At 38.2% G+C, this 144,179-nt stretch overlaps 8 protein-coding genes and 1 long non-coding RNA gene across 9 annotated transcripts; 5 read left to right on the top strand and 4 right to left on the bottom strand.

Moving 5' to 3' along the window:
* Window positions 1-38,682: 38,682 nt before the first annotated feature.
* On the bottom strand, window positions 38,683-48,883 carry LOC140230683 (uncharacterized). Its single transcript, XM_072310822.1, has 6 exons — window positions 48,862-48,883; window positions 45,221-45,436; window positions 42,063-42,125; window positions 40,781-40,895; window positions 39,949-40,108; window positions 38,683-39,492 (listed from the first exon to the last, which is right to left on the bottom strand). The coding sequence occupies exons 1-6, from the start codon at window positions 48,881-48,883 to the stop codon at window positions 38,683-38,685; spliced, it is 1,386 nt and encodes a 461-aa protein (XP_072166923.1).
* Window positions 48,884-53,516: 4,633 nt separating this feature from the next.
* LOC140230567 (uncharacterized) lies at window positions 53,517-61,379 on the bottom strand. Its single transcript, XM_072310708.1, has 6 exons — window positions 61,220-61,379; window positions 60,668-60,730; window positions 57,328-57,372; window positions 55,475-55,589; window positions 54,779-54,938; window positions 53,517-54,332 (listed from the first exon to the last, which is right to left on the bottom strand). The coding sequence occupies exons 1-6, from the start codon at window positions 61,377-61,379 to the stop codon at window positions 53,517-53,519; spliced, it is 1,359 nt and encodes a 452-aa protein (XP_072166809.1).
* Window positions 61,380-76,232: 14,853 nt separating this feature from the next.
* Window positions 76,233-89,819, bottom strand: LOC140231288 (uncharacterized). Its single transcript, XM_072311433.1, has 10 exons — window positions 89,798-89,819; window positions 86,788-87,003; window positions 86,375-86,461; window positions 85,380-85,601; window positions 84,354-84,419; window positions 83,070-83,126; window positions 81,041-81,161; window positions 79,998-80,229; window positions 79,173-79,433; window positions 76,233-77,045 (listed from the first exon to the last, which is right to left on the bottom strand). Exons 1-10 carry the CDS (start codon window positions 89,817-89,819, stop codon window positions 76,233-76,235), a joined length of 2,097 nt encoding a protein of 698 aa, XP_072167534.1.
* An 8,085-nt stretch (window positions 89,820-97,904) lies between these two features.
* LOC140230680 (uncharacterized) lies at window positions 97,905-98,471 on the top strand. The gene has a single exon (XM_072310820.1). It carries the CDS (start codon window positions 97,905-97,907, stop codon window positions 98,469-98,471), a length of 567 nt encoding a protein of 188 aa, XP_072166921.1.
* An 89-nt stretch (window positions 98,472-98,560) lies between these two features.
* On the top strand, window positions 98,561-99,250 carry LOC140230679 (uncharacterized). Its single transcript, XM_072310819.1, has one exon. The coding sequence runs from the start codon at window positions 98,561-98,563 to the stop codon at window positions 99,248-99,250; it is 690 nt and encodes a 229-aa protein (XP_072166920.1).
* A 225-nt stretch (window positions 99,251-99,475) lies between these two features.
* On the top strand, window positions 99,476-100,219 carry LOC140230678 (uncharacterized). Its single transcript, XM_072310818.1, has one exon. The coding sequence runs from the start codon at window positions 99,476-99,478 to the stop codon at window positions 100,217-100,219; it is 744 nt and encodes a 247-aa protein (XP_072166919.1).
* Window positions 100,220-102,265: 2,046 nt separating this feature from the next.
* LOC140230356 (NADH dehydrogenase [ubiquinone] iron-sulfur protein 4, mitochondrial-like) lies at window positions 102,266-106,613 on the top strand. Its single transcript, XM_072310505.1, has 4 exons — window positions 102,266-102,449; window positions 103,073-103,248; window positions 104,623-104,696; window positions 105,737-106,613. Exons 1-4 carry the CDS (start codon window positions 102,300-102,302, stop codon window positions 105,838-105,840), a joined length of 504 nt encoding a protein of 167 aa, XP_072166606.1. The 5' UTR covers window positions 102,266-102,299; the 3' UTR covers window positions 105,841-106,613.
* A 1,810-nt stretch (window positions 106,614-108,423) lies between these two features.
* LOC140230341 (WD repeat-containing protein 93-like) lies at window positions 108,424-131,655 on the bottom strand. Its single transcript, XM_072310491.1, has 13 exons — window positions 131,142-131,655; window positions 128,676-128,877; window positions 128,362-128,499; window positions 127,601-127,767; window positions 120,407-120,496; window positions 119,299-119,458; window positions 116,376-116,553; window positions 115,541-115,695; window positions 114,589-114,720; window positions 112,644-112,927; window positions 111,638-111,797; window positions 110,925-111,141; window positions 108,424-110,018 (listed from the first exon to the last, which is right to left on the bottom strand). Exons 1-13 carry the CDS (start codon window positions 131,397-131,399, stop codon window positions 109,934-109,936), a joined length of 2,226 nt encoding a protein of 741 aa, XP_072166592.1. The 5' UTR covers window positions 131,400-131,655; the 3' UTR covers window positions 108,424-109,933.
* A 4,237-nt stretch (window positions 131,656-135,892) lies between these two features.
* Window positions 135,893-138,289, top strand: LOC140231280 (uncharacterized). Its single transcript, XR_011901430.1, has 3 exons — window positions 135,893-136,131; window positions 137,420-137,581; window positions 138,236-138,289. It is a non-coding gene; the product is annotated as an uncharacterized lncRNA (long non-coding RNA).
* The last annotated feature ends 5,890 nt before the right edge of the window (window positions 138,290-144,179 follow it).

Below are 144,179 nucleotides of genomic sequence, written 5' to 3'. Positions count from 1 at the left end.
ATCGCCTACCACGTGAAGCTTACTACAGTGACTTCAACACAGCACGACCACCTGGACGCCCTCCCCTCCGGTGGAAGGACCGACTAATTATCCAGTGATATAGGATCATCCCTGCCGACCCTTGAAAACCGGGTGAGAAACGTAACGGGACACACCGTCCTACACCTAAGTCAAGTAAGTAGGTACTTACTATCATGGGCGTAAATCCCGGGGATGGGTTATGGGGGATATATCCCCTCCCCCTCTGAAATGGAGGAGGGGGGAAGGCCTGTACAATCATTCCCCCCCCCCCGAAATTTCAGAAAAGAATGGAGGGAGCAGAAATGTGATTATATCAATTTTGACGTGTTATGGCATGACGTTCATACGCCCGCCTTCAGACAAAACAGAGCTGAACAGTATTCTATCTTGTAGGATAATGTATACATAATTTTCTCAAGCGCGCGCTCGCTCGCGAAGAAAGTAATATCGACATAAGGTATGGTCCAGACGTTGACAACGTCAAATAACATAGGCTTACATGTAAACATGCTATGAAGCGAGCAACTCGGGACCATCTGCCAATTATGTATGAAAACAAACAAACAATATCAAAAACTATACTGCCATAATATTGAACCCCCTCTCCATTTCCTGAATCATTCCTGAAACGATGATGACTCTGATACATCTATGGGCATACCCAGGGATGATCAGAGGCGTCGAATCTATCTCGGGGGGGGGGGGGGGCAAAGGGGCATTTGCCCCACCCTTACGGAAATGTTGGGGGCAGACAAATCATTTGTCCCCCAAGCAATTCCCGAGATGAGGAATCTCGAACTTTCTTTATGGAAAATTGGACAACTACCGCCAGAATTATGCACCGGAACGCTGAATTGCTATCATGAATATGCCAAAGCTCCGCTACTAGATCCCTTTCGATAGACTTTATACACTTTTGAGATTGACGTTTTTACTTTTATTTCCTTATATTTATCAAAGAGTGTGCAGCAGATCTTTCACTTACAAAAGTTCCCTCATATGCAGAGGCGTCGATGGAGCGGGAGGGGGATGGTTCCCCCATAAAAGTATTGGGGACAAACAGATCATTTTGCTCCTCCCCGCAACTCCCGAGATGTGGAAATGTTCTAACTTTTTTTTTATAGAAAACTGTATAAATATTTCACCCAACGATGGCTGAATTTCAATTCTGAAAATACAAAATCTCCCTCGCGTAAGAGGGGGATAGGCCTAACCCCTCCCATACCCTCCCCGTTCAGTCATTTCTACTTAATACACTTTAAATTGACAGATTTCAAAATGTTTCATCTAAAGTGTGCACCAGGTCTGTTACTTCAGCTTAAAGAAATGCAAATGTTCCTTGGATTGGAGGAGATATCTATACTTTCAATTAACGGAGGGTCCCCCCCCCCCACTCCCCTAAAAAAATAGCATACACTTCTGGGATTGAAATTTCCCCAGATTACATCATAAATGTGTTTACGATATATAATGTTGCTGCCAGTAATTATCAGCAGTTGAGCCCCCATCCGAAAAAAATACAGCTACAAACGGCATTTTTGGACTGTAAAATGTCAAAATTTTCAAGCTCGCTCGCTCCGCTCGCTCGTATTTAATCGTTATGTCACTCTCCTCATGTTGCTACCAGTAATTGTCAGCAGTTGCGCCCGGTGCGCGCCCACTCCCCTCAGTTATCTAAGCGAAAAAAGTACAGGTACAAACGGCAGTTTTGGGACTGTAAAATGTCAACATTTTCAACCTCGCTCCCTTCGCTCGCTCGCTTTTAAGTTGTCATTCTCTTGATGTTGCTGTCAGTAATTGCCAGCAGTTGCGCCTGGTGCGCCCCACCCCCTTAATTTCCAAAGCAAAAAAATAATAACTAGACTCGGAATTTGTCAAGACTGACAAATTAGGTGATCCGATTTTTTTTTTTTAAATCAATGATTCGAGTTTTCACCTAAGATTACGGACATTGGTCGTGTGATGTTTGGATTCTCATTTTGAAAAGGGAGTCAGACCTGCCATCTTGGGTACCGAATTCCGTATACACTATCAAAGATGCAGAATGAAGTATATTTGACCTTTGACCATACTTTGCACCCCCAAGATGGCATCTGAGCAAAAAGTGGTTATTTTGTGAAATGATTCTTGTAACATGGTCTTTGCGTGTGCAACATATGGGAAAGATAAGACATGTATTCACCAAGATACAGGATGAAACATTTATGACCTTTGACCCTAATTTACATACCCAAGATGGTGTCTGATCAAGTAGTTGTTATTTTATGAAATAATGTACGTAACATTAACTAAACATGTGCAAAATATGGGGTTGATAGGGGTTATTTTTCTTGAGTTATTGCAAAGAAAATTGGAAAAAGAAAGAAATATGAAAATACATCGAAGATAATCTTTAATTTCAACCACTTTTTTGGACGTGATCCCGACATTATATAAAAAAACAAGGGGGACACGTACGATAGCGCAAAGTCTCAGCTACAACATATCAAAATCTGGGAGAAATTCACCGAAGGGTAAGTGAGCTAGTGCTCGATAAAGACAATCATGTCAATTTTCACATCTAGAAAAATTCCCTCCCATAGAGATAACACGTCATAACGAAGATAAAGAAAGAAGTATATAATATTATGACCTTTGACCCCGATCTGCACAGACAAGATGGCATCTGAGGAAAAAGTGGTTATTTTGTGAAATGATCCTTGTAACCGGTCTTTACGTGTGCAAAATATGGGGAAGATAGAATATGTATTCACCAAGATACAGGATGAAACATTTATGACCTTTGACCCTAATTTACATACCCAAGATGGCGTCTGATCAAGTAGTTGTTATTTTATGAAATAATGTACGTAACATGAACTAAACATGTGCAAAATATGGTGGTGATAGAGTATGTCTTTCTTGAGTTATTGCAAAGAAAGTTGGAAAAAGAAAGAAATATGAAAATATATCGAAGATAGGCTTTGATTTAAACCAAGTTTTTGGACGTGATCCCGATACCGTATGAAAAAATGAAGGGCATATTACGATAGCCCAAAGTCTCAGCTACAACATATTAAAATCTTAGAGAAATTCACCGAAGCATAGGTGAGCTAGTGCTCGAAAAAGAAAGTCATGTCAATTTTCATTTCCAGAAAAACTGCACTCCCATTAAGATAACACGTAAACTGGTCAAATTTGACAAGATTACTTTCAATCCAATATTACGAGGTGATGCCGTCATCAAATCAAAATGTTGTTATTATATTAATGAAAGAGCATTTAGTAAGCTGCAACATACTGAAATCTGGGTGAAAATTGGCCAAGGATAAGTGAGATACGCTCGAGTGAACTTGTAATTTGATGACGTCATTTTGAAAATTTGCTCTTTTTATTTAATTAAGAAATTTGATATCTTTTAATCATTTTTCAAGCATAGCCAACCCATGAAATGACATGTACAACTCATCAGCTTTCAAAATATGTAAAGAAAATGGGGGGTCACGGTCCATCCTGACGAGTAAAATCGGATTTAAAATTGGCGGTTTTTTGGCATTGTTGCACTGTATATCGCCATTGACGCGCGCGCGGAATTTCAACTTTGACGGGCCCGTATGACGTCATATTGAGTCGGATTGACTTGAAACTTGGTAGACATATTCCCTGACATTTCAGGCAGGCGATAAGTGTGAAAAAACGGGAAATTTCTATTGCATATGAGCTGTGCGTGCGTATATGCGCGCGCGCGTACGCGTCCGTAAAATTTTTCAATTTTTCAAAAAATGCTCTAAATGGTCTGAAACGTGTGCAAAAAAAATTTGAGCTCGATCTGAGCATACAAATATTTCAACGCGCGCGTACGCGCGCGTTTTAGAATAAATATGAATTCTGAGAATATGAGTAGAATCCGCTTGACTTAAAATATATGTCACGTAAATTTCATTGAAGAATTCCATTCTATTAATGAGATATGCATGAAAATGTGTTTTCATATAATGACGTCATAGTGACGTCACGGTCGACTGATCACTCTGATTTTACTTGCGCTGTCGTCTTTTGGACACGATACATATATGGTATAAGTTTGAAATTGATAGGAAGAGGACTTTCTGAGCTAATCGATGCACAACTTTTGGGGAGAAAGAAGAAGAAAAAGAAGAAGAAGAAAGAATCCGTACAAAAACAGAAGGTGATCCGAGAGGATACTCGGATCACCTAATAAAATAGCTACAAACAGCCGTTTGGGGACTGTACAATGTCAACATTTTCAAGCTCGCTCGCATTCAATCGTCCATGGGCGTAAATCCCGGGGGGATGGGGGGGATATATCCCCCCCCCCCTGAAATGGAGGAGGGGGGATGGCCTGTACAATCATCCCCCCTGAATTTTGAGGGGAAAAAATGGGGGAAGCAGAAATGTGATTGTATCAATATTGCATGACGTTTGTACGCCGGCCTTCAGACAGGTAACAGAGCTGAACAGTATTCTATCTTGTAGGAAAATGTATAATTTTCTCAAGCGCTCGCTCGCTTCGCTCGCTCGCGAAGAAAGTAACATCGACATACACTGTAAGGTATGGCTCAGGCGTTGACAACGTCAAATAGTATAGGTCTACATGTAAACATGCTATGACGCGAGTAACTGGGGACCATCTGCAAAATATGTACGAAAACATACAAACAAACAATAACAACAACTTTATCGCCATAATTGAATCCCCTCCATTTCCTGAATCATTCCTGAGAAACGACAGTGACTGATGACTCAGTCAGGATACATCTATGGGCATACCAAGGGAAGATCAGGGACGTCGAATCTATGGGGGGCAAAGGGGCATTTGCCCCGCCCCAAAGGAAGTGTTTAGACAGACAAATCATTTATCCCCCAAGCAATTCCCGAGATGAGGACAAATCTCGAACTTTCTTAATAGAAAATTGTCCAAATATCGCCAGAACTATGCACCAGATCGTTGTATTGCAATCATGAACATGCAAAAGGTCCGCTATACAGGATAAGGGATAAACTTTGTACACTTTTGACATAGACGTATATTCCCTAATTTATCAAAGAGTGTGCAGCAGATCTTTCACTTAACAAAAGCAACCTAATATGTATAGAGGCGTCGATGGGGGGGGGGGGGATGGTTCTCAAATAAAAGTGGGACAAACAAAAGCGAAAAATATAGCTACAAACGGCAGTTTTTGGAGTGTAAAATTTTAAAATTTTAAAGCTCGCTCGCTCCGCTCGCTCGCATTTAACCGCTATGCCATTCTCCTGATGTTGCTGCCAGCCTGTGATTGACAGCAGGTGCACCCGGTGCGCCCCCTTAATTTCCAAAGCGAAAATATAGCTACAAACGACAGTTTTTAAGACTGGAAAATGTCAAAATTTTCAAGCTCACTCGCTTCGCTCGCTAGCATTTAATCAGTATGCCATTCTCCTGATGTTGCTGCCAGTAATTGCCGGCAGTTGCGCCCGGTGTGCCCCCTTAATTTCCAAAGCGAAAAAGTATAGCTACAAACGGCAGTCTTTGGACTGTAAAATGTCAAAATTTTCAAGCTCGCTCGCTCCGCTCGCTCGCATTTAACCGCTATGCCATTCTCCTGATGTTGCTGCCAGTAATTGCCGGCAGTTGCACTCGGTGTGCCCTCTAAATTTCCAAAGCGAAAAAGTATAGCTACAAACGGCAGTTTTTAGACTGTAAAATGTCAAAATTTTCAAGCTCGCTCGCATTTAATCGCTATGCCATTCTCCTGATGTTGCTGCCAGTGATTGTGAACATGTGCGCCCCCCTTAATTTCCAAAGCAAAAAAATACAGCCACAAACGGCAGTCTTTGGACTGTAAAATGTCAAAATTTTCAAGCTCGCTCGCTCCGCTCGCTCGCATGTAACCGCTATGCCATTCTCCTGATGTTGCTGCCAGTAATTGCCGGCAGTTGCACTCGGTGTGCCCCCTAAATTTCCAAAGCGAAAAAGTATAGCTACAAACGGCAGTTTTTAGACTGTAAAATGTCAAATTTTTCAAGCTCGCTCGCTCCGCTCGCTCGCATTTAACCGCTATGCCATTCTCCTGATGTTGCTGCCAGTAATTGCCAACAGTTTTTGCCCGGTGCGCCCCCTTAATTTCCAAAACGAAAAAATACAGCCACAAACGACAGTTTTTGGGACTGGAAAATGTCAAAATTTTCAAGCTCATTCGCTTCGCTCGCTCGCATTTAATCATTATGCCATTCTCCTGATGTTGCTGCCAGTAATTGCCAGCAGTTTTCGCCCGGTGCCCCCCCCCCCTTAATTTCCAAAGCGAAAAAATACTAGTACAGCCACAAAGGACATGTGGGACTGTAAAATATCAAAATTTTCAAGCTCACTCGCTTCGCTCGCTCGCATTTAATCGTTATGCCATTCTGATGTTGCTGCCCGATTGCCGGCAGTTGCGCCCGGTGTGCCCCCATAATTTCCAAAGCGAAAAAATACAGCCACAAACGGCAGTCTTTGGACTGTAAAATGTCAAAATTTTCAAGCTCGCTCGCCCCGCTCGCTCGCATTTAATCGCTATGCCATTCTCCTGATGTTGCTGCCAGTGATTGACAGCAGTTGCGCCTGGTGTGCCCCCCTTAATTTCCAAAGCGAAGAATATAGCTACAAACGGCTACAAACGGCAGTTTTGGGACTGAAAAATGTCAAACTTTTCAACGCAAAGAGATTTCACCGTAGGAGGGGGAAACCCCCCTACCATACCCTCCCCCCTCGCTTGATTCGTTCCCTCACATATGCCATTCTCCTGATGTTGCTGCCAGTGATTGACAGCTGTTGCGCCTGGTGTGCCCCCCTTAATTTCCAAAGCGAAGAACCTAGCTACAAACGGCAGTTTTGGGACTGAAAAATGTCAAAATTTTCAACGCAAAGAGATTTCACCGTAGGAGGGGGAAACCCCCCTACCATACCCTCCCCCCTCGCTTGATTCGTTCCCTCACATAACCGCTCCTCCTAAGATCAAATCCTGTCTACGCCGATGATAGGCCCCATTATTTAGTAAGCCTTCACAGTGATGTCGCACAGCAAGAGCTGAAATGCCACGATTTTGTCATTCAATAATATATTGTGAATATTTCATTTTCTTATTGTTTTTTTAAAGAAAAGAAAACAAAATTTTCACCACAAGTGAGCACCAGATCGCTGAATTTCAGGTCTGAAAATGCAAAATCTTCCTCGTGTGGGAGAGGGATACCCCCCCCCCCCATACACACCCTTCCCCCGTTCGGTCGTTCCGCTCCCTCTCACAGATATTTCCAAAAAAAAAAAAAATGTTTTCATACTTTTAAGGTCTGATTTTCCGCCGAAAGTCGTCTGACAAGCAAAAAAAAAAAAAAAAAAAGCAACAAGAACAAAAAGTCTTTATGTTGTTGCTGCCACTTTTCTCCCACTTTATATTTCATGCAAAAGAGTGGGGCATCCGATCCCTTTAAAGTGTGTGTGTGTGGGGGGGGGGGGGAGGGGGGCACAAAGCTTCTCCCCCCACCCTCCCCACCCCCACCCCCCCCCCCCCCCCAAAAAAAGGCTGCGCCGGTCCGGTTATGGGCTTGTAATCGTGGCGATGGTGACCATCCCCCCCCCCCCCACTCCTCAGTATGGATTTACGCCGTTGCAATCGTCATGTCATTCTCCTGATGTTGCTGCCGGGTAATTGCCAGCAGTTGCGCCCGGTGCGCCCCCCCCCCCCCCCCCTCTTAATTTCCTAAGCGAATAAATGTATAGCTACAAACGGCCGTTTTTGGACTGTACAGTGTCAAAATTCATGATCGCGTTCTTGATCTTCATTGTGAGAATTAATACAAATAGTTTCTCTAAATGATACCATTCTATGGGCAAAATTGTTCAATAATTTGATTTGATTTGATTTATTTCTGCTTAATTCCGTTACATCAGATAGGATCATGTACATGTCATTTATGACAAACAATATATCGACACATAGTTTTTAGTGCAATTATACAAGACAAATACAAACATACAAGCTCATGGAACTTAAACAGAAGGGTCTCCAAAATAAGCCGAGGCTTGACGGTATGGAGACTATATGCTTACCTACTCTGAATAGAATAGGGAATAGAGAAAGAGAGAAATAAGGAAGGGTAGGGGGAATAGGGAAAGTTACAGAGTGTATGGGTACCACTCCAACTACTTTACAATAATAGTAATGATGATAAGTACAATATGATAATGATATTAAAGTTAACACGTTCAGTTGCCTTTGCCGGAGTAATGACCGAATATGCACTATGAAAATAATAATATGTGAATAAAAGATATCTTATACGTATTGTTATCTGACATTGAATAACATATATCGTGCTTGTTTTATGTACGCATTAATGGTAAGGCACATCGTACACATGCATGCTCATAATATATACATGATGTATCCTATACATACATATACATACTCATATTCATAATATGGATAGATAAATAAATCGATATATGTATGCACGCATCCATGCATTATGTATCACGTACATATTCATATACATTTGATTATAATACAATAAAGAAATCAGAATGTTATCCTGGGGAATACTGCTTAAGGAGGTGAAGTTTTACAGCCTTCTTAAATGAATACATAGTGGTCATGTTTTTAATTTCAATGGGAAGGGAATTCCAAGTGTCAGGGCCGGAGTGTCTGATAGAATGATGCGCGAGTGCGGTTTTGGGGTTAAATAAATGTAAATTTGTGGATTATCTGGTTGGATAAGAGTGAATCTCTGAATTTGACCGAAATATTATGTTAAATATTGGAGGCAAGAGGTTTGACTTGAGACAAAACATAAATACAGCTTTTTGGAGAAAATTTATATCATTTATCTTAAGGGATTTAAGCTGGAAAAACAATGGGTCGGTGTGATCTCGTGAGCGTGCTCGACTGCACACTCGTATTGCTTTTTTCTGTAGGAGAAGTATACGGTCTGTGTTACATTTGTGGGTTGCCCAGATAATGTTGCAATACGATATATATGGTAAGATTAAGGCATTATACAGGGTAAACAATACACGAGTTGGTAAAAAAATACTGAAGCTTAGTTAACAGGCCAACGTGTTTCGGGATATAGGCAAAATGATGTGTTTTACATGATCATCCCATTTTAGATTTTCATTTACATACACACCAAGAAATTTATTAAATATTTTCCTTTCAAGAGATATACCATCTATATACAATTCATATTCTGGTAGATCAGCTTTTTTACATTTAAAATGAATGAAATTAGTTTTGCTTAAATTAAGTGCCAGTATATTACTTTTAAACCATGTAGATAATTTCGGTAATTCATTATTCAAAATAGCAACTAAGTGGTTTAGGTCAGCATGTGAGTAAAACACATTTGTATCATCGGCAAATAATATATACTGTAACATAGATGATGCGTTTGAAATATCATTAATGTAAATTAAAAACAATAACGGCCCTAAGATCGAACCCTGGGGAACTCCACATGTTACAGGTAGTGTATTGGAGGATACTCCAATATTTAGGCAATGTCGGAGTAGTGAATAGGACGTACATAGCAAAGTCTCTTGCATATTATTCATTATATCTGACAAATAATAATATATATATATATATCTGACAAATAATAATAATCTACATAATCTACATAAAATGTACTGCTAACTTAAACATGTCGGACTGTTTCAAGTCGATAAAACACGCAAAAAATGCATCAAATTGCACCTGTTGCGACACGGATTGTCGCCCCTACACGGATTGTCGCCTCCTGCTCGGGGCGACAATCCGTGACTGGCGTTGGCGGCACGGATTGTCGCCCCCGTCACGGATTGTTGCCTGGCGACAATCCGTGACGAGGGCTGGCGGCACGGATTGTCGCCCGCCCTCGAAGCACATTTTGCTGGGTAATATCGTTCTGGACATAATCATTGAAATACTAACACATAACTTACATGGCTACATCCATGCAAACATGCCATGTTTGAAAGTTTGAAAGTTTATTCACCTACAACCCAAACTCTGAGTATCGGAGTCCAATGAAAAACATATAGCACATTATGATATCAATAAATAATAATTGCAAATAACTCTGAAAAGTGTACAAACCAACTATAACAAAAAAATAAGAATGAAATGTACAGAAATATACAATATATACACGATATATGGTAAAAAACAAACAAACAAAACAAACAAACAAAGAAAGGGAAATATGACGAGAGAGAGAGAGAGAGGAGAGAGAGAGAAGGGATATGGAGGTGAAGAGGGAGAGTGAGAAGGACAAAGACTGGTGAATTAACAAAAGATATACGAGTGACTTTTGGCTCAGGAAAAAAAAAAGAAAAATACAAACAGAAAAAAGAAAAATGCAAAGACATACAGAAATGAATTCATACGCTAAGTGAACAAGAATGAAGGAAATATGGAGACGGGAACGAGAAGAAGAAGAAGTAGAGAGATGGAAGAAAAAAGTCATGGTGAGGTTTCAAGGAAGTGTGTATGTGCGCGTGCACATGATAATTTAGTGTCCGTCTGTGCGTGTGTGTGCGTGTGTGTGTGTGATGGAAGAATGTGTTTATTATGTCAGTTTTTTGCGTATGTGTTTTTTAGCTGCGCGTGGGCAGGGATACCTAGTAAGCTGTTGCTAGCATAAACGTTGATATTGATTTTATCAGCAGCTTTGAATTTGATGAGTTTGTTTGGCAGATTTGTATATGAATTCGGAGTGGAGCTTGCGTGCGGGCGGATGCTGCTTTTCTGCATACGGTCCATTATGTCTTATTTATCAACATTGGGAAATCGTTTCATCAGGAAGGAATGTGGTATCGGTTTGGGTGTGCGTCGGTATGTGGGAAGGGGGTTACATTTCGTTATTGCAAAAGTTTGTTATTCTGAAGGCTCATTCGTCCGAACGCTCAGGAGGGGGTGGTCGGGTTCTTTTTATGACTGATTTCATTCTAGATTTGTGTAATGTATTTGTGTTTTTTATGTATATGCCCTTGTAAGTAAGAAGGTGTTACATGATCCAAAACAATATATTCAAGGAATATAGGTTTGGTAGGGCCATACATGTCAAAACTTTCTCGTGAAGAAATTATTATTAGGGTTGGTCTATAATCGAGTTATCTATGTTGAAGTGAGATTATTTGTGGTATAAATTGACAAATGGATTTGTTTGTGTTTCGAATTGCAAATTCCATTTGTAACTTTTTTTTTGTTCATGTTACACCCAGAATGGGTCGATTTATAAATGAGTTGAATGAAATCAATAAATATCAAGGAAAAAAGTGTTGAGTTGGTTTATTTGCATTACGAGGATTTGTTTGAGTGTTTGTTGGTGTTTGTTTGTATTGCGTATGCATTAGCGGTGTGCAATGGCAGTTCGTTTGTGCTAAAATCAACTAAAGATTGACAAATTTTTTACGGCGTATGGAAATTATTCGCTCATGCATAGAGAATGCCAAACCTATTCTGGGACAAAGAATAGTGGTATGGACGTTCTAGTTTATAAGACTGATGGAAGAAAATGACTGCAGTGAAAAATGAACAAAGACAAATAACATTTGGGGAGGGTACCTCCCTCGTATGTATTTTCTCTCCCTCTCTCTCTCGCCTAGCCCGCCTCACCGCTGATATTGGTTGACACACCCATACTATTTTTAGATCAACGCTGGTGTGAATTCTTCAAACACGTGCTCATACACTACTCTGAAGGCGTTTGTATTGCCACAGTAGCGCCACTATATTCCACATACACACGCAAGCATACAGGCACACGTATACACACAGACAAACAAACCACTACCGCTATACAACCACCACACATGCACAGTTCCTACATATTGTATTGTTATACTCCAAACACACACATACACACACACACACACACACACACACACACAACAAATCATCCACATCACATATCATGCAGCTCACAATACACACACACACACACACACACACACACATACGCATAACTTACCAGTCATACCCATCCCACCAAAGCTTAACACCGGAGGAGCCACCCCGAGCCCGGGGCGACAATCCGTGACGGGGCGACAATCCGTGTCGCAACAATTTTTTTGCCAACACGGATTGTCGCCTTCGAGGTCAAAAACTGGGAACTGCACAAGCGTCACGGATTGTCGCCAGGCGACAATCCGTGACGGGGGCGAAAATCCGTGCCGCCAGCGCCCGTCACGGATTGTCGCCCCGAGCAGGAGGCGACAATCCGTGTAGGGGCGACAATCCGTGTCGCAACAGCACCATTTACAACATCAATATGCAACTAGAGATTGTAATTTGTCATCAATCAAACAAACAAACAAACAAACAAATCACTGACAATATTATAATAAGGTGATCCGATTTTTTTTTTTTAATCAATGATTCAAGTCCTTATCGCAATAGGCATGACCATGCAGGTTTCATCTGTGTTCAGAGACATTGGCCGTGTGATGTTTGGATTCTCATTTAGAAAAGGGAGTCACTTCTGCCATGTTTGGTACCAAATCTGTATACACTATAACGAAGATACAGCAACAAGTACATATGACCTTTGACCCCACTTTGCACAACCTAGATGGCATCTGAGCAAAAAGTTGTTATTTTGTGAAATGATTCTTGTAACATGATCTTTGCGTGTGCAAAATATGGGAAAGATAAGACATATATTCACCAAGATACAGGATGAAACATTTGTGACCTTTGACCCTAATTTACATACCCAAGATGTTGTCCGATCAAGTAGTTGTTATTTTATGAAATAATGTACGTGACATGAAATAAACATGTGCAAAATATGGGGGTGATAGGGGCAGTTTTTTCTTGAATTATTGCAAAGAAAGTTGCAGAAACATAGAAATATCTCAATACATCGAAGATAAGCTTTAATTTCAACCAAGTATTTTAACATGATTCCGACATCGTATGAAAAAACAAAGGGCTTGTGACGATAGCGCAAAGTCTCAGTTACAACATATTAAAATCTGAAAAAAATTCACGAAAGGGTAAGTGAGCTAGTGCTCGATAAAGACAATCATGTCAATTTTCACATCTAGAAAAATTCCCTCCCATTGAGATACACGTCATAACGAAGAAACAGAAAGGACATATGACCATTTGACCCCACTTTGCACAGACAAGATGGCATCTGAGCAAAGAGTGGTTATTTTGTGAAATGATTCTTGTAGCATGATCTTTGCGTGTGCAAAATATGGGAGAGATAGGACATGTATTCACTTAGATACAGGATGAACCATTTATGACCTTTGACCCTAATTTACATACCGAATATTGTGTCCGATCAAGTAATTGTTATTTAATGAAATGATGTACGTAACATGAACTAAACATGTGCGAAATATTGGGTAGATAGGGCTTGTTTTTCTTGAGTTATTGCAAAGAAAGTTGCAAAAGGAAATTAATATGAAAATACATCGAAGATAAGCTTTAATTTCAACCAAGTTTTTGGACGTGATTCTGACACCGTATGAAAAAATGAAGGTCACATTTACGATAGCCCAAAGTCTCAGCTACAACATATCGAAATCTGGGAGAAATTCACTGAAGCATAAGTGAGCTAGTGCTCGATAAAGATAGTCATGTCAATTTTCATTTCCAGAAAAACTGCACTCCCATAGAGATAACACGTAAACTGGTCAAATTTGACAAGATTACATTCAATCCATTTTTACGATGTGACGCCGTCCTCCAGTCAAAATGTTCAGTACATAAGTGAAAGAACATTTAATAAGCTACAACTTACTGAAATCTGGGTGAAAATTGGCCAGGGATTAGTGAGATACGCTCGAGTGAACTTGAAATTTGATGACGTAATTTTGAAAATTTACTTTTTTTACTTTATCAAGAAAATTAATATCTTTTAATCATTTTGCCAGCATTGCCACCCCATGAAATGACATGTACAACTCATAAGCTTTCAGAATATGTAAAGAAAATGGGGGGTCACCGTCCATCCTGACGAGTAAAATCCGGTTTAAAATTGGCGGTTTTTTGGCATCGTTGCACTGTATAGCGCCATTGACGCGCGCGCGGAATTTCAACTTTGACGGGCCCGTATGACGTCATATTGAGTCGGATTGACTTGAAATGTGGTAGAAATATTCCTTGACATTTCAGGCATCCGATAAGTGTTAAAAAATGGGAAATTTCTATTGCATATGAGCTGTGCGTGCGTATATGTGCGCGCGCGTACGCGTCCGTCCAATTTTTTTCAAAAAATGCTCCAAATGGTCTGAAACGTGTGCAAAAAAAATTTGAGCTCGATTTGAGCATACAAATATTTCAACGCGCGCGTGCGCGCGCTTTTTCACAATGAATATGAATTTTGATAATATGAGTAAGAATGCGCTTGACTTGAAATATATGTGACGCAAATTTCATTGAAAAATTCCATTTCATTAATGAGATATGAATGAGAATGTGTTTTCATATAATGACGTCATAGTGACGTCACGGTCGACTAATCACTATGATTTTTTTTCGATTGTCGTCTTTGTGACACAATACATATATGGTATAATTTTCAAATTGATAGCAGGAGCACATTCTGAGCTAATCGATACACAACTTTTGAGGAGAAATAAAGAAGAAGAAAAACAAAGAATCCGTACAGATACAGGTGATCCGAGAGGATACTCGGATCACCTAAAAAGTTCTCACTGTGGCAGGGGGAAACCCCCCTCCCATACCCCCCCCCCCCCCTCGCTCGCATCGCTCCCTCGCATCTAACCTCTCCCCCTAGGATGAAATCCTGCCTACGCCGGTGATAGGCCCCACTATTTAGTAGGCCTTCACAGTGATGTCGCACAGGCGGAGCAAGAGCTGAAATACCACGATGTAGTCATTCAATTATCTATGAATATTTCTTTTTTTTTCTTGTTTTTTGATAGGAAAAAAATTCCAAATTTCACCAAAAGTGTGCACCGGATCGCTGAATTTCAGGTCTGAAAAATCAATGCCAAATTTTCCTTGTGTGGCAGGGGGATACCCCCCTCCCACACCCTCCCGCCGCTAGGCCGCTCCGCTCCTTCACATATATATTCAAACTCCAAGTCCCTCCCCTATCCCCTATCATTAAAATTTAACGATGCCCCCGGGATGATTGCTTTACTGACTTAAATCAAGAAAATTGAAGAATACTTATTATAGCTACAGGCAAATATCTTCTACGTCATTGCATAAAACGAAATGGATATCCTTATTAGCACTTTATGGAATTTATTTGGGCATTATTCAGGGCTGCACTGCGTTTTTGAAAGGGTGGGTGTCAAAATCGCCTGTCAGTCAAGAAGAAAGAGCACCAAAAGACAAGAGAAGCAACAACAAAAAAGGTCTTCATACTTTTAAGGTCTGATTTTCCGCCGAAAGTCGGCTGACAAGCAAAAAGCAAACAAACAAACAAACAAGCAAAAATTAAGAACAAAAAGTCTTCATATTTTTGCTACCACCTCCCTCCAACTTTGCATGGAGAAGAGTGGGAAATTTGATCCCTGTAAAGTGTGTGTGTGTGGGGGGGGGGGGGAGGGGGCAAGCTTCTTCCCCAAGGGCTGCACCGGTCCGGTTATGGGCTTGTAATAGTGGTGATGTTGACTATCGCCAATCATCAGCCGCCCCCACTCCTCAGTACGGATTTACGCCGTTGCTTACTATGTACGAAAACATGTAACAGGCTTGTGTTAATACACATCATTTTACCGAGAACAGCTCTCTAAAACAATAAATAATTCAGAAAAGAATTCAAGATCTAGATGCCCAACCATCCCCCCCCCCCCACATACACAAACACGAGCACATACGCAAACCACATACATCTATGGAAAAAACACAGAAGTTAGATAAAGAAATAACTGTACAATCACTCACTTTTTACAAGAATGTATACTCCAAGCCATGATGGAAACACCGGCAAACAATACGAGGATGATACACAGAAGGATTCCCAGGATGAATAATAAAAAAGTATCCTTTATTTGATGACTTCCAGGAACTGAAAAAACAAAATGAATATTAATTTCCTGTGTAATCAAGAAACAGAATGAAATCGGCTGAAACATATGGCAAGACCTAGAACTATTGTTTTATTCTCTTCGTGTCTTCACATGGAGGAGGTGGGGCTAAGGAAATTGTGCAGTGATACGCTTGGCTATAGGCAGAGGTGCATACGACGGCAGAGGTTTACCTCTCATTATGCATAGTCAATATTCAATTCGATATTTAAAACACCCTATGATTTTACATTACATTCAGCAGTGAGATTAATTGCCAAGGCAGCAAAAAATCGTGCTTATAAAATAAGAGAATAAAGATGTCACCGTGAAAATCTGATGGTGTTGCAAACATTCTATGTGACTTGCATCACTGAAAAAAAAATCTAGACGCCCTGCTTTCAAATAATGTTTGGCCACGTTTGCCGCTTTATAACCAAACCCTTGGGAACAACACCAAACTTGGCCACTAAATAGATGCAATTTTGAGAAAGTAATTGGCCGAAAAAGAAGAGGAAGCAAAAAGACAAATAATCAAAGAAAAAAAGTCAAATTAGATTGTGCAAAATATACTATAATCTTTACATATTGTAACCATCAGCGAAATTTGCTTACAATACATGAGCATTGACGGCACGCGCGCAGATACGTAAAAAGACAAAAGGAGGAGACGAAAAGTTCGGACACAAAATATAACGTCACCTGAAAAAGATGTATGGCTAGCCTGTAGCAATGTAGTGAATTTTTTAGTGGGCTCAACGTCACCTATAAACAGACAAAAGACAGCGGACGAATTATATTACAAGTGAATACTTTCTCAATGTATTTCCCTGTTCAGAGTCGACTGCTTTAAAATGATCGGCCCCGCGATATTTCATTTCATTTACTCAGTTTCCAAACAAATTACATTTGTAACAAACATCCAGAGATTGATAAATAGAAACAAATATTTTATTTCATTTTCTTGACAAAATGGTTCTAGATAACTATAAGAATAGAGTACGTTACATTTATATTGGATAATTAAGATTATGAGCGGGGAGCCTAGCTACAGAAAGCACATGCTTGTGGGGGTAGGTCCTGAGAAAATAAAACACAATCACTTACACACACATACATACACTGCATGCATGCGAGTGCACCTGGGCAAGCGTGTGCACACACAAACACACACACACACATATACACACACACTCAACAAAAATAAAAAAGGAATGGAGAAAAAAACCAACAAAGCTGTCCTAGGCATACCAAGGGATAGCATTTAAAAAAAAAATGCCTAGAAAATATGAACAAAGTTGGAAATCAGAAGATATAAACCTGTTTAACAACCATGCCGAAGAGTTTACATGTCAATATTATTCATTTCAAATTATCTTTCGTTTCGTGCTGTCATCAGAGCACTGCAAAAAAAAAAATGAATATATAAATATAATGAAAAAAATGAGCTTATGTTTGAATGTTTAACATCTGAGCGTTCGTCGCAGCTTGATATTTAGATACTTCCAAAGTTTCCGGGCATTATAGATAAAAGTATGATTTTGCAATTATTATTCGTAATCTTGTAATTGGTATTTGGTACATACCACTCTGTCTTGTTGAAGATTTATGTATTTTTTTGTATAATTACGACGCTATGTCCAATCTTATGTTCAATCGACTGTATCATGTTATTTGTGTTTTGAGATGTGGAACAATAAAATCAAATCAAATCAAATCAAAAAACTATCTACTTTAAGAACATTACTTTTTAGACAAAAGCGGATCACTATGCGCACATGAATTACTGCCATGTGTCATGATGCGACATGATTTGTATTTATCACGTAATTAATGTCCCATTTTGTAAAAGTTCATCATGTAAGAAATTGTTGTCGCTTCAATAATATCGTTAAACAAACAGTGCGATTTAAAAGACATGGGTTTGCATCAGCATGACCAACAAAAGGAAATTTTGTGATGCAAAATAAAAGGAAAAGACAATGGGTTGGAATTAAATGTTTCCAGATTGAGCAGACCCTATATGTGACGTCAAAATGCGAGGAAAGGGTATCACTGATGGTATGCTTCATGCTGTCTGAAATGTGGACGTCATTAAGGACGTCACAACACAAGTTTACAATTTGGTCAAGACAGGGCCATTCCAGATGATTCCAGAGAATTCCCGATTTCCGTAGACAAAAAGTCATGACATCAAGCGGAGGCTTGACAATTGCAAAACAAAACGATTAAGAGGGCGAGTTTTGATAGGCAGAAACTCCAGCCGATAATAAAGTGGGGGCAGGACTTCTGGAAAAAAATACTTTCCAAAAAGTCCCCTCATCTCACTATTTTACATGGAGGCCTGTGGTCTTGTAAATGTGGAAACATGAGGTGTTTAGGCGTAAAATAAAGACGCCGCGTGAAATTGCTGACTACTGAGGATCAGGCTACGTCACTTCAAATCGGGAAAATTGAGTGTTGGAATCACTATGATTAGGGAATTGGTGCATTTCCGCTCGGAAAGTCTGGTTGTCCAGAGCAGAATCACTCACTAGGAGGATTCGAGTTTAAATACCAACGACTGTTTTCTTTTTTATGGGGGTTTGTTTTGTTTTATTTTATATTGTGTTTGTTTGTTATCGGTTTGTGTGTGTGTAGGGGGGGGGTAATGCGCAGCAGACAATACATTAACTTTTTTCCCTGATTGCACATAATGAATATAGAAAAGACGATAAACAGGGGGAAAGGGAATGCCATAGTATTGTTCCTCTCCCAGAGGGAAAAATCACGAGCAACTTAGGTATAACTCACTTGCATTAGTTTCTCTTGTTTTCGCAGTCGTTGTGCTTACATATTCCCACTGTTTGTCTGCAATGAAAAGTAGGAATTTGTATTGGCAAATACTAAAGGAAAATAATGTCACAGTAATGCTCTGCAAGTTCTCCAGCAAGTTCTCCAGCAAGTTATCAGAACATAAAAACGATTGTTCGCCACATTGTAAATCTTGTTTGAAGCATTGTTCAGTTCATTTCACTTAAGTTAATTTCTGCATACCGTTTTCAATACAGCATGTAATAGAATTTAACGACATGCCATAAATTATATGAATTGTTCGAATGAATTAATAGCCTACACATTGTGGAGTACGTATCGTGTGGAGTTGTATAAAGAAATCATGAGAAAAACATAAAAACAATGTCAATTTGAAGGTACACTGTACGGTAAGGAACAATTCGAATTGGGTTTCAAGAATTTATGTATGTATGTATACACTCAGCAAAAAAAAAAAAAGAAAGTAAACACTTTTTCGAGTTCAAAATTTTCATAGAAGATTTTCATGAAAATCAATATATTTTATACCATATCAAAGGTAATTTAATTGTCTATCAATCTAGTAGGTCAATATAAAAGGAACTTTACGCATGAGTAAACACATTTGTTTTTATCCTCCAAAGCACAAAAGTAAAAAGTGCAAAAATTGACATATTGTCTTTCATTTGCAAATGCCCTTTAAGACATCAATAATAACAAAAGACCAGTTTAACACAATGAGAGACACAAAAAAATGGCAAAAATAAGTTTGTATTCTCTTAATCTCTTTGTAACCTCAAAGAAAATAAAAGTAGGAAACTTCAGGGCGGAAAATAAGAATTTTTACTGAACTCAAACTTCAAGTGATATAGGGAGTAAGAGCACGAAGATGATTGAATGAACAGAATATCTTTATTTCATTCATTCAATTTAGTAATTTAAGAATTCATAAGACAAATTCAAGAACCAAATATGATTTACAATTTTCCTAATTTGAATATTCAATTAAAAATTCTACCATTTTTGCTAATGTTGCTTATTCTCTCTTTTCATGTGAATTTGGATTTGACATAACATTCTTCATTTTCCTCCATCATTTTTAGCCTTTATTGATCTTTTGGGCTTTAAAGAATTTATAGAGATCATAGGTGTATTTCTGCAACTGAATCCATGTTCATTATTGTGTCAAATTTGTCTTTTGTTCTTATTGTTACATGGAAGAGCATTTACGCATGAATGACAACTTGATCATTTTTGCAATTTTCATTTTTGTGCCTTGGAAGAGAAAAACAAAGGTGTTCACCAATGCGTAAAGTTTCTCTTTTTATTGACTTATCAAGTTGATAGCCAATTGAATTACCTTTCATATGGTATATAATACGTTAACATTTCACCAAAAATTCTATGAGTAATATAAACTTGAAAAAGTGTTTTCTTTCTTTTTTTGCTGAGTGTATATACTAAATTGGAAATGTAGGGGACCATCTTTATGAGCAGAGCTTTACTAACGACAAACTTACGATATATATAAAAAAAAAAATGTGTTGCCACACACTATATAAGTGAATAGCACTGCAGATAGTGTACAGTGCTGTGAGGTGTGCGTTGTGCTGTCGTGTTGTTGATTTGTGAAGGTATAAGCAATACAATACACTATCTATATGATAGCCTTTATTCATACTACATGTAAAACATATGATATCATCAATTTTAATTCGTTATTTAAAAGAATACAAACAGACACTCATAACCAAGATTTATTTAATCATCGGGAGAATATTGAGCTATATCATAAGGGATGCCTTTAATCTTTTAATTCTCTTTTAAAGATATTCAATGATTAACACTATCTTAAAGAGAATTTCGGACATCATCCCATAATGTTCAAATGATTTTTTTTGAAGGGATCATAAAATTAGAGTCATCCCTAAGTTAGTCATTGTGATGGCATAAAACATCACCGCTGTATAGCTGTTTTGTCCTTCACTTTTAGCATGCTTTTTTTAACACTTTAATCTGCCTTAGCAGTGAATACAGAGTAAACGAGCCTCAGGAGTAACACATAAGTTTACAAACACGTTCTAATTCTATTTTTATTCTACTCCTCCAAGACAGTAGAGGCTTCATTTTTCTTCTATTTCTTTAGGAATATCCCGGATAGATTACAGTCATAGTGTTTGTAAGACATCAGACTAACCGTCTGTTGTATTCTTCAATACCCGGCAAGATGGGACGGAAGAATTCCAGGTCGGGTAGTAGGTCGACCAACCGGGTCGACTTGAACACTGCAGCGTCGCACTACCCTCTATTACGAAGCCTTCGCCACAGGTGAGAGTTATTGTGGATCCGTAGGTTGTCACATCAGAGTCCCAGTAACCATTAGACACATTACCGGGATGATCACAAAACCCGGACGACTCTATCAATGATGATGATTAAAAGACACAGAACTGAATGATTATTACAAATAAAATAAAGACATTGAAGCATTTTCCTAACTTTTGTTCATTGGGCTGTCATGAAAGCTACAGGTTAAGTATTCGGACGATTAACTACCACCAGATTTATCAGAACTACAATATTACACATACACAAGCACACATGTACACATACTATAATGTGCAACGTCGACGTAGGCCTACATGTCTTTTCATGAAACATGAAAAACATCACTTATCACCGGCATGGGCTATAATTCAGTTCCTGTATAGGATCATGATTCCTTCATGATATTAAACATTACGAATACTTTTTCTTCTTTAGAATGAAGAGTTCCTTATGTAATCTTAGTAAACATTAGAACGAATTAGAAAGTAGAGCAGACTCTGAAAATACATGTGACTGCTATGCTATTCTGGAAGTAGATTTCACTCTGGTAAGTTTTTGTTCATTTTCTGAGTTACATGCACTAACAGCTCTCGGAAAATAAAATGCTGAAAGGCACACGACGCAACGTAAAGAAAAACAACAACAACATACTTTTGTGTTTGTCTATTCATATTATTCTGTATAATCATGAATACACATTGATTCCGTCTGTTCCTCACACTAGCAATCCACGTATATATTATACATATGTATGTATGTATGTATACATGTATGTATGTATTTATGATTGTTTAGAAAATTTCTTCCAGGGCTATCACAAATGTGCCTCATGTTTGAAAGGACGGAAGAAAAACAGGAACGTCAGACAGAGCAAACATCTTTTTATCGTAAAATGTTGAAAAACACACTAATGTTATTTTCTGCTTCCAAACAAGCCATATGTTTAAAGCAAACACGAACGAAAATAGAAAAAAAAATGAAACTGTAAACACATTTTCAAATCGAAAAGATAGAGTCATGGAACGAATTTTGTAAACAATGTCCTAAAAGCAAGATCACATGAGTAAAAATCTTAAAAGTTTAATAATTGACTTACAACCGTATATCATAAAATATATCATAACATTTCATGACAAAACTGGTTTTAACTGCATCAAAACGTGAATAGGGCATTTAAACATTAATTGTCGAATCTCATTTTTATGGACTTCGCGAAAACTGCAAAATTTTTGTTTGAAAAGATTTTATTTTCTGCATTTCATATTTTCTTTCAGAATAACAAAAATAACAAAGGCAGGTTCAATTACACAAATACAATTCTGGAAATTATTGACATATTACATAGTAAGTCATATTTTGTATGTAAAGACAAATGAAACGTTAAATAACATACAAAATGTTTATATGGCCAATAATGACTTAATTCACAGTACAATATATAATATATACATATGATGCAGAGGGCCGCCGTTACAAGCCGTGCTTGAACAGACGGACAGCCAGAGTTAAATTACCATTTTTTTATTGTAGTACTTGAACACTAATACAGATGGGCCATGTTAAAGTGCGTGTAAATCCAGTTTTATACAATTACTTGGTAAACAGGAGTGGTGCCTGTGAGTGCATGTGCAGGTGATGAAGCGCGAAAGTGTTGATGGTCAGGACTTCTAAGAAAATGATTGGATATGTTATAATATGGGCGAAGGGTCAAGCAGCAAAGTAAAAGAAAAGGAAAAGGGGGTGGACCAAATATTGCCTTGTTGTTGAGTATAAGAGGTACATGTTTAATGATTACTGTACCGTATGATATTGTGCCAAGAAATATTTCTTTGTATTTGCCTTAAAGGAATAGAGAGATGTGCACTGTTTTATGTGGAGAGGGAGTGAATTCCATATCAGGCCCGTTATGCCGAATTGATTTTTGAGCTAACAGGAGTTTAGGGTTATTCAAATTTGAAGTCCACGTGTTTTAAATGCTAATGAAACGTAGCTATACTAGACATAAAACTATCGATTGTTTGATCAAACATCTGGGTTTTATTATAGTCATAATCTTTATTTGCAGTGATACTAATTTTGAAGGTGTTCAGTTCTGGTTTTATCATTCCTGTCATATGATTTCTTAAGGTAACGTACTGTCAAGTCATAATGGCATAGTCTACATAATCATATGAATTATTATACATACATGCATACAAACATACACAAACTTAAGACGTACATATTCCAGTTGTTTTCGACTTTCAATATCTATTCTCACCTCGGCATTTCAGTCTGACAGCCTTGTTCTCGGGACAATCGATTCTCGTCATGGAACACCCCGTTAAACGTATGTATGAAGGATCTGTTAAATATTGTGATAATGATTTACGAACTCTGTAGATGTCTTATCATTTTACTCTTTAAGAATAACATTTATGAAAGGCAGATATCTTCCTTTTAGTCATTAAGTCTTAGTTCTTCTGTAAAAGCAGGGAAGTCCCATTCAGTGCCACAAAGGCCTGCTTTGGAAGGGAGCCCTGCGTTGATATCCATGTCATTACATCTCCACACAATGAATAATAAGAACAAAACGAGCATAATCGAACAATCGGTTCGTAAGAGCATAATAAGCCAGTTCGTAATTAGCTCATGTGCACGTTGGAACAAATGACCTGTCTATTTCTTAGTTGGTTAGGCACTTCACTCATATTCAAAGCAATATAATGCACACCCGTAAGTTTGCCCGACGTAACAATCTATGGAATTCGTGTTAAACAAAGCGAGACCAGGTGACCAGAATGGTCCGTCAAACAACCCTTGGGGAAGCATCCATTTCTTTGTTTTGTATCGAATGCATTAAAACGTGTTTATATTTGCAGTGGCGGATCCAGAGGGGGGGGGCGCAACCGGCGCACGCCCCCCCCCTTTATTTCTAGTCAAAAACAAAAGAAATAAAAAGAAAAAAATGAAATGAAACCCGGAAGTGCCACCAGAAAATTAGTCACGCCCCCCCCCCCCTTTACAGAATTCCTGGATCCGCCCCTGTATTTGTGACCCTCCACCACAAAACCAACAAAAAGTCGCCAGAAATAGATTTTCAGTAAAGGGCAGATTCTGAAAGAGCAGACTTTAAGCTTCAAATGATGTTTAACTCAATTCAAATGGACTCCCCTAACCTACCTAAATACTTGAAAGAAAGCAAACACTCTGGAAAAGCGTGAACTGAGAAAAGAGGCTCTGAAGTACACGGTCTATTCAAGCGCATAATCTTTACCAAGCTGTGCTATATAGCTGTGCCATGAAAGGGACAAAACACAGGAAGTAAACCACAGAAGCAACATCAATGAAGGGATTATCAGATTATAAAGCCGAAATTGAGCATGTTCTATTAGCACATTCTGCCCATGATTAATCCTAACTTTCAAAGTAGTAGCGTAATCCTTCCAAAAGTTATTACACTTGAAAGTGAAGAGTGTGCAAAGGATTTCAAGACATGAAAAGCGGCCTCTAATACAAACCTGATTATTCTACTCTTCCCGCAAAAACGGTTGTAGAAAAACTGCTAAAAACACATGTTCCCATTCATGTTATGATACCAAACTGAAGAATAATGTAGAAGAACGACAGCTCTTCCAGAAAACGTGAAAAACTCAAGATTGACTTGGTTGAACCATTTCACTTTTGTTGAGTCATCATTTAAAATCAAGGGGTGCGACTTTTTGTTTGTTTTGTGGTGAACGATCACATTTGTATTGCCAAATACCAGGTTTGCAGTCAGTTGGATGTAATGGCAATTATCATGTACAAGGATTGTATGAATATTCATTATAGGACAGAATCCGTGCTTATCTCCGTGAATTTAAAAACCATCTTGCGTTTTGGTTCCAATGACCTTTTTCTGCTCATGCGCAAAGTAGAACTACGAACTGGCTTATACACATAATGTTGTCAAAGAGGAGGAGAAAAGCCTCAAACGTACTGAGTTGTCTCTTTATCACGGGAATCCGGAGTTTGTAGAGAAAAGGGATGTATTTAAAGACAATAGTGTACAGCCTAGCTACTTCACGAATTGCCACACATTTTTGGCTTTGCTGCTCGTGAAGTTCCGAAAAACACGGTTTCCCATATACTAAATCTTCTCACCTTCTTGAAATGACAGTACAGACATACATTTTGTTGAAATCGTTGTGCTCAATTTGGGAGTCACCTCTTATAGGACATTGCAGCCGTTGAGTCTCGTTCCATGCTGCTGTAGTGGATAGTGTCTGAGGCGATAACCCCGCTGCTCCTGGGAAGCCGAGCTCTACACAGACCACTTTAGCAGCTACGACGTTAAATCCATCATAGCACACATATCTGTCTGGTTCCAGGACCACCAAGCCTTCATGGGGAGAGGGTCCTTCTACCAGTTTGACGGATGGCGCTTCTTGGAAATAAATGGACAGATTGTTTTTTACTCGACTGTTTGATTCAAGATAAAGAATACATTAATTACACTGAACTAGTGATTTCTTAGAGCCTGTAACATCATAGAGCGATGAAATAGAAAAAGAAGGTCCTCTGGAAATATGTCTGCATGTCTTTACGATGGGCTAATGTAACACCTCCACACAAGCGAAAATAATTTGACTACAATATGTTTTGTTTTTGGTTTTTACAATGAAAATAGAAGAAATGACGTCTTGCTAGACACGTTAAGGTTTCATGCACGGAAGGAAGTACCGACTCAATTTTTTTTTTTTTTTTTTTGGCTGTTGTAGTTTTAGAATTGTTCTGGACTAATATAAATATAACAAAATGAAATAAAACAATATAAAAATAAAAATATACAAATTTGGCCCCTAAAATATCTTTGCTTCTTTGTCTTAACTTCTATGGTATTGCGCATATCTCTCAAGTAGTTTTAGACGTGAGTATACTTCATGCTTATTAATCAAATAAATTTAGATAACGCAATGAAAGCATACGATGTATATCTAAGTGCATGCTTATGTTCTATCAAATATAAGAAGAAAAGGGGTTTTGAAATATTATGATAATTTATAAGGAAGCACTAATGTGAAGAATTAAAACCTAAAAACCAAAGTAGAAGAAACAAATTTTACAGCATTAATTATTGTTGGAATAGGCCTACTGTTGGAATACAACTCCAAATATTGATACTATAAATAAAATGCGACAAACGTCAGACAGAAAGAGATGATTAAAAACTGCTGGACTCGTTGATATGGCATACACACTTACTCTATGCTATGTTGCCCAGATTAACGCAACGATGTAACAAAATTGAACATCAGTTTTTCAGTTTGTAGATGATCTTTTCCCTAGTCTGTACTGAGGGGCACAGTAAGTGAACTATATTTCCCATGTTGATGAATAAATATACCGCAAGTCCGCAAAAAAAAAAAAAATGAATTCTATTTTCCATTCATTTTACTACATTTCATTACATTTCACATATTGCGCCCCTAGATAATTAATGATATGCTTTCTTAACACCAACAATATGTTTACATTGATTGGTATTGGTATTTCATAACTCTTTGTTAGCATAATGCCCTACATTGCAAGAAAAGGGTTCGTTGGAGCACAATTAAATGGTTCTCAGCAGTGTCACAATACCGACTGTAATTCTTTGTTAACGCTATGCCCTATATACCTTCAACTGCTCTTGCTAAAACCATTGCTAATATAGGCCCCTATATGGAGAAACGTTTACTCATCTGTTTTAGTGGGTCAAATCCATCGCCATTGTCCATTTTTTTTAATACTATAATAATGATGGTAGTGTTTTAAATCCGTATTTATTCAATGAAACAATTTTCTCAATGAAACATCACTAGTACTTACTATCGAAACACCTCACGGTCATCGTAAAGTTCACTGGGAAGTTATATATAATTAATCCAAAACTTCCATCGATGGGCCAGTGATAAAAATGTGGAAGGCCGATCGTGATTCTGAATCAGAATCAGAGACGTTCTGTTCATTTTTTTGTCTCGAATGTAAACTCCAATTAACTCGTTGTTTGCAAACTCAAGTTCACAGAGAATTCGCCGTTCACGAGGTGCCTGTATAATCCAGGTATTATTGGCGACACAATTTTCATCACATGATATCTCGCGCTCCAGTGGTTCGCCCGAACAATTCACTGTCAAATCTGCGGGATATAAAATGTAGAAAAGATGTCCATAGAAATCCAGTGGAATACTTGGCAAAATTTCCACTACAGGAAGACCAAAGTTTTTTGTTTTTATTTTTCAGACATCGAATGAAATAATGTTCGAATGGGTGATATTATTAGAATATCGTCTATAAGTGGCTTTTAAGATTTTCAATCTGTAAAATCTGTCTTTTTTCACTGTTAGTAAGAATAATATTTGATATAATTTCATTAATACAGCTAAATTTCAGTCTAAATAATGGCAGTACATATTGTAGAAATCATAATTACAGTTTCAGTAAGCCAACTCATGCATGTACACGAAATACATTAAACATGTTAAATAGTAATGGCAGGAATACAGGAAAAGATACCTACATGGCATGATAGGTTCCAAAGCTGAGGAAGTCGGAATCGGATTAGAAAAGATGAAAACAGCAAACGACAATGCCAGGTATGCCATTTTCCAGCAATACCAAATACCAACAATTGCTCATAAGCAGTGACAATTGTCGACAGATTCCTGGTCGAGGAAAGACGTATAGACACTAAATTTTGCCGTTAGTATAAAGTCTACGCAATGTGGCCGAAACGATTTTGGCACGAGAGAAAGAAGACTTGCATGCGCGTGATGACACTGCGCAACTTACACAGCCACTCCCAACGTGCGCAAACGTGTAGAAAACCAAAAATTCAGGCTGCTGATTTTATTGGACTGTGATGTCTCACAAAATAATATCTAAGATCTTCGAGGAAGTAAATTGATAGCGTATACACATACCACTCCACAGTGCCAATCATTTGCTTCTTTTACATATCAAACAGAGGAATTCATTGCCATAATAATCCCTGACATTAAAAACTTTCCAGGCTTTTAGACATACGAAAGCGATACAGCGCGATGTACAACACCACTCAAGAGTGCCATTGATCAACCTATTCATTTCCTGCATTTGTGGGAAGAAAATGTAAATGCCATTCTGTATGTCATAGTTTTGGTTCTTACACTCACCATCGAATTAACACCGGTAGCAGAATAAACGCCAGTATCTGTTATGGCGAGAATTTGGTGGGTAAATCATGATGAAAGTCTGCTGATAACTGCTATGGGTTTTATGAAGCCATATATCTTGTAGAGGATGTGAGAAGGGAATTAATTCCAACATAATTTTGAAGCTTAATTTCATGGTGATGAATTAACCACAAACAAGAATTATTTACTGTACATTACATTAGTCGTGGATTACTACATGTGCAACAGATCTGAGATAGATACATAATAGTATTACAAATGCCCACTGTTGTATACATGTACCATGAGATCATCTATTTAGGGGTACTTTCAATATAACACTCAAATTGATATTCCGTTTGATGTTCGTCTAAAATTTCAATTTACAAGCAGCAATTCAAAAATCATAAGCAAACCTCATCTTAACGACTTCACCAGCTTACCAAGAGCAAACTAATCTGTTTATAGCAGTGAACATCCTACCGATTACACTATACATTTTATTGTGGTGGTGTTATGATAACATGACCCAAGCTATTAGTAAACAAAAATCAAGCAAACTCTTTTAGAATTGAGGTCATATGAACCCAAATTTAGCTGACTCGAAAGATTTATCACCATCTGACCATACATTTGTGTACCAAATGAAATCTTCGGAATCGAATTTGCAGAGCTGAATATAGGATAAGTGTTATTGTAAATCCCATAACCCAAACATTACTAGTTTACACTTTTAGGGTATATACAACTTCGATACCCTCCCCTCGTTTGTTCATTCTTTTGTCCATTTGTTTTGTTTGTTATTTTAGTCGTGATTATGGTTTTTGTTATTGTTCTTGTTGCTGTTTTGCAAGTGAAGGCGTCTTGAGACCATTGTGTGACCACTTGTAGTCTATATTGGAAGCCAAAAAAGTTTTTTGTGGGTGAAGTATTCCTTCATGAATAAAGCGGTATCGAAAAAAAAAAAAACGCAAAGAAAGAAGAAAGAAAGTAAACGGGGTATTCACGTATTTATCTTGTGCCTGCATGTAAGATTTTTAAACGAAGTTTAAGTGGCATGGCTGTGGTGGTCGCTGATGGCACTATGGCCGACAAGGTGTGAATAGCCATATCTGTCTGAACTGAACTTTGCCGATACCCAAACAGCAATGGTACACACGTACGCACCACAGATAAACCTATACATTGTCATTTTATTTGTGTTTGATAGATCTTGTTTTGTAGTACAATACCGCAGAGTATAATTATTTCTTTTCAGTGACCACTAAGTATTACTCAATAAAAAAGATACAAAATTCATGCACAATATTCATCTTTATTGAACAGCAACATGAATGGAACCGAAGCACCTTAAACACATATTGGTACACTCACTTATAAATTCGACGCCAATGGAAATGTTCAATTTTGAGTGGGCCAAAGAAAAATTTGATTCTCGCTTGAGTCGAAGCACTTTCTCCAGTCCCAAGGACCTCGACTCCTCTTGTATTTATAGCATGAGTCTGTTATGCGTCTGTTATGCGTAACTTTTTCAAAGTGATAAAACAAAATGAATAGCCCTTTTCCGACAGGACCGTGCACTGCAGTACCGTCTTTACATTAGTTTCCATATTATTATTTTCACCTGTTCCCAAAGTATTATTGGTTTGGGTTTTTTCGGTCTTATTTTCAATTCCAGTGAATGCACAAACTAATACAATGTATACAGTTGGGACACTCGGACAGTGTCAGATACTCGTCTGATATACGAATTGTGCATGAAGCGATTTTTCGTGAAATTATATATATATATATCGTTAAAGTGTTCATCTGTGCGTCTGGTAGTGATTTATAGGCCGCAAATGACAGCAAACAAATGCTCCACAATTACTAACTTTTTTCATGAGTTTTCAACACTCCTTGAAGAGCTGGCTACTTGCCCTGGTCACGTTATGGTGTGTGGGGATTTTAACATTCATGTTGATGACGTCACAAGTCGCAGCACTATACTTCTTGATGATCTTGCTACGTCATTCAACCTCAACCAACTTGTTAGATCTCCAACCCATGATGCAGGCCATACATTGGATCTGATCCTGATACGTTCTTTGGATGATTTTGTTGTGGATGACAGTGTCACCGTCTCTAATCCCTTGCCTTCAGATCATGCTTTGGTTGAATGTAAGCTGAACATATCCAGGCCTCCGGCAGGGAAGATTGTCATAAAGACGCGTAAGCTCCGTGACATAGATTTGGAGGCATTTCGCTGCGACATTGCAAAATCTGCACTGTTTCTTGCTCCATCCTCTGATCTAGCCGAATTAGTAAAACAGTATGAGGATGTCCTTAGTGATCTGCTGAACAAGCATTCACCTGAGATAATACAAACAATCACAGCTCGTCCACATGCTCCTTGGTATGATGATTCTCTCCGTGCAGCAAAGAAGGAACTTCGGCGCTGGGAACGGCTTAGAAATTCTCAGAATCTTGAAGTATACAAACAAGTTTTTCGAGATCAGCGAGCTAGATACAAGGCTTTGTTGAACAAGAGAAGACGTGAATATCACAAGAAATCCTTCGAGGATTGCAACACTCGGCAAATGTTTCAAAAGTTCAGCAAACTTTCCTCGTCATCGTCCGACAATGTTCTTCCATCCAAGTATGGTGGTGATTTACTTCACTTGGCTAACCAGTTTGTGCAATTCTTCTCTGAGAAAATTCAAAACATAAGGAATGAATTGGCAAAAGTGTCAAACAACCAGTCATCACTTTCATTTCCTTGTATATCACCACGTCCAAATAGCATCCATGCGACAGCCTATGGACCAACCTTTGCAGAATTTCAACCCGTCACCGAGACAGCGGTAAGGAAACTGGTGTTGGCTTCACCATCTTCGTCTTGCAACCAGGATCCAATACCCACATGGCTGTTGAAGAAATGTGTTAATGAGCTGACTCCAGTACTCACACGCATTATCAACCTTTCTCTGATGAGCGGCTGTTTTCCAGATTCCTTCAAGCATGCACAAGTTGATCCTCTTATTAAGAAACCAGGTTTAGATTCAGAAGTATTGGGAAATTACAGACCAATAGCAAAGCTTAAATTTGTTGCAAAGTTGGTAGAGCGAGCATGTGCTAATCAGATACATGCATATCTGGAATCAAATGAAATGTATGGAAGAGCACAATCAGCATACAGGAGAAATCACAGTGTTGAGACAGCTATGATACGTGTTTTTAATGACCTACTTCTTGCCGCAGACAGGGGCCAGGAGACACTGTTAGTGATGCTAGACTACTCGTCTGCATTTGACACTATTGACCATAACATCATGCTCCGCCGTCTGTCATCGACTTATGGAATTGTTGGTACTGCATTTGATTGGTTTCAGTCTTATTTTAGCAACCGAACACAGAGTGTCTCAATCAATGGTATTGCATCTGCCCCTTATGTTCTCAAACAAGGGGTTCCTCAGGGTTCTGTCTTAGGACCACTGTGTTTCATAATGTACACAGCTCCCCTAGAGGATGTAATTGACAAGTGTGGCATAAGTAAAATTACATATGCTGATGATACTCAGATTTATCTTTCATTGCCAAAAAGCACTAATTCTGATGTAGCAGTTGGTCAGATTGAATCATGCTTAGGTAAAATTCAAGATTGGTCTTTGCAAAATGGTTTGAAATTGAATCTTGAGAAAACTGAAGTTGTGCATGTAAGATCTCGTAACAAGTCCTCAACAATTTTGTCCGTCAATGTTTGCGATACTCCTGTGCTGCCGATTTCTAAGGCACGTGACCTTGGTGTCATTATCCAAGATGATCTTAGTATGAAAACTCACATCAATAACATATGCAAATCTGCAGCCATAGGTCTACACAGGATTGAAAAATTGAGACACTTTCTCGATAAAGTAACTACAGAAAAACTGGTTCATGCGTTTATTTTTAGTCATTTGGATAATAATAATGGTTTGCTCATTGGAGTTCCAGACTCTCACCTGAAAGGACTCCAACGGATACAAAATTCAGCCGCAAGGCTTGTGACACGCAAGCGGAAATTTGATCATATAACTCCCATACTTCGTAGTCTTCATTGGTTGCCCATAAGAGCTCGTATCAGGTTTAAGATTTTGACCCTTGCATTCAAATGTTTTCATGGAAATGCCCCTGCATATCTCAGTGAACTCATCAAGCCATATCATCCTGGTCGTAATCTGCGCTCAAAATCAAAAAATCTCCTCTCTGAAATAAGTGTCAAATCTAAGACATATGTGATAGGTCTTTTGGAAAAATGGCACCCTCATTATGGAATAATCTCCCTCTCAGTGTTAGATGCATTACAGATTATGATAAATTCAAATCTGTGTTAAAAACTCACCTTTTTGACAATTGTTGATTACATGTTTGAATTAGAGAAATATGTGATAGATTTTGTTTCATTATTTTGTACACGCATAGAGACTATTTGTATGGTATTATGCGTTTCTAAGAACTGACTATTATTATTATTATTATTATATATATATATATATATATATATAAATATATATATATATATATAATGTTTGTATTACATATATATATACATATATATATATATATATATATATATGTATATAATGTTTGTATCACATATATATATACATATATATATATATATGTAAATATACGTAGGGAACTATTTATATATATATATGATGTTTGTAATATCTATCTATATATATATATATATATATATATATATATATATATATACAACAATAATAATGTCACAGCAGAGGAATGCATTGGATGATTGGCTTGATTTTAATTCTAAATCCTAATTTTCGGGGGCCTCCCCCTCGTCAGGGATGAAAGTACTAGTGTAATAGTGTAATTAGGTGTGTTTTTGAGTCCCCTTTTTATTTCTTGAAACCCTGTTTACACTCTTCACTTTCAACTCTAATATTAACTCTTGAAAAATGATGCTACTGCTCTGAAAGTTGACATTACAGGCATGTAAAGAATGGGTAGTCATGGGTTGAATGTCTTAATAGAACATGTTTATCCGATGATTCATTGATTGATGATACTATGGAGTTTTACATCCTTCTCTTTGTCTCATCCATTGCACTAAGCATGGATTGCTATTTAAAGATTAAACGCTTGACTAGATCGTATAAACTTAAGAAAATCCATCTGTATTGGGTTAAGCGTCATTTTAAAGCTTAGTGTTTCCTCATAATATGATAATGACCTTACCTAAAAATCCATGTCTGGCGACTTTTTGTTGTTTTTGGGATGCATGTTCATGTATAAAGTGTATCATAATCATACAACTATATGAACACTTTTCTGCTTTGTGAAAGTGAGGTTTGCCTTTGATATAGGAAAATTAACATAATCGTTACTCACAGAAATTGAATAAATTATGTATATCAAGTAAATGCATACAATTTGTCTTTCTAGCAGCTTGTGGGATATTAAACACAGTGTGTGTATGTAAATTGTGTACACACTAAAACACAAACACACACACACACACACACACACCTTTTCTTGTACCTCAAGAGAGGAAAAAAGAGTCTTCTCTTAATAGCCGTATCAACTTCGAAAACTGATATCATGATAAAGATCATTTTAGTGAAAAATCAGTCAGTTATCCACGATCCATGCATTAAATATTATTCAACAATATAAGTATAGTGCTCTTTCAGGCTATATTTCAAATGCAAATTCAAAATTTATATACTGCTGTTATCTGATATGCGCCACTTATCTACCAAAGTATATTACGCTCCCTTTTAATCACACTATCAGCATAAGAAATAGATTTGTAGCTGATTTTAATGCAATCATACAACTATTTGCCTTGACACCAATAACCATTCCGTGCAAAGCATTAGAAAGGCTTTGAAAAAAAATGTTGAAAACAAATTTCAACTCGTTACCTTTACCTGGAGAACCCAAGACATATAATCGACATAATATATTCATTCTGCACCAATCTCTGTCTAATGTTATCCCACAATATATTATCTTCCTTCTAAAAATACCCAAATTTAAAAAAGCTCTCCAGGTTTATCTAGTAACACTGATATAGAATATTTCATGGTTTGGACAATGATGAGCATTTCAAGAAGAAGTTCGGGTTTCAGATTACTAATCAATATGCATCATAATCATTATGTCCACGATCAATTTGGTTGGTCAGTTATGAGGTATGGACATTTTCACCTCATCCAATTTAAAACTCGATTCAGCGAGTTTCCTTTGTCTTTCGAATAAAGCTTTCAGCCTTAGTCTGCTCATCATGACAATAACATTTTGTAATAAAATCAAGTTTATCGATTAGTCTTTGTTGAGACATACTCCTCATAAGTATCATCTCTGCAAACAAAGTATTGTCGAGCTTTGCATGATTACATCAGCTTATAGCCTGGTAAATACCTTCTCCAAGAAAGGTATTAATCAGTTGTATAATTTCACTTTTCGTCGGCCGCTGTGTTGTAATCTTATTTTAGGGTAATTTTGCTCTTTCATATCTCTACATCATGGGCGTAAATGCCGGGGGGATGGGGGATATATCCCCCCCCCCCCCCTGAAATGGAGGAGGAGGGATGGCCTGTACAATCATTCCCCCCCCCCCTGAAATTTGAGAAAAAAATGGAGGAAGCAGAAATGTGATTGTATCATTTTGGCATATTGCATGACGTTCGTACGCCCGCCTTCAGACAGGTAATAGAGCTGAACAGTGTTCTATCTTGTAGGATAATGTATACATAATTTTCTCAAGCGCTCGCTCACTTCGCTCGCTCGCGAAGAAAGTAATATCGACATAAGGTATGGTCCAGACGTTGATAACGTCAAATAGCATAGGTTTACATGTAAACATGCTATGAAGCGAGCAGGTCGGTACCATCTGCAAATTATGTACGAAAACAAACAAACAAACAATAACAAAAACTATACCGCCGTAATTGAACCCCCCTCCATTTCCTGAATCATTCCTGAAACGATGATTACTCTGATACATCTATGGGCATACCCAGGGATGATCAGGGGCGTCGAATCTATCTCGGGGGGAGGGGGGTGGGCAAAGGGGCATTTGCCCCGCCCCTACGGAAATGTTGGGGGCAGACAAATCATTTGTCCCCCAAGCAATTCCCGAGATGAGGACAAATCTCGAACTTTCTTTATGGAAAATTGGACAACTACCGCCAGAATTATGCACCGGATCGCTGAATTGCAATCATAAATATGCAACAGCTCCGCTGCTGGGTGCCTTTCGATAGACTTTGTACACTTTTGAGATTGACGTTTTATTTCCTTATATTTATCAATGAGTGTGCAGCAGATCTTTCACTTACAAAAGCTCTCTCATATGCAAAGGCGTCCATGGAGCGGGAGGGGGATGGTTCCCCCATAAAAGTATTGGGGACAAACAGATCATTTTGCTCCTCCTCGTAACTCCCGAGATGTGGAAATGTTCTTACTTTTTTGATAGAAAACTGTCTAAGTATTTCACCCAATGATGGCTGAATTTCAATTCTGAAAATACAAAATCTCCCTCGCGTAAGAGGGGGATAGGCCTAACCCCTCCCATACCCTCCCCGTTCAGTCATTTCTACTTAATACACTTTAGATTGACAGATTTCAAAATGTTTCATCTAAAGTGTGCACCAGGTCTGTTACTTCAGTTTAAAGAAATGCAAATGTTCCTTGGATTGGAGGAGATATCTAGATACTTTCAATTAACGGAGGGTCCCCCCCCCTTAAAAAATAGTATGCACCTCTGGGATTGAAATTTCCCCAGATTACATCATAAATGTGTTTACGAGATATTTGTCGCTGCCAGTAATTGCCAGCAGTTGCGCCCGGTGCGCCCCCATCCCTTAATTTCCAAAGCGAAAAAAGTACAGCTACAAACGGCAATTTTTGGACTGTAAAATGTCAAAATTTTCAAGCTCGCTCGCTCCGCTCGCTCGCATTTAATCGTTATGTCATTCTCCTGATGTTGCTGCCAGTAACTGCCTGCAGTTGCGCCCGGTGCGTCCCCACTCCCCTTAATTTCCTAAGCGAAAAAAGTACAGCTACAAACAGCCGTTTTGGGACTGTAAAATGTCAAAATTTTCAAGCTCGCTCGCTCAGATCGCTCGCATTTAATCGTCATGCCATTCTCCTGATCTTGCTGCCAGTAATTGCCAGTAGCTGCGCCCGGTGCGCCCCCACCCCCTTAATTTCCTAAGCGAAAAAATATAGCTACAAACGGCCGTTTTTGGACTGTATAATGTCAAAATTTTCAAGCTCGCTTGCTTCGCTCGCTCGCATTTAATCGTCATGCCATTCTCCTGATGTTGCTGCCGGGTGATTGCCAGCAGTTGCACCCGTTGCCCCCCCCCCCCCCCCTTTATTTTCAAAGCGAAAAAATATAGCTACAAACGTCAGTTTTTGGACTGTAAAATGTCAAATTTTTCAAACTCGCTCGCTTTGCTCACTCGCATTTAATCGTTATGTCATTCTCCTGATGTTGCTGCCAGTAATTGCCTGCAGTTGCGCCCGGTGCGCCCCCTACCACCCTTAATTTCCTGAGCAAAAACATTTAGCTACAAACAGCCGTTTTGGGGACTGTACAATGACAAAATTTTCAACCTCGCTTGCATTTAATCGTCATGTCATTCTCCTGATGTTGCTGGCGGGTAATTGCCAGCAGTTGCGCCCCGTGCGCCCCCTTAATTTCCTAAGCGAAAAAATATAGTTATACAAACGGCCGTTTTTGGACTGTACAATGTCAAAATTCATGATCGCGTTCATGATCTTCAGTGTGAGAATTAATACAAGAAGTTTCTCTAAATGATACCATTTTATAGGCAAAATTGTTCAATGATAATCTACATAAAATGTAAACTTTAAAATGTAAACTTAAACATGATGGACTGTTTCAAGTCGATAAAACACGCAAAAATGCATCAAATTGCACCATTTACAACATCAAAATGCAAAAAGTTCTCACTGTGGCAGGGGAAACCCCCCTCCCATACCCTCCCCCCCCCCCTCGCTCGCATCGCTCCCTCGCATCTAACCCTCCCCCTAAGATCAAATCCTGGCTACGCCGGTGATAGACCCCACTGTTAAGTAAGCCTTCACAGTGATGTCGCACAGGCGGAGCAAGAGCTGAAATACCACGATGTAGTCATTCAATTATCTATGAATACAGACTGTACTTCTTTTTCTTACTTGTTTTTTGATAGGAAAAAAATCCCAAATTTCACCAAAAGTGTGCACCAGATCGATGAATTTCAGGTCTGAAAATGCCAAATTTTCCTCGTGTGGGAGGGGGATACCCCCCTCCCACACCCTCCCCCCGCTATAGGTCGCTCCGCTCCCTCGCACAGATATTCAAACTCCCAAGTCCCTCCCCTACCGCCCATCATTAAAAAGGAACGATGCCCCTGGGATGATTGCTGACTGACTTAAATCAAGAAAATCGAACAATACAATTAATAGCTACAGGAAAATATCTACTATGTTCTTGCATACAAAAGACATGGATATCCTTATTAGCATTTTATTGAATTTATTTGGGCATTATTCAGGGCTGCGCTACGTTTTTGAAAGGAGGGGGGGTGTCAAAATCGCCTTTTCGTCAAGAAGAAAGAACACCAAAAGACAAGAGAAACAACAACAAAAAAAGTCTTCATACATTTAAGGTCTGATTTTCCGCCGAAAGTCGGCTGACAAGCAAAAAGCAAGCAAACAAACAAACAAACAAAAAACAAGAACAAAAAGTCTTCTTATTTTTGCTACCACTTCCCTCCCACTTTGCATGGAAAAGAGTAGGACATTTAATGATCCCTGTAAAGTGTGTGTGTGTGGGGGGGGTGGCAAGCTTCTCCCCCCCCCCCCTCTCCCCCCCCCCCCCACATATTTATGAGCCACCATCTCCACACTTGTGCGTCAGATTCTTTGCAAAATTTCACCTGTTATTTATCGGTGGTGGTCTTTCAGGTATCTGCTTCCATTGAATCTTTTTCGCTGCACTTCATATCATTTTTTTCACCCAAGCTATTATGATAGGTTAGATAAGAATCTTACTTTTGCGACGAGTTACCGTGTTTTAAACTTCGTTTGCTTGAACAAAGCACAAATTATGGCACAGAAGTGTTTTTGCATCCACTCCCTATATGCTTCCGATACATCTATAATAATATAATAATCACAGACTTGAAAATTACATGAACAGCATAAGATTCAACAACAATATGCAACACTGACACGACTGAAGAATAGAGTTGTTTTTTTGTTTGTTTGTTTTTTTTCTCGAAGGCATGAGTACATCTACAGTAAACAGTAAAGAACTTTCCGGCGTTTTCTATACATAGTCACGTCGTATTCCAAACTAAATCTTGAAAATGTATTGCAGATTCTCTAGAATTCTGTGTTATCAGGAATGCTCTCGTAGATTATCGATTTGGTTATACCATGAGAGCTCTGTGCTCTATGAAGATCTACTTCAGAAGACGTCTTATTTTTGTACAAAAAATCTGAGGGAGATCTTTTGTCCTTGACAAAATACTGATCACCAACGCTTTCACCAGCATACGTTTCAAGAATGAGGTACCCATTTTCATCTACCCCATGCTCTTCTTTTCCTTTGCTTAAGTAAATTGAAGTAGAGTATGAAGGATCGTTCAGGTTTAAAGGAGGAGGGACATGTTCATAAATTCTACCGATAGTCGGGTACTCAGGACCTTGTTGCTGTTCTCTGATGGGTACGGATCGGTCGAGGATTGAAGGGATATCTTCATAAACGGGTGATTGGAAGTTCCCAGATCTCGTAGAGTCGTCTACAGGCTTGGAAGGAAGGGATAACGGTCCGCAAGGTGAAGGACCAATGGATAGCGAATCGTCGAGGACAAATGTCCCTGTTGCATCACGAAGAGCTTGAGGTTTGATTGTAGGTACTGTGCGTGGACTTACACCAGGCATGAGGTACCCGCTTTCATCAGTTTCTTTTTCCTTTGCTGCGAAAGTATCCGTATGTGGATGTAATGTGATATCTTTTCTAATGTTCTTCATGACAGTTCCTGACATGTCCATGTATTGCTCCGTCCTCGTATTACCTCTAATGTTTTGATACGGGGCAAGGTATTCACTGTCTTGGTCTATGACGTCATGGAGATGCCGGGAATTCGTTCCTGTTGAAATTTTGATTACTTCCGCTTCAAAATTGTGATTCTGTCAAGAAATGTTGAGAATTTTGAAATATAAATATACGCACACATAATATATACGTATATAATATATATATATATATATGTATATATATATATATGTATGTATATACATGCATACACAGTATATACAGCTGTATTTACGTGTATATATATATATTATATAGCTTCTGCTTATACACAGAAAGATTAGATTTTATTTCGAAAACAATCTTACAAAATGTTCCTGATGTTATTACCACTTATTTAGAATGGCAAAAATATTGGGTAATTTCTAAATCTCTGAAGGTATTTTTGGTTGTGCTGTCTTGTTCACCTTCGTAAAATGAGATAGACTTTATATTCAAGAATCAATTTTGTTCCGCTGTATGAATGAGTAGGAGGATACTTCTGAACGTCAGGGCTGAGAGTAGTGACAAGCGATCTGGAGGATAAATAAGCTATAAAATTGTTTAACTACCTCGGCAGAGTTCTGGTTGATGTGATATATGCTTTCCTCCTGAGAGGCAGCATCCCCAGTTCTATTGAGCTTATGTTCCGTCGTAGAATGATGCACTGTACACGAATCTGGAGTGGTGCTGGCATTCGAGTTATTGGAATCTGATGAGCCCTTACGTTTTCTATTAAGGTGACAATGGGGAGAAAATACGCAGAAGGAAATACTTTACTCAGTTTTGGTAAATCATCGTTTTGTAAAAGAAAATTTTGACGAAGACGAGAATGATTACAGCACAAAATTAACGCCTTTGGTAAAAGTCTCTGTAAAAACAAAGTGATTATATAAATTATGTTAACGTATGCCTCCTTCTCCAAAGCATTGGTTGAAGGATAGGAAGGCCCCAAAATTGGGCAATAAAACAGTTTTTCTCTTGACAATCAATGTGTAAATGCCAAAACTATATATATGTTTATATATATATATATATATATATATATATATATATATATATACATACGTCATATGATTACATTCATATCTTTTCACCTTTTACCTTTTAAAAGGTGTATGTATAAACTCACTTAAAGTGGAAGTATACATATTATATTCATCTATTATTATCTGTGTGTGTGTTTGTGTGTGTCTGTGTGTGTATGTATCTGTGTCTTATATTATTGATCATAATTATGTGAAAACTATCATTAACCTTTTTTGTTTAGCTACTTTATGTCCATTGCAACATAGCGCATCTCCCTAGCATGACTCACATACCCATATTTATACATGTAGTTCACACATACAAATTCTCACAAAAACACATAGGAGAATGAATAATGCACATAGGCCTACTCACTTTTTCCTGCGATGGTTGCACCAAACCCCGCATCGAATGACAACCAGTATGAAAACAAAACAAAGGATAGTTCCCATTGTCAATGTAGTAGTTTGTGTTTCAAGGCCTCCAGAACCTGAAATAAGATAATTAATCATATTGATTCTCTGTCACCTTAATAATGTTCTTGCAGTAGGATTATACTATAAAATGGTAGCTTATTTTTCAAATGTTTTGTTACATTTTTATTACCACAAAATCAATAATGGAATAAATCTGACCATCGCTGGACCCGTATACTGGTATAAGGTGAACACGGGAAGGGGTTTATCTATCGGCCGACAACAGCTTGATTGTACAGAAAAAACATGTTGTTTGTCCTCGCAAATGTCTGATCAATTTTCAAGCATCTATATCGTGATATAAGATCTAGAGACACTTAGCGTTCAAACGTTATACAGTATATGCCACTTTATATGCCAGAAACAAACAAACAAACACAGAACATCACACTATTGACATAGGCAAATAACACTCACAAGACCTATGTACACTAGACAATAAGGCCCACAACCTCAACATGCTCAATACTAGACAAAAATGGCCCAAGAGACCGACATTATATAAGACCCGTGATGTAATTTCAGTCTCATGGGCCTTTCTTGCCTAATTACGGTCTAGTGGGTCTTATTTGTCTAGTGTGGAGATGGGAATAAAATAGCTCGTGGACCTGTTTAACTTGATGTCGAGCTCGTGGGCTTTGTTCTCTTGAGTCTAGCTCGTGGGCTGTATGGCTCTTGGTTTGAATGACTCGTGGATTGTATGAGTCGTAGGCAGCGTGAATCGTGGGTGTCGAGCTCGTGACGTGCACTTTATGCAAGAGCCCATTCGACAGATTCTATCAGATACACACACACACACACATACACTCAAAAACTATACTACAACCTTTACTTAAATACTAAAAAGAAAATCGTGCGAATAGTATCAGTGTCAACCTAAAAGAGTTTTGTTGTTTCTCCTTTATGGAATCTAATTACTATTCCTAAATAAACATGATCTTTAGCATTGGCAGTCACGACTCCATTATTTATATTCGCTTGCCGAAAGTGAAACGAAGAGCACTTTCTTCTTTTTTTATGAAAAGACAAAATCAAATGCAATTGGGATATATGCAGACTAAAGTCTATGTTACCGTCAGCAAATATATGCTTTCACATAACCATTGACGGCACGCAAAGAAATAGAAGAGAGGAAATAAAATCTATTAAAACTGCTGATTTCATCAGGATAAGAGTCTTACCTGAAGGAGATGTGGCGAAAGTCTGAGGCAATATCGTCAATTCCTGAGTGGCCTGAATGTCACCTATAAACAGACAGAACACAGCAGGTGAAAGTGAAGACTTTGTCCAGGATATCTCTGTTAAGCAAGAGTCCATTGTTATAGCCTTCTCAGTTCCACACCATGGTTACATCTAACAAACAGTGACAATGAATATGTTATGTTTTTATGACAATCTCTTGATATCTGTCGTGAAAGTATAGAGCCTGTCTAAGGTGTTGATGGAAACGACTGAGTTTTTATTTTGTTTATAGGTTGATGACTAGAGGTAGACAATACGTTTCTTGATTGTTTATAATTTTATGTTCAATATAACAGGACAAAAGGAATGACATATTATATAGTATTGACAATAATGAAAGAAGAAAAAAAACGTACACAGCAACGAGCTACTTGGGATTTACTTGAAATTTTTGTTTTCTCTGCTTTTCGCAGTCGCTGTATATTCATATGTACATCTCGCCACCCACTGATTATCTGAAATGAAAAGCAGAAATGTATAACGAGGAAACTAATGCAAAATAATAATATAGCCCTGCTAGTTCCCCAAGAAGGTATCAAAATATAAAACAGGGTAGTCCCCCGGAATGTATCAAATCTTATTGAAGAATTCGTGGGGATTTGAAAGTCCATGTTTGGTCTATCTGCTTTGAAGGGAATATAAGATTAGAATCAAACTTATATTAGGCAATGTCATGACATAAAATATCACTGCTACTGCTGACTTAAGCTTTCCATTTTTGCGTGTTTTTGCACACTTCAATACGCCTTTTCGGTACAACCAAAGTAGGCGAACCTCAAATTAACACATTACAAACACGTTCTTACCTTGTTATCACCGTCATGAAAGTAGAAGTTTTACTTTCCTTGGATATACGAATGCACAAAAAAAAATGATAACAATTAGCATTTTTACCTTATCGACCCAATACGCGTATTTCTATAGGCCTGGTACAAAATCGATGTTGCGATTCCTTAGTTAAGGATTTAGCCATATATTCCATGTAGGACAAACCATGGAGCCTTGGCAGACTTACCGTTTGTTGTATTCATCAATGCTCGGCAAGATGGGACGGATGAGTTCCAGGTCGGGTAATAGGTTGACCATCCGGGTTGACTTGAACACTGCAGTGTCGCGCTTCCTTCGATCACGAATCCTTCTCCACAAGTGAGAATTATTGTGGACCCAAAGCCCGTCATAGTAGAGTTCCAGTAACCATTAGACACATGGCCGGGATGATCGCAAAACCCTGACGAAACTATCAATGATGGCAATAAAAAAGACACAGAACTGAATAGCTATTACAAATAAGATAAAGACATTGAAGCATTTTCTCCATGTCTGTTCATAGGGCCATCATGAAATCTATAGGTTAAATGCTCGGGCGATTAACTATATACCGTCAGATTTATCAGAATTACGTATACATACACACGTACAAACATAAACATAAATGTGCAACATCGACGTAGGCCTACATGTCTTTCATGAAATATGAAAACCATTACTCATCAAAGGCACGAACAATAAAAACTGACCATTTCTACAAGGCATCATTATTCCTGCATGTTATATTAAACATTACGAATACTTTTTTTTTTCTAGTAAAATGATGAGTTCATTACGTAAATAACATTAGTACAATAGAAGTAGAGCAGACTCTAAAAATACATGTGACTGCAATGTTTTTCTGGAAGTAAATTTGACTCTGGTTAGTCTTTGTTCATTTTCTGAGTCACATGCAATACCAGCTCTCGGAAAAGTGCTGAAAGTCACACGACGCAACCTAAAGAAAAGCAATAACGACATACTTTTCTGTTTGTCAATACATATTATTCCGTATAATCATGCATATACATTGATTCCGTCTGTTCCTCACACGAGCATGTATCCATGTATGTGTGTATTTATGACTGTTTAGAAAAAGTTCTTCCATGGCTTTCACAAATGTGCCTCATGTTTGAAAGGACGGAAGAAAAACAGAAGCAAGTCGGACAGAGCAAAAATGCTTTCATAAAATCTTGGAAAACACACTAATTCCATTTTCTGCTGACAAACCATATATTTATAGCAAACACGAAAGAAAATAGAAAAAGAGATTGACACTGTGAAATACTTTTTCAAGTCCAAAGAGATAGAGTTATGGAACAAATTTTGTGAATGTCCTAATAGCAAAATCACATGAATAAGAATCTTTAATGTTTAATAATTTACTTATAACCGTATATCCTAAAATATATAACATTTCAAGACAAAATTGGTTTTAACTGGATCAAAACTGTGAATAGGGCATTTAAACATTAACGGTCGAATCTCATTTTTACAGACTTCGTGAAAACTGCAAAATGTAAAATTCACGTTTTTTAAATGCCAATGACATGTAGCTATACTAGACATAAAACTATCGATTGCTTGATCGAAGATCTAGGTTTTATTATAGTCATTGTCATTTTTTGCAGTCATACTAATTTTGAAGCTGTTTAGTTCTAGTTTTGTCATTCCTGTCTATATGATTTTTAAGGTAACGTAATGTCAAGGCACAATGGCATAGCGTATACATAATCATATGAATTATTATATATAGATGCCTGCAAACATAAACAAACTTAAAACGTAAATATTCCAACTGTTTTTCAACTTTCTATATCTATTCTCACCTCGGCATTTCAGTCTGACAGTCCTGTTTTCGGGACAATCGATTCTCGCCGTGGAACATCCCGTTAAACGTATGTATGAATGACCTGTTAAATATTGTGAAAATGAATTAAGAACTCTGTATATGTCTCATCATTTCACTCTTTGAGAATAACATTTATGAAAGGCAGCTATCTTCATTTGATGAAGAGGATGACGAAATCCTCAAACGTACTGAGTTGTTTCTTTATCACGGGAATTCAGAGTTAGTAAAGAAAATGAATATATTTACAGACAATAGTGTACAGCCTACTTCCCGAATTGTCACATACACAATTTCGGTTTTTCTTCTCGTGGATATGTATTCCGAAAAACACGGTTTCCCATATACTAAATTTTCTTCGCTTCTTGAAATGACAGGGTAAGCATATATATATATATATATTTTTTTTTTTTTAATCGATATGCTCAAGTTTGGAATCACCTTCAGGACACTGCAGCCTTAGAGATCTGTTCCATGCTGCTGTGCTGGGTAATGTCTGAGGTGTGTGCCCCTCTGCCGCTGGAAAGCCGAGCTCTTCACAGACCAGTTTAGCAGCTTTGGCATTAAATCCATCATAGCACACATATCTGTCTGGTTCCAGGACCACCAAGCCTTCGTGGAGAGAGGGTCCCTCTACCAGTTTTACAGCTGGTACTTCTTCAAAATAAATGGACAGATTGTTTTTTTTACTGGACTGTTTGATTCTAGATTAACAATACATGCATTACACTGAAGTAGTGATTCCTTAGACAGTTAGAGCATAAAATCAAAGAGCGATGATATAAAAAAAAGAAGGTCCTCTCGAAATATGTCTGCATACCTTTAAGAGTAGTTAATATAACACTTCCAAACAGGCGAAGATGATTTGACTACAATATGTTTTGTTTTTGTTTTTTTTTACAATAGAGTAGTAGAAATGACGTCATGCTGGACACCTAATGGACTAACTCATGAACGGCAGGTAGTGCCAATTCAATTTTGGTTGTTGTAGTTTTCGTTCAGGACTAATATAAAATAAGATGAAAGAAAGCGACATGAAAACACATATTTAGCCGGAAAATGGTATTAGCTTTTTTGTTTTCGATTGTATAATGCTGCGCATATCTCTCTTGTTTAGTTGTTTTACACGTGAGTATAAACATGCTTATCAAGCAAATAGAAAAAGCAATGAAAACATGACAATGTATATCTAAGTCACAAGTGAAGGCCTATGTGCTATGGTATATAAAGAAGAAAATGATTTTTTTTTTAAACACGCTGGTAATTTATGGGAAAGCACTAATGTAAAGACTTAAAACAGAATTAAAAAAACGCATCTTACAGCGATAATCGTTGGAATTCAACAACTCATCATGTTGATACTAAATAAAAAGCGGCAAACGTCTGACAAAAACAAAAATGATGCAACTTGCACGACTCTCATGGCATACACACTCACAATATTCTATTTATGTTCAGATTAACCCAACTACATAACAAAATTGAATATCACTTCTTCAGTTTTGTAGATAATCTGTTCCCAAGTCGGACTAAGTGGCACCGCAAATTGACTATTTCTTATTTTGTCGAATAAATTTGCAAATCCGGAAAAAAAAAATGAATTCCATTTCCCAATCATTTCATTGGGTTTCATTACATTTCACTTATTGCTCCCTCAATACGTGACATACATTGTACTTTCTTAAAACCAACAATATCTTTACATTAATTGATATTGGTATTTTGTCATTCTTTGTTGGCGCTATGTCTATGGCGCCCTACACTCTAAAGAAGAAAAGGTTCATTTAAGCACCATTAAACGATTCTCAGCACTGTCACACTAGCGACTCCTTTTTTTAGAGTTCGTGGGAATACCAACAATATCTTTACACTGATTGATATCGGTATTTTGCTATTCTTTGCTAGCGCTATGCCCTATATATACGTTCAACTACTCTCACTGAAACCATTGGTAATGTAGGCCCCCATATACGGAGAAACATTTACTCATCTCTTTTCTGTGGGTCAAATTCATCGCCATAGTTCTACATTTTCAATTATAATGACGATGGTACTGTTTAAAATCCGTATTTGTTTAATAAAACATACAGACTTCACTAGTACTTACCATCAAAACACCTCACGGTCATCGTAAACTTTACTGGGAAGTTATATATAATTAATCCAAAGCTTCAATCGATGGGCCAGTGATAAAAATTGGGAAGGCCGAACGTGATTCTCAATCAAAATCAGAGACGTTTTGTTCGCTTTTTGGTCTTGAATGTAAACTCCAATTAACTCATTGTTAGCAAAATCAAGTTCACACAGGATTCGTCGTCCACGAAGTGCCTGTATAATCCAGGTATCGTTGGCGACACAATTTTCATCACATGATATCTCGCGTTCCAGTTGTTCTCCAGAACAATTCAGTGTCAAATCTGCGGGATATAAAATGCAGAAAAGAGGTCCTTAGAAATCCGGCGGAATACTTAAAATTTCCATGACAGGAAGACGATTTTCAGACATCGAATGAAATAATGTTCGAAGGGTGATATTGATTGGAGTATCGTCTCTAAGTTGCTATTAAGATTTTCAGTGTGTAAAATCTGTCTTTTCTCACTGCTAGTAAGAAGAATATTTGAAGAGTTCGTTCGCAAAAAACGATAAGTCTCTGTCATAAAGTACAAAATAATACCTTTTAAATGATATATTGGTCACTACATATGAAGGTACATTTTTGAAGATATGGTCAAAAGAAGCAAAAATTTACTTATTGTTCTTTTTATTTTTCTTGACCTTAGAAATAATCGCAAATATCTCCACTTGGCAAATATGGACTTATCGGTTTTTGCGAACAAACTCTTCATTTGATATCATTTCATTAATACAGCTAAATATCAGTCGAAATAATGGCAGTACATATTGTTGTAGAAATCAAAATTAGTTTCAGTAGGCAAACCTATGTACATAAAATACGTTAAACATGTTAAATAGTAATGGCAGGAATATATGAAAAGATACCTACATGGGATGATAGGTTCCAAAGTTGATGAAGTCAGAATCGGATTAGAAAAGATGAAAACAACAAACGATAATGCCAGGTATGCCATTTTACCCTGATCGGTCATACAAATACCAATAATTTTCTCATATAAGCCGTGGAAATTGTCGACAGATTCCTAGCTTGAGAAAAGACATATAGCCACTAAACTTTGCCTTCAGTAAAGTCTACGTAATGTGGGCGAAACAATTTTAGCATGAGGGAAAGGAGACCTGCATGCGCGTGATGACACTGCGCAACTATACCACTCCCCACGTGCGCAAATGTGTAGAAAACCAAAAATTCAGGCTGCTGATTTTATTGCACTGCGATGTCTCACAAATATCTAAGACCATCGAGGAAGTAAAATTACAGCGTATACACATACCACTCCACAGTGCCAATCATTTGCTCCTTTTACAATATATCAAGCGAAAGACTTCATTGCCATAATATTGTCTAATAATGAAACTTTCCCAGGCTTTTAGATATGCGAAAGCGATACAATGCGATGAACAACACCACTGAAGAGTGCCTATTCTTATGCTGAATTTGTGTGAAAGAAAATGTAAAGGCCCTTCTGTTTGTCATAGTTCTGATCAAAGTGTAATTTCATGTTCATGATGACTTTCTACTCTGTGACCTTTTTTAGATGAGGACGTTGTACTTCACTTCGTGGTCCTTACACTCTCCATTGAATTAACACTGGTAGAAAATAAACTCAGTCCACTATTAACTATCTATTATGGTGTGAGAGTGTGGAGGTGAATCCTGATCAACTGCTGATAGTCAGCATGGGATTTATGAAGCCATCGAATCTTGTACATGATGTCTAAGGAGGCAATAAAGTCCAACACTTTTTAAAGTGTAATTTCAGGGTAAGAAATTAACAATTAGGTCTATGCAATAATTAATATCATTTCCCGTATCAGACTATTTGCATAAGTCGTAAAGGACTACATGTGAAACACCTAAGTATTAGTAGTTCGCTGCTCCCTGTTTTATTTCCACATAATCAATGATAATCTGTTTTAGCAGTATTGATGGAAATATTGATACTTACCTTGTGGTAGCTGTCCAAGCATGTGTCGTTTGGAATATTTTGGTCGGAGGGCAAACAATCCTGACGTTATCTACTGCACCAACGTACCCTAAAGAGTTCTACGTACAGTATGTGGATCTTTGCTGAAAGCGATGGCAAACACTTTTGGCTTATAAACATTGGCCAATGGTGCGGTAACCTATATGTTTATCGTTATGTATATCTGATAAGTTAAACAAGTTACCCAAAGAGAATGCGTAAATTCGCTTATCTTATGACAATGTGATTGGTTTGTTGAGTGTTAAAGTGCAACAGATCCAGGAACGGTATATCAATTCAGTAATACAAATCTCCACTATTGTGTCCAGTATGCCATGAGATCATCTATTTGACAATGTTTAAGGAACTTTGAGCATAACACTCTATTTGATAATCCTTTTGATGTTTGTCTTAAATAGCAATTCGCAAGCAATATGAAAACCTCATCTTTAAAACTTCACCAATATCAGGCATACTGACAGTTTACTTAAAGCAAACCAATTTGGCTGTAGCAGTGGTCATCCTACTGATTATACTTGTTTTTAATCGTTGTGGTATTACATGTATAATAACAGATTTAAGCTATTATTAAAATGCCAGACTCGAAAGAGTAAAAACTTTTATCCCCATTCTGTTATGCACCAAGTAGAATCTTGTGATTCGAATTTGCAGAGTTGAATATGAAATGAATCTTCCTGTACCCATATGCAAACATTACAGTCACACTCGTCGAGAATCACATACAGCTCAGATGCCCTCTCCTCGTTTGTTCATTTCTTTGTTATTTTGTTCGTTTGTTTTGTTTGCTAGTTTAGTTGTGATTATGGTCTCTGGGTTTTTTTTTCTTCTTTTTTTTGTTTCGCAAGTGAAAACGCCTTTTAGACCACTCTCTTGTGACCACTTGTAGTCTATATTAGAAGCCAAAGGAGTTTTTGCGAGTGATTATAAAGCCGTGGCGAAGAAAAAAAAAAGGAAAGAAGGAAGTGGAGTGTGTTTATACGGGGAATATTTCTCTTGTGCCTGCATGTGTGACTTTTAAACGAAGTTCAAGTAGCTGTTGTGATCGCGGATGGCACTATGACTGGCTTGTCGTAAATAGCCATAACTGCCCGAACTGAACTTCGGCTACCCAAACGCCAATAACACACACGTGCACACCGCAGATGGACCCATATAATGTTATTTCATTTGTGTTTAATAGGTCTTTTTTCTATCACAATACCGCAACGCTCTTTTTTCAGTATCCACTGAGTATCAAACAATGGAAACGATACAAATTCATGAACATATTCGTCTTTAGTGGACAGCAACATGAAATAGAAACATCGAAAAAAGACCTATTGATAGACTCATTTGTAATTTTGACCCAAATAAAAATATCCAATTTGTGTGGGCCAAAGAAAAACTTCGATTCTTGCTTGAGTCGAAGCACTTTCTCCACTCTCAAGAACCTACCGTCTCGTGATATTTAATGTAGAACAACAACTTTAGCAGAAATTGTCTTAATCGTAGACATTAACAACAATAATTCAACCATAGGACTGATGATGTAAATCTCTGAAGTTTTAGAGCTTCATTTTTGTCCACCGATGAAAAACAGAAACAGTCACTAGAGTCTGTTAAGCTTAACATTTTCAATGTGATGCAATCACTTATTTATTTTCAACTGTGCACAAAGTACTCAAGTATTATATCTTTTTTTCTGTGGTATTTTCACAATTCCATTCAATGCACTGGATTCTTCAGTTGGGACACTCAGATGTCTCTCATAATATATGGACTATGAATTAAGTTATGTTTCTTAAAACATTGAGATTTTCGGACATCAAACTAAACCTTTCGATGCATTCTGTCCCTGAGATCATATAGGATGTATTTCTCAGTCAAAAAAGATAATAATAAAAGGGAAAAAGTTTTTGCCGTCATGTCTCTGATAGAAATAAATTCATTATCAAGACAGAGTTTGTATTAATATTCTTATCTATTTTACTTTACCTTATGGAAACCGGTGCATGGATAAATATGATAATTATAATTATATCATTTGTCCTTTACTCAAAACGAATATTTCATCTCACAAACACTTATAAATATTTGAATTCAGGGCTTTTGTGTTATCTTTCCCATGATGTGATTTAAGATGAACTGTATACACCCTCCTTTGCTTTCTCATCCTGCCTATTTCACTTTGCTTAAACTTCATGGTGCCCATACATGGCATATCCAATTTAAGTCCAAACTATAACCTTCACAAGCGCTGCATAATACTTAATAATTCTAATTAAATCATTCCAGTCAGATACAGAAATATATTTATTTGAATGAACACAGAAAAAAACGAAATTAACAATACGTTAATTTTATCAAATACATATTATATTATATCATATTATATTATGTTATATTATATCATATCATATTACATCATGATTTAAAAATAAACATCAACAAAAGAGCTTCAGAGTAATCGTGGTATACCATGTCTAATACCACAGTATACTTACCTATTTAAAAAACCTTGGAGTTATATATATGTATATATATGTATTATCATATACATATATCAAGACACGTTTTCTGTGTACTGAGAAAATAAAGCTGTTCCTTTATATAGGAAAAGTATCCAACATACTCAGAAATTAAATGTATGTGTAAGAAAATGTATACATGTTTTGTCATCTTTCCGTCCCTATTCCAGCTTGCGGGATGCTTATCACGGCATGTTTAGGTATGAAATATCACACACACACACACACACACACACACACACACACAAAGACATACATATATATATATATATATATATATATATATATATAATGTATGTATATGTACTTTTCTTGTACTTTAAGAGGAAAATATTTTTAGTTTATTTTCTGTCACGTGCCATATCTACCGAGGCATATCGTTCTTTTTTAATCACAGAATTAACATAAGAAGTAGGCTTGGAAGCTGTTATTGTTATTCATTATTATTTGGAAAGCTCTCATACTTTACGTCGAGTTACAAATTGCAATCCTTTACAGTCAACTATTAAAGGAACAAAACACGTATCATTAAAATAAATTCAGTCTATACCAATCTCTCTCCAATTTCATCACGATAAACAATTTATGTCTTCTAGAAATACACAAATTCCAAAGTGCTTTTCTGTTTCCTCTAGTGTCATTGATATACGAAATTTCATAATTTGAGTAATAACAATTTATGAACATTTCAAGAATCAGAATCACTGAGGCAAAAGTATATGAAAAGTTAACAAAAATACATATTGCCATCCTTTAACGTGAGCTGGAGAATTTAGCACATAGGCCTACTGTCTATACCCACCTCTTATTTCATTAATGATTGGTCACAGATATCTCATTAACTTCAAAGAATGCGTAATGTCAAAAGTGGTTTCCACTTTTATCTAATGTCACCTAGACATTAGAATTCATAGTTTGCATGACATTTTGCTATGGGGTCATGCAATCGAGTTTTTCAAGTTCAGACTTGAAATTACTAACCAAAATACATCTTATGTTCATGATCAATTCAGAAAAATATGATAAGTTGGGAGGTATTTTACCTCATGCAAGTTCTAACTCGATTTGTGACCATCTCTTCTATGCGAAAATTCAGTAAATATCCTTTATCTTTCCTAGAAGGTTATCAGCCTTCTCCTCATCATGACAATAATATTTTGTAATAAACTGAAGTGTGTTTTAGTTGTAACCATTTTAAGGCACCCATACCATATGTATATATATCGTCGGGTGAAAATGATAAGGGCGTTAAGTTGCCACTAAACCCAGTGTTCGAGACAACTTAATGCTCTTCTCATTCTCAACCGACGATATGTACCCATACCACCTCTGCAAACATAGCGTGGTCAACAGTGGTCAAGGTTTTGCATGATAGCGTCTGTTTATAGCCTAGTAAATCAATTCTTCCAAGAATTAATAAACCAGTTATTTTGTAGTTTTGCTTTTCGTTAACGATTTTGTTGTAATTTCCTTAATTTGCTTTTTTTTTCTCATTCGCATCGCTATATTTTACAAGATTTCACTCTTTTCTCTAATGCAATACAGTAGATGTACACCGAACCAAAGGAAAAAGCTCGTGAAGAAATCATTGTTACTACATGAAGAGATGTGCGCTATTCATAAGCCACCATCATATACTTATATCAGATTTCTCAGAAGATTAGAAGATTATTTTCTATTGTTTTAGTGCCCGTCTTTCAGCTAGCTGCGACCAATAAATCTCCATTTACTGTTCGTCATTTTCATTTAATTCTCGAAGGCTGATAAGTAAGAATACCAGTACCAACCTAAATGCATATCGATTAGTACCTCTTCAACTTCATTTGTTTGATGACACGTCCAATTATGACCCAGGAGTGTTTTTGCATCGTAAGCTTACAGCGTATTCCCTTTCGAGGAAAGTTAGAGTACTATGTATAGTTATAGAAAATTAAATGGACAGCATTGAAGTAAACTACAGCAGCATTGTGTAACATTGCAGAATAGAGGTCGTGGTTATTTGTTTTTCTAGAAGAAACTGTAAGTGCATCTACCAGCAAAGAACTTTCCGGTGTTGTATATAGTCACATCGTATTCCAGACTAAATCTTGAAAAGGAATTTCAGGATCTCTAGAGTTTTAGGTTATACGGAATGCTCTCGTAGATTACAGATTTGATTTTACCATGAGAGTTTTGCGTTTTATGACGAGATACAACTACTTCAGAAGACGTCTTATCTTTGTAAAAGGATGCCGTGGGGACATTTTTGTCCTTGCCAACATGTCGTTCATCAACAATTCCACCAGCGCATGTTTCAAGAATTAGGTACCCATTTTCATCGACTCCACGTTCTTCTCTTTCCTCGTTTGGATAGATTGAAGCTGAATAGAGAGGAACGTTCGGATTCTTATGAAGTGGAGGGGCTTGTTTATCTTTTATACCAATGATCCGGTACTTGGGAGCATGTTGTGTTTTTCTGATGGGTGCGGATTGGTCGATATTTGAAGGTATATCTTCGTAAACTGGGGATTGTAAGTCACTAGATCTGGTAGAATCGCCTACAGGAATAGACGGAATGAATGGTGCTCCGTAGGGTGAGGGGCCATCGGATAGGGCATCGTCTATGACAAAAGTCCCTGTCTTATCACAACGTGCATGAGGTTTGATTCCAGTTACTCTGCGTTGACTCACACTGGAAACGAGGTACCCGTTTTCATCAGTATCCTTTTCATTTGCTGCGAAAGTATCCCTACGTGGATTTAATGTGTCTTTTTTAATGTTCTTCGTGACAGTTCCTGACATGTCCATGTATTGCTCTATTCCTGTATTACCCCTAAAGTTTTGATACGGTTCAAGGTATTCACTGTCTTGGTCTATGACGTCATGAAGATACCTGGAATTCGTGTCCGCTGAATCTTTGATCATTTCCGCTTCAAAGTTCTGATTCTGTCAAAAAATGTCGAGAGTTTAAAAAAGAAAAAGGATACGTATGATTTGTGCTGATTAGACAATTTGACGTTATCAAATCTATATGACTCTGTAACGGATTATTTTCAAGAGAAGATCAAAAAGACTTCCTTAACCTGTATCTGACTAGGGAAGGTTTTCATTGTTTCAATACATAAAAAAAAATACAGAAAATTCTTTGAAACTTGGAAGCATTTTAAAGTCTTCTACATTCGGCAATAGGGAAGAAAAGGAGAAAAATCTTGAAAGCATAAGGACTGAAGGTATTAACCAGCAATCTGAGCACTGTTTCATGAAAGTTGTCAGCCTTGGTTTTGATTGGCTGAGAAGCCCTGGTCACTGATTGTTATACTATAGATGACAACTTGTCACTACTGACAACTTTCACCAAAAAATAATTACAGACTATAGTAATAATTGAGCACCTGAGCAGAGTTCTGGTAGATTTGATATACTTTCTTCTGACGAGAGGAGGCATCCCCAATTCTGTTGCCCGGATGTTCCGTCAACGAATGATGCACTGCGCACGAGTCGGGAGTGATGTTGGCACTCGAGCTACTGGAATCTTCTGGGCGCCTACGTTTTCTATTGAGGTGACAATGGCAAAAAGTACGCGGAAGGACATGACTTACTCAGTTTTAGGTGAATAACATGCAATGAATAAAATAATGACAAATATGAAAACATTCACAGAGTTTGATTAACCATTCATTTTAAGTTTGGCTAAAACCATGCATATATGTTGATATCAGCCGTTACTATGCCTGCAACTTAAAGAAAAAGTCTGAATTCCAACAGCAACAGCTCCATTCAACAACTGTGTGTGTGTGTGTGTGTGTGTGTGTGAGTGAGAGGGGGATCTGACCGTTAGATATATTTGTCCGTGTAATCTGTATGTGTGTATTTTTGTCAATCATTATTTTCTAAAAAATTGTCATCAACCCATATTGTTATGTGGCATGATATCTCTATTAAAACAAAGAATGCAGTAAAAACAAAGTTTCTTCGTTGTATTAAACTACTTTTATCTCCGTACATTGTCCCTCTGGTCCCCCACATACAAATTTAGATGTAAACACATAAGAACATGAATAACGCAAGTATGATATACTGGTACTCACTTTTTCCTGCGATGTATGTACCAAACAATGCATCCAATGAAAAGTAGTATTGAAAAGAGACCAAAGGTTCCAACTGTCGATACAATGATGATTTGTGTTGCAAGTCCTCTAGAATCTGAAAGATCATTCATTAGAATGACTCTTATTTGTTTTTAAACAAATTATGTTTCCTTACATTTTCGTCGTAACAAAATCTATAATGGAATGACACTGCTTATCACTAATCCCGTATGATGTGAAGGAGCTTTAGCTTTCTGCAAAGACAGCTTGATTGTTCAGGAAAACATGTTTCCAACCGCAAATATCTGATGAATTTGCAAAAGAAAAGAAATACAGCGGCAGTTTTGTCAATGACATTCTGAGAAGAAAAATTACTCTAGAGTTTAAGTCTTTTTCGGCCTGACGGTTTGTTACACAGTACATCATGTCAATGAAATAGTATTCTTGAAAAAGATGTAGCCAATTAAAAGTTTTCTCCTTTCATCTAGTCCGTGATCATTTCAGCATTTTATTTCTTCGTTCTTGATATCAATTGCAATAATTATGAACCATCGCTTGTTCATGATTTACTGAATGTGTAACTTTGCTTGGTGACAAAAATGCGCCAGTAGTGGGCCTAATGCCTTTCACGGATTCTTTGCCACAAGCAGCAAATGTGTACTAACAGAAGTAAGACGGATTAACAGAAATTGCATGAGACAGTCAGTCCGCAGCACCCGATAATTCGCTCGTATTTATTCAACTCGTATGCAAGCCCGCTTTAGGCTTCCATACGTAATGAGCCGCGTAAGGGGATTTTGTCCTTGGGCTTTCGGCAACAAAAATACACCTTATGTTTACAAATTTGGTATCAAATTCAGGAAAATATGTAAACTATCGTCACATGTTACTCAAATTATTGTAAATGAAAAATATCATAGCGTAATTTGAGCTTGAAAAATGATGAAAAAAGTAATTCGTGCAGTACACTTTCAAGACGTCAAAAAAATACCAAATTCACCTTGCGTCTCAATGAAAATGCTTTATTTGGTAGTCCGTCTCCTAATCTTTGTATCCATGGAAATATCTTGACAATTTGTTGCTTAATCCGGTCAGGAACCAGTAAAATATACATCGATGTCAGTGCTGATCAGCTTGAAACCGTGCAATCTCAAGAGTAAGCTCTCTCATTGGACAGCGCCTGCACTCAGCGCTTGCATTACGTCATTACGCTGCTACATAACGGTTTCATGCCACTTGCGGTTTCTTGGCACGCGTGTAGTTCAAGCGCTGAACGCACGCACTGTCCAATGAGAGAGCTCTTTCGCGCCACTGTACACTTTGTGCGGAGCATACTTCCGGCTTAGGAATGAATTTTACAGACATTTCAAAACGGAAAAACTAGTATAAACATGCTTGCGTCTCCTTGACTCCAATATATGATGAGCATCTAAGTTTCCTCTCTACGAAAAAGCCAAAATCAGAAACAACAGTTTCTTAATCCGGTCAGGAACCAAAAAAGAACTTTAGACGACAAAATCTTCCGTGAAAAGCAGGTAAAATTTACGCAAATTCAACTGATTATATAGTCATGATAAGATCCGATGTTATAGGCAAATTTAGTATCAAAATAAAGATCAAAGTCTGGAAAACAATTTACTGTGACTTGTAGCCATGACGAATGTATGTACAAGTCGCTACACTGTGAAAACCATAGCCCTATCAAAGTCTCGCAAAATCTCGCACGACGAGACACCTTTCGAATGCAAAGATCGTCAACGAGAGTGCTGAATAAATCTTGCCGGATCGGCTCATTAGCATACGTGCTGCGGACTGACTGGAGAGTACTGATTTCACTATGACACAAAGCTCACCTGACTCAGTTTCTGCCGTCGTATCTTCAGTGGTCTGAATCACGTCTATTTAAAGAGAAAAAAAAGAGAAGACAGCAGGATAATTCCATTGTAAGTGAACACGCTTTAAGCCAATTCACTTTCGCGAGAATTATCCTGTTTATGGCCCCTGACAAGATGCACGTCCCCACAGGGTCATCCCACAAGCTTTAAAGTCCACGGGTTTGTTTGATAGATGTTTGATAGATACTTTATTTTCTGCAAATCAACATACATAAGTTACATAATCATGAACGTATAGGAAATATACAAAGTAAATTCAACACAAAGTCGTTTGACTTGCGTAAACAACGATATACATAAGTTACATAATCATGAACATGTAGGAAATATACAAAGTAAATTTAACACAGAGTCGTTTGACTTGCATAAACAACGATATGAAAGAAAATTAATGATATAATATACAGTATGCATGTCTATGCAGCAGTAATTACAATAACAATTGTAGTTAAGAAACGATTATGCAGAAGGCCGCCATTATAAGCATTGCTTGAACAGATGGCCGGTCCGAGGAAAAGATAGGGACGTACTAGATTCGTAACAATGCAAATTCTGCTGCGAAGATAGCAGGGGAAAATAAACTATGATGTGTGATGGTGGTGAATGTGCGTGCAGGTGCGTGAATGTGCGTGCAGGTGCTTGAAAGTGCACAAGGGCAGATATGCTGGAATTTAGAATCATAAAACTGGTTTGCTGGAAGAGGGGACGATATGCGATGTTGCTATCGGGAGACCAACATTAATTATGTATTGTTTGTTCTTAGTTCGTATTTGAGATATACTGTAATAAAATGTGATTCTTTAAGTTTGCTTTGAATGAAAACAAGGAGGCACACTGTTTCAACTCCTCAGGAAGAGTGTTCCATGTATCCGGACCGGGATGTCTAATCGACTTTTGAGCAAGTAAAAGCTTTGGATTGCTTAAATGAAAATCGTGGGAACGACGGGTAGGGTATGAGTGAATATGGTCATTGGTTACTAGGGCATTATGAAAAAATGGTAATAAATTTCGAGTGTGTTTATACATAAAATTTATATGGCAGTTAGGTATAAATGTATATCATGAGCTTTCAAAGTTTTTAGGCGATAAAATATGGGATCAGTGTGAGCCAAAAAAAATTTGAATGTGTGCATACACGAAGAGCCTTTTTCTGGAGAAGAAAAATTGTGTTCAATTTAGTTTTGCTGCAGTTGCCCCATACGATATTGCAGTACATTACATATGGTAAAAATAAAGTGTTGTATAACATTATTAAAGTTTGATCATTAATTAAGTATTTTACTCTTCTTAAAACACCAGTTGCTTTAGATATTGCTGTTGTAATATTCTGGACATGAGTATTCCAAGTTAGATTGCTATCTAGGGTCACTCCCAGGAACTTGGTTGAATGTTTCTCAACAATGTTTGTATCATCAATAAAAATACTTTGAGGAAGGGTGGGCTGGGATTGAAGCGTATGAAGGTGTATAAAACATGTCTTATCAATATTCAATGAAAGCCTGTTGCTTTTAAACCATTTCGAGATGTTACTTAATTCCGTATTTAGTGTATCAACCAATGTTACATGTCCTTGTGGGAATAAAAATCATTAGTGTCGTCTGCAAATAAGATAAAGGTTAAACGAGGAGAGGAATTGATAATATCATTAATGTAAATTAAAAAAAAAAAAAAAAGTAGGGGCCCGAGGATAGATCCCTGAGGGACACCACATGACACGTTAGAATATGTTGAGTGACTGGATTTAAATGCAACATATTGTTTTCGATAACTTAGATAACTTATGAACCACGACAGAGTAATCCCTCTCACGCCATAATTATATAATTTTTCAAATAAAATATCATGATCGATAGTGTCAAAGGCTTTACTAAGATCCATAAAAACTCCAATTATGTGCTCCTCTTTAGTAAGCGCATCAATAATACTATCGACAGATTTAATCATAGCATAATCGGTAGAAAATCCTTTCCTAAAACCAAACTGATTCGCATTTAATATTTCATTTTCAATCATGAACGAGTAGAGACGCTTATAAACTACTTTTTCTAGAATTTTCGATATTGCAGGTAACAATGAAATAGGTCTATAATTTTTCACCATTGAGGGATCTTCTCTTTTATAAATGGGGATAACTTTGGCGATTTTGAAAGAGTCTGGATACTTTCCGTTAAGTAGGAATAAATTGAATATATGGGTGAGAGGGGCTGCTAGGGGGTAAATTATTTTTTCAACAAATTCACACTTAAGTTATCAGGCCCACAGGATTTGCTACATTTCAGAGATCGAACAGTATCAATAATTTCCGATTCATTAATTGGAGTAAAAAACAAGGAATTTTGATTACTTTCAAATAAGTAATCTTTATGATTTTTTTATATCATATATGGGAATAGATGCTGGTAAAGAAGGACCAACATTAACAAAAAAAAATTGTTAAAAATATTTGCAATTTGGTTAGGATTGGTAATGACATTATCGTTATGAGTAATGCTGTCAGGACATTCCGTAGGTTTCTTTTTAAGTATTTCATTAACGGTCCGCCAAAGAGCACTTTTATCGTCCTTATTAGATTCGACTTTATTTGAAATATATGATTTACGTGAAGCTCGAATAAAGGTAGTTTATTTCTATATGTTTTATACCTTTTCACGTTTTCAGGAGTAGGTTTTCTCAGAGATATTTTATAAAGACGGTTTCGAGTAAGAATGGAATGTATAAGACCTTGAGTAATCCAGGGTTGCCGAGATTTTTCCCTTCCATTTATTTTGGGAGTTAAAGGAATATGTTTATCATAATACTCTAATAATTTTTGTTAAAAAAATTTCATAAGAAGAATTAACATCTTGGAGTTCAAAGACGTCATTCCACTGTTCTTCGAATAAATCTTGATTCAATGAATCAATATTTTGTGACGTTTCATTTCTAGTCATACACTTACGAGCCCACGAGCTAGACACCAAGTCAAACAGACCCATGAGCTACACATGCAGTAGGGCCTTATTTGCCGTATAGTGTCTAGTTTGTGGACCGTGTAATAGCTCGTGAGCCTTTTCTGCTTCATGTATAGCCTCTGCACACTGTGTACAGAGGGTAAATAAATTGAAGAAAACTCATTCCTCATCATTATCTTCACCCTTCTTTAAAAGTGGCTATCTAATTGTCTTTTATCGGTCAGCAAACACACAGGCAAAGGGGATGGACCAGTATTGCAAAAACAAAATCAAAATAGGGCCTACACGCACGCACACACACACACACACACACAATCACAATCACGAACAATTTAGGAAATACCTACTTGTAGTATTTTCTCTATATTTCGCAGTCGTTCTGTGAATATGCTCATCTTTCCCCTGGTTATCTACAATTAAAAAAAAAAATTAAAAAAAACATTGACAGATCCACGAAACGAATGCAAAAATAGCCCTAAAAGTTCTCTCTAGTTTATGATAACATTAAGCGCTATTGTGGGAATTCCATCCTCCCTATTCACTGTTATGAACGGATCATAAAATTAGCGTCATAATATTATTTTGGATGGTTATCAGTGACATAAACATTAAATGCTGCCGATTATTGTTACTTTAGATTCTTACACTTTACCCTTTGACACCCTGTCGTTATTCTGCTTCAAATGAAAACTTCGAAACTATTCTGTCATACATCGTTTTCAATGAGGAAAGAATCTTTAGTTTCTTCTGCTATCAAAATTTGCTCATGCAATGAGAATTACCAACCTAATATGGGTATTTCTACTTAGAGCAGACAATCGGCCGGAGCAATTTTTGAGGGAATTTGTTATTGTATATACACGGTAATAATAATCAATATGGTTGTACGACAAATTTACCGTCTGTTGTATTCAGCGGCCGGCAAGATGGGATGGAAGAGTTCCAGACCGGGTAGTAGGTTGACCATCCTGGCTGTCTCATACACTGCAGTGTCGCGCTTCCCTCGATTACGAAACCTTGGCCACAGGTGAGAGTTATTGTGGACCCAAGGCCTCTCATATCAGAGTTCCAGTAACCATTAGACACATTACCGGGATTATCACAAAACTCGAAGGAAACTGTTGATAATGAAAACATGTATTGAAGCATTTTCTCCACCTTTGTTCATGGGGTCATCATGAAATCTACTTTCTTGATTTAAATGTTTGGGCGACTGCATCCAAACTTTTCAGAATTACACAACAAACGTAAATGTGCGACATCGAAGTGTGTTTTTTTTTCCATAAATTTTAGACGCCACTTACCACCGTCATATGCGATAGTGATTAAAAAAAAAGAATGTTAAGTACAGTGATTCTATGATATCTGAAATTACGAATATTGATGAGTTTATATGGTTTGATGACATAAATATGTTATTAGAAATAAAGTAGCATTATGGTAATGTGAGAAATGACATGTAAATAGAGGTAGTGCAGATTCTTAAAATACACGTGACTGTTACACCCTGGAATATTCACTCCAATGTAAATTCCACAACAGTTTCGGAGTTAATAAAATAATAGATCTCAGAGGGTTGTGCAAAAGACACTCAAGCGACGCAGACATCATATATACATGGATGTACGTATATGCCTACTCTGTTCCTCATGTCAGCCTTATTCACACTGGAAAAAAAGAAACGCACCCACCCAAGCAATTGTGTTGTTGTTGTTGTTTTGTTTTTTGTTTTTTTGTTTTTTAATGGCTGGGTTTTTTAAAGTTCTTTACACGGGTCTATCATGAACTCTTTGTAAATTCTTTTGAAACAACAAGATCAGACAGAACAAAAATGCCTCTTATACAAAAGAGGAAAAATTATTTTAATGTCTTCTTCCGAATCCAACGTAGCAAATGGGAAATATAGGAAATTACCATAAGTGACTGAAAACGCATTTTCACGCCCAAAATGATCTAGAGTCTTTCAACACAAATTGGAACTTCTTTCTCGCATGCTTACATGAAGAAGAAATCCGTTCAATACTGCACTTATCCAGCTTTATTTACCTTACAACATATATCACATAGAATAAATGACAAGATGGTTTCAGCCGCCGTAATAATGTGGACTGAGTATTTAGATAATAAAAGTTTAAGCTCCCATTTAATGACTTCCTTAAAAACCTAACTTTCAAGATAAATATTCATAATCTAAAATTTTGAAATTCCAACGCTAAGACTTGAAATTTGTGACTTTGAACGAAGCTCTTGGTTTGCTTATTATCATTATCGTTATTTACAGTCACGCAGACTTTCAAGCCTTTTTGTTCTGCTTTTGGCTTTATATCTATTACCTGTATCTTTTAGGATAATGTGATGGCGGGGTATTATGACATACGTTATATAAATTGATAAACATACATACAAATATTTCATATAACAAACTTACGCGCAAGTATTCGAGTAGTTTCCGACGTTAGATTTTCAGTCTCACCTTCGCATTTCAGCTTGACAGCCTTGTTTTCGGGGCAATCGGTTCTCGTCGTGGAACACTCCGTTACACGTGTGTATGAAGGACCTGTGCAATAATTTCATTTTGAAAGTAAATGATGAATTGTGTAAAGGTTTAATCATTTCATTATGTATGAAAAAAACATCTATGGACAGCAGTTATCTTGTTTTGCTGAAGAGGAGGAAAATCTCAAACATACTAAGTTATGTCTTTATTCCATTGATAGAGATTTTGTGTAGGAAAGGATTCCTCACTATATAGGCCTACATAAGACAATGGTAGACATATCACATGAACTGTTACTCAAAAACTTTCAGCTTTCCTTCCAGTACAGATGTATCTCGTTAAAAAAAAAAATAAATACTATTAGAACTTCTAAGCTTCTTGAAATAAGTAGTGCATGCATACGTTTTGCTGATATCGTCACGTTTATTATTGGAGTCACCTTCAGGACACTGCAGCCGTTGAGTCCTGTCCCGTGCTGCTGTGGGCAATGTCTCGGGCGAGTACCCCTCTGCTGCTGGGAGGCCGAGCTCTTGACAGACCACTTTTGCAGTTTTAGCGTTAAATCCATCATAGCACACATATCTGTCTGGTTCCAAGACCACCAATCCTTCGTGGGGAGAGGGTCCCTCTATCAGTTTTACCGATGGTTCTTCTTAAAGATAAATGGAGAGATTGACATGAAGGCTTTTACTGGATTGTTTGAAGTAGTATACTTGGCAATATTTTGATTACAGTTACAGTGGCAGGTCTAGGGGGAGCACACCGGGCGTGTGCCTCTTTATTTTGTTGTTAAAACAAAAGAAATAAAAGTAAAAATGTTGGGTAGCCCCCCCCCCCCCCCCGCCCCCCTTTAATTTTGTAAAGGCGCTCCCTCTTCACAGAATTCCTGGATCCGCCCCTGGAGTTATACTGAGACAATGAATATTCTGCAGCCCAGCCTCATGGAGGAGTATTGAAATAAGAGATCTGCTTAAAAAGTTTGCATAATTTTTTTAGATCAGCTGATATAACAATTTCCACAGTCGGAGGTGAAATCGTTGCAGTATGTACTTTTTACGTTAAAGATTATGTAGTTGACATTCATATCTAGTTGGGATTCAGCTTGTTATGGTTGTTTTTCTTGTTCTGGCCTAGTATGAATAAATGAAGACATTTGAAGAGAAATGAAAAAGAAATAAAACACACAAACAGCAAAGGAGCGTTGTCTCTGCCACCATTATTTTTGGCATATCTGTCTTGTTTTATCTATTTGAGTGTGTTTAGATATCATCACATGGGTGTTATGTTTGACTCTCACATGGCTATGTCTGATCAAATCACCAACATTTCTAAATCAGTCCGTTATCAATTGCGCAATATTGGTTTTATCCGCAAGTATTTGACTCGCTCTGCCACGGAAAAACTTGTTCATGCACTTATTTCTTCACGCCTTGATTTCGGTAATGGTTTGTTTTTCAATCTACCAAACTCACAAATTGCCCATTTACCATGTTTACAAAAGCTACAAAATGCCGCTGCACGTATTGTTTCTTTGTCAAGTAAACGCAGTCATATCACACCTATCCTGAAGAGTCTTCATTGGTTGCCTGTACAGGAGTACAGTATTCGGTTTAAGATACTTCTTTTGGTTTATCACGTTATTGAGGAAACAGCTCCTGATTACAATGTTTGTTTGTTTGTTTGTTTCGTCAGTACCAACCTTCACGAACTCTTCGATCCTCAACTTCAGGTCTTTTACATATTCCGTTTTCTAGGAAATCTTGGGGGGAACGAGCTTTCGCTCACGCTGGATCAACACTGTGGAATTCACTTCCTCGTGAGTTGAAAGACTCAAGCTCTATAACATCTTTCAGGAGTAATTTAAAATCCTATTTGTTTAGCAGTGCATTTTGAAGACCAGTGCCTTTTGAAGACAGACTTTCATGTCTTTTTTTTTTCTTCTGCTTCTTCATCTTCTTCTATTACGGTGATGTACTTGTATCTTCAGTCTGTTTGCTCTGATGTACAATTGTAAAGCGCCTTGAGCATTTAATCACAGTGGAGAACGGCGCTATAGAAATTGTATGTATGTATGTATTATTATTATTAAAAACTATAAAATGTCTCTCCATCAAATAGCAAAAACTATCATGGAAATATGTGATAGCAACATTGTGTCCAAGTATGTGTGCGTGTTTTGTTTTGTTTGTTTTTTTATGTAAAAGAGAAAAAGAAATTTGTGAAATACAATGACAATTGAAAGAAAGTATTAAAGGGATGGTACAGCATTGCTGGAGATGAGGTTTGGGCTTTAAACTTTTTTGCAAGATACCAAGAAACCACTTATGAAATAGTACAGAGCATACCATTCTAGGAGGAATTCAAAGGTTATTAGATGAAAATTGGTTTTGGAATGACTGAGACATCCAAAAACAAAGTAAAACAAAGCTATCCTAATAAAAGGTAGGTCCCACCTTTTGTTAGGATTACTCTGTTCTGGATTTCGCAGCAAATTCAAAACCAATTTTCCTCAAACAAACGTTTAATATCTCTTGGAATCACATGCTCTTTCATATTTCATAAGAGGTTTCTCATTATCTCATCAAAGAAATGTTAGAAACCTAAAGTTAGGTCTCAACAAAAACTATACGATACCTTTAATGAACTGATTTAGAATAGAGTTGCACACTAAGTTACCTAAAAGCCAAAGAAAAATCAAAGTTCGCAACAATTATCATTGGAATACTTGACTTTAATCCAAAACGTTGAAATTTAATCATTTTATTAGGGACAAACTACAGTCAAAACATAAAGAAAAATGGTGTAATTTGATGGATTCGTAATGATACTCAAGCACGCTATTCCATAGCTCAGATTGCTTTTACCAACAAAAAAAAAATATTGAAAAATTTTGTGGCTTGTATAGATCTCATTTCGAGGACTGTACTACTAAAGGGTTGCAGTAAATGGACTAAGTATTGATTTGTCGAATACAGCATATTTTTCCAAGTACACACAAGTCTAATTTTATTTCCCTTCCATCTGCTTCCGGTGTCTATTATCATTGCTAATGTCGTTTGCAAAACATAACGCTCAGTGGGTCAAATACATCGTCATGGTCTTCTGTCTTGCTTGGTATAATAAGTGAACGATTAAAGATGATGGAATTTCTACTCCGTGTTTGCTTGATACAATACATGAACGTTACTATTGTGGTTACTTACCATCGAAGCATTTCACGCTCAGAGTAAAGTTAACTGGGTAGATATATATACCATATCCAAAGCTTGGTCCGATGGGTCAGTGATAAAAAGGGGGAAGTCTGGTTGTGATTCTGAATCAAAATCAGAGATGTTTCGTTTGCTTTTTCGTCTTGAATGTAAACTCCCATTAACTCGTTGTTCACAGACTCAATTTCACAAAGAATTCGTCGTCCACGAGGTGCCTGTATAACCCAGGTATAACTGGCGACGCAATTTTCATCACATGATATCTCACGCTCCTGTGAATTTCCCGAACAATTCAGTGTCAGATCTGCAGGACATAAAACGCAGAAAAGGGGGCTCACATCATTCTGCCGGTGAATACATGGAAATGTATGGACAGGAAGACCAGGATGTCTCAGATCTCAAATGAAATAGTTTTTGAAAAACATTAATGAGAGTATTATGTCTAAATTTTACTCAAGACTTCTAGTCCAGAGACATGCATGGGTTCAGAAGAAAAAGGAGTCTGTCAACTCTTACCGGGAATAAGAATAATATTTAGGACAGTATTAGATCAAAACAGCTATATCCTAGCCAAGAATATGGTAGGGAATTATTGTTAAACTACAGGTATGAGTACATATTCAAGTGCAATGGTTTGATGAGATATTAGTGGTAGGAAGAAATATGAAAAGATACCTACACGGCGTGTCAAATTCCAGTGCCAAGGATGTCAGAATAGGATTAGAAAAGATGAGAACGGCAAACAACCATGCTAGGTATGCCATTTTTCCCGTGATGGCGAAAAAATAATACAAATTACTATTCGTAAGCAGTGGAAATTGTCGATAGATCCCTGCATGGCTGAGGAAGAAAGACATAGACACTAAAATGTGTCTCCATAGAAGTCGTACGCTATGTGTGCAATGCGATTTTGTCATGAGTAAAATGAGCTGCCCGAATGCGCATGTTGAGACTGCGCAACTATATACACAGCCACTCCCTACATGATCATAAAAGGAGGAGAATTTATTTTTTATTGTATCGCAATGTCTCACAAGTAATTTACCACTCCCAAGGAAGCGAAACGATGTAAACATACCACTCAACGGTGCCAATCATGTGTTTCCTCTTTTGTATATCATGCTTTGGAATTCAGTGTTATTGTGACGTATCAAAATCAAAATTTACCATGCTCTCAGGGAAGCGCAACATGATATGCAAGCACCATTAAAGAGTATCATTTATCTGTTTGAAATAATATTAAAAGGCCATTTCGCTGTCACTGTTTCGATCAGTGTCCTCTAAATACTGCTTTCGAGTGTACGATCATTGTTGGATGAGGACTTTATACTTATGTTTTCAAATTATCTCACGAACATAATATTGGTTTCGAGTCTACGACCATTTCTGGATAAGGACGTTGTACTTCATGTTATCAAATTATCTCATGAAGGTCTTCATCAAGATTACCAAAACTGCAGGCAGCATAACCTCCAGCTTAAGTAGTATTATCATATCATATATCACTGAGGTTTGACGGGCCGCCTCCGCCCGCTAAGCATAAAGCTATTAAGATATTTAGTGTATGGAAGATGTCCAGAATAAAATAAAGTCCGACATGTTAATGGTGAGGAATTAAAAAGTATATTACTTCACAAACAGTGGCGTATCTAGGGGGGGGGGCAAGGGGGGCACGTGCCCCGGGCGCCACTCCTTGGGAGCGCAAAAAAAAACGAAAAAAAAAGGAAGAAGAAAAAGAAAAAATAGAAAAGAAGAAGAAGAATAAATAAATAAATAAATAAAAAAACTCGCCCGGAAGGGGTGAGGGAGAATGGTGGGGGGGGGGGGGGCAGAAAACCAAATCAAACGAGATAAAAACAAAACATGATGATGACGCGGACAAAATGACAATGTCTATTGTGTTCACACATGTCATGTTATATTTAGCAGGCAAAATGTTTCACAGAGCAGCGGCTGCAATTTCTTTCGTTCTGAAGCGATCGCCAATTGGATCAAAAGAAGGCGCCAACGGTTTCGAACATACGGGAGGGGGGGTACGCAAAAAAACCCGAATCAAACAAGGTAATAACAAAACGTAATGATGACGCGGAAATATACAAATTTCGGCTCACTCACTCGTACTAATTCAGAGTATTTTTTCAAGTCCTCAGTTTGTTGGTATAAATCGTTATCTATAAGGCCGTCACTATATCTTGATTAGAATTGTAAGATTTAATAAGCAGAAAATGACAAGAGTTTCATAATTTGCAAGCTGAAATACAAAATTTTCGGCTCGCTCGCTGCGCTCGCTCGCAAAAATTTATACAAAAAGAGAAGAAAATAAGAACAAAACGTGACGATGACGCGGACAAAATGATAATGTTTATTGTGTTCACTCGTGTCATTTTATATTTAGCAGGAAAAATGTTACACGGAGCAGCAACTGCAATTTCATTCGTTCTGAAGCGATCGCCGATTGGATCAAAAGGGGATGCCAACGGTTTCGAACATACGGGGGAGGGGGGCGCAAAATAAAATCAAAAAAGAAAAAAACGTAATGATGACGCAGAAATATACAAATTTCGGCTCACTCGCTCGTACTAATTTAGAGTATTTTTTCAAGTCCTCAGTTTGTTGGTATAAATCGTTATCTATAAGGTCGTCACTATAATTGTGAGATTTAATAAGCAAAAAATGACAAGAATTCCACGTTTTGTAAGCTGAAATACAAAACTTTTCGGCTTGCTCGCTGCGCTCGCTCGCCAAAATTTATATAAAAAAAAGATAAGAACAATACGTGATGATGACGAGGACATATACAAATTTCGGCTCACTCGCGCGCACTAATTTAGAGTATTTTTTAAAGTCCTCAGTTTTTTGGTATAAATCGTTATCTATAAGGCCGTCACTATATCTTGATTAGAATTGTAAGATTTGGTAAGCAAAAAATGACAAGAATTCCATGTTTTGTAAGCTGAAATACAAAAATTCATTACATTTAAATCACCCTCAAAAGATCCCTTTTAAGTGCTTGAAAAAACATCATGTGGACTTTGTTTAAAGTCCCTATGTTACCGGGATGGGGTTGGGGTTGAACACTTTTTCAAAAATTAGGGGCGCGATTTTCGTGCTTGCCCCGGGCGCCGTTTTCCCTAGATACGCCACTGTTCACAAACATCCAATTATTTCTACAGGTGGTAAAGGACCTGTGTGAAACGTGTAATTTCTAATGTTTCCACACTATATTAGTGCTATTTTGATGTGTGGTTTGGAATGTAATCATGTGTGACCAAATAGCCGTGACGTTGTCGAGCTGCACGCTGACGTCGACAAGTTAACACACACCAATCTTTGCTGAACTCGATGACAGCAGATTATCAGCATTCGACAGTTTGTGAAGTTTTATTTCTTATTTTATCAATCATTTCTATAAAGAAAATACGCTATAGTTTTGTGGCATGGTATAGTAAAAAAAAAATATATATATATATTATATATCTATATATATCTATATATATATATATATATATATATATATATATATATATATATGTTGATAAGGTAGTCCACGTGTTGGCAAGATAAAAAGATAAGTAACAAAGCTGCAACAAATGAAATGTTGGTGAATACAGCATGAACTTTGTTGCAGCTTTGATATATATATATATATATATATATATATATATATATGCATCCTTTTAACAGAGCTGAATCTTTTGTACCTCCTCTTTATGTATTGGTTTGCGGAGGTGTAAATGGTCGAACTGGGCAGCGAGTTTCAAAGTCATTTGGAATTGGGGAAGTACGATGTCTGAAAAACCTGCAGTTCGGGCAAAAGGAACATGAAATTCGTGCCCATGTCCTCTGAGTGAGCCTCTGGTGGTTGGTATAAGGTAGTCTCATGGGTATGTCTACCATGCAGTGGATGATATGGTCGATCGTAATGACCTTGTATTGAGCCCTTCTCTCTTCCAAAGTCGGAAAGTGTAGTTTGCAGAGCATCTCAGAGACGCTGCTAGAGCTTTTGAAGTCATTGAAGATGAACCTGGTGTACCGGCGTTGTACCTTTTCCAGACTCTGAGTAAAGCACTTTGGTAGATGAATCCCAAACTTAACAGCCATACTCGAGAATGGGCCGTAGTGCCCTCAATGATTTGTAGCACATGATCTTGACATGCATCTGGCAAGAATCGATATTTCTATGTAAAAATGCCCTTGTTGATTTGCCTTCTTGGTAAGCTGGCTAATGTGATGGTTCCATTCTCTCTCTCTCTCTCTCTCTCTCTCTCTCTATATATATATATATAATATATAATATATAATATATATATAATATATATAATATATATAAATGTGTATATATATATATATATATATAATATATAATATATACATAATATATATAAATATGTATATATATATATATATATATATATATATATATATATATATATATATTTATATATATACATTTATTTATTTATATATATAGATAGATATATATAGATAAGTAACAAAGGTGCAACAAAGTTCATGCTGTATTCACCAACGGTTTATTTCTTCACACAAATTTTCGAGCGTCTCGCCGCCCTTTCTCAAGTGTTGAAACATTCCGTAAAAGGAGACATTCAGATGAACACGTATCTGAATTTTCTTATTATGCAATCAATCGTAAAATCGACTGAAGAAATGGCTTAGAACAGCGATCGCGAAAGGACGATTTGAGGATTATCATTAACCAATGGACAAAATTTGACATTTGAATTACATCGGTTGTATGTTCCCACATCTGTGTCGATTAAAAGTCAGTTAAGTTAACACACCATTCGCAACTAATCTTGGAGACGGCAAAAACAGCAGGAAACAAAGAAAATATCACTATCACTGAAGAAAATGCAAGCGTCAGATTTCAATAACTCTGTCCATTGTGATGTCAGAAATATAATAGATGTAAATTAAAAGTCAACTAAGTTTACACACCATGTAAGTAGACACACGCGACTAATCTTGTAGACGACTAAAAAAAAAAATCATTAAAAAAAATATTAGTATCACTGAAGAAAATACAAGCTTCAGATTTCAATTACTTTGTCCTATGTGATCTCAAAAATATGACAGATGTGAAGTCAGTTAAGTTACCACACCATGTAAGTATAGGCGTTCTCAACTAATCTTGAAGACGACAAAAAACAGCAAGAAAAATAGATTCACTTGAGGACTCTGGCCATGTCCATGTCGTGAGAAGCAACAGGATGCACGTGATGGCAGAACACAACTGTAATGAACACTCCTTGTCAGTGCATTTAAGTGTGACAGAATAGAGTGCTTGATTATAAGGTCTCTTTGAACTTCTAACAGCTTTAAAACAAACGAATAGACAGGATATTTGATAACAACTTGAAAATGTCAATCATCAATTACAATTGACTGCTTGAATAGAGTAAATTTACGACTATTGTAAGTATATTGATTTCATCAGTGTTTTCGTATCTGTTAAACAATTTAGAAGAATAGAGTATCATGTGTCGCTAAGATGTAGTGAATGAACCATAGATTTTTATCTGAGCATTGTTTCGATTATCGACCACATCAGCAGGGTGGGTTAATAACATCAGCTATTCATAAAGCTTTCGGTTTCCAACACGGACTTCAAACCGCATCACAGTCTTCTTTATACTCCATAGGAAAGTTGACTGGCTTACTCAATGTCTATGAAGAATTTAGAATCTCGCCGAAGACTTTTTTCACCATAATCGTGGAAGGGTGAATTTTTAATGATGTTACAATTATTGTAGTAAACGTTAAAAAGGGCAACATGGCGAGCGTAAGGGCACTTCAACATATTGAGATAATCGATTGATGCCAGGTAATTATGTCAGGAGGTTAGAATGTCAGAGGTAAGCCTTAATAATTGTTTTGGGATTTTTCTTATTCGCTTTATTTGCGATCTGAAAAGATGGCTGGATAGCCAACATTCTGTACTAGCTGGTCTTCTTTGGGGTCCTTGGAGCAGTGGGACCATCTCACCTGGTTAAACACTCTGCTCTTTGCGATGAACAACCGAAGCGGGATCTTTTACGTGCATTTGTTGTGACTCTCTCACACACGGGACCTCCATTTTATGTCTCATCCGAGGGACAGAGTATTTTGCCTCTTAAAGAGGGACAGTATGGTTACACACATCTGCTCAACATCGTTCGATTAGACGCGGAAATCGAACCCGTGTCCTTTGGATCTGGTGGCAGACGAGCTATACCAACTGATCCAATTCACCACTCTTAATGTCAGGGGTTAAAAAGAAAGAAAAAATATAAGAGGTTAAAATGTCAGAGGTAACGATATAAGAGGGGAAAACGTCACAGGTCAAATACAATACGAAATCAACCAGGTTGATCGTTTTGTTAGAGAGAGAAGACAGCACACCATTAAAAGGGTGTGTACAGTTCTGGTCGAGGTGAGGATTTAGCTGTTAACGTTTTACGAGATATTCAGAAACCACTATATGAGATGTCAAAGAGCATGCAGTTCTAAGGGGTATCAAACGTTTATTCGATGAAAATCGGTTTTGAAATGGCTGAGATATCCAAAAACAAGGTGAAACAAAGAGATTCTAATAAAGTTGTGGCATGTCGCCTTTTATTATTAGCACTTTTTTGGATATCTCAGCCATTTGAAAACCAATTTTAATCAAATAAACGTTGAATCCTTCTTAAAATTACATGCTCTTTCATATTTCATAGGAGGCTTTTCATTATCTCACTTAGGAATGTTCAAAACATGAATCCCTACCCCAACCAGTACTGTACAGCCCCTTTAAGTCTGCATGTGATGTATTCACTTTGATTTTAGTGTCGTAACTGGCATCGTGGGGTGAAATTGAAACCTAAATTTGGGGAAATAAGGTTTAACAGGTGGAAATTTAGCGAGTGTCCTTTTTGGACTATGCTTCGATAAGAACACATTGAAATGCCATCCTCAATTACACGTCTTTAGCTGTTATATAAAATGTATATGCAAGTAGGTTTTGTGTGCGTGTGCTTTTGTGTGTGTGTGTGTGTGTGAGTGTGTGTGTGTGTGTGTGTTGGGGAGAGATTTTTGCTACTGACTAATAAAAAAAAACCTCAGAATTTTGAGAAGTACTATAAATGTCAAATATGTATCCTTTGAGTTTCTTCATCTCCACATTTCACTAGTGGTTTGCAAGAATTTGTATGTTCAACTGGCCCTAGGTGACTAGTTTGTTTGGTGTGTGTTTTGTTTGTTTATTTGTTTGCTTTTGTACACCTGACATACTTGCCTCTAACATTTTTACCTCTAACATTTCTACCTCTGACATTTTACCTCTGAAAGCATCACATCTGATATGATTCCAACTTACATTTCAACTCTGATTGTCTTTTTACCTCTAATACTTTTACCCCTGACATTTTGATTTCTGATACTAGTACCTCTCTACCTCTTGACATTTTTTACCTCTGCCATATTTACTTCTTGCATTTTTTAATTGTGACTTTTTACCACTCTATTTGAAAAGCTCAATTTCAAAAGGCGCTAAATCCATTTTTCATCAAAATCAAGATCTCTCCAACATGATACACACAACACACAACACGATATTCGATATCAATAATGGAATATATTATGCACGTTCAAAGTAGCCTTTCCAGCCCACTCTTGAAAGCATGCAACGGACAGATAAAAATTGACATGATGCTCTGTGAACAATCAGCAAACTAACCGTGTCTTTTGGAAAGTAAACTCATGTAATTTGTCAGCATAATTGTCTATTTGATTACTATGATTGTTTGATTTCGACTTATATTCCCAAAATTTCCTTATTTTACGCTGGGGAATGATATGTCATTTGTCCCACCTTATCGAGAACCTACCACAGAAATGGTAAGAATATTTAATACTACAAAATGAAACGGTGATAAAATCAGCTTTGAAGCAGCCATCAACACAGGCTGATGGTTATAATGCACCTTACGTAACATCATGACAGCATGCAGCACAAGAAACACACATTATACTAGGCCTACTAGAATCTTAGACACGCTCTGCCAATGCTCTTTTCAATAAAATAACTCTAAATATACATTTGCCATTACAATATATCTTTGATTTGTTTATCGCTCCCCACTGGATGCTGTCCTGATTTATCAAATCACAAGTTCACTCCTCCTCCCCAGGAGATATATGATATATATATATATATATATATATATATATATATATATATATATATATAAGGCGTGTATGGCGCGCCATTTGCCCAATAATTCCGAAAAACTTACGTGCCTTGATTTCCTCGGACTTAATTTGGTTGAGGAGCTCGGGGAGGTTACAAATCAGTAATGGAAAGAAAACTATCCGAGTTACGAGTAATTGTATATATAATGATTGCTCTATTCAAGGGTCTTACTTAGTCAAGTTTTTGGTTCAAAACGCTGGTTTCTGTCAGAGCAGTTATAAAACACATCGATTTTACTGTATGATAGTTATTGCAATATCATTTGGAAATATCATCTAATAAGATCTAATAGGTCACACATTTTTATGTCAACAGACAGCAGTTATAGGAATTGCAACAACAAAAATCGTCATGATATCTCACAAACGGATCCTCTCAATAGTTGGGAAATTTTCAAGATACATGATTTACAAAAAAAAAAAAAAAAAAAAAACACCTGAATGACAGTTAAGTACAAATAGCAGTGCAAAGATTTCCTTTGGATTTTTATATATATATATATATTTTTTTTTACAAAAGTAAGTTGCGTTCATACCCAACACTTTTTGCAACAATATCCACTCTACAATAGCACACAAAGCCCTCTAGACACCATGGATTTTATATATAATGGAATTCATTGCCAAACTATGCCAAACAAACAAACCTTTTAACTTTCTGTAAAAGAAAATTAAAAGAAATGTGATGAAGTCGAAGTCAGTATGTAATGAAACAAGTTTTTATACATAATCGTGTAAGTCTGGATCCAGCTTCATAGGGAGACATTGTGTAGATAAGCAATGTCAGCAGGACTTAAAGCATGTGATTGAATGGGATATAATATAGTTGATCACGTTATTGGAAACACAAATTGTCTCCCTAAAGTCGTGTGTCTCCTTATGAGTATAGGTATACACCTGTAGTTACATACAAACATGTATTCTTATTTGTGTGAATTACGTAATCTAATTCTTTATATATTTCATCCCTAAGTCTAACATAAAGACCTTTTATACACAGTTACCTCTCCCCCCCCCCCCCCCCCGAACATGCGGGTGCACGACACTGTTGGCACGAGTCACACAGCCCACGATTCATACAACCCATGAATTATGCAGCCAACGAGTCGTAGACCTTACGAGTCACAGCCCCATGAGCAAACAACACTATACAATAGTAAATTACGCATAATTATGAACTCGACACAAGGCAAAAAGAGGTCTATAAGCTCGGCACGACAAGTTCGTCAGTAGGCAAATAAGGCCCGCAATCTCGACATACCGAAAGGTCAACAAGCTCGGCAGGATGAATAGTACCAACTATAAACCAATGATACATGGGTATTTGTACGGGGTATCCCGATACTGAGTAACGACATAAGAAAGAAATTATGTCTCATGCATTTGCCATCAGTGGCGGATCCAGGGGGAGCGCACCTAGTGCGCGCCCCATTTTTTTTTTTTTTTTGGTTAAACTAAAAGAAATAAAGAGAAAAAATGGGGAGGGGTGTAAAGGCGCCCCCTCTTTACGGAATTCGTGGATCCACCCTGTGCCATAGACCTCTTTTCCCCCAACATCAAGCTCTTTGGCTACATTACTCATGGATGTTGAGCTCATGGGGTGATACCGCACACGCACCTATGCCTCCTGTATTAAATTTTCTACCAGATTAAAACTCTTCTGTTATTAAATCATGATTTTCATCCTGTTGAATTTAATGACCGTATTATATATGCACATCATTAATGACATATATTTTACTATGATTATCCGATGCTTTCCCTGGGAGATAAGGGCTTCAAGTGTCAATGTATTCATTTTTTATGATTCGTAAAGTTGATATATCATAACATATCATGAATGCTATCAAAACTACACTGAACATATAGGAATTTGATACACAAACAGTAAGAAATTTACGTGTTTCTATGGAATGTACAAATCTTCCCAGCCTTTTAATGACGTAATTAACAATACTGAAATGTGTAAAGGAATCACAGCATCTCTAGTCCATGGATATTAGGAATGTTATCGTAAATAGCTGTATCTATTTGATCCTCGGGGTTCTTAAAGGTATGAAGATTAGTTCCAGGAGAATGTTCACCTTCAAAAAAAGACGTGGCGGGTTGTATTTTGTCCATGTTAACATACTGAACTTCGACGTTTTCGTCAGTACGTGTTTCAAGAATGAGATACCCATTTTCATCCAACTCGCTTTCTTCTCTTTTCTTGCTTGAGTGTATTGAAACATAATATTGAGAATCGTTCTGGTCCATCGCAGGAGGGTCACTTGTATCATTTCTATCGATAGTCGAGTAGTCTTGGCCATCTGGTGGTTCTCTGATGGGTGTGGACTGACCGCTAGTAGAAAGGGTGTCTTCGTAAAGTGACCTTTGAATGTCCCCACATCTGGCTGCGTTGTCAAAAGGTCTGGAATGAGTGGATATATCTCTGAATGCCTGTCCGATTGTTGCGACATAGTTGAAGTCACAACTCTCCGACCTTTCTGGAAGTTCGTCATTTGTGACTCTGACTTTACTTACATTTAAATTCAGGTAGAGGTTTTCCTCAATGTCTTTTTCAGTCGCGAAGGCTCTCGATTTAACAAATTTGGCGTCTCCTTTCCTCTTCTTTAAAATTCCTGACATATCCGTGTTTTGCTCTTTCATGGCATTGGCTTTTGTGATTTGACACTGCGAAAAATCTTCACCATTTTGGTGTTGGACGTCTTTGGGAAACGGGGAAATAATGTTTGCTGGACTAGGAGAATCTCGATCGTTGATCATTCCTGTCTCAAGGGGGTTGTCCTGTTAAGAAGAACAGCGAGTTAAGATAGTATGATGCTGTAGGGTTTTGATTGCTGACATTGTAAGAGTGTTGATATCGCCCTCAAGTTAAAAGAAAAAAATGGCGTTACGACACTTGGATGCAACTTCATTTCTAATTAAGGGAAACGTCTTCACTGTAAACAAAATCTCGTCATACTCTGATAAATAACTCGTCCTGCTGACTAATTTACTTCGTCCTGCTATTTTGGACAGGCTGGACGAATATAAACCAAAGGCGTAACCATGTTCGACGAAAAAAAAAAATATTGGTCAAGCAAGTACAAACAAGTCGGCCTGCAGTCGACACCACGAAACATTGATAGCTGGACGAATAGAACTCGTCGAACGTCACCCTCCCGCTCGCTCTGAGCGTGCGCGGTCGATATGATATGCAAATATCAGGCGCGCGTATTTGCGAAATCTGAAATTAATCAACCGCCCTTGGATATCGGATATGAATTGTACGTTTACACAGCCCCCTCGCTGCGCGATAGTAAAGTAGCGACAGGATTGTACGTATGTTTGTGCACGAGATCGAGATTACGTTGACAATCTATACCCTCTACTAAAACGACGCTCATTATCAACTAGTTTAACCTACTTTGCGTTAAGGAAAGGGAAGGCACCCTATGCCAGAAGGACTACGCAGTTCAGGAAGTAATTTTTGTTCTTATTACGGTTATATAAGCATTGAAATGGTCATCCTTGGGCTAGGTCAGTTACAGTGACGTAGTGAGCCACGGACACGGTGCATCTTGTAATTTGTATACACTGTAAAAAAAAAAAAAAATTGTCCAGTTGACAAAAAAAAAATAGTCCTGCTGGTGTCTTTTTTTCGTCAAGCATCTTGACTAATTTTCTTTAGTTAGAGGGACTAAGAAAACCTAGTCCTAATGTGTCTGAATTGACATTTTTTTTTTTGTCGAGCATCTTGACTTATAAGAAATGGTCCTTTTTTTTTTTTAGTCAATCTAGCAAACATCTTACTAACAACAATTAGTCTTGCTGGCCTTTATAAAGATCTTTTGACCCACATCACAATGGGCCTGATATCCTATGCGAACCTGCCACGACGTATGGTCTGCAGGATTACCATATCCTAATGTCATAACACATAGCTCCGGGTGGGCCGGGGGCACTCCCTTTGATGTGATGGGAGTGTTGAACAATCATAACAACAATTCAATTCGATTCAGTTACATTCAATTCAATTCACGTTTTAGATGTTCAAGACACCTTTTTCACCAGCGTCGCGTAATGTGTTGCCATGCATTTTATATTCAATATAGACGAATAAAAATGAATTGAATTAAACTAAAATTAATCAAATTGAATTGTTGTTATGATTGTTCAATACTCCCATCACATCAAAGGGGGTACCCCCCGCCCACCTGGAGCTCTGTGTTATGACACAGGATAAGCCAATCCTGCAGATTATTACATGTGGCAGTTTTTCATGAGACATCAGGCTCATTGTGCAGTGGGTCAAAAGGTCTTTACAAAGGCCAGCAGGACTAATTATTTTTTCCTAGGTTGACGAATAAAAAACAATCAAGCCTGGCACAGCTTGACTAATTTTTATCAGTCAATATGCTTGGCAAAAAAAAAAATAGTCAATTCAGACCTGACAGCAAGACTAGATTTTCTTAGTCCGTTTGACTAAAGAAAATTAGTCAAGGTGCTTAACGAAAAAAAAAATAGTCGATTCAGACACCACAGAAGGACTAGATTTTCTTAGTCCGTTTGACGAAAAAAAAAAATAGTCGATTCAGACACTACAGCAGGACTAGATTTTCTTAGTCAAGGACCAGACTATGACTAATAAATATTGGTCGATACAGATACCAGCTGGACAAATTTTTCCTTGTCAACTGGACTATTTTTATTTTACGGTGTTTCTATGTAGTGCAGTGTTTCTTTCTAGCTCAAAGAAGTCTTGATATCAGTGACCTGCACGCGCCCATCATAATGGCTGTCTATCGTTAAAACAAGATTTGAAATTCATGTTCTATCATCGTTCTTTTGAATGGTTATGCGTATATACATATACATACATAAGTCACTGTGATATTTGAACATGCTCGAAAATTGTAATTGCCAACTTACACTGGAAACCAGGAACCCGTTTTCACGCACGCATTTTTCAGTTGTTGGAGAGGTATTCTTAGAGCGAATAAACCTGACGTCTCTCTTCATTTTCCTCTCCATTGTTCCTGACATATCCAAGTACTGCTCCTCATTTGCGGTATTCGCTGCCGTGTTTTGCCACTGCGCTATGTCGTCACCATCCTGGTTTACGACGCCATGGGGAGGCCGGGGAACCGTGTCCGCTAGATCCCTGGTCATCTTTCCGTTAAGAGTGTGATCCTGTTTAGGATAATGATTAGTAGAGGATGGCATTCAATGTATCATGCTAATTGCTGTCATAGATTCTTAACTATGGTTTTATAGATCACTAATGCGTTTCACAAAATAGGTATAGTAACGCCTACTTCAAGGATATGTGTATTCTCGTCCAGCTTGCTTGAAACATGGTGTCAAGAGGCTGAAGTCTTTATAACTTCAAAAAGCTGATGAATGCTCTATCATACGTCGGAGAAAGGGAGAAGCAGCATAGATCTAGTGACCATTTACTGGTAAGCCAAGCTCTAGTTTATTTCGGGTAGCGCTGCTTTAGAAGGGGATAGGAAATGCAGTCATTTCTTTTTACGTTTCTGAACTCCTCCATAGGTTGTCCTTTAAAATTACGAGTTATTTGACAAAGTAGGGAAAGTTTATTAGGGAAGAATACTTTATCCGAAACTTCCTAAAGTAGAAATTCGGATCCTGATGGCAAATTAAAACCTATGCCATAATGCGGCAGCAGGGAGAAATACTGCTAGGAGTTCGGTTCGAAAGTATCAACCTGCTATCTCGAATCACGTTGAGTACCTTTGCAGGGTGTAGGTAGCTGTGATACACGACCTCCTGATGAGGTGTCGCGTCATAAGCTCTGTGAATATCCGGATGCTCCGGTAAAGGTCGATGCACTATGCTAGCGACGGGACTGATAGACTGCAATGGCTGCTCCGGTAGAGGTCGATGCGCTATGCTGGCAATTGGACTGACAGACTGCATTGATTGGGCATTCAATCTTGTTGAATCCTCTAGGCGCCTGCATTTTCTTCTGAGTTAAAAGGATACAAGGACCAAATATTAGTTAACACTGGTAGGGTTCAGAAAAATATGTAATAATGTTTCGTTGGAGATCGAAACGCACAAGTATTTATCACCTCTTTGCATCTCATTTTTAAATGTGTATCTTCTACGTAACTATGTATGTCACTTGAGTCTCGAAGATTTTCCATTTTATGGACAATATTATGAAAGAATGAATGAATGAATGAATGAATGTGAGCAACTATAACAAAATAATGTTTTCATATATACATTCTACAGAAAATTGTCATACTCGAAATTGCATGAATACACAAATATCCATACTTTGTCCGAATTCCATTAAGCATTTTCAATTCTAATATTGTTTGTGTAAGGAGATTGTTCGAAACTATTGCGTTGTATGTAAGCAAATATGATTTTAAATATATGGTTAAATACCGACTCACTGAACAATTTTTGTTGGAAGTGGTTAAGATATGATACATGTATCATTGTTCACTTTTATGAAATTCATGGTTATCAGGTTTCAGAGTTTGATCAATTTGATTAAAAATTTGTACACGGTTTAACGGGTATGGGTGTGTCTGTGTCTTTGTGTGTGTGTGTGTGTGTGTGTGTGTGTGCATATGAACTTGAACTATGGACAACGGCTGCGAACACACACACACACAAATGTTTGTTTCAATAGACATAATAGAAATCAGCGCCCCATCGCACCCTCCCACCCACACACACACACACACACACACACACTCATAGACCGTAGGATACCTACAAAAAAGAAATTGACAACCAGGAAACATTAAAACACTAACCTTTTTCTGTGGTGGTAGCACCAAGCCACGAATGGAATGGCAAGCAGAATGAAAACGACACCCAGAAATGTTCCAAGGGTATAGCTATTGATCTTTATCTTTATCTCCAGAGGTCCAGACGCTGAAAGAAAGTTAAATCAATTGATTGTCACCATCAGGGGCCGCGGAACCGGGGGAGGAGGAAGGCTGGGGAGAGGGGCTGTGGCCACATCTTTGGCTCTTTAAAAACATACGCACGGAAAACAAACAAAAACAAAACAAATCAAAGAAAAAATCAAAACAAAACCCCTTACTCTCTGAGGGTTCCGCCCGGGGGGGGGGGGGGGGGCGGGTGACCATTGACCACTGCCCCTGCCCTCCCCCTCCTCATCAGCCCGCAGTCCCCCCTAACTGGGAAAAATTAAGAAAAAATCATAAACAATAAAACGTGAATCACTGCACTTTAGTAGACCCTTATTCTCAAATCTCGTTCTTGGTACTAACTATAAACTTTCTTAAATTTTTATTTCCTATCACTTAGGTTAACATTGGTACATCACTTTGATAAAGCTGTTCGTTTCTTCTGGAGACTTGTCACTTTTGTGATGCAAAGTCAAGTATGCATGAATGCAGGCCTGTGTTCTTTGGCTTATACCGATATTAACCCATTAGTAACTAAACCGCCCGTCATATTACTCCTTTAAACGCCCGAAACCGCCCGTCTGTTTTTTTTTTTCTGCCTTACCATATGTATTGTTTTCATAGATTATAGAATATATGATTACGTAATTTGAAAAAGGTCAACTTAATAACTCACTGCTCTTAATGGTACACTTAAGCAACTACATGTGCAGCAAAATCTTTCAGAATAAATACAGAAATTATCAAATTAAATTATGTCACAGTTGTGAAAACAGGAGTAGATTGCCGTCAATCTCTCCTCACAATATAGATCTCTATGTATACATCGACTGTTCATAGCATTTACACAGGCATGTATCTACCTACGCGACTGAATTTAGTATGTTTTCAACTTCGTTTGTGGCACAACGAAACATGAAGGAAAAACGAACGCTCTGAAAAAAAAAAGAAAGACATATATTTGATCATACTACAGAGATTGAAACTATACTACTTTAATCAAATCGTGCTTTCATCAACCATTAACTATACACGATGAAATGCTACTGATAAAAATGAATTAAAAATTGTGATTTCATCAGAACACAAAGCTCACCTGAAGATGTGATATCAAATAACAATGTCGTCATATCCTGGGTGGCCTGAATTTCATCTATTCAAGAGATATGCAGTATATACTTTAAAAATATATATTTCCTTGCCATAAACTATCCCCTAATTATATTCCTTTGGTAGACTAGTATTTCCCCATGTCATCATGCATGAAAACAAAAGTGCGCCAATATACCCATCATTAGTGACGTCAAACAACAGTTGGTTCATGCTGATCGAATCACAAAGTGCTTAAGGATGGTTATTGCGGCAAATCCACAATCGATTCATAATCCTTTTATCACAAATATGAATATAAACTGACATCGTAATCGATGCTGTTAATAAGATATGATAGCTAAAAGGCAGTAATTATATTAGTTCTTGTTTTTCGTGACATTACCAGACTTCTTCAATGCTTTATTAATCGTCACTACTTTATATTTCATCAAACCAAAACGTTAACAAAGAAAAGCAAAATGCAGGAGACTCATAGCAACGCTTGACTAGAATGGTGAACTCGAAACAAATAGAAGTATGTTGAGAATTTAGATCTAAATGTCGTTTAGTAAGAGTGCATGCGTGATGATGGGTATGTGTGCATGTTTATTTTGTTGTGGTCGTGCCTGTCTGTTTGCATTAGGTCGGAACTACGGTTTGGGCATGTAAGAGAATCATGAGGATATACCGTGGAGGTCTCAATGGATAATTATCTGGAGTTTATAAATTTGCTTTAATTGAAAGCCATGTCTAGGGAGAAATGCTATTGATAAAAAATGAATTAAAGATTGTGATTTCACCAGAACACAAAGCTCACCTGAAGATGTGATATCAAATAACAATGTCGTCATATCCTGGGTGGCCTGAATTTCATCTATTCAAGAGAATATGCAGTATACACTTTAGAAATATATATTTCTTTACCATAAACTATCCCCTACTTACATTTCTTTGGAAGATTACGATTTCCCCAAGCATGTCATCATGCATGAAAACAAAAGTGCGCCAATATACCCATCATTAGTGACGTCAAACAACAGTTGGTTCATGTTGATCGAATCACAAAGTGCTTAAGGATGGTTATTGCGGCAAATCCACTATCGATTCATAATCCTTTTAACACAAATATGAATATAAATATAAACTGACATCCTAATCGATGCTGCTGCAGCTGCTGTTAATAAGATATGATAGCTAAAAGGCAGCAATTGTATTAGTACTTGTTTTTTTCGTAACATTACCAGACTTCTTAAATGCTTTATTGATCGTCACGACTTTATATTTCATCAAACCAAAACGTTAACAAAGAAAAGCAAAATGCAGAAGACTCATAGCAATTAACGCTTGACTAGAATGGTGAACTCGAAACATATAGAAGTCTGTTGAGAATTTAGATCTAGATGTCGTTTTGTAAGAGTACATGCGTGATGATGGGTATGTGTGCATGTATATTTTGTTGTGGTCGTTTTTAATAGGTGGTTTGCATTAGGCCGGAACTACAGTTTAGGCATGAAAGAGAATCATGAGGATATACCGTGGAGGCCTCAATGGATATCTGGCTGGAGCTTAGAAATTTGCTTTAATTGAAAGCATTGTTCAGGGAGAAGAAGAGAACAAGGTACCAGGTTTCCGTGAAACCAGTGTGATTTTCTAGTCGGAACAATTTTTTCACTCGGTATGTATTTCTTCAGTGATTCCTTGACAGAATGACCTGCAAAGTAGTGTTTATCGTGTTCGGCCAAAAACGCGTCACCTTGCATGTTTCTGATTGACTTTGTTTTAAAGAAATATTTTGTTTTTTTCTAGGTGAACGTCGGTTTTAGTGGCTAGTCAAACAGAAGTATAAAAGAATATAAGTCTCTTAGGATAATGCATTTTGACATTTGTAATTTTGTAACAGCTAATTTGAAGAAAATGAAGAAAATCACTGGCAAAAAATGAAAAAAGCCACAGTTGTTAAGCAGTAATCTGCTTATTCTTTTCTTATACTCATTATACTCATTCGTATGTGATAGCATAACGTTAACAAATCAGTTGCAATTGGCGAAGGGGTTGACAAGATGTTGTCAGAGGAAACTGTAAAAATAAACACAATACTTACTTGAAGTACTGTATGCATTTTGCGTAGTTGTTGATGTGCTGTTTGGATCATCTATCCATACATTATCTGTAATCAATTAAACTTATAGATATAAACCTTTAGCAATCGACCTGTGCAACATAATAGCCCCAGTCCCATTCTTTTATAGAACTATTATATGGAAATATGAAACACTCTTGTGACCCGCAACATACAATTCCACTTCTTTATTTCTGTGAAAGAAAGGGATGTGTTCGTCAGGTATTCTGAATGGTTGGTAAAAATACACAATGCTTATTCACTTCCAGGTCTACGAAAATGAAGACAGAGAGCAAGTACTCATCAAACTGCAAACATTAATCACGAAGAGATCGACGAGTCTATAGTTATGAATTATATGATAACAACAAAATTACGAATCCCCTGCTTTTCATTCGCACATGATTGTGAAATGCCATTAGGATTTGACATGGTAACGCTGACAATCAGCCCATCACATTTTCCTCTTTCTATGTTCAGAAGTGCAAATTGTCACTGGCATTTTACAGAAGCTGTGAAGTGATATAAAAACCTCTTTTGATTTAACAATGTTTAATAGAACTCTCATTTATCATACTTGTGGTAGCTGTAATGAATTTGTTTTGTCACCCCTGAGTGTGCAGCTGAAAGCGATTAAAGTTCGTGATCTCAAACTTTGGCAGAACATTATTATTTATTATTCCAAATTACCGCAATGGGTGAAAGAATACACACTTTATTTTACTCACATTATCAATAAAGCTCAGAGCAATTCAAGTAAATTTACCAAAATAAAGATTAAGTAAATAGAGCCTTGCTCTTTAAAAAAACAATACTGATGCCCAATATTAACCCTCATCTACATAAAAGGATTACTTTTCAGACCTATAGAAAATATAACTTAAGTTTCGTAAAACTATATGCGTAGAATAGACAATACTTTTCATTCATTAATTCGTTTTTCCCATTTCCAACAAAAAACATACAGATATTTTACAGAAATTGAATACATAAATTAAATCACAATACCATCTGTTTCATTTCCGACTGCACGGCATGCCGGGACAGACGAATTCCAAACGGGGAAGTAAGTCGAACGTCCGGGTATTCCCGCACACTGCAATGTCGGGCTCCCTTGGATGATGAAACCTTCCTCACAGATAAGAGATATCTCGGACCCAAAGCTCGTTATGTTTGAGTCCCAATAACCATTAGACAAATTGCCGGGATGATCACAAAACCCGGCTGAAGCTACCAATGAAAGCGAAAAGCAGAAATTAAACGTTACAAAATACACCAAGTTATTTTTAGGTCATATAATCCACATCTGTTTATCTTGCCGATGTGAAAATTCAACTAATCAAAAATCAGTCAATGATTTTGCTTGATTGAACAAGAAGTGAAGGCGTGAATATTCAAGGGATATAGCTAAACATTTTTTTTGGGGGGGGCGCCAATGGTACATTTACATGCATGACTGCAAGATAATAACAAATGCAACAGATTTTGAAATTGAAAGCCGTTACACTTAGTCCGATATAGCAAAAATCCAATCAGAACAATCAATATCTTAACAGTTTCATTGACTTGTAATTGTTTCTAAGTTACTTGTATTACTCTTGTATTACTATGTGATACAACAAATTTTGAAACCCTGAAGTAGAGAAATACAGTGTATGTTGTGTATAATGCAGTTGTCTTTGTATAAGGTTTTGCTTTTGTTTTTGTGAACGTGAATTGTGTTGTGAAATAGAAGGAAATTCGAGTAAAAATTAAACTAAAAAAGTATGTCTAATAAGCTTATAAGTCCAATAACGTGCATAGGAATCTTAAAAAGAGTTTGCATAACTTACCTAGAAAGTGTCGTGAATTCAAACTGCAAGAATGTTTTGAAATATTACGATTTTTTTGAAGCATGTTCACATGATGATTAGAGTTGACATATGCTTACATTCACACATTGTATTTATACAAACACTAAAGAGAAATTTCCAAATAATTGCACTGTACACGTTTTATCTCACCCTGGCATTTGAGTCTGACGGCCTTGTTCTGAGGGCAATCGGTTCTGGTCGATGTACACTCCTTTACATGTGTATACCTATCATAACCTGTATAATGATAATGTAGAATGCAGTTAAGAATTGTGCATGTACTTTACCGTTTGGGCATTCATTCGACAAGTTATTGTGAATGACAATGGTGTTCTCTTATTTTAAGGAGAAGAATCTCAAATATCAAACTCGTCTAATTTTCACTGCATGCTGCATCAGGAATTTGGGAGAGAAAATTAATATTTAGGAAGTCAATGATTGGCTTCCCGACACCGAAATACAAAATTTCGGCTTCTTTGGTTGGAAATATACGATTATCTGCAATATGATTATCGCTAGTGTCTTTGTTGAAATGGAAATGTCTGTAGTAATGCAATAGTCACCGTCAAGACATGATAGCCGTTGAAACCTGATCGGTGTTGCTGTGCTGAGAGAAGTCTGCGACGCATAATGCTCCGCCGCTGGGAAGCCGAGTTCTCCACATACCAATTCAGCAGCTTGGTCGTTAAAACCACTGTAGCATACATATCGATCTGAGTCGAGCACCACTAAGCCTTCCAGGGGAGAGGGTCCGCCAATGAGCTTCACCGATGGTACCCCTTGAAAAGGAATGAACAAAGTTATACAGGTTGCATGTGCATGTCTTTTGAAAATTTTCCTACTACACAGCGTTCGATGTAACCATCGTATGAACATTGTAAGGTAATTAATGCTTTGCAGCATATAAAAGTCCATGTCAACGTATATCGGCGCAAACCGATGTCTCTTTTTCTAAAACAAAGTTACCATACGCTGAGTGCGGTGTCCAAATGAAAAGTAAACGAACTGCAGTTCTGAAACTCTTTTTTTTTTTCCCGGTAATGTATCTTAAAGATACTGTCTACCATTGGCAGTAGTGATTTAAAAAAAAAAATGTTCGAGATATCACATTACGGATGCATATATGTTTATGTCGGTTATGTCACAAAACATCCTACCATATAACAATTTTGCAATGAAGCCTGAAATATAAGGAGATATCACGATTTTTCTCAATAAACCATAACTGTAGGCGGTTTAGTCTAGAAAAAAAAATTATTATAACGATTGCTCACATTTTGTGTATTACTTAACATTGGTTATACTGATTCAATTTTTTTTACATTGGTCGTTTTTATCCTTGACTCATATTTTAGAACTATTTTGAAGCACTAAAGCTGGGTTTTTGTTTCATCTGCAAATGGTAAATAATGCATTTAAATACATAATTGGAACCTTTGTACTGATAGTTTTTCTGGCGTATGGTGGCAGTTTAGACAGAAATAAAACATTCTGAAATGTTTATCGTTGTAGTCTTAAGGTGCAAAAGAAAGGAGTTGTCCTGGCTTTAAAATTAAAATTGCAAAATGACTTTTTCAGAAAAAAATAAAACAATTCTCGAAGAAAAAAATCAGGTACAATTGAAATTCATTCTGAATAATGCATGATTTAGAATACACAAGATGAATGACAAAAGTACAAAAAGTTTAAATGATATGAATTTGATTCCAGCTGATACAGGGTGCAAAACCTTTGGTTATTGCTGACTAGCAAATACTGAATATATGTATACATTCATTTTGTTTTCCTTGCTTTAATAATTGACTTCAAGAAAAAACTTGTAATGAAATATTGCAGAATTTACAACCCAGAGCTCGTAAAATAATGTATCCATCATTGTGAAGCACGCGCGTCTCAGTTCCTCTCTGTCTTTCATGATCTCCATGTATTCAAATATTTTAACCTCATTTGAAACTAATCGTGTTTATAAGGCAGGGAAAGGTAAAAAGAGTACCCAAAAATGAATTCCTCACATTTCTCAAATTAGGCAGCATGTTGACCTGTGAAATCAGTGCAGGAGGATTCATCGACATCGACACACACACACACACACACACATGACTTAAAATAAATGTCATCGAACCTTTTTTTTTTCATCTGTTTTAAACGTTTAGATTTCGTTATTCCGAAGGTTCGTTAATCCGAAAAAGAAATAAGGTTCGTTATTCCGAAGGTCCTTTAATCACAAAGTAGAAAAGGGCTTGTTATTTAGAAAGGTAATTAACAGTATATTGGCACCTTCTCTTCATTTTCGGATCACGGAATCTTCCAAGTAACAGGGTTTTGCTTCTTCTTCTTCTTCTTTTTCCATTTTCGGATTAAAGATCCTTCGGAATAACAAACCTTTCCGAATAACGCCACTTAATGTACTAACAAACCCTTTTTGCCTTTTCGGTTTGACGAACATCTAGGTATATGGAATTTATGTGTGTTTCGGAATAACGAACCTTATGTCATTCAAAGAACTTACGAAATGACGAACATTATCCGTTTTTAAGGGGGAGGGGGGAATGACCGGCTCACAAGAAGTATTCAGTGCTGCAGAGGCATGTCTCGCTGCTCCTTTTTTATCCAAAGGCAACGTCGGCCGCGGAGTAAGGGGCGGGGAGGGCAAGGAAGGAACGTGCAGCCATTGCTATCAAATAATTATACTAAGTCACCAAACATATCTCTTAATGCTACGAAGTGACGAAATAATCAAAACATACGAAAAACACTCTCTCTTTTAGAGAAAATACTAAATAAACTCGGAATTATCTCTTATATGCAACAGTTAGAGATTTTGCTGCTTACAGCTACACCGTACAGCAGACAGTCACGTAATTAAACGGGGAATATGTTTGTCAATCAAAATAATAAATTGACACGGAACAAAACTCAAATAGATTTAATATCAACCTTAACAACTTCGCATTATTTTCACCAAACTTAAATAAAATTCAAGTAAATATCTCGTATATCATTACAAAATTGGAAAACATCCTGGATAAATTGATTTTATTGATCCTTCAGCAAAATCTACAGCTTCCTCATCTCAAGCAACCAATTCGTATATTTCGTTTCTATCCGAATCATTTTGGCCAAGAACCTTTAACATTATGACGTACCAGAGAGTGAAAATGTGAAGTTACAATATCGTATTTAGGCGACGTTTTATGATCTTCTTTCTCATGACTTTTTTTCATCAAATGTTTAAAAACATACCTTGAACTACGGAGACGATCACGTCATAATCATGCCGAAATGATACAGTACTGCCTTATTTCAGACTATACTTTAGAATTCATGAGTGATAATGACGTTCACTTACTGTAACTTGCTCTCCGTGCCACTGATGTAAGACACATAATCTTTCTCTTTATAACACTATTAAAGACTGACATTGTTCTCGCGAAGTCCCCCACCCCCCCCCCCCAAAAAAAAGATAAAGAAACAGAAATAGATGTAAATGATAATATGAAATAACAAATATAATCAATTCATATTCATGAATGCATTAACGTTCATTATTAGACCAACGGCATTGGCACTTACCTTCGTAACACTTGACGCTCATTTTGAACTTCACTGGGTAGTTATATATACCATATCGACATCTTCGTCTGGTGAGCTAATGACAAATGAAGGGATGTCTGGTTGTGATCCTGAATCAGCATCAGGGACGTTTTGTTGGCTATTACATCGCTTATAAAGAATCCCATTATTCTGTTGTTGACAGACTTAATTTCAGTAAAAATTCGACGTCCGCGAGGAGCCTGTACAATCCAACTGTCACTGCTGACGACACATCTTTGATCGCACCACACTTCTTGAACCAGTGGTTCTTCCTGGCAATTTAGAGTTAAATCTGCCGGAAATGAAGTGTAAAAAGGGGCACAATGTAATCAAGTGGCAAATGCCTGATATTGAAGGGAGAATATAAAAATTGTGACTAAGTATAGTGGTCCTTCGTCACAAATTCCGCAACATGTCAATGTTAGGAACTATTCATGCACACTAATTCACCTTATATTTTCTATGAAACAAAAATGGAATCTAAATTCCTTGGCAGCCACTGTGTATGAATTACTACAAAACCAAATCGGGCGTCGGTTGAGAATGATAAGGGCGTTAAGTTGCCACTAAACCCGTAGTATTCAAGACAATTTATCGCCCTTCTCATTCTCAACAGACACTCATTAATGTTTGGTTTATGTTAGTTAAGGTGTTGTTTGTACTCATTAGAGTTAAGTGAAAGTCAGCCATGATTTCTATCAAATCGCTGATGACTGTTTTAACTTCCTGATGAGTAGTGCCCCGCACATGTTCCGACACCTTGTGAATGGAAAATGGAAAAAAAAAAAAACTAAGATGAGACAGAGGGAACAAATATCAAAATGCTACTTAAAATTCATGGTCGATAGTATGCCTTCAAACTTCCGATTTGGACATTCAAGAATTAGGAACCTGCGTTTAGATAGACACCCAAAATTTGAAATCAGCTGAGTTGACCAAAAAATTCAGGTATTTTTAGGCCTTCTTATAGGGAAAATTGAACTGTGCAACCCTCCAGGATGATGAGATGTAATGTCACATTTTTGAACATTCGCTTTGACATCTTTCAAAACTAGAAGTTCAGAATGACCATCGGTACCACTTGATTGAACAGTTACCTAGGTTTAAATGACAGTGCCAAATCTATTAAAATTGATAATGTTTCTCTTCTCTCCCTAAGAACAAAACAAAAACTAAATGAAAAAGCAGGATTTACAGTGATAGAAGATAGCAAATACTTACACGTCGTATTAGTCAAATAAGGTGCATTAGTTTTCAGCGCTGAGGAGGTGAACATCGAATGAGAAAAGATGAAAACAGCAAACAACCATGCCAGATATTCCATTTTTCCAAAATGTCAATAACCAACAATTACTCATAAACCGCAGAACTCTATACCGATTCGATGATAAAATATCCCTGCCCAAAGCTAGACATAAAAGCTTGCATCCGTCAAAGATGTTCTCCGATGTCTACAATACGATGAAATCGACTCTCAAAGAAATTGTTTTACCCGTTGTGGAGCGATAATGTATTGTCACAGTTGGAAATCTTGCGCCTGGTGATAGCGTGACAGGAAGGTGCCCGAGTGCACGTGATGAGCCTGCGCAACACGTTACCGCTGAGCCACTCCCTGCATGCGTATGGAAATGCCTACGTGTAACAAACTGAAAGTATAAGATGCTGATTTCATTACATTGCCATATCGATATCTTACTATAACTTTCAAGGAAGCGAAACAGCGACATGACCAGATGCAAAAACAGCAGTGTCATTAAGTTTTTCGATTGATATATCAAGCGGCAATTCAAAGTGCTGTAATTGCATTATAATGTCTAATCTTACTCCTATATCTATATCCCCCTGGCTTTTAAAGAAGTGACTTAATTATAATATTACAATCATTAGATATCATACCACTCTAGGGTGCCATTTATTCGTGCAATTTGTATGAATTAAGAGCATTTAAAAGAACAATCAATCTCAATAGCTAATGGTATGCCATACTTCCTATCACGGATTTGATTACGTATTTTCGAGCCGCTTTAATTATTTGATGAGGATGTTTCATTCTAGGACCTCAAAGTGAAAGAAAGCATGAAGGTAGCAAAAAGTACATGATTGAATGCAATGTAAAATACAAATATCTTGCACATGTTACTTGCCCAGTGTATTGTCTTAAAGTTTCGACCCCCTTCCCTTGTTTATTGTTGATTTTCTTCCATGCATAGCCCGAGTCCTCAGCCCTCCTGGCGCCTACTTCGAGGACTTTATCCATTACCCTGAGAAGTTGTGCAACGTGTAAGACCACCAACCTCGTACCAAACCAATCGTATACCCACGCAGTAGGATTGCATTTGTAGTTTTACAGTTTTAAGTTCTCTTCTTAGTTCAGTTCAGTTCAGTTTCTTCTGAAAGTTGGCAGATACTGTTGTTTTTGCCAGACTTTTCGATGTCATATTGCAATATTGATAAGAAGAAACAAGATATTAAACATAATAAGGAAAAATGAAATGCAGTTTCCTCCATATGGAAATTCTGAAATCTTATGTTAAACTAAATAATGTTGTTCACGTTTTCGTTGTTCAAGCTGCCCGATCGGAGGTTTGTTCTGTATTCACGCCAATTGACAGTTCGTCGAAAATTATAGTAGAGTACCATTGAACATTGAACACTGAAAATTCTCGGAAGACACCTACAATGTAAGTCGACATTACTTCCTAGCAAAAATCTTTAATTGTCATGGATACACTGATTTACACATCCGCATTCCGAGCAGAATAACAACATGATCTCTGCTTTCGTTTGTTTTTTGTGGTATATAGTGAACATGTAACTAAATTAATCACCAGACGTCCTCGAAGACCACATACTTGAAGAGGAAGTTCACCATCTCCTGGAGTCATGTACCCCACTCCTTCTTCCCCATCGTCTTCTGATTCTGGGAACTTGTCATCATCAGCATCATTGCTACATTTCTCCATTTCTCCACCTCAACATCGGAGCCGTTCGTCATGTTCTGGACTTGTGCTGGCAAAGGCTACCCGTCACCAATCTGGGGTGTAGCTCTTTTTGGACAAGCAACATGTGCAACCCCTCCTCCTATTTGGGGTGGTACTCCTCAGCAAAGTTCCTCATCGGCAGTGGCACAAGAAGCATTAAGCATTCTTCGCGGAAATCTTCAATTTCAGCACCTTGTACTTATGGACAACACACATCGAGAGCCTGGACGAGGCACATTAAATAGTAATTTATCTGGCAAGGCACTTGCAATCTAAGACACAGGTTGCCCTGTAAGCTCTTCACTATCCCCTCTGACTCCGATCAGCTTCAAAGGGTGAAGGATGACATCGACAAGGAGGGTATCATGCTATTAACCTTTTCATCACACCCTGCATTTCCAAAGATGTTTATTGTAACGGTTGGCACTCCATATACACACACAGAAAGAATTTTGTCCATGTGAGCATTCCATAACTCCCTTGGATACGCTTCTCTGTACTCAGCCCCCCATAGGGTTACACACTTTAGCACTTGCGTGACTGGAGCTGTGCATGCAGAACAGTGAAGGAGTTAACAGCTATGGCAGGGTAGTTGGGGGAAACGTCCTCCGTTTTGGAGCTCCCTTCGTCCAGAAGGAAGTTGAAATAACCCAGCAATCTGTTCTAAAAGGGACTGTTGCTATTCTGGATTGTCCCTTCGCAAGTGTAAAGCTCCAGACTACGAGTATGGTTGGTCTGCCTTTGAAAGTTTTGATGAACAGGCACAGTGTTCTTACGGCTTACTGCTTACGGCTTACTGCTTACGGCTTACTGCTTACGGCTTACGGCTTTGAGGCTTACATACGGCTTTGAGGCTTCGACGGCTTTGAAGTGGATACAGCTTTGGATAAGGCCTTTGCTAAGGGTTACAACCTTTGCTACGTCTCTATGAACATGTGTATGACAACAAGAGTTCGTGAACATATGCATGATGGACAAATAAAGACTCAAACAATTAAAGCCCGTATATGAGAACTTGTGTATAATTGTCATCATTTCAACGGAACGGTTCAGAGGCAGGCACAGTAAGAACACTACCTGCAGCGGAGATGTCTCCAGTGAGAATGCTGCTTGGAGATGTTAATGTAAGCCACTAGCCCTCAACTCGAGATACGAAGTAAGAAACACCGAATCTGCAAAGATACGTCATCACCGAAGGAATTCTTGACTTCCGATGACGGTCCACAAGGAGCTTCAGGTTGCTGAGATGAAGCTGCAATCACCTAGGACTGTTCAAGAACTCAAACATGCGTTTGATGGTACAGAGTCACGTATCAGCGACGTAGCTTGGTCAACCCCTAGCTTATCAGGAGTCGGACATTCGCATCATTAATACAAATTATTAATGGACTCGTAATAATTGTGAATACATGGTAATGCAACCAAGATTTGAGACAATGTGTTTCACAAATTGAGAGTTGTGTCATAAGTGTATAGACCAAGCTGTTTTACCTTAGCATGTCATATTCCAGGTGAAGTAAATTCAATTGCATGACGATACTACCTTGCCTCTTCAAAGAGGAGACAATCAGAGTCACGTGGATACACTGTAGTGTGTGTTTACATTCAGAGTGGTAAAATGGAACATGTTCAACAGAGTATTTCATGTCTGTTGTACTGGTAAAGTGTGAACAATGCAATCCCACATTCTTCTAACAGGCAAGTAAGAAAAGAAGCATTGTGTATACGTTTGTATGCTGGAACCTTACCAGTCCGTGCAGAATCATTTGATCGTTTCTTATCCCATTCGAGTTTAACGGTACCGGTATTGTGCTGATAAACGTACATGTACGTGGGAAGTACAATTTCGAGTGACATCAGCTATCAAAAATGGTTAATATGCTAGAGTTTTGACTGGTTCATTGCACAAGGTTTGTCAAAGATTGAAAGTGGCATACATAGCATTTTGTGTACTGCTAAATAGTGAAGGATTAATGCGATTTGTTGATCGTTATGTCCGTTTCTCGTGCCAAAGAAACTATGGGAACTGTGCATAATCACATGAAGTGTTAATGAATAGATCTGATAGTATAATTATGCTGTGTACATGTGTATATACATAGAATGGTGAATGCACGAGTTCAATTACGAGTGTAAGCCATTGTTTGACATGTGATATGTAATGTGCTATGTATTTACTTGCAGTTGCAATCTTTCCTCTCATTTACTACTTCTGAAGTCATCCTTAGTGTACAAAATGGAGCAAGACAACCCCCTCCCAAAGGCACTATCAGTGGAAGATGACATGGACGGGTCACCAAAAGAAAGTTTGGCTGTCTCAAGTGAAAAGCCACCCGTTCCGCGTCAGTCGTCCAGAGATCGTAAACCTACGTCAAAAATGGCTGATCTTCAAGATGAAGAACTAGCAAAGAAGGAAAGAAAGTTCTTCAAATGCTATGGCGTATTGAAACTCAAGGTAAAGGGGGCCAGAGAAGCAGTAAAGAAGGAAACTAAGGAAGAATCGATTGATGACATCGTCAAATCTTTGGAAGCAGCTGAACGTGAGATGGTTAAACTGTTCAACGAAATACGCAGCATCAGAATGCCACTGAGGGAAGTAAAGGAACGAATGGATAGAGCAAGTTTCATGGTGAGAAGTTCACTAAACGCACTGGAGGAAGTGCGAGGTTCGCTTGATGGACCCTTTGATCCTGATGATCGAAATCAGATTGCAAAGGAACTCTTGAGGAATGATTACGCAATCTCTGTGTACAGTACCCATGCTTCAAAGAGCAAGGAAAGTGGGGCATGTGTATCCACGGCGAGTGACAAACTCAGACTGGAAGCAAGTTTGGCTGCAAAGGTGGTAGAAATCGAACAAACTGCTGAGATAGAAGCCCAGCGTGCGAAAGTGAAACGGATGGAACAAGAAAGAGATGCAGAGGTGATACGGGCACAGCTTAAAGTGTACCAAGAGGCTGATCCTGCGGATAATGCAAGTCAAGCCCTAACAGACCAATCCGATGAAACCATTGAAGGAAGTTCGATTGAAGAAACTAATTCATCGATAGGTCATGAGAAGCAACACGCAGAGAAAGTCGCCCATTCATAGGAATGAACAACCTCGCATGAATGAATCCACCGTTAGACAAGCTGAGGCAGTACCCCGAAAGGAAGATGTCCAGGAGAATCCATCTGTGCACAAGGTGTCAACTCCAGCAAGGTGTCAACTCCAGCACAAGTCTTTGATGCCAACTCATTCGCTCAAGTACTGGCAGATGGACTTCAGAGAAGCAGACTGCCTGTGCCCGTCCCGATAGTTTTCAGCGGAAACCCTTTAGAGTTCCCCGATTTAGAGAGAAGTTTCACGACTCTAATCGGAAATCGGGGCATACCGGCTGATGAGAAGTTGTACTATCTGAAACAATACGTGTCCAGGCCTGCTAAGGAAGCGATATCTGGTTTCTTCTTCGGCACTACCAATGATGCATATGATGGGGCCTGGAATACTTTGCGGTCGAGATATGGTCACCCATTCAAGGTTCAACAGGCCTTCAGAGATCAGCTTAGCGAATGGCCTAAGATCAGCCCCAGAGATGCACCAGCTCTGCAGAAATTTGCAGATCTTCTCACAAGTTGCCGCGATGCAATGGCATACGTCAAAGGACTTGAAGTGCTGAACGATTGCCTGGAGAATCAAAAGCTTATGAGCAAGCTACCCGAATGGCTCATCGCAAGATGGAATCGTGTTGTGTCTGAGGCTCTTGAAGGATACGGGAACTATCCGGCCTTTGCAGAGTTCACAGTCTTTGTCTCAAAGGAAGCACGAATAGCAAACAATCCCATTTCCTCATTTAGCGCACTGAGGATGGATCTTCGAAGGGACGATCAAGCACCAAGGATAAAGGGGAGATCAAAAGAGACAAAGGTTCAGTGTTTGCCACCAAAGGTCGTGAAAGGAGCAAAATACATGCGTCCATGGAAGCAAGGGATAAGCAGAGTGGAGTTCCTTCTACATCAATAGGGAGTAGAGGTTCAACGAATAAGAAAGCTCCAAGGTCCTGCAGTTTGTGTTCCGCTACAGACCACCTGTTGGAGAAGTGTTCGCAGTTCATGGCTAAGACTCTCGAAGAACGCAAGCAGTTCATCCAAGATTCTCGTCTTTGCTATGGTTGCCTACGGAAGGGCCACTTCTCTAAGGATTGTAGGAAGAGGCACACCTGCGAGGTCTGCAGCAAGCGTCATCCCTCAGCCTTGCATGAGTGGCAACCCAACACTAGTAGCAGTGAGGATCAGATGCAGAACCATCAGGTGAATGCAACAGACCAAGCGGCGACTACATCCCACAAGTTGCACTTCGGAAAGACCTCCAACACGTCCATGATCGTCCCAGTGTGGGTGGCGTCAAGCAATCACCTACAAAGGAGATTCTGACGTATGCTCTACTGGACACCCAGAGTGATGCGTCATTTATCCTGGAGCATGTGGCAAGGAGTTTGGGCGTACAGCGACAGCCTCTACGTCTACAGTTGTCGACAATGACCTCCTCGTCAACTATCCAGTGCGATGCGGTGTCCATAACCTGATAGTGAGAGAAATGACCTCCCCTACTCAAGTGAAGATAACAAGATGTTATACCAGACAGTTCATTCCCGCTGACCGCATGCATATCCCAACAAGAGACACAGCCGACAAGTGGCACCATCTTCAAGAGGTCGCTCGGGACATGCCTGCCCTTCAAGATTGCGAGGTGGGACTGTTGATTGGATACAACTGCCCTAGAGCAGTAGCTCCCAGAGAGGTCGTTACTGGGGATGACACCAAACCATACGCCATTCGGACTGACCTGGGATGGAGCATCGTCGGCATAATTGAAGGAGGAAGTACTTTCTCAAGTCAATGTGGCAGAGTTGCTACAAGAGAAATGCCGAACATTTCGCCGAAGGACGTTCTCAAGGCACTGGAGGCAGACTTTGTTGAGAAGCATCATGGGGATAAGGTCTTCTCTCAGGAAGACATCGAATTTGTCAAACATCTAGAGTCCAACATGTCCCAGGGTGAATCGACCAGAATTACCCAATAACAGACGACTGGCATCAATTCGGTTTCAGCATCTGCAGAGAAAGATGGGCAGAAATGAGACCTTCAAGGACGACTACTTTGCGTTCATGTCGGACATTATCAACGGTGGCTTCGTTGAACGGGCCAGAGAGGAAGCTCCTGTAGGTGCAGTCAACTACATACCCCATCACGGTGTGTACCATTCCAAGAAGAACAAGCTGAGGATCGTGTTTGACTGCTCTGCAAGGTTTGGTGGAACATGCCTAAATGATCACCTGCTGAAAGGCCCAGACCTGACAAACGCCTTGAGTGGAGACCTGATGAGATTCCAAAAGCATGAAGTGGCAATGCTTTGTGACATCGAGAAGATGTTCTTTCAGTTTAGAGTTGAAAAGTGTGATCGCAACTTCTTACGGTTCCTATGGTGGGAGGGAAATGACATCCAAAGGGCTCCAGTGGACTACAGAATGACGGTGAACCTCTTTGGTGCAGCCTCCTCGCCAGGATGCGCCAACTATGGATTGAAGTACCTTGCAAACCAACACATGAAGAACTGGCCAGAGAAGCAAGAGAGCTCTGTCACAAAGGTGGTCTTCGTCTTCACAAATTTGTCTCGAATGATAAGGCAGTGACAGAGAGTCTGCCAGAGTCAGAGCGCGCCAGCGAAGTCAAGCACTCGAACCTCGACTTTGCAGAACCCGTGGAGCGCGCCCTAGGAATCATGTGGAACATCACAGCTGATGTCTTCTTCTTCCAGATCACTCTCAAAGATCGACCAACGACTCGACGTGGAATTCTCTCTACGGTGGCATCTCTGTATGACCCCTTGGGACTTGTGTCTTCTGTAATACTGAACGGAAAGAGAATTCTTCAGGAGATGTGTCGACGGGGAGTTGGTTGGGATGACACCTTGCCAGACCATTTGAAACCAGCATGGGAGCAATGGTGCAGAGAACTCCCACTCCTGCAGGAACTCAAGATTCCCAGGTGCCACCATCCCATGAACTTTGGCGAACCGGTGACTGTGCAACTTCACCACTTCTCGGACGCCAGCATGTTGGGCTATGGCCAGTGCTCGTATGTGCGGCTCGTCAATCAAGAAGGAAGGGCCCACTGCACTCTGATCTTTGCAAAGTCGAGAGTGGCTCCTACCAAAGTGATCACTGTACCAAGGTTGGAGTTAACAGCAGCAGTGGTATCGGCAAATGTTGGCGCAAGGCTGAGAGAGGAGCTGGAGTACCAGGAGGTCCAGGAGTTTTATTGGACAGATTCACAAGTGGTGCTCGGCTACATCAACAATGAAGCTCGGAAGTTTCACACATTTGTTGCAAACCGAGTGCAGCAGATCAGAGAAAGAACCTCTTCAGACCATGCAGTGGCACTACATAAGTACGGACCAGAACCCTGCTGACTACGCATCAAGAGGACTCACAGCAGACCAAATAAGGAATGTCAGATGGTTCCAAGGTCCAATTAAGCTTTCTCTGGGAAAAGAACCTCGAGGTGAAGGACATCACCTGTGACCTGAAGATTGGAGATCCAGCTCGAGGTTAAAGCGATCAATCTGACAGCAAGGTCAATTCCTGAACCATTGGATTTGGTACAGCGATTGGCGAGGATCTCTACCTGGCCTATGATGATCAGAGTGCTGGCCAGACTGAGGATGGGGGTGAAAGGTAACCGAGGGTCGTTGATGCAGGAAAGAAAGGATGCTGAGAAACTCCTACTACAATTGACTCAAAGGAAGGCCTTCTGTGACGAGTTGCAGCAGCTGACGCGTGGCAAACAGTTGAAAGGCACCAGCCGGATCCATGGCCTTGATCCATATGTGGATGAAGCAGGAATGCTGCGTGTGGGTGGCAGACTTAAGGGACTCGCCGAAGGCACAGCTCATCCCATAATCTTGCCAAAACACAGTCCAGTCACTCGAGCAATTGTACGGCATTTCCACCAGAAGGTCCAGCACCAAGGTAGAGGAATCACTCAGAACGAGATCCGGTCCAATGGATACTGGATTGTGAATGGATCCAAGGTGGTTACTGATCTGGTGAGAAACTGTGTGCCATGCAGACGACTACGCCGACCTGGAGAAGAGCAGAAAATGGCAAACTTACCAGAAGATCGCACGGAGCCGACACCCTCTTTCACGAACGTTGGCATGGATTGCTTTGGCCCATTCACAGTCAAGAGAGGGCTATCAGAAATCAAGCGGTATGGGTTGATTTTCACGTGCTTCTGTTCCAGGGGAGTCCACATCGAGATGCTGGACGATATGTCCACAGACTCGTTCATCAATGCTCTACGTTGCTTCATTGCCAGGTGCGAAGGACATATCTATGGGACTGGACTACATTCATACTCAATCTCTCCCACACAATAACCTGCTGCCAGCACGAAATCGGACATTCTCCTCCATCAAGATCAGAATAGTAAATTGCGAGGGAGACTGATTGACTTGGGTTACCTACATCATCAGACATTACCTATCTACTACCAATTTACCGATGCCCAGAAACAGGACTACGGGTACATGAAGGGTAATATAGTTTTCCTCACATATCTCCTGCTACTGTTAGAAAATGTAGTCAATAGAATGGCATATGTGTACATCAGCGACTACTGTTTAGCGGAATAATGGAATACCGTTAGTTTCTTCTCTTAACTTACTAAAAAATCAGAGGGTTTTTCTTTCCTTTATTTCAGAGTGCATGATATATTACTCTTAAATTTTCTTTCACAGATGTCGAGTTTTCTCCGGGGTCCGAACTCTTCTCTTGACCCGTAGGGCCTAAATATAGGCTTAGAGCATCATCGTGTATAGCTGGCCTACTCTCATTTGGTCTCTAACGTTACATGGCCGGAAGAACAGAGCTACAGTAAGCTTGAATTTGAACGTGAAGACGACGGTGAATTTAGTGGCAAACTCATCAGGGTGGCACTAAAATTTCGGTCTCTCTGACAGAGAACGGACTCGGGGGAAAAGAATGGAAGAGAGAGAGAGACAGACAGACAGACAAACGCACACACATCACACATGCATGACAAAGAGGGGATGAGAGGGGGTTTCAAAGTGAGGAAGGTAAACCATGACTGAGTGTTTTGACGCAGAAGCCATCTTGCAGTGATGAACTTCTGCGTGCTTTTTGACGGGGTAAGGGGACTCGAGGAAGCAGGAACCCCAGAGAGTAATAATGCATAAATTTTTACTGAATTATTTCGTTTCGCCAAGTTTCAGTTTGTACTTTTCCTTTTCATCTGTTTTGAAGTTAAGATTATTTTCATCTTACGAGAAGGAAAAGAAAAGAACAAATCGATAGATTACTACATATTACCTGTGAAACTGCACTCAAATTAACCCTATAAAGCAAAAAAAAAAATGTAAATGATAGAGTAGACATTGCTTTACAATACGTGTATTGTCAAAAGGGTGATTATTCAAAGTCAATCCCTTGAGAAGTGTCCAAAGTTAGGCCTATCTTACACCTATACGCTCACGCCCCCTTATTACAAAACACGGATATTTTTAACGTAAACACAGTTGTTCTAGCGTACATGGTTTTAAAAATAGTTCTGGCAATATACAGCAAATACAGTACTCTTTCATATAAATGAAAAGTCATGGAAATGATACAAGATGTATTGCTTCGCAAGATCTACACAAACAAGAGAGTGCACATTGAATGGCAACCCTGTGCGATGTGCCGAAAAATATCCTACCCTCATGGCAATAATTATAGAAAACATGCAATATCATATAACGCGAATTTATGTTCCAAAAGTACATGTTTTCCAATTTCGATAATTATTCATAGCAAGGGCACTTTAGTGTTTTCAAGAAATGCAATGATAGAAGAGAAATTGCTCTACAGTAAAGCCCCTTGTGAGGTGCCCAAGTTATCCAATAAACCCCGCCGACCCCTTATGCAAAGCATACATTACGCCAACATGAGTATTGTTCTAAGCGTACTCTTACAGTTACCACTAATTTGCATTTTATGCAAATTATATTTGTATGAACAATTCGAAAAGGCATCCATCGTGTTCATTGAAAATAATTATACAAAATCTTTCAAATCGGATATTGGAAGCCGAATGTTCTCTCAATAGAAGTGCAAATTTGTATACTAATTATGCAAATTTTGCAATTTTACCCCAATGGATTTTTTTGGACTTTTAGCATTATAATGTTCAGGAGACCTCAATGACTTGCACTTGCACTGCTGCAGTGGAATTCCTACTACAAATGTATTAGTGGTGGGTTACCGTTAGTCTAAAAACCGCTAGATTGACTGGACAAGAGGTCAGGGAGAAAAATCTCTTTGGTCTCTTTTACGCTGTGCTTAATAGCGCCATCTACGACAGTATGCCCGTGTATGTTATGTGTATGTGAAGAGTTAACCGCTGTACGTAACATGCATTCGTTCCCCGTATAAAATATACGGGCGAAAAATTCCCTGAAGATGGCGAGTGTATGGAAGCTAACGAGCGCCGCTGTTAGGCGGCAAATAAATCTCCAAAACACGCAATCATGCCGAGCGTTTGTATTGTCATCTGTTACTAGGGTGTCAAACCCATCAGAGACACAAATAGAAGAAGTGAAAGACAAGGGGGTAAGGAGCATATACGTACGGTATCTAGCTAGAACACTGTTCCAATTTAGCTGTACATACTGTCACCAATAGTCCCACTTGTTTCAGCACATGTAAGCTTGTTTTTTAATCTTAGTTCAATGTCGTGAACACTGTAACGTTAGACACTAACACTAACAGGTCTAGAGCTACAGTAGACGGCCTAGCTCTCTACGACAGATATGCGGGTTTATACTTGAACCTTGAAGAAGTAATCCCTACTACTCATCCATATAGTCTAGATCTAGTAGGGTTCATACAACTTTTTCTATCTCACAAGCTGTTTTTTGTTTGTTTTTTTGTTTTTTTAACATAGGCAAACCTACCAATTACATCCATGTTTGGAGCGCCATATTAACAATGAGCTAACGGTTAAGTTAAGTTGTGTGTTGGATGAGGTGAATACAAAACAAAGCGAACACAGTCGCACCCACAGGATTACAGTCCAACAGCAATTTCCACCACAGTGGATGTGCAGATCAGATATCGCAGATAAATTTAAATGCCAAATCCAGGTTCAGGAGGTAACACTACAGTCAACGCTGTCAATAATGTCATGCCATGCTATGGTACATTGTACGGTATGTAATCTTCTCTTTCCCCAGATGGACATCACAACCGTGTCCGGCATACCAGAGGAGCACATCAAGACAAGGCGGGTCCGTATCTTTGTACCAGCTCAGAATGCCATGCAGTCAGGAACAAACAACATCCATCGATGGAAGATGGAATTCGAGACCCGGGAGAGATGGGAAAATCCTCTCATGGGTTGGACGTCAACGTGAGTTGATTATTTGTTAGATTTACAAAATAAACTTAAACTTAAAAAAAAAAATATTATGGTGTCTTTGACAAATTCCAGTCTAAACACTTACTTTAAATTAATTCATGTATAAATGGACTTTCTTTCATAGAAATTCTATTTTAAATGATTGTGTTTATACTGTACAATTGTGTATCATAGGGAAGTGCAGAGATAACCATCATGGATATTCTTGGTTTGTATTTGTTGAGGCACCAAATAATGCTGAAGACTCGACTTCAAGTGTTCGTACATGAACACATCACAAGATTTGTTTTTAAAAAAAAAAAAAATGTAGAGTCCAACCTGCATACAAAGACTACAGTGGACTCCCATTATAACGAAGTTCTCGGTACCAGCAATTTTCTTTTGTTATGTAGAAATTTCGTTATAACCGAATAATTAAACAATAAAAATGCCTAGAGCGGATAATGTTGCGGCCTGAATTTTTACTTCGTTGCAACCGGAATTTCGTTATAACCGTGTTCATTATAACGGGAGTGCACTGTACATGTATACTGTGTCCCTTGTTGTAGACAGTTGGTCATACGGACAGGTTGTATGTGGAATTGCAATAAGTACAGTTTCATTGGCCAAAATGATTGCATTCATGCAAACACACTAATTTGCAAATATGTGTAAATTGAAATAATTTAGGTGAACAAAAATACTTGCAGATATTAACTGACCATTGTCATTTACTGTATTTTAAAGACTGTTATACCATGTATCTTTTATATACTCTATTTTCCACCTGAGAAACATTGTATTTGACAGATTTCTACATCTTCTTTTATACTTGTCATTCACATACAATGTACTGACGACTGTGTGCTTCTCATTAACTACCTCCTTGCTACCTCCTTGTTTCATTTGAAAATAACTTTTTCTTCATTTGAGAATTCTATAAATACAGCTGTAAGTTGATTTAAATGCATTATGCACTCTACAACAGGGACATTTCTCACTCACTATGATGTGAACCTTGAAAGGGGTCATTGGATTTGCTATCCGTGAAAAGAATTGGGTGTTGTTGTTTGTTTTTTGTTGTTGTTTTTTGGCATATGTGTATGTGTGTGTGTGTGTGTTTTGAAGGGAGTGTAATTCTTCTTGAAACAGGAACCTGAAGACAATACTGTTGAGATGACTAGTTGTCCAGCAGAAACCCAATCTGTGGTTGCTAGGGAAGGTGTAACTGTAAATAAAGTTTAATATGAAGGAAAATTGAGAGAATATGTGATGTTGCAACACCTATTACATTTCATCTGTGAAACACTCAACACTTGATAAATTAGTACCATTGGTGCAATATGACATTTGTTCATGTTTTGTTTCTATTATTTCCTGTTACAGAGGTGATCCATTGTCAAATGTAGATGTGTCATTCAGGACTAAAGAGGAAGCAATTCGATTTGCAGAGAAGAATGGTAAGACTGAAATCACTTTGTACCAAATGTCTAGAAATTGCGAATTTGTACAAGATTTACAATACTGTTTGTGTCCTGTGAGTTGTGTTGCAGGTTTAGGACTACGCTGTACGACAATGTATTTTTTTTTTTAATCTATGTTTATTTCTGCTTTTCTCTTAACATAAATGTCCATCTGAAGTTTTACTACGAGACTACAATCTTGAAGTTTGGTCATTTGGTTTTGACATGTAATTACAGAATTAGATTGATTCTGTTCTTGTTAATGATGTTTCTTTGTAGGGTATCTGTAGTACAATGTATTACACTAAGTGGTAACTAAATCATGTCACAAAATATACAAAGAGCCTAGATCAAATTACCTGCATGCAGTGGGTGTGTTTAAAGGGGTATTCCAGATGATTTAATGATTTCACATGATGTACTGGTAGTACATAAATGAACAGCACCATGTATAGACTTGTGGAATTTATGGTGGCCCTTGAGTAGAGAAATCAATAATCTGGAAATCTTAAACAAATTACACTGAACAGTGTTGATGATGTAGGAGCCTCACGTATTTCGGAAATGTAGCAGTTTAATCCATTTGAATGCCGCTTGCTTTCATTTCACCTGTGTAGAATCTGTGCATGCCTTTTTCTTTTGTTCTGTTTCCTGGAGCCCCAACTCATGTATTCTTATGGTGAGGCTGCTATGTCATCATCCTTGTTCATTGCAATTTGTTCTAAATTTTGAAAACATTATTCCTCATCCCAGTCACTATAAATTCTGAAACTCTGTACTCAGTATAACTTATTTACTGTTGCTCAAATGTAAAAGTTTGAAAATCTTCTGGAGGTCCCCTTTAATGTTTGGTTATAAACATACATGCAATGTACACTAGTGTACAGCCAAAACAAGCTGCATTTATGTGTCTTTTTGACAGGAAAGTAAAATAAAACTTCCTCCTATTTGGTGCTAACAGATGCTTTATTCATCCGAGGTTTTCCACAGGCATTACTGGTAGTATTCTGCTAATCACGTCTATTTCATTCACACAGGCTGGTGGTACGAGGTGGAGGAAAGGCAAGTCCCCAAGCCAAAATCAAAGAGCTATGGAGCCAACTTTTCATGGGACAAAAAGACGAGAGTATCGACAAAGTAAACAAAGCAGTGTTAGCTATCACAAAACTGTGTTTGTATTATTTCATTGTGAGAGGAAGTACATGTCTAATATCTATGGAGAAAGCATTTGGTCAGTTGGAGACCCAATTTTGATAATCCCCAGTGAAACAATCCCAAAGAAAATCCAGAAATTTCAATGCAGATGTTTTCCTTAGAGATACATACAGTACAAATGAGAGACTTACGTTTTCCTTTGGAGATGTCAGAAGGCATTTGTTTATAACAGAATGAAGGATGTCCAGCTAAGGATAACCATGTATTTACAGTATCATCAATGTAACAAATCACAGCAATGATCAGAAATCTGTAAGATTTTGGTTTTGGCACACCAAATGGCTCCAGCAGTGAACCATTGTTCCATGCAGGGCAGTGTGAAACCATGATGTGGTGTTGATGCAGATTGCTGGTTTAAAATGGGATATATGCACACTTGTCAAGATTGTCAGGCCAGAATGTCCAGAATGATTGTGAAGCTGCAGTTGTTAGCAATACGTTCTGATGGTTGAATGGTTAAGTGCTTACAAACATTATGCTTGGGAGATATCACAAGCAATTGCTCTGTTGTTCTAGGGATAACACCAAGATCTCTTTTCAACCTGCTTCGGATTGGTAATTGGAAAGCAAATTGGAAAAAAAAAAAGTGCTGGATAGACAGTGTCACAGGTTTCAGTTAAAGCTCAAGCCTTTGCAGTGGATTAGTGTAAAAAAAAACAAGAGTCTTCAAGTGTGGAATTAAAATATTCATGTTTATGACGTTGTGCCTGTGTTTAGTGTCAATTTGTACATGTATTCATACAAGTACAATGTATGTAATATGCAAAATGCTTGATTTCTCATAGAGTAGTTGATACTGGTGGGTTAATGGGAGATGCACTCCTGTTCATCATCCCACTTTTCTGTCTTTGTATGAAATTACATCTGTGCATAGTACTGTAGTTGGTACAGCATCATCTATGGAACAACCTTTTAGTATTGAAAGGAGAAACAAAGTTAGAAATACATGTACATTGCACTGTGAACATCTATGCCAGTTGCCCTGAGATTTGGAACCTGCAGAATCATGACATTGAAACACTGCAAACGGCCACAGATAAGATGTCAAACTTGGCAAGTGTCCTTGTTCATGATTGCAGCCAATTCCTACGCATATATTCACTTCCTTTTGAGAGGACAACCACACTTTTCATTTACCATGTCAGCTGAGAAGCTTGACACAAAATTTACAAAACATACACTTGTATTTTTTTTTTTATGACATCACAGAATGGTGTTAACCAAGTGATAAGCGGATTTTGATACAGGATACTGTTCATACCTTGGTAGCATACACTGTATTTACAATGAGATGCATTATGACCCAATCCACACATTTTACAGCTCTACTGTAGTAACCATTTCTTACCTTGACTGGCTGTCGCAGCCCCTCTCTGAAATGAAAGCCAGTTGTACATATGAATTGGGTGAATGCAGCAATATTAGTAGGGCACATCAGAGAACGTTGAGGAAAATCGAACAATCTGAGCAAAAGTTATGAATTTGTAATGTTTCGGTGCTGCCTTCCCTAGAATAGAAGACTACAGTAACAACAATAAAGATAATGAGAATGCCACATTCTTTATGAAAAGTACACATTCCTTTGACTTGTTACTGACATGAACGTTGGGGGAAATTTCATTGAAAGTGTATGTGCTCTTTCATTATGCTAGAAAAGTTCAAACATTTGGATCTTTTATATTTTCATTACATCACTGCCCTGCAGTGATGTCACAAACTACAGACAAGTATTGTAATCTTCTCATTCAGCATTGGTGGCACAAAAATGTAAAAATGTAAAAAAAAAAAAAAAAAAAACCCACTTTTCAACAAATTGCCAGATTTTCCTCAAACTTCATTTATGTGTTCTACTGATATTATTTCATTCACTCAAACCAAATAATACATATATTTTGGTTTCATTCTCCTTTAAATCATGCGAGGCTAGCCTTACATAGGTGTTTATGTTTGTGTGCTTGTGGTGTGTGTGTGGGGGGGGGGGGGACGTGTTTATGTGGAAATTTGAGGCGATTGAAAATGTTTTGATTTTATTTTTCCCTAGTTTGCATCATCTCTGTACCATCCTAACCTTCACTTTACTAACTCTCCAAATCGGTGTGAAATTATCCTCTACCTTCAGCATATAGATATTGACACTGTTAAAAGACCTCAGGGTGCTTACAGGTTAAATGGAAAGAAGAAAGTGCAGCTTGCTAGGATCACTTCAATAAGAGGCTTTCCAGATTCTTTACAACACAGTAACTTCAAATCAGCTTGTCACATCATCAAGATTCTCCATATTTTGAAGGGATTTCCAATTCCTACTTTCACTTATGTACGCTGCTTTCCCTTTTTCCTCCAGTGTCAAATGAATATGATAACACACTCACTCACACCCATGTACGCTCATGATAGACTCTTGAGGTTACAACTTGGCTAAATATTCCCCTTTTGTACCTGATCTTTGACTCAGCAAGACTCGGTCATCCTCATTCAGGTGGAGGAAATCTCACCAGACTCATTCAAAGCCTTTTCATAACGGTGATTCTTTTATTCACATAATATACACACATGTTGTATATTACACAAATATTACATACTTTACATCCAATGCTATCATACAAACTGTACATATAAAAATATAACATACACTGTATAAGCACGCAAAAATATTTGCGTGCTTTTATTTTCACGCTAGCTTCTGGTTGCGCAAAATGCGCAAAAATTTCCACTTTTACAGTATTCACAAGTCATGTTTTTTCATCCTGTTCTCATGGTTGGACATCCAGGCATTTACGTGGCATGGGGTCACAGAGAGCAGCGACTGGAGTGAAAACACACCCTGACATAGTTAATCAATTGGTGTAACTTTTGAAACAAACTTTTTTCTTTCTTTTTTTTCCTGACTGGCTTTAATTTCCATAAAACCATCAGACAGGGTCCATCTTAGCATTTCTAACAACCACAACAAAAAAAAAGACAAGTCACAGAAGGAAATGGTACATAGAAGATTCTGAATGCCAACAGGCCAATGGGCTGCTCCCAACTGAATGATTCTGTCACATGCTCTAAAATGGAATTGCTTGATTTGCCCAATGGTCATTGGTGCAAAAGTGGAGACTTTTGTACAACAATCAAACCTCTGTGACAATAAAAGCATGCAAACATATCTCCTTATAAATGATATGTAATAATAATATTTTATAACTTTGATTCTGTGGAATTAACAAAACACAAAGTTATATTACCCTATTGAGCATGAAAAATTATGTGAACATTTCCACTTACAGTATGCATAACCTCTTAAGTGAGCCAATGATTGGCTGCGATTTCTTTAACCAAACACTGGTAGCAAACACTGATGATTGAATGGCATAGATGGGTTAGGAAATGTGGACAGGCCTCCAAAGGCCCCTGTTTTGTGGTTTGAATCCATCTCGCATTAAAAAAAAATTAAAAAAAAAAAAATCTACATTGCACTTCTGTTGCAATCACTTCAGGGAGTGGGCCTCTGACAAACTTCATCGCCGATCCCGATTTTTGCAAGTCAGGATTTTCAACTTCATCACTGATCCAGCATTACACAGCATCTTGCTGACATAATTCATGGGTTGGTTGAAATGTCCAAGGAATTCAACCTCTGTATGAAATATCTTTTCCTCCCCTCATTCATTTAAACAGCATCTTTTATAAGCTTCATTTTACATCCACACACTGATTATAACGATACCCATAATCGTGATCATAGCTGTAATAGTTATCACAATCATCACCATGTAAGTTTGGCTTATACTCTGTCGATCATCCTCGTCAGAAAACTTGGGAATTCCTACAGTGCAGCATTCAGACCCACTTAAAAGTTTCATTACCAAAACAACACCACAGTTTTATGTGCCTGGCACTATATTATTTCTCATTACAGAAAAATGTCCACCGAGTGTAATCATGTAAAATGGACATGAGAAATTTCACAAACACTGAAAAAGAGAGGAATGTCAGTGCACATAAGTGTCTGAAAATACAAGGCCTGGAATTTGTGTCTATCTCATCCTTTTTGCTGCTTTCTGCTTCAGAGCACCCCAACGCTGCTGCATTCTTGTCTGTCTACTCTGCTGCTCTGTCAGCCTGGGCATTTAAAAACAGACATGAAGTACATGATAACTTACAATATCTGCCTTAACACTTTATTTCGAAAGCTTTAGATTCCCCCACATTGGATTGTCCTATGATTTATAATAATAAGGTCTTATTTACCCAGGGTAGCCTCTTCAGTGTTGCCACTGTTCTACCAGAGGGCCCTGCTATTATTATTACCCTAGCATTGCCAGGTACCCATTTATACACCTGGGTCGAGAGGGACATAGTGGGTAAAAACATCTTGTCCAAGGACGTAAGCACTGGGCGATTTCTGTCTGCTTAACAGTGAAATGTGAACCCTGAGAGCATTGACCCATGAGGAGCTTAGTGTCCTCTAAAGTTTTTGTATTCTTCACAATATTCCATACCTGTATAAATAATTACAATACTTGTCCTGTCATGTGTACATGCAATTATAGGATTAGTATGAGGTACTGTATAGTTATTTGTAGACATTACACTGACATATACATATTATATGTATATGTCAGTGTAATGTCTACAAATAACTATACCTCATACTATAGCAGATAAGTATGTGTATATGTGTATACATATGTATAGGACTCGACAAACCAGCAAATACAAAGAATACTGACTCAAACTGATTGGCATTTTCATTTATTTTCAGTTTTTAGATTTTCAATTATTGCATAACTTTAGGGGAAAAAAATACACATATGACTTTGTATAATAGGCACATTTACTAAACTGTAGATGCAACCCTATTCAGCATTATTTAGCATGTGTCATATCTTTTAGCTCATTATCAAGGAGAAAACATGGCTTTCTATCCCCAGCTGCTGTGCCATCATATTCATCATAGGTCATTGTCCTGGCGCCTTACGTTGGCTGGAATTAGGAAGGGGATGGGGGTAAAAATAACAGCCTTACCTGTTGCTGAAGAGAGCATCAAACCTACTCTTGGCCAGAGTGGTGTGGAGGAGTGTGGGAGCCTGTGGTTCAGTGTCCTCCAGAGTTCTCCACAGGTTGGTCAGGGTGGGGAAGCTGTGCATGCCATAGGCGTACACGGTCGGTTCAGGGTCAAAGGTCGTAGCAGCCTCTGCCTCCTCTTCAGCGGCAACTGTGGACTCGTCTTGTTGCTTCTCAGCTGTTGAGGAAGAATAGGGAATAAATAAAAAAAAAAAAACACTTTGATCATCTTTTTTCACTGAAATATGAAGCACATACATCAGCCTCACTAGTGCACCAACACTTGAATACAAAGATACGTATGCACACACGAAAGTATTTGTATTACATGTTCAGTCAGCTTATGATCATTAGACCTGTTCTGCAATACATTCAGATTTTATATGCTCTGCTCAACCATAAAGCTGAGTTTGCCGTACCTAGCAAGTGAAATCCTGCCTATGGCACTTAATAGGAGGGAGCAGGTGACTGGAATGCTTTGTTACTAGGCTGTGGGAAACAAAACATCCATAAATTGTAGTAAATTCAATACAGAAACGATCTATTCTGACCCCTTATGTTTGATACAATGGGTTCTGTAATAACAGTCACAGTGGGACACGATATTCAGCAGTGGGTGTGCACACAGACTCCCCTCTTCCCCCACATTCCCAACCCATCTAACAGCTGCTTACCTCTGACGAAGAGCATCTGTCCCGCTGCAGCTAAGGTGATGGCCGGGCGGAGGTCACCGCACTTCAGAAAGAAGGGATTGGGGAGCTTGATGCGACACACAGTCTTACCAGTGTAGACATTGCAGAGGGACACCTCCCCGAGTTTGGTGACCAGTAGCACCTTGAGCAAAGAAGCAAATCCAATACAGGTGACTTGTGTAATTATGAAGTCTTTGGGACCAGCAGTTTTCTTTCATTAAATTGACATTTCGTTTTAGCGAGACATATAAAGTATACAAAGATATTTAGATAATAATTTGGGGACATGAATTTTTATTTCGTCCTATCAGCATTTCGTTATTCCAATGTTCGTTATAACAAGAGTGCACTGTAGTTTCAAATTAAGTGCTCACCAACTGGTGGCTGCAATCTAGGGTTCCATGTCAGAAAGAGCATTACTCTCGATCTCTGGATAAGCTGCAATAAATTAGGGGCAAGTTTCATAACACTGTCATTTTTTTTCCAAATCTTTGTAATCAAGGTCAGTCCACATGAAAAAAGCTTGTAAGGAGGCTTGCCCCACATGGCAAGAACTGATTCATGCAAACTGAACTCCAAATATTGTCTACTTCTTTAACATGATAAGAAATTATGATATGCAGTTTGCAGAAATGTCTGAACAAACACATTTGTGTATTTTTTCCCTTTTACATTTCAGTATCGGGAGATACATGGTATGTGTTCGGAGCAGAAGAATGATGCCAGTCCAGTTCCTTTGCAAATCAACAAAAATCTAAATTTAAAAAAAAAAAGTTAATAAGACATCAATAACATTACCATTGTAATTGTTTGTTTGCTTAGAAGTTCTATCAATGTGCACACCTGATCAATTTTACCTGCAGCAACAGGTTGAATCATCTTTTTTTTTTTTTTTTTTTTTTTTTTAATAGCCAAAAGAGAGAAAATAGATGAAGAATGAGTGAGGTGAGGTATACATTGTCCTAGGATGTGTCCTAGCAATACTCACTGTGTCTCTGATGGTGTTGATTACATCCATGTGACAAACGCCATCTCTCCTGTCCCGCCACATTCCGCGGTACACCTGTTTCACGACTGGCTTGTCACCATAGCAACAGCACACCGTTGCCAGGTCGCCACTGGCATCGCCAGCGAGGATGGCAATCTCGGGTTTGGCCCCGAGAGCAGACAACTTGTCAGCCGGAGTAGAGAGGGGTTTAGCGGGAGGGGGAGGGAGGACGTGCAGGTGAGTGATGGGACGCGAGGAGACTTTCTGGGCCATGACAGGGATACCTGCATTCACGAGAAAACCATATCCACTCATCTAAGTTCATCAGTGTTACGTAAATAACTTTACTGGGTGTTGTTTTTTTTTTTTTAACTTCAATATTCTACTTTATGTGTCTCTTCTTTTTTTTCTTTCTTATCTGTTGTCAGTACGTCATTTTAATGTTGCATGCAGAGTTTGCAATGCTTTATCATATGCCAGCTGCTTGTACATACAGAACCCCAAAGAAGTACTATTGCACTGTATTATACAGCTGAATTCAGGCAAACACAAGGATTCATCTATTCAATTCATAAATGAATCTATTTATTCAGTTATTTATTTTCCCATCTATGTATTCAGTCATCTACTTATTTATTAATCTATTTAGGATTTCATATAATCTAGAAATAGAAACCCAAACTCTATGACAGTATGGTAAACTGTGGAGAATTATTCACATGTCAAATTCCAATTTCTTGTTCTGTTTTGTTATGTGTTTGCCTTTTTTAGTGTGCAAGAACAGTGGACAGGTGCCCATAGGTTACATATTATATTACAAGAAAATCATCCCCATAATTCGTTAAACTGCATGGAGGCTAAGATTCTGAGGTCAGGATGAATAAGAGCAAAGACCTATTGAATTATGATTGATCAGTAAAAATGGAATGCTGATTGAGTAATGCAGTTGCAGCTTCTTAACCCTAATCAGGCTGGGGGGGGGGGGGGCGGAATCCGCCCCCCCCCCCTCGACGTTTCGCGCAATATCTTCGCAACGCGATAAGCTCCCGCCGCGATGTTTCATGACTTTTTTCTTTCAAGTATCGCGCAACTTTTGAGACCCAAATTGTTGCGCCCGCGCGTACCGTTTTGACGCGACGCCCATTCGAAAAAAATTTGTCAACCCCAAAATTGCTCCAAAACGTGATTTTGTGTACAAATCCAATGCAAATTGTGTTTTTTCAATTAATTCACATAAAAATTCATATCTTCACTTAGAATGGCTGAAATTAATTTATTTTAGCATAATAATGCTTTGAAAAATGTCTGTGACAAATTTTGGCCAAAAAACAAACAAAAACAAAAGGTCAAAAAACAAAGAAATACATAAGAAATTCAAAAAACAATAAAATACATAAGAAATTAATTTCGATACAGATTTTTTTTTATCCTGTGTCTCAGAAGAATGATACAAGAAACATTTTTAAAAAGAAATTAGCTTAATTGGAGCATAAATAAGTGATTTAGAGCCCAAAACTGATTTTATATGCATAAATTACAATAATTAATTAATGTAAAATTTAAGAAAAATTTTTCGGAGAAAGCAACCATACGTTTTGATAGAATACGTCGCACGCGTCGCGTGTGCCGATTTTCGGCGCGATCGCGCGTTCCATAGGCGAGATCTGAAGGGGGGGCGGAATCCGCCCCCCCCCCCCCCCCCCCCCCCCCAGATATAGCATAGCCAAAAAAGCCCAGCCTGATTAGGGTTAAGAAGAGAATGTGTGTATGAGGCGCTTGTACGGAATATCTTAGTTTCATGGCACTCATTCACAGTCTTAGTTTTGAGAATTGAGAACAAAACAATGATTAAAAGGAAGTTGTTTACCTTTCTGAATATGGAACTAAGATAGATTGCTCATACACATTTTGTTCTCACAAGAAAAAGCACCCTTTTGCAACTCACTAAGGTGTTTGTCCCACAGGTGAACACATCCATCTTCCAGCCCTACGGCAACAAGGGATGTGCAGGGGCTTGTTGCCATGGCGCCCACTCTGTCAGCGTTGGGCCACACCTGGTCTGGTTTGTGCTCCAGATCTGGATGGAACATGGAACAGATTACTTCAGTGCAAGCGTCATTTCTTCTCCTTGAATTGTGCTAAAAGGGCAATTTTGGTAATGATAAGTGTAACGAAATGGGGGTTGTGTGAGGCTATGACATCATCACTTACGAGTATCTAAATTTACAGCAGTTAAAGCTGTCTGAGCAACCACCTGTCTATAATGGCCACTTTTTACGTCTCCCTTGGGTGCTTGCTATAGAGAGTCAAATCTGTCTATACTATGGCCATCCAAGGGAGAAAAAAAAAAAGGTGGCTGCTATTGACAGGTGGCCGCTATAGACAGGGTCTTTAACATGGCTTTTTCTCTTGGACGGGATTTTTTGAGTGGCCGTATATGGCAGGTAGCTGCTAAAGACAGGTGGCCAGTAAGACAGGTTGGACTGTACTGTGACTGTGACACTACTGCTCTTGACAAAGTTGTAAAAGTTTTATGTCACCAAATTCTTGTATCAACATCCGATTTTACAAAACTTGTACTAATTTTGTTCAAATGCACTCTATCTACTGAAGTCCATTTGAACACGGAGAAGCTTTTTGCTAATAAAAATTCACTCACCCATGAAGAAACACAAACACCACTATATATAATCATACACACACATACACACACACACACACACACACACACACACACACACACACACACAGACACACACACATACTTGTGAGATGCTTCAGCTGGGGGTATGACAAGTTTACTCTGAACAAACAGGCATGTGCGTTGCCCGGAGTGAAACACTACAAAATCCCCGAGTGAAGCTGTTCAGAACACACACACGTGCACACATATGTACCTTTGGCATTCTTGAGGAGGTTGAAGAGGGAGACGTTGGTGGAGTTTGACCAGCTGGAGACAAAGATGTGGGCCTGGTCCTCCTGGATGGGAGCCGTGCTGGATGAGGCAAGCATCATCCCTGGCTTCACAAAGAGGCACACGGCACGGCAGGGTCTGTCAAGAGAGTTGCATGTAAAACAGCATCGTCAACTCAACCAGCTCACAGTATCACATCCAAAAGTCAGCAAACGGTATCAACCAGACACGCTGTGCCATACGCTTGAAAAAATGAATCATACACTGACTAGTTTCACGGACAAAATTAATTTTGTATAAAAGATAATCGACATCAATTTTTCGTGCAGCCTAAATAAGTCACAAGTGATCTTCTTCTTCTTCTTCTTCTCCTTCTTCTTCTTCTGTGAATGGGCCCCCCATGTGAATGGGTGATACCCCTTGCTGACCACTGACCAATTACCCAGGGTGAATCACTATGAGTCGATATCTTTTGTTCAGTTTTTCATAACGGGAATGTAGAAAAGACCATTTTACCATGCCAACATCCTCCATTCCTCATCAAGTAAAGCAGGATCTTTTGTGTGCATAAATTATGACTCTGACACCCAAGGCATTTATAGTCTATGTCTAATACTAGACACAGAGTGTGTGCTTCTTATTGTACCATATCATAAAGTGAGTCACACAGTGTATCTCAAAGTATCTAACTGTGCACAGCTGTAATTGCCAAGATATGATGAAAACTGATGTGCAGATACTGTAGGATAACAAAACATGCTACGGAAGTTGCCGAATTCCACAGATACACAATATTTCAAGAACAAAAACCAACTCACTTCTTTTCCATCTTGTTGTATTTAGGATCAGAGTATGGACCAAGAATTTGATCTGCTACCAGTCTTCTTGTGTTAAGGTGTTCATTCTGTATGAGGTGTCTGTTGCCCTGTCCAATGGTAGAACACCAGTCTTCTGAGTCCGGAGTAGAGGGTCCAGGATGGGGTACTTTACTGGAAGCTGTTTCAGGATCAAAATTTACCACATTGAAAAACAAAAATAATAAAACAAAATTCAAAACTAGAAATGTCGCTATGGCGACTGGTATGCCTCCGCCATAATGCATGATTCTCCTAATAGGTCCATAGTACATGTGGACAATGTGTGACTACATTTTCACAAAATTGGCAAAATATTAAAATGACATGTTTGTCACAAATGTGTTGAATGTTCACCTTCCTTGACCTAGGTTTAACTGGATGAATAGGAGAGCATGTATTTGGGGATTTAAAGGACTTTGACTTGATTTTGACCCTTTCGTAAGCTTATGCATTGAGCAATTTTCAAGGTATGGAGAAAAAGTGTAATTTCTGTATTGAATAGTAAACTGTTACCATTTTCATCTAGCCTTTGACCATATAATTCATAAGAGAATCACTGTCAGGCAGAACATGCATAAATATGTACTAAGTTTCAAGATAACTTGAGCCACTTCCAAGATATGGAAGAAGAAGTAAGTTCAGCACTTTCACTTGATCTTTGACCTTTTGACCTTTGACCTTTTTGGCAAAAAAACAAAACAAAACAAAACTTCCCAGGGAATCTCTATTGGGTTATACATGCATACACCAAGTTAACAAAAAATAATCCTGCCGGCATTGCATGAATATGAGGGAAATAGTACAATTTTAAAGTGTTGCCCTTGACCTTTGACCCCTGACCTTTGACCCCATGAACCCCAAATTCCCTAGATAATCACTGCCAGTCAGTACATGCATATATACTATTTTCCATGAAGATACCTTGAACAATTTCCAACATACGGAGAAAAAAGTGAAATTTTAACATTCTTACTTGACCTTTTGACCTTTGACCTCATGACCCCAATCTTTCACCAAAGAATCTACTGTACGAGCTGAAATTTTCGCGTACAGATATTTTCGCGAATTGCTACTTGGAGGACATTTTCGCGTGTTGTTAATTTCGCGGTTGCGAGGGTCTAACTGAACTTAGCTATTAGCGTGTTATTTTCGCGCGTTGTTATTTTCGCGGTTCAAAGGCGATTCGCGAAATTCGCGAAAATAAAACCACCGCGAAAATTTCAGCTTGTACAGTAAATTGGGTAATGCATGTATAGACTAAGTTTCAAGAAAATATCTTCTGGCATTGCATAGATATGGTGGAAATAATGAAATTTTACATATTTAACCTTGGACCTTTTGACCTTTGACCTCGAGCATGTGCACCCAAAAGTTGATAGGCACAACTTCACCCCCTAATACACATACATGCCATTATAGAGTAATTTACACTTGATCACAAGCATTAAACATGTTTACGTCTAATCTATTTCACTTGGAGCAAGAGGTTCTGTTAGCCAAATGGGAGAGGAAAAAGAGACAAAGAATGGATGCAGGATAATCCGCATTTTTCCAGGCAACACTCACTGTGTCTTTGATGGTGTTGATGACATCCATGTGACAAACACCATCTCTCCTGTCCCGCCACATTCCACGGTACACCTGCTTCACGACTGGCTTGTCGCCATAGCAACAGCACACTGTTGCCAGGTCACCACTGGCATTCTTACTTGACCTTTTGACCTTTGACCTCATGACCTCAAACTTTCACCAGAGAATTTTAATTGGGTAATACATGTATACACTAAGTTTCAAGAAAATATCTTCTGGCATTGCATAGATATGGTGGAAATAGGGAAATTTCAAGCATTTGACCTTGACCTTTTGACCTTGAGCATGTGCACCCAAAAGTTGATAGGCACAACTTCACCCCCTAATACACATAAATGCCAATACACATAAATGCCATTAGGATACCTCAAAAGGTTTTTTTAGTAACGCTGTCCACAAAATTCATTACGGACGGACGGAAGGATGGACGGACGGAAGGACGGACGGACGGACGGATGGACGGATGGATGGACAGAAGGACGGACAACCCGAAAACATAATGCCTCCAGCACCACTTTGTGGCAGAGGCATAAAAATGCCACCAAGCTGTCTGTGCAGCTATATACACGTGTATTTCAATTTATCGGTCACTTTTCATAGGTTCACATGTCCATGATTTGAGATCTGTTCTATATAGTATATGGGGATTTGTTCAGTTTTTTGTTTCTTTCTTTCTTTGTTTGTTTGTTTGTTTGTTTTTTGTTGTTGTTGTTGGGGTTGTTTTTTTTTTTTGGGGGGGGGGGGAGGGGTTGAAAAACATTTGTGAGAATTTTGGCAACATAATTCATCACAACACTCTTCACATATGAATACATATTCCATACCTAATTCTGGTGTAGAAATTCCTTTTTGCTAGACTTTTCCACATTTGACAGACATCATCCAAAATGACTGTTTGTATCAGTACATCATTATGTTGAATAATATGGCATATTTCACACCATATATACTGGAATAGGTTCCATGGCATTGATTCATCTTGTCTGAATGCAGAAGGCAATTCCAACTGGACTTGTGACAAGAAAGTAAAATCTTCTAGGTCAATTTTCATGGCCAAAACTATACTCCTTAGAATCATCTACTAGAAAGTTGCCATTTCAAGAGCAACATTAACAGCAATTTCTCAAGATGTCTGCTTTTCTTCTTCTTCTTGTTTCTCCTTCACACAACTATCTTTAAAGTTTTCTAGTTGCTGCTGTTTTTCCTTTTTTTTTCATTTTCTTTTCATTCTTTCTTTTATCTTTTAAATGTGCAAGTGCTTTAAAGCATGTCCAACATCAAAATCACTTCTCACCAACAAGCTGGTCTGGTAGTGGTCTGGTCCTGAGGACAGGAGTGGGCTTGGAGAGACTGGCGGAATTCCATTCAGGAACTGCAGCTGACCCAGCCTGGGGGCCGACAGTCACTGCGGCATTAGGGGTCATTGTCCGAGGGGTGTCCTGGGAACTCACCGACTACATGAAGCAGTCACACATTGAAAACATATACAAAACACTCCTAATGATCAGGAATATTTTAAACGGTCATGAATCATACTTTCCAAACCATAGGCTACTATTTATATTAGCTAATGTGGAGATTCAATCTGCTAATTACATAAACCAGTGCTAAACATGTAATGAATAACTTCTGCTGAATGCTTACAAACACTTCGTTTCAACTGAATAGAATGCGACACCAACTTTCTCAGAATTTCACCTTCGCAGAGGATGCAAGTACATGTACATTTAGATTATCAATTTGTATTTATACTGGTCTATCAAAATCACTGGTAAATTTGTCACTTTCTACATTCAAACAGGTTCAGATATCGCAGTAAAATTTGTTTGTGAAAAAACAAACAGAGCATCAACCAACCTTTATATCTGACTTGCTAGATGGTGTGGCAAGAATCACTCAGCTTGATAGAATTCACCACAGTGAGTGAAGCCAGCCAGCCATATATAAAGGCTGGTTGAAGCTCTGTATGTGTGTGTGTGTGTGTGTGTGTGTGTGTGTGTGTATGTGTGTGTGTCATCTTTCTTCCAACCGATGAAAGTTTTCTACATCAGATTCACAGATTGCATGCAATAGAGAAATGTGTGTATGGAATAAAGAACAGGTGCACAATTACAACTTGAGAATAACCCAATTCACACCAATAAATGCAACCAGGGGCCCATTTCATAAAACTTGTTATCAGTGACAACTGCCACATTTCTATGACAAATTTGCTCTTAGCCAATCAGATGCAAGGATTTCAGTAGCTTGTCACATCTATGACAACTTGCCACTGATGACAAGTCTTATGAAACAGGCCCCAGATAAGCAAGCATGATTACATTTAGCATCATTTGCAACATGCAGAAACATGTGAAAGCACCACCCATGCGGAATGAAGTGAGAAGAGGGGCATGCCTTACCTTGGTTTTGGGACCACCTATCATGGACAGGCCTTCCATGGGGTGGCTATATTCAATGGATTCCTCCACGGGCTTTTCTCCACCTCCCTCCTGGTATCCATAGCAACACAAAGAGGTGCAAAATAGCATAGCAGGTGCACAGAGCATGCAGCAGAAAACAGCGTAATAGGAATACATTTCACCCAAATCTCAGATAAAAGATAAAAGACTAGAAGTCTGACTCTGCAAAGACTCCCCAAATGGAGCTGAATCCCAAATTGTGCTAGGATGGTGCTTTGAATTACCCTACACTTGCAATAATTATTGAGCAAGGAGCGTTCTAAAGCTATGCGCCACAGCTCACAGTGTATCGTACACGTGTACTATGAAGGGAGATGAATATAAAAAGTGCCAAGATGTAAAGCAAAGAATTCACATAATCACCCGATCATGCACAGTGCAGTGATGTAGTGGTACGTGCACTACTGACATCATTGATTTCCTATCTCTCATCTATCTTCGTTTATGCATCTGAGCAAGGGCTATACAGCAAGAGTGGATTAAGCGTTACATATAGTGTACATGCTGATACCTGTCAAAGCTACTGTACAGTGTATGCCATATACTTCATGAGTACAGTACTTCATTAACTGGGAATAGGAAGACAATTACACAAGAAGTTGCATACAAGATTGCTGAGAACCACAGTCACCAAATGAGAAGCATACTTAATGCATTTAAGGAGAAAAACTAATAGTAAAGCAGATAAGCCGAAGAATTGTGCAAAATTTGACTAAAGCATGAAACTTTCACCATTGTTAGTACATGCTATAAGATTAATTTTAAGATCGGGAGGTAAGTCTGAATTGACCTCTAATGACCTCTAGAGGTCAATGACCTCAAAATCTAAGAAAATTGATATTTTGCGTCATTGGTTAATGATAAACACAGTAATGATGTACTAAAACTTAATATTTGTCACAGTGAAATTGTCTTTATGTTCCACAGAGCCCTGACAGGTTTCTACCTTTGACCGCTGATGACCTCCAGAGGTCAATGACCTCAAAATGTCCGAAAATTGATATTTTGCATCATTGGTTAATGATAAAACACAGTAATGATGTACTAAAACTTAATTTTTGTCACTTTGAAATTGTCTTTATATTCCACAGAGCCCTGACAGGTTTCTATCTTTGACCTCTGATGACCTTCAGAGGTCAATGACCTCAAAATGTCAGAAAATTGATATCTTAATGCGTCACTCATAACTGAAACACGATAATTATGTACTAAAAACTAATTTTTGTAAGAGGAATTGCCTCAATGTTCCACTGAGCCTTTCGAGTCAGATTTCTACCTTTGACCTCTGATGACCTCAGATGACCTATGATGAGGCCAATGACCTCAAAATGTCAGAACATTGATATTTGGTGCAATTGGTTGATGACAAACATGATTTAGATGTTATATTCATTTGTATTACAATTGAATTGTTTTCCTATTCCACAGAGCAAGAGAAATTACCCACGTGTCTCTACCTTTGACCTCTGAGGAAGGTGACAGGTCAATGACCTCAAAATATCAGAATATTGATATTCTATGTATAGTCAATGGTCAACTTTGTAATACCCGATGTACAATCATTTATGCTATAATAGAAGAATCTTGTCATTCCTGGAACATTGGTCATTAGCCTGTGCATTATATCCAACTTTGACCTCTCAGGACAATGAGAGGTCACTGAGGTCACATGTGTAGGCTTACCTGTATTGATGTTTGGCTTCATTGGTGTAATCGTAAATGCTTAATCATGTACAAATCACGCATTGATGTTTTGATCAAAGTATGTATGCATATTCCACAGAGCATTGGTTTATAGTAACAGGTCTCTGAAATGTGAGAGGTCAATTACTTCAGAAATAAAGCTTAAGTTTCTTGAGTGATGGCAGTGACCTCAAATACAACTGTTATGTTTGGGTTAGTTATGTAGACTAGCAAATATGGCCATTATCTCGACACTCGGAGAAAACAAGGCCCACGAGACTGATATACAGAGTGTTTAATCTATTCAGTGTAAGTCTCATAGATCTTTTCCCCAATTTGTCGGACTCATTTTGGGACTGGTTTGCCTAAGTGTCAAGCTCATGGGCAATATTTGCATAGTTTCCAGCTGGTGGGCCTGTATTGGCCAGTGTAAAGCTGGTGGGTTGTTACAGTATGACTGCGATGAATGACTCATGGTCCTGGAGTATACAGTCCACAGCTGCGACATCATGGACCATCTTGAAAACTTCGACATACTGTAAGGCCCAACATGCATTCCACATGAAGCAATCCTGTGTATTGCAACTAGCTATTGCCATCCGAGACCTACCCAGGGAATAGATAAGCATTCATGGCAAACCATGGAGAAAGCGGATTGTGCAAAATATTTTGGAGTTCCAATAGGAGGCTCAGCTGGAATCAAATCGCCACAGCAGCTTAAAAAGGTTATACTTCAACCAAAGACTCTCTCCAGATGAAGATACGAGTATCATAAAGTTCAGGTGTTTTGCTACTCCATGCCGCTCAGGACTGTCCTGGAATATGCATGCATCATCTGGGATCCATTCACCCAGGTGAAACATCATGAAGTTTGGAATGATCCAGAGAAGATATGCACTCTTTAGCTGCGATGACCATCATATGCAAAACAAGCAGTGTTACAGCCACACTTGAAAAACAAAACAAAGCAAAACAAAACAAAACTACAATGGCAATCCCTGTAAGAAAGTACAGCTCAGGCAAATTCAGCGATGATGTTCTGCATCAAGAACCCCACCATATCCACTCCGCAGGAAGTTGTGGCTCTATTGCTGCATTCTTCAAAAAGGGCAAATGACCAAAAATGTAAGGCATCATTTGCAAGAACACAAAGTAGGCCTACTCCCAAAAAAGGTGGCGGCTACTCTCGGCCACTGTCTCTTGTATCTCTTTGAAACACTTCAGGAGAGAGATACTCAATATTCAGCTCTGTTATTAAAAATACATATGTCTCTCTTTTTGTTTTTGCATTTGTTGTTTTTTGCTTCATATAGCTCTTTGGATACCTTCTTTAACCAATTAAGAAAAGGCTCCATGGCAGAATATTACAAGATTACACAGTATAATGAAGAAGAAGAAGAAGAAGAAGAAGAAGAAGAAAAAGAAGAAGAAGAAGAAGGAGAATAGGAAACGAGATCTGCTGTCAATGATGCAGAGCCAATACCAATCAGTTCCATGGCAGATCTTAGTCGGCACTGCAAAGGTTTGGATGTCTCTCTCTGTTGACAAAGGATATTCTAAAGCTCCAAGTAAGTCCACGGGGTGGTTTACATTGTCTGGGCATAGAGGGTTGTGTTGGGTATATGAGGATATGATGCTTTGTTATAACAATTAGGTCTGAGATATCTATTTTTTATGTTTGTTTTGACCATCCCGCATGGATCTCCAACGAAAAGGAATGATAATACTGATTGTGTTAGACCCAGCCGCCACCGTGTTTTTTCAATAGATTTTGATATTACAGTGTAGTTGAGAAAAAAGTAACCGCTCATTGTCCTAGATGGAAGTCAAAATTGAACTGTGTGTGGAATACTCTGCATACAATTTTAGACACACACACACACACACACACACACACACACAAAATGCATTTTTTAAAAATATAATTATTATTTCATAAGCAGCAGGCCATTACAAACCAATGAGACCAGACATCAATATTCTTAAATTTTGATGCATATCTTTCAATATCCTCCAGAGGTCAGAGGATCATCGCTAATGTTCATGTGAAATGAGTACACGCCTTTTGAATTGCTCACTTTTATTGCTATAGAAATACACAATATGTGCATCATGTCAATCATTAAATATTGTATCAGTTTCATTTTCAGTCTTGGATCATTTTTTCTATGTACAAATAAAATCGTGGCAAAGTAAACAACTTTCACATCAAAATATAAACGAGAATACTAAAAAAGAAATAGATGTAATAACGTGCAAGGCAAATACCAGGCCTACATCATCTTAAGGTATACAGGTGAAGGAAATCACCTTATTGATAAACAATTTACTTGACTGGGATAGCGACCACTGAACAATATTGTTTCTTAAAACTCTCTCTTCTTTTCAACAAGTGGAATAAAACACATGCACATACCGGGGCATTAGTTTGGAGGAGGGGTGGGGTGGTGGCAGGGATAGTTGACCCCCACCCCATTAAATTCTGAGATGTGGACTATGTTTTGTTGTTGTTTTTTGTTCTTTGCTTTTTAGACAGAAAACTGCCCAAGTTTTTCACTTTAAGTGTCCATCGGATTGTTAAAATTTAATTCTGAAATGCAAAATCTCCCTTCTGTGAGAGGGGATATCTCCTTTCGATAGACTCCTTCCCCCTGCTTGGTTCCTTCCACAGATATAACATACTTTGGGGAATGATAATTTCCCTTATTCTATGAAAAATGTTTTTAAGAGATATTTTTATTTGAATTCCAAAGATGAAAAGGCTTTCCTATATATGCACGATTGTTCATTTTGGAGGGCAAGAGGCATTTGCCCCGCCTCCCGAGAAAATATGGGAGGGGGAATGGTGGGGACATAAAATTTTGCCTCCAAGTATTTCCTGAGATTGAGATTTTTTTTCTTCACTTTTTTGACAGAAAATGAATTGTCACTGAACATTTTAGCTATAGTATGCACCAGATTAAAAGGCAGAATCTCCTTTGCATACCCCCTCCCCCACACTATCTTTCGTTATGTCCCCTTCCATATACGCTCAGTGCTTTTGTCCCATTTTTGTTCTATATCATCACAAAGTATGTACTAGATCGATCTTTAATTTCAGTTCCGACATATTAAAGAAAATCCCTCTTTTTGGAGGGGGTAGTGTATCTTTCAATTAACAATCCCTCCTCGGTTTCTACCATTAGATTTGGTACACTCCTTTTACTGATAATTTCCCAAATATTCCATCATAAATGTGTATACTAGATTTTTTTTTTTACATTTCTATTTTTACTGCAAAGGCTCCCTCGCATGGGAAGGATTGGGGGACAGCCCCTTTCATACTCTCCTCTCGCTGTATCAACCTCTCCTCCATGCATTGATTATGGCTACACATTTGGGTATGGACTTTTTTTTCTTCAAAATGGTAGTTCAACCAAGAGTGGCAAAAGATCATTGAATTGCAAACAAAAGAATGCAGAAGCTCCATAATGTGGGAGGGGGATACCTCCACCCACATCCTTCTGTGGATTGGTCTTCCTCCATAGATGGCTGACTTACTACACCTTTTTGATACAAATTTCGAGGTATTCCTTCAAAAGTGCCTGTGTGCCAGGTCGTTGAATCTCATTTCTCAAAATACAAGAGCTCTGTCGAATGGGAGTGGAATACCCTACCCTCGCCAACGCTGCGCTTGGTGGGCTCCCATCCATATAGACTTGGTACACCATAATTTTCCAAATATTCCCCAAAACGTATGCATCAGATTCTTAAAAAAACAAAAACAAAAACAAAAACTTCGTCTTTGGGAGGAGGGTAGGTGAGATGCGCCCACACCCCATCAACTTCCGTATAAGTGATGACGCACACATTAAACAAGAGCTACACTGAATCACTGATTTCAGGTCTAAACCTGCAAAAATCCAATCCCCCACCCACATCCTCCCCCTCCCCCTCCCCCTCCGCTTCATTCCTTTGCACCATGAACTTATGCTTTTACATATTTTCCAAGTCCCCCCCCCCCCCCCACGTGAAAACAGATCGACACCCCTTGCTCTGTGCACATACCCGACTTAGATAATTACCTGAAAAGTTCTGCGGAATGAGTAACCACTTTTTTGGTAACAGAAATGCATGGTTTGTAAGCCCTACATTATAAACAATTATTAACTATTACCTATCGCAATATCAATATTAACATCCTCACATTTCATTCGAGGTATTTGACCTTGTGTGATTTTCATAGGTGAACGGTAATGGCTCGTTAATAAACAGGGCCTACGAGTGCTCTCTAAAACATCATCATGTTTACCATTGATGATGCCAAACTATTCTGATACTTTGAGGTCATTGACCTCTCGAGATCATCAGAGGTCAAAGGCAGAAACTCGTCTGTGTGCCTTGGAATATGAAGACGATGTCATTGTACACAGATATGCTTGTTTTGTACATCCTTACCATGTTTGACCTTTCACCAATGATGTCATACTTCAATATTCTGATATTCTGAGGTCATTGACCTCTCAAGGTCATCAGAGGTGAAAGGTAGAAACCTGTCTGCTCTTTAGAATGACATGAAGACAATTTCATTGTAAGACAGATATGCTTGTTTTGTACATCTTAACAATGGTTACCATTAACCAATGACATCACAGATCAATATAATATTTTGAGGTCATTGACCTCCAAAGGTCATCAGAGGTCAAAGGTTAAAACCTGTCAATGCTCTGTGGAATCAGAAAATGGTTTCCCTGAAGTATAGATGCATGTTTAGTGAATCATAACCACATATATCATTCACAAATGTCTAAAAACATCGATATTTTGATATTTAAAGTTCATTGACCTCTGGAGGTCATCAGAGGTCAAAGGTAAAAACCTGTCAGTGCCCTGTTGAATCTGGAAATGATTTCTCTGTGGTATAAATGCATGTTTAGTGCAACATAACCACATATATCATTTGCAAATGTCTAAAAACATCGATTTTCTGATATCTAAAGTACATTGACCTCTGGAGGTCATCAGAGGTCAAATCAGACTTACCTCCCGATCTTAAAATAAATCTTATGGTATGTACTAACACTAGTGAAAGTTTCATGCTTTAGTCAAATTTTGCACAATTCACGTGATTTTGAGGGCTTATCTGCTCTACTATAATGAGTTCACTCACCATGATGATGATATAAAGCATATTTGCATTGCCAGAGGCCAATACATTCAGAACTTGTTAATTTTGCAAATATCAGTCTACTTGCTGAAATAAAAGCGCCACACAATAAAACCATACTACAGTGCATCACTGCGGTGTAATTAAGACAGCGTCTGACCATTTCACTGGAAAATGACACCATGGACAGGCATATTTATGTCAGGTCATAAATCAAGACCCTCTAGGAAATACTACTGAGCAGGCCTGTTTCACCCTTCACTTCCCTACAGGATCCCTGGCTGCTATATCTATCCCTCCATTACCTGCAGGTTTGAGAGATCCTCAGTGCTCTTCTGTTGAGTCCCATCCTGCTGCTGTTGCTGCTGCTGCTGCTGCTTAGCAAGGGCAGCCTCCACATCCCTAATCCAGTTGTCTCTAGGGAGCTTGAAAACATCGATCCATGTCTCATGGTCTCCATCCTTGTCAGACTCTGTTTAAAAGAGAACAATCAGGGAGGTCTCATGATAATGTGCTCTGCACAATCTACTCTTGAATGACTTGAGTTTGTAAACATGTTTATGAAAGAGATTAAGAAATGAAAAGAAAATGGTAGGCCACACACTTATGGCTAGAGACCACCTTGTCACTACTCTCGCCACTAATTACAGCTCAGTTTTGTACTAGTATCTTGTTTCTTCATATGTGATGCATCATCTCAAAAGCCATGTAATGTCACCATTTTTTTTATTTTGTTTTTTGTTTTGTTTTGGGAGATCTGAATTCGCTACATGAAAAACTTAAATTTGATATAGAATTTGCCCTACTTAATTACACAGAAAATATCATTAGACAGAATAAAGAATTAGAAAACTGTAAAGGTTATATCAGTACCACTATCACTACCTGGCATACCATATCTATTTGCCTTTGATTTGTTTATTTCAGTCAGCCATAAAGGTCCCTTGCGTCTATTTTCAGGAAGAGGCGAGTTCACTTCCCAACAGCTTCTATCTGAATTGGTTGTCATTTAAACTCTCCCTTGAATGCCTTTCTCCTCTACCAGTGTTCTGATTAGCAAACTCACTTTCCATGGTCAGGGCGATGTAGTCACCATCTTTGGCTAGATGCATCCTGACAACCTCGGCTCCAGACGGCATCTCTGTGTCAAATGTCTTCAGGATCAACAGTGCAGACGATGAGAAACAAAACAGTCTACACACACCTGTGACAAAGATAAGAATCTATCAATGTCTCAACAAAATTATAACATACACCACAGTAAAACAAATCTCTGTGGGAAGAAAAAAAAAATGCTTGTTTTGGTTTATTCTAATCATATCTCTGCAGCAAGCGAGGCATAGAATACAAGTAGTAGTAGTACGCCATGTCCATTCTTACCTTTTGTGTCAAGTGATGCTAGTAGACACATTTGGACGCCAATCTGAGTACTGTCCAGGGAAGAAATAGCAGCGCCATCTTCTTCCCACAATGCAACAGGATTGTGAAGTGTGGCATGTAGCACCGATATGCCATTGGTCTGCCCAAGAAATACGGCAGACCCATCTGGGCTCCCTGCCAAGCACAGTGTATCCTCTTTTTCCTGCAGTGAATAGAAGGGTAATACATTAGTTTTTATGTAAGCAACTAAGATTTGATAGGGTCTATTTCTGCCCACGTCAGACTTTCACTTGATGGAAGATGAAATATGTATTAAAGTTCTTGTTTATTATTACCTTTCTTCTTCATACCAACATATCAATATGAAGTGAGGGAAAGCTTTTTGCAAGAATTTTCACTTTCTTTGTGGAAACTAGAGATGTGCTCCTTGCACTTCTGAACTAGTAACAGGCTGTTGCTAAAATAGAGCTATTCTCTTCATTATAGTAAAAATTCAGGATTCCTTTATAATGGGTATACAGACTGATCAAGGATAATTTTGATTATATAATCAATATTAGTATAATATTATTACATGTATATAATCAATTATCCAATTATTATATAATCAATTATTATTATATAATCAATATTAGTATAATAATAATTATAATCAATATTAGTATAATATTAGAAATATCTATGTAGAAACTAGACCACCCAAGAACTAGAATTAATCTACTTTCAGTCTCTGACTCCACTTCAAGGCTTCACTCAGTTTCATCCATGACTGGAACGAGTTCAGGGAACATGTACCTGGTGGTAGTGCTACCCCCTAGGCTACTAGATGAAGTAGAAATCAACTTTTAAGACCTGCCATTTTCCACTGATTTAAATGTACACCAGGTCACAGGGCATTGGGGGGGGGGGGGGGGGGTGGATCCAGGAATTCCATAAAGAGGGGGCACCTTAACAAAATTAAAGGGGGGGGGGCACATCCATTTTTACCTCCGCCAAGGGAGGAGATTTATGTTTTCATTACCGTTTGTTTGTTTGTCCGTGTGCAAAATAACTCAAAAAGTTGAATTTGGATTTGGATGAAACTTCCAGGAAAGGTTGAGAATGACACAAGGAACAGATTATTACATTTTGGTAATTGTCCAAAAATTTTTATGGATTTTATGAAGAATTTTCGATATTTTGGCAGGTAGGGTCGATGAACTTGGGGAGTTCAAGCTGCGCATTTTTTAGGTTTTCATACACACACTAAAGTGCATGCTCTAGTTTCTGCTAGGGCGAGGCGTATCGCACAGCTGAGGGTTGATGACATAGCAAAAGGCTTCAATATAAGGAAATCAGACAATTATCAGATTTCTATGCATACGTACAATGTGTGGGCGGAAATCACTGATCTCTAAGAAGATAATTGGTGGAAATTAGCTGCTTGGCGGAGGTCTGCACTCTCAGAGTGTTTCTCTATCTAGTTTCTTTTTATTTCAATTCTTTTAACAAAAAACAAGGAGGGGCGCAAGGTGTGTCCCCCTCTGGATCCACCAATGAGGCCATACAAAAATGTGATTGCCAGTAGATATAGAGTCTACAGTGTGCCAAGCCCAAAACATATCAACATCAATGTTTATTAAAGTTAGATTCTACTCGACTACTGTCTAGATAGTATAGTAAGGGTACTCTCGCGCAGGGACTTAATGGTCGCGCATAGCGAAACTGCATATAGCGAGCAATATTACGCGTAGGACTAAGCGCAAAATTTGCCGATACGCCCATGGAATAATTAACATACCTGACAACCGCTAAACATGAGAAGGAAGCAGGTAAGAAATTTTGATTTCGAACAAATTTTTCACTAAATTTCCAATTTTTTACCTTGTAATTTACCTACCTTAGCTTAAAATCTGTTTTAAGGATGTTGTAGCCTAGACGTGTCGTCTCGCTTGTCTCATTCGTAGCCGATAGAATTCGTAATTTGTTCGGTCAATCGTTTATAATACTAGTAGGCCTATTCTATGAAAGCCGAAGCACGTTACAGCCGCAGAGGGGCAGACACTTTCACGCATGAAACTACCTAGGGCAGCTGCGCGACCTTTACATAGGCCTACCCCGAAAAATTGAACGCATAAAATTAAGTCCGACATACAAACGGCAACAGCGCACTACTCCGTCATCGTATCATCAGAAGATTCTGGGAGGTGATTTTTCTGCATTTTCATGATATTTATTGAGAAATTCAGGTACGATTGTGGAATAATTTCTATTATAAGAGCATCACAAATTTTCGTGCGCGATATCTAGACCCCTCAACCATACTAAGATGTGTGTTGACCTCTATCCATAGTTACATATTTGTAACATTACTTAAATAAATACTAATAATAGACTATTAGGCTATATTTACATAGTCATCCCTTTTGAAAATATCAAATCATAGTCTAGATCTACACGATACAGTTCAAGCAGAAGATCTCTTACACGAGCTATCGAAGAAAATTCGTATTCTGGCACTGGTTCACGAGATCGGAGCTCTTCCGCAGCTGCCTCTCTTGCACTGACTTGCTCCCATGATATATCGAAAATCATGTTAACAATCTTATCGACAAGCCTGTACGGCTGGGGGAGCTTGTCGAACATCTGATCGGGGTCGGCACCGTATTCTTCTTCATCGTTGATAAGATTGCTGAGGGAGTCCGGCGTAATGGACATCAAATTTTTGCGGACGTAAACCGGCATTTTGACGCTGTTGTGGACTCAGGACAGTCTGAAGAGATTCCTTTCCACTATCTTCTGCGAGCACTCAACGCTAGTTCGAATGATCAGCTCTGTGGTAGAGACGATCGTACGAAGGCATGACGACTCCGACGCTGGCGACTGATCGTCTCACGAACGAACAGGTTGTCGCTGTTACGTTAGTGCATGCAGTGCAGTATGTGTTTTAGTCTGTACGATACGTAAATGGCAGCTCCCAGAGCGGCCCAGCCTGGTGGTGGTATGGTGTGGCCCGGCGGCGTACTGTAGGCCAACTCCCTACTGCATGCCATATGCCAGCTATGCTGCTGCGGTGCGCAGCTGCAGGCTGGATGTGTTTGAGCTCTCCACGGCAACTGACTTTCTGCTATGGCACGCCATCTACGGTCATGAATGAGCGATGACGGTTCGGAAGTACGGTTCGCTCGCGCAGGCTATCATCACACTGAGTTTATTCGTTCTCCACCTCCTCCTCCTCCTCCTCCTCTTCTTCTCCTCTTCTTCTGTAATAGTGACAACAGTCAACTCGCTGATAGTGAATTTGTAGGAAAAATCATCATTCAAATATAAAGTAAATATAAATCAAATTAACTGGGAAGAATAATGAAAAGTATGTCAATATTTTTGGCCTCGATCGCCTCTTGGTAGGAAGGAGTTAGAGTGATGGAGAGTTCTGCTGATTGCAACCAGATATTGATGTTAGTTTTTCTTTGACGTGGATGGAGTAGTGTTGGAACTGTTCCTTGATCATTTCAGCATGTTGTTACCAATAATGATAAAGGAGGTTTAAGAGGCTAGCCCCCATTGTCTATGATTATGACAGCTGTCAGATTTCTGTGGATACTCAAAAGAAATCCACAGCTGCATTCGTGTCTTTGATGATCGGCGTTCGATGCCGTTTTCTGAGCAATCTGAAGATTTACGTTGAAAACTAGCCTGAAATATCGGGTACATGTATACATGTATTTGCTTGTTGAAATAAAATTTCCTCTAGCTAAGGACAAAACATACACACAATAGAATTTAATCTAAAAATTAATTTGATTATACATCTGAGCTGTAGGCCTATGTTGTGAAAGTGTTTGAAATTATACCCTCCTGGAAAGTTGATTTTATAACTTTTCCGATTCCTCATTCCGACTGTTATTGAACTGATACAGCATAATCTCAGCGTGCAGTTGTTGTTGTTGCTGCTGTTGTCGTTGTTGTTGTTGTTGTTGTTGTTGTTGTTGTTGTTGTTGTTGTTGTTGTTGTTGTTGTTGTTATTTTGTTTTTAATAAAAATATTGATGCTACAGATTCGTGCCCAGGCATACCAAGTGGGATGATTTTTTTAAATTTTTATTTCAGCAACACTTGCGCAATATCTATTTATACATCCAAGTGTCTTTCCATAATCTTTTCTTAGTAAGGATACCGAAAAGTATAATTACCATGATTATACCGATTACCGCCCTTTGGCTTTATTCAGTAGGCCTACACCATAAGCACTGTTATACTACATACTTAAGTGCAGGGTATGCAGACAGCTGCGCGATCCTGCATTAGCTTCATTAATTCACACCGTCAGTACTGTCCTCAACATTCTGTGCTTGTTGATAACTGTCCGGGTCCAAAATAATATGATACACTAAATTATGTTACATGGTGCCTTCTGATTATCGGGCCACGGAGGAGAAGGTTTGTTAAAGGAAACCAAAACACAAAGAGCCATATGGATATAGTGAAATCAGCAATTTAGTAGAACACATCAGTGAAAGTTTGAGGAAAATCGGACTATCGATGCAAAAGTTAGGAATTTTTTAAAATTTGGTAATGGAACCACTGGATAACGAGACTACTTAAGCTTATGACCATCATGTGTGGACAATAATATAAAGAAAATATTTAAAGAAAATTTAACATGATTTCACTTTTTTAGCGTAATGAAAGAGCACTTGACTAACTCTTTCAGGAACACCGGGAGGAATAATTACTACCCTTAACATTATGTCAGTATCAAGTTGATGGAATGTGTAATTTTCATGAAAAATGAATTTTTGTCGAATTCTCCTTATATTTTCTTCATATTGTTGTCCCAACACAATATGACGTCACGAAGTATAGTAGTCGCTTTATCTACTGTGGTTACAACACCAAAACTTTAAAAACTAATAGCCTTTCCGATTTTCCTCAAACTTTTACTGACATGTTCTATTGGATAATGTTGCTGTTTTCACTCAATAAACATTGCTCTTCGGGTTTTGGTTTCCTTTAAGCATCAGGTCCTAGATAGTATCTTGAAGTCTCCTGTTTATGAGTGTTATCGGCTAATCCATTTCGCCAAATTTCTCATTTCTCGTTGCTTGTCTTTATCCATGCATTTTCATCCCAGGTACTTTGCTGGGATGAAATTAAAATCTTTTCAAAAATTAATTTGCTCTCCTTGCATTTCGTAAAATATCACAACGAGTGATTTTATTATCAATCTATTTATGTTCTGCTGGAATATAAAGTAAACGTGAACAGCACTCAGAACAAATCATGCGCACTTCTACATCATCAAGAAGTTAACAGGACAAGTGGCTTGCTCAAGATTTGTGACGGAATCAAGGACAACACACAAGAAAAGTTTAAAGGATTCTGAAGTTTCGCAAGTTTCCATTGTACAGTTATATCGCTCGCAAATTTGATGAATTAAATGAAGTGACATCACCGACTCTCAACTTTCTTGTTAACATCTGCACAAAATGGAAAATAAAATGGAATCGCTTTTATCTGCCATGTCGATGAAATGAAAAAAATCTGAAACGTTTCAGAGCAGAACGTGACATGAAATATATGGCACAATGTACAAACTTTATAAAAGTTATGCATATATGCAATTTATTGCGTAATCCATTCAATCATCAGTGTTAGTGCCCGTAAGATATTGTATATCCTTAATACATGTATTCTGACTATCAAAGATAAGTGCTTGCAAAAAAAAAAAAAAAAAGATCCAACATAGGTGTACGCGCCATTATAATTATAACTGTGTTTACAGACAGATAATAACAGTGCCTGCTATAGAACTACTCTAAAAAGTCTTTCGCAGTCATGATAGGTCGAGTGATGTTTATATCACAAAAGACAATTTAAAATCTAGCTAACATTTATACACGCTATTCACAAGTCAATAGACTTCTCACCTCAGAAAATAAACACATAAGTAGGCCCTTATACGTGTACACACCAAGCGTAAATTATTACACTACACCCATGGTATATATAACGTATATATAACGTATATTCAGCATAGTGATATGAAATACTCTGTGTCTATACATAGTACTATTATCAGTGGCGTAACTACGGGGGGGCATGGGGGGGCACGTGCCCCCCCAATCCGCTGGTAAAAAAAGAGAAAAAAAGGAGAAAAAAAGAAAAAAAAAACCCTACCAAAATGATAATTCAAGGGTTAGTAAACTACTTTTGAGATTGACATGAAAGGATGATCAAGAAAAAAGATATTTTTCTAAGATTTCTTTTAACCATATAATTAAAGAGGTATTATAGTGAAACATTGTTCAAAAAGCCCGGAGACGACAAAAGATTGTGATTCAGTGTGATTCCTGGTTGACATTTTGAATACAAGCAGGATGTGCGCAGTGTACTCAGAACATCGGAATGGCAAAAAGAGTCGCTGCAATGTTGCGCAATGTGATGTTACATTTGCTATCAAAGCTTGATCATTGATTTTGCAGTGTTGCTTTACATACTAGTCTATATCAAAATGCCTTGCATTGCCAATAATAAGACTTGACCTTGGCTATTTCCTAACTTTTCCAACTATATGAAACACACACACTCACAAACACAAACAAATTAGGGGATGCTCTATGTAAAGTGCAGATTTTGGACATCCTTCTCCCGCTTGGTCACTTCGACGCCCCCTCGCTGGTCATACCTCCCCCAATCATGAACATAAACCGACACCCTTGACTACCAGTGGCAGATCCAGGGGGCGCACCGGGCGCCCCCTCCCTCCAAAGCGAAAAAATATATATGTAGCTACAAACGACAGTTTTTGGACTGTAAAATGTCAAAATTTTCAAGCTCGCTCGCTTCGCTCGCTCGCATTTAACCGTTATATGCCATTCTCCTGATACACACTAAGAAATCAGGGTTCAATTTGGGGTTGAGTTTGACCCAATGCACCCTTGCGTGGACTAGGGTTAAATATTTAACTTCTATGGGTGCTATTTACTCCGAAAGGGGTTCACTTTTGAGAAAGATTAAATTTTGAACCTCCAAATAGAAGAGTTAGTCTGCTACAAAAATCTAGATCATACTGTTGCGTTCAAACATGTTAGGATTTGTAATGCAGTATCGGTAGTGATTTGAATTGTGGATGATGTTCATCTTTAAGATTGCAAATCAATCAATATAAAGATGTTTGTTGGTGTTTGATAAAATGATATAGCATTTTTTGTTCGTGCCAGTTTCATAAACAGTACGTGAGCAAAGACTAACACGCCAATCCCGGAAATTAACCAATCACATCAGAGAAGACGATCGAGGCTCCGTTTTTTTTGTAAGCTCGCATCGCCACCGCATACAGCGAGCTAGCTATGTGTATACGTGTCACAAAGCAAAGCGTCGCGACAGTTCACTTCCATTCGTTCTAGAACTCCCATGCAATTGCATTGAAGCGGGGCTTTCTCGTTGCAAGACTTGCTGATTTATACAAGATTAAGGTGAGTAAATGATCACAAATCATGACTTATTTGGGTTGCGCTTCTGTGCGGCTAGATCTTTCATTTCTTCGGTAATAATTTCAATCGTTTGTCGTGCCGTTCTTTGTTACCACGTTCACGCGTGTATTAATACACTGTATGTAAAATCACATGACCTAATGCAGTAATTGGGAGTAATACGGGCCTTTTTACGGTTACTATACTACTGCCATTTAGGGATCGACAAGAAATAAGGCAAACCAGTTTGCATTGTTTAATCTAATGGTAGTTTAATGTATAGTGATTTGTGATACTGTTTTGTCTTCTATTGCATGTGCTTATGAGACAGTCGAGACTGACTTACTGTACAGTCTACAGAGTCAGTAAGCTAACTGTTGCGACCTGCCCGAACTCGAAGCGTTCGGGCTCCCACAATTTACAACTGTGTATGGGACTAAGACTTGATCGCGCACTGTCACTACACTAGTCATATATCTGCATGCCCCTGTACCCTGATACAGTCTGCATGATAAGCTGTGTGAGAGTCGCGGTCCGCGGTGACATGATACGGAGGGATACCGGTGATTGAAACACTGAATGAGAGAATGTGCATCAAACTGTACTACGGCAGAGGAGGTACAGCTTGTAATCATCAGTGTGAAAGAAATTCCTTCTTACTTGGGTTTGGTTGTACAGTGCCGCAGTCAGTACCAATTACAGTACACAGTGCAGACTGAGTACAAAAGTTTCCTGTACGGTATGTAGTGGCCGACTAGCTAGACTAAAAAGGTTTAGCTGTGTCAGTGTGGCAAGGGTGTGAAGCTGATGATACCGGTACTGATTATCAAAAAAAAAAAAAAAAAACACACACAAAACACAAAAAAAAAAACAAAGAAGAGATATTTCAAGTAGATCTACATACACTCTATATCTATGGACATGGTGAACAACAGTCAAATTATACTGATTTGGAGGTGAAAATACAAGTTGCCAGCAGCATTGTAAGTCATGTAGCAGACTAGTATTAAGTGTGGGCAATCTATATAATAGCCTATTGACATCGCCATGCGCTGTGCAGACATCATTGATCTACATATTAAACTGGCGGGTGGTGGTAAATTTGAGGTTACAATTGGTACAACAAATGTACGTTACTCAGACCCTTGTGCTTTGTATTGCATTGACGGCACTGTTACCTGCAGATTTGTTATAGGGCTTACTGCACATGAACAGTTCAATATAAATTCAAATTTCTGTGTTGTCATTGCAAGTTTCTTTCTTTTCCCCCTTTCTTTCTTTCTTTCTTTAGGTCAAAGGTGTTTGAAGCATCCTTGTCCTTACAGCAAATGAAGGATGTTGTTTGTTTCATTATGGACTATGCTGCGCTGAATTGCATCCTACTCCCTGGGAGTATTCTCGGTATGAAACCTGATGTCAAAGCTTTTTCTCTACTTGTGACACCAAGGCAAAGGTGAGTTTTCTCTGCAGGCCAGGAAAATGCACATTTGCTCCCTTTGATATAAGAACTGTTTTCTTATGAATGTTGCAAATGCAGCATTAATTATCTGTAAGAGTTGCAAAGATGGAATGGTTAATCTTGTAAGATTAATTGCAGTATGCCATGCAGAGTCTTTGTATCACTGTTGGCGGAAGGTTTTCAAAAGGGGGGGGGGGGGCTTCCTAGTTTCATGAGCTAACAAGCAAAAAAAAAAAAAGGCCGCGAATGCAACTTCTGGTGCCACTTCCAGGTTTCAGCTTACAAGCAAAAAAAAAAAAAAAAAAAAAAACACCAACAAAACAAAACTAAAAAGTATTCAGCGCAAAAACTGATCCTTATGGTGCTCACACTTCGAGGTTTTTATCTACATGTATTTCTTTCTAGTGCCACTTACACACTTTCGGGTAAAGAAAGTTGGGGGGGGGGGATTGGGACCCGAAGTGGGGACACCTTATAATGTTTTCCTTTGTATGGTGCCGAAAAAGTAGGGGCCCGAGTCCCCCTGGTTCCTGTGGCCATATGTATAGCATCCAATTCTTTCTTGCACAGCTCTACATTACTGTTGTTTTTTAGTTGGATTATCAAAGATGACATACCATGTATTTGGTTTACTTTTGTACTTAATAGATTTAACGCAGGAATCGCAACACTACAACGCCAAGGAAGAAATAAACCTTGCCAACATTTCGCAAAGTCCGGAAAGGTCTGCTGCCATATGTCGCTGCCACCTAACCTGTAATGGATCTGCCAAAGAACAATACTGTGAGTTGATCACGAAACTGCTGTGCCTCATTTTTTTTTTGCATTGTATGTTCAGATGTATTATTTATGGAACTCTTTAATGCATCAATCTTTATACATACACACAGTGCACTCATGTTCTAATAAATAACGTTACAACAAAATTGAAATTGAGGCCATAATGTTATTGGCTCTACATTTGTTGCTCTATTGTTTACTTGTTTGGTTGTAACAAAACTTTGATAAAACGAAAGAAAACTGTAGCCCCTGAGGACCTCATTATAACAGGAGTCCAGTGTATACTGGGCCAAAGACGCTGTACCGAATTGCTGATGCAGTCACTGCATCAACAATAAAAGGCGGATGATCCTGGATAAGACATTTGTCCCAGTATACGACTGGACTGGTCATCTCTCTTCTCTCAATCAACAGTTGTTCCCAGTTCAAGGTTAATCTGCATTTTTGCATTGAATGTGAAAACTCTGTACATGATCAGTATAGCCTTTTTCATGCAGAGGGTTGATGGCCCCCACAAGTAATTTTGACTTCACCTGTTCTTCATTGGCATATATTTCATCCAGATGGCAGAACATTTTCAAATTTTCAGTGTAGAGTGTATGGTCTATTAAAGTTCTAGAATTACATTGTACATGTAGTATAGCATTATTTTGAGATTGTTACCCTACAATCAAATTTAAGCTTAAGAGGGTGTGTAGAGTGTGTTGTGCTTGTGATTTGTCAGGAAAGTGCAACCCATAGAAATGTTCAATTTGGTGTTTTCCTTCTTCCCAGAAATTAATCTTCTCAATAAATGTATGATATATTGTACATTTTTGTATCACTATACAGAGGAGAGTGTAACACTTTTGTTGTTGTTGTTGTTTTCCCCCAGGTATTCTGCATGACTGAGGCACCTTCTTCAGCTGTCTTCGTGGAATGAATCGCTACCACTTCACTCAGTTCTACAGATGCATCCATGATGAAACCTTTGTCCAGGGCAATCAACTACAGTCTGAAACAGTCTTCATAAAATCAATGTAGAATACTGGCAGGTAATATTGTGAAGAACACTTCATGGAATGATTTTAAAGAAATCACTGTAGATTTACAACCCTGTGGCTACTTGTATGATGATGAGTTAATACTTGTATCTGCTTTGCATTGTGTATCATCCTCTGCCTAAATGACTAAAACACACAAAAAAAAAATGTATTGTTTTGTATGCTGACACTTTGTACAGTACTATCATCCTCGAGGTTGTTATAGAAATTCTTGCAGCTATAATAGAGTAGTTTGGTTTTCTTGTCATTCTCGCTTATGAATATAAGCTGCATTTTGATGTTTTGGGTGGAAGATGAATTTTAGCCTTGAGCCAGCACTGAGAATTACACTGTAGTACAGTGGTATCATTCAAGCTTTCTGTATAAAGCTGGACAATTCCTGTACCTTCCTGTCTTATGCCTCTCCTATCCTGCCTATGCTATCGTACTATTATCTCTGAGTGTTCCTCTGTCTTCTATCATATCTCGTACTATATACAATGTGATTCTAGTTACAAATGCCATCCCTATATCGATGGAATAGACATATCCCCATACTTTTGGTTAATTGGATGCTGTTAGAGGAAGGAGGGGGGGGGGTCCTTTTTCCTTTTTTGCTTGTCACAATTTGCCTGTGTGTGTGTATTAGTGGTGTTGATTATATATTTTATTGCAGTTTCAGCAAACTTGGTATCCTTCTTTTCCATCTGTTATGTAACAGGTGAGGATACTAACCTTTACAATTATTGTATGTAAACATTAGCCATGTAAAGATGTGTTCACGGAAATCCTACTAATATTTGTGTACTGTGCTTTGATTACTTGTTAATGATCTTTATCTTTTTTTGAAGGTTTCTAGATAATCTTTAATTTATGAAGTATTTTCATTCATTTGCATAGACATGTAGCTGGAAAGTATTGTGGCCATTTTGTTTCCTTCTATGCATGTGGAAACTAACCATGAAGGTTTTGTGATGTACATGTATACTTTTTATTCGACTGTTTTATTTGTTTTACCTGAATTGACTGTGTTGTAACTGCTTGCCCATGCAACATCTGGAATTAACAGCTCTGCTTTCTTTAGATGGTAAAAGTGTACTTTTTGCACAACGCACATGGATTGCAAATGTTTTATTTTTTTCTTCTGCTTGGGGGAGATTTTTATGTTTATTTTTTGTCATAAAAAAAAAACTCTTGTAGGGAAATAAAATGATGTAATGATAATATAATGACAGACCTTTGATACATTTCTTTTTTCATCAGGGAATATTGTTTTCCCTTATTTACAAAATTTGAATATACATTGTATTTCATTACTGTATGAGTATATGTTATGTACATGTATTGTATTTAACTTTTTCTATTGTACATGTATTACATCATAATGCAAAAACTTGATTTGACTTAATCTTTGTTTTGAATGATAAAAACCTAGCCTTTAAAATCAATACATGTGCATTTTTGTGTGAATGCAGAAATGCATCCATCTTGACAAATGAAAGTGACAAGTTTGTATGTACCAAATGATGAACTGTACTTAGATAATGTGCGAAAATGGGGATTTTCTCTTTATTTAATTTTCCTCGTTTTTTATCATCCCAAGACTTTATTAAACAAACATGAAATGTAATCATCTGTGATGCAGAGATGTTTTAATTTCTCTGTACAAAGTGTGTGCCAAACATGAAGTATGAGCAGCATGTACAATGAATTGGTGGTGGCATTGTTAAGGAGTATGTGTTGGCATTGCTAAGGAGTATGTGTTTGATTGAACAACTGTGAACACTGTGCTGTACTTTAAGCTTGAACATCTCCATTATTTCAGGATATATAATATATATAATATTGTATGTAATATTGTATATTATATATATGTCTATTTAATACATGTATTATATATATATATATATATATATATATATTTAATATATGTAACCCATTAAGGAGGAAAAATAAAAACCAGGGAGCGTACATGCACCGCAAAGGGTTCAATTTTGATATCTGAAAAGTTCAAGAATTAACCCTTTTGGGTGGAAGAATGAACCTTTTTACAACCTTGAGGTTAAACAATGTATCCTTCAGAGGTTCAATTTTTAACCTGCCTGGGTGCAAAAAATAAACCTTGAGGTTCAGTTTTGAACTCAGAGGGTTCATTTTTATGGAATTCAAAATTGAACCCTAGACAGGGGTTCAAATTTTGAGGGAAAAGGGTTCATTTTTATGGGGTTCAAAATTGAACCCTAGACAGGGGTTCAAATTTTGAGGGAAAAGGGGTGCTGCTATTGCATCACGCCTGGAGGTTCAATTTTGAACCCCGATTTCTTAGTGTGTATTACTGCCAGTAATTGCCAGCAGTTGCACCCGGTGGCCCCCCCCCCCTGAATTTCCAAAGCGAAAAAATATAGCTACAAACGGCAGTTTGGGGACTGTAAAATGTCAAAATTTTCAAGCTCGCTCGCTTCGCTCGCTCGTATTTAATCGTTATGCCATTCTCGTGATGTTACTGCCAACAACTGCCAGCAGTTGCGCCCGGTGCAACCCCCTTAATTTCCAAAGCAAATATATATATATGTATATATATATATATGTATATATATATATATACATATATATGTATATATATATATATACATACATATATTATCATTCAAGCTCGCTCGCTTCGCTCGCTCGCATTTAATCATTATACAATTCTCCTGATGTTGCTGTCAGTAATTGCCAGCAGTTGCGCCCGGTGCGCCCCCTCTCCTTAATTTCCAAAGCGAAAAAATATAGCTACAAACGGCAGTTTTGGGACAGTAAAATGTCAAAATTTTCAAGCTCGCTCGCTTCGCTCGCTCGCATTTAATCGCTATGCAATTCTCCTGATGTTGCTGTCAGTAATTGCCAGCAGTTGCGCCCGATGCGCCCCCTCCCCTTAATTTCCAAAGAGAAAAAATATACCTAAACACGGCAGTTTTGGGAACATAAAATGTCAAAATTTTCAAGCTCGCTCGCTTCGCTCGCTCGCATTTAACCGTTATGCCATTCTCCTGATATTACTGCCAGTAACTGCCAGCAGTTGCACCCGGTGGGCCCCCCCCCCTGAATTTCCAAAGCGAAAAAATATAGCTACAAACGGCAGTTTGGGGACTGTAAAGAAAAAAAGCTGGTGACGCCCCTGAAATGAAACAGAAATGAAACAGAATAAAGTTCAAACTTCAAAGTTTTATTCAGTTAAGGCAACTGTCATATACAGAAACATTCAAATCCAAACTTAAAACGTATCTGTTCCTCTCACTCTGAGGACTATAGTTGCTGTCTATATAATGTTCGGAACAATTGTATTTTTTATCTAGTACGTGTTTGTTTGTTGTTTGCCATTTTCTTGTCTGTTATCATGTCTGAACATGTATACAAACATCTATATATCTATCTTTTCATTTTTGAAGCTCCATGAGCACTGAAAATTACTTTTCCACGAGGTGCCCCCCCAATGTCTTGACCCACGGTACGCCACTGACTATTATACACATTCCAAAATAAATTATACATTTTTGCTACATATTTTGTTCGAAATTACGGTACATCGATCGAGATGAGGTCTGTTTAACATCACTGGCCAGCCATTTCCGGGACGTACAAACAGCGATGGGTGTTTTTCCACGTTTCGTTTTGTTTGTTTGTCTGTTTGTTTTTGTTTTGTTTTTGTTTTGTTCTTTTAGGGGATTGTTGGAGTTGTATCACATTCGTGATATTTCAGTATATCCATTTAATGTTTGTTTGTTGTTTTGTGGGGGGGTTGCGGGGGGTCGCCTATAAACGTTATGACATTCGTTTGATGTTAAAGAAATGGAAAAAGTGATATATGAGTTAATCACTCGTCTAAAAATGTGAGAAAGGAGCATCATGAACTAATGACATTTGCTTACTTCGATTTTTTTTTAAATCGGCATACCTTATTTGTCATGAAACAAGTATAGGAGTATGTGATCATATACCTGCGAAGACAGATAAATGCAAGGCTAAGCTTTCGCATGATGGGTAGGCTATAATACATAGTCTACAGGCATCATTGGAGATCAATGATAGAATAGATTACATAAATACACAATTTCCGTATAAATTAGCGATCATATATATTTCTAAAGATTATTACATACTATTGTAAATGGATCGTATTATATGCCTTTTTATATGGGGAGGGGGGGGGCTCCATGCACCTCGTATCTTTTTTTTTTTTTTCTTTTCTGTTCAAGGGCCGATCGTTAATGCTTCTGGATACGCCACTGTGTGTCCATTATACCATTGTTATGGTATTTTTATCCTTATATGTGAAATCGGGCATCCAAATTAGAAAAGAGTACGTGTAATTTGGTAGAATGTTAGAATTTGATTTTTTTTTTTCTCTGAGATGTATACAGTTTAATACAATTATCTATAGAATATGGAGATCTACAAATACGCGCACACACGCAGCATTGTCAAATTAAAAAAAAATGATCAAATTCATTTTGAATACGTGAACCTGTTTAAAGGTATTTTTTAATAGTTTAAAGGAAGAAAGGAAAAGAGGAAAGAAAAGAAGAGGAAGGCGAAAAGAAAACATAAAAAGCGGAACACGATTTTTGTGTCAAGGACTATAGGTCCGAATATTATAGGTCTACAATATTGAGTTCTCAACTGCAAAATCCGACGTCCACACTCTCTGTCAAACTGATAGCAACGTTGTTCATTATATAGGTACGTAATCAAAGCATGAAAAGAGCAGTAAAATGGGTCGATGGGCTCTGGAATGAAATCGCTCATAC

Source organism: Diadema setosum, chromosome 7 (genome assembly GCF_964275005.1).
Source record: "Diadema setosum chromosome 7, eeDiaSeto1, whole genome shotgun sequence".
In the NCBI taxonomy this organism is placed as follows: Eukaryota; Metazoa; Echinodermata; class Echinoidea; order Diadematoida; family Diadematidae; genus Diadema; species Diadema setosum.
The sequence above is the reverse complement of the archived record's forward strand: the minus strand, read 5'-3'. Positions and strand labels throughout refer to the sequence as shown.

Bases quoted from the DNA above. Each gene is read 5' to 3' on its own strand.
- LOC140230683 (XM_072310822.1), bottom strand. From the start codon at position 48,883: ATGCTTGGACAGCTACCACAAG. The intron at 40,109-40,780 runs GTGAGTAGGCCT...TCACCTTAATAG, and splicing joins TGCAACCATCGCAGGAAAAA to AAAACGTAAGGGCTCATCAG. The intron at 39,493-39,948 runs GTAGTTAAACAA...ATTTCTTGACAG, and splicing joins TCAACCAGAACTCTGCCGAG to AATCACAATTTTGAAGCGGA.
- LOC140230567 (XM_072310708.1), bottom strand. From the start codon at position 61,379: ATGAGAGGCCTTGGGTCCACAATAACTCTCACCTGTGGCCAAGGTTTC. The intron at 60,731-61,219 runs GTAAATTTGTCG...TTTTAATTGTAG, and splicing joins GCCGCTGAATACAACAGACG to ATAACCAGGGGAAAGATGAG. The intron at 54,939-55,474 runs GTGAGTACCAGT...TCACCTCAATAG, and splicing joins TACATACATCGCAGGAAAAA to AAAACGTAGGCGCCCAGAAG.
- LOC140231288 (XM_072311433.1), bottom strand. From the start codon at position 89,819: ATGAGCGTCAAGTGTTACGAAG. The intron at 80,230-81,040 runs GTTAGTGTTTTA...TTAACTCAGAAG, and splicing joins TGCTACCACCACAGAAAAAG to AAAATGCAGGCGCCTAGAGG. The intron at 79,434-79,997 runs GTACTCAACGTG...TATCCTAAACAG, and splicing joins GCTACCTACACCCTGCAAAG to GATCACACTCTTAACGGAAA.
- LOC140230680 (XM_072310820.1), top strand. From the start codon at position 97,905: ATGGGCAGAAATGAGACCTTCAAGGACGACTACTTTGCGTTCATGTCG.
- LOC140230679 (XM_072310819.1), top strand. From the start codon at position 98,561: ATGTGGAACATCACAGCTGATGTCTTCTTCTTCCAGATCACTCTCAAA.
- LOC140230678 (XM_072310818.1), top strand. From the start codon at position 99,476: ATGATCAGAGTGCTGGCCAGACTGAGGATGGGGGTGAAAGGTAACCGA.
- LOC140230356 (XM_072310505.1), top strand. From the start codon at position 102,300: ATGGCGAGTGTATGGAAGCTAACGAGCGCCGCTGTTAGGCGGCAAATA. The intron at 102,450-103,072 runs GTAAGGAGCATA...CTCTTTCCCCAG, and splicing joins AAGAAGTGAAAGACAAGGGG to ATGGACATCACAACCGTGTC. The intron at 104,697-105,736 runs GTAAGACTGAAA...TCATTCACACAG, and splicing joins TCGATTTGCAGAGAAGAATG to GCTGGTGGTACGAGGTGGAG.
- LOC140230341 (XM_072310491.1), bottom strand. From the start codon at position 131,399: ATGCCGGTTTACGTCCGCAAAAATTTGATGTCCATTACGCCGGACTCC. The intron at 119,459-120,406 runs GTAAGGCATGCC...TGCTTCATGTAG, and splicing joins TAGGTGGTCCCAAAACCAAG to TCGGTGAGTTCCCAGGACAC. The intron at 116,554-119,298 runs GTGAGAAGTGAT...ATCCTGAAACAG, and splicing joins ACTACCAGACCAGCTTGTTG to CTTCCAGTAAAGTACCCCAT.